This window comes from Vicia villosa, linkage group LG3, assembly GCF_029867415.1.
Source record: "Vicia villosa cultivar HV-30 ecotype Madison, WI linkage group LG3, Vvil1.0, whole genome shotgun sequence".
NCBI classification, from domain to species: domain Eukaryota; kingdom Viridiplantae; phylum Streptophyta; class Magnoliopsida; order Fabales; family Fabaceae; genus Vicia; species Vicia villosa.
In genome coordinates this window covers 72,831,570-72,947,448 of record NC_081182.1, presented here as the reverse complement: position 1 = coordinate 72,947,448, position 115,879 = coordinate 72,831,570, and the positions used below count along the sequence as shown (strand labels likewise).

Here is a 115,879-nt window from a genome sequence, read left to right as displayed (position 1 = left end):
TATAGTAACTAAGGGTGCATTTGATTCGCAAAATAAGAAGTTTTGGATAGAACAGTATTAGACAGTATAAAACAATACAAGAACAATATTAGACAATATAAAACAATACAAAATAAGTTTCGCAAAATAAGAAGTTTTGGATAGAACAGTATTAGACAGTATAAAACAATACAAGAGCAATATTAGACAATATAAAACAATACAAAATAAGTTTTTGTATTGTAATGTGTTTGATGATCAATACCCTGGACCATTTTTTATTTATTTATTTTGTATGATATATTTATGCACCAAATAATATAATTTTACTTTAATATTTTTTATTGACATTGATATTGATGAATCAATATCTTAAATAAAGAGAAGGAGAAAAAAAATATGAATAGAGAAAAAATTTACACTACTTTATTTGATGTCCATGTATATGGCAAACATAATATAATTTTATTATAATATTCTTTATTAATAAATAAAATAATAATATTATATTTATAAATCAAAATATAAAATAGAGAGAGATTAAAAATGGTATTTGGATATTTTTTGATAATATGTGTTTGAGACAAAAATTGTCCCATGGTTTCGTGAAGGACAAAAATTCATGTTTTTGTCCTATCCTTTGTTATATATTTTGTCCAATCTCATGATTAATTTCGAGAATATCTCAATCCACCCCTTGATACTCTTAGACACCTGGCGTAATCACGTTAACGCCCCTGTTTCTGAAGATACATATTAAGAAACACCTTTTTTTTTTGTTTAAAATTTGTTTTTTTTTTTCCGGATCTACATCTATGGAAAGTAGTTTAAAATGGTAAACGTTGGGAAAACTCAATTTAATTCAGTTTAGGGAAACTTCCGTAGATGTAGCTACGGAACGTCCTAGAAACATAATGTTCTGTAGATGTACCTACAGAACCTTCTGCTATATTATAAACTTTCACTTCAAAACTACAAATTTTTTTGTGCAACAGAATAATTAATACATCAAAATATAGTATATCAAAATAGTGATATGTCTACTCAATGTTATATAGTACATCAAAATAATATGTCATATACATCATCCAAATAGTCATATGTCATATACATAATACAAAATAGTACATAAATGTAATCAAAATACATACATCAAAATAATTAGCAAAGTCACTACTGTGTGTGCCGGACAACATCTGCATCCCCTCCTCTGCCTCTAGCGCCTCCTCTACACCCACCACCCCTCTACTGACTCCTCCGCCTCTACCGTCTACTATCTCACCTGTTCTAGCACGATGTCTGCGGTACACCATTGCCCCCTGTGCCATCTTCATAATGTCATCCAGTATACGCCTCACACCGAACCCCTCAGGGAAGAATCCCCCCTCAATGCCTACCCACCCTAACTCAATTATCTGACGACAACGAGGCAGCACCTGAGTGTGGTCCGACTGAGATTGCTGCTCCTGTAATATCTCCTAATGAGCTAGTCTAGGTGGTCTTCCCTCTATAGGGGGACCATGTAGGGGTGTGAGATAATGAAGAACCGCATGATGTACCCATCGATGCAAATCAGTCTCTCTCTATTCTGGTCGCCCGAGCCTCGTCTGGAACCATGTGGTTCTGATAGTCAGCAAATATGTCATCTATCTGCCTACGAGTCAAGCCAAGACGAACGGAAACAAAAGGGTGGCGGGGTATCGTCTGACAGTAGCTGAACTGCCGTATGACGTGCTCCGGAAGATAAGGAACAGTGATGGTCGAACTGCATGCCAACCATCCAGAGAATAATGCAATGTCATCAAATAGGCGCGTCTCACAGTGAGTAGCGTATGCGTCGTAGCGGGTGTCCTCGGCAACAATGTGGTCCAGATAGACTCTGTAAGGCTCCACCGTCTGGATCCCTCTGAGGGGGATGAAGGCACGAGCACGTGGCCAGACCTCAATGTACTCCTGCATAGATCCCCAGCCAATGATCATCTGGAAGTGCTGTAATATCCACCCCTGAAATGAAAAAAATATCGGGATCAAACATTATCACGAATATAAAATGAAAAGTAGTGAAATAAAGTAGAAGGATATAAGACTATTACCACTGATAGTGAACAACTTCCTGCAAAAGTCATGGTCTTCCCCAGACATCCCTCTCCCAGTCTCGAATAGGTGTACGCCAACGTTGTCGCCCCTCAGTTGTACTCAAGGATCTGTGCAGGATCCAAAAAGTACCTGAGATAAGAAACGTTCGTATACATGGAGCTCGTGTCCACAAACAGCTGAGTGCCAATTAAATACAAAAAGAAACACCTTAGCACATGTTGTCTATGTATCTCCACCTCAGCTAGGTCACCATCAGCATATCGTGCCGCAACTAGTGCATCAGTATATCTCTGCACCAGGAAGGAATACCTCACATGAGCGCCGTGAGTCTTATCCACATCCTCAACCGCATCTAATGGATCAGGCACAAGCTCCTCAACCAGAAGGTTTCTCGCTTCCTCCTTTCTCATCCTACCATGACGGAGGAGGGCACCCCTAATAAGTATATGCAATAGACAGGAGACGTCGTCCAATGTAATAGTGACCTCACCATGAGGTAGATGAAAGAAAGATGTCTTAGGGTGCCATCTCTCTGCAAATTCCATGAGCATCCTGTTGTGGATCACGGTGTACCCGATCTCACAAAGGTCTTTCAAACCAGAGGCAGTGAGGACATCTTGGAACCACGCCTCATGTGGCTGTTCCAAAGCTAATATCTTCCGCCCATGGTTATAGAATTTTTGGGGCTCTTTCTCCTGAAAAATTCCAATGAAAACAATGTTAATAACAATAAACGTTACAAATAATAAATTTCAAGTGAAAAAATAAAGAATTTCCAATGAAGAAATAAATTTCCAATGAATTAATAATAATTTTTACAAATATTAAATGTTACCTCTCTATCTCAAACATGTCTGACAATATGGTCGGCGTACCCTGTCAGCAGCGAAAAATCAAAGGGACCCCCGGGTAATCCAAATCAACATCCTCACGTAGTGGGTCAACACCCTCTAGAGGTGGCATAGGAGAACCAACATCGGCTGGAGGTGGCACAGGAGAGGCAGCACCGGCTGGAGGTGGCACAAACATATCCCGACAAGGTCTGCGGTAGGATGGCGCCCGTGATATACCCTAACCGTCACCTCGATGCCTCTGGGATGAAGAAGTAGAAGTGAACGGCGCATTGTGTACTAGGCTGCGAAGTAGGCTATGGCGTAGCCTCAATCGTGGTCTCTATGGGAAAAGAGGCGTCGGCTCCCTCTCGCACTATCTGGCTCCGTGCACGTCGCACGGATGCATATTGTGCAACCCTCCCATGTATTAGTCGCTCCGTCCCATAGCCATAATGTGTGCAAGGTATAAGAAATAAATTTGAATTAGCCACAATTAAGTTATAAAAACAAAAGAATTTTTTTTAACTCCATTGATGTTGGGCGGGGTCTATTTAGGCCCACTAATTGACATGAAAGAAACTCAATGATTATAGAATGTGTTGAAAAAGATGGATTTTGTGGAAGATTTTTGTTTTACACTTCTAATACCATAATTCATAACACAAAATTTATTTGACTTTACACAAAGTAGATAACTTCTATCTCAACAAATAACTAACATGGATAATAAGGCACAAGTGTAAAGCAAGAATAACTAACTAACTTAATTGTAAAAACAATTAAATAGAGCTTGAATTTTTTTTATAAAGTGACACCTCTCATCTTAAAATTCGGTTTCATAGAGTTGAATTTGGTCAAACTCTAATTCTAATATAAAAGCCTTATGCTATGATATGCATTAAAAGTATTGAAAATAGAATGTTGTATTAGAGTTAACAATAAAATGTGAAAAATATTGAGTTAATGCTATGAGACTTAATAAATTAATATTTAGCTGGTATATTTATTTAATTATCCTTTTCATAGAGGAGGTATTTTTTTTAGAGAGAGAGAGAAAGATTACTTGATCTCCAAGAAATGAAGGAAAGAAGAATAAAGAGATGATTTGAGAGAAATAAAAGTGGTGAAATTCATTCGATTATGATTAATATATCATACTAGAACGCCTGCACCATTTATACAATATCACAAAATAACCAATTATGTTCTAGTTAGTTAACCAATCATAAAATTTGTTATTACTTCCTAACCACTGATGAATGCTGAATTGTTGTGAATTTGAGTATGAATAATTAGCACTCATCGGCTTAATTCATATGCTTTTCATCAATAAACCTCAACTTGAGTGTATATTCTGTATAGTTTACGTTAAAGTGTATATATTGTGTTATATTGTAAATATCATTGAGTTTACTTATTTTTACCTCATTTTTTGTAGGTATTTATTGTTAGATAGAGCATTAAATAAGCTTTCCAACGTTTCTAACCGGGCATAAATCGGAGTTACGGTTTTCAAGTTCTGACCAAAATAAGATTTCAAGTTGCTGTTGAGCAGGCTTAGCGGGTTATGCGCACTAAGCGCGGTCTGCGAGTTTTGTAAGGTGTATAAATAGAATTGTAACCAAATTTTTAGGGTTATGCTTTGGAGTATTTGTTCCCGAAGTCATCACCTTCATTTTTCTTAGGTTAGAGCTTTGAAAACAACATTTGGAGGTTATAATCAGATGATCCAGATTCGAAGCTTCTTTGCTCGTGATTGACACCGCGAAAGATTTGGTTTTCTTCTCCATTATTCTCGTTGTAAGCTTCATTTGTTGGAGTTTGTTTATAAGTATACCTTGTTTGTATGTATATTTATTGCTCATGGTATTGTATAAAATTTCTTTTACAAAGCAATATTGATGTTTATCATTGTTTTTGCTTTGTGCTTGAATTTGAGTTGCTTTAGAGATAAACTCTTCAAATCTTGTTCTTGGATAAATATTTTCTAGGTTCTAGACTCTAGAGATAGATTTAGGTTTACTTTGGGTATCGACTCTTAATGCCTCCGTGTTGGTCGAGTTGTGCGAGACATCGCCGACGAGAGCAAAACAGTTGATTTCTCACTTTGCATTAGACATGAACTTTGTGTGAGTGGTACGTGATGATGTTGACGAGTAAATTAGGTTGAGTACAACTGAGTATTGAGTTTAAGTATTTAACGGATATGTGAAATTCATTCCCGAGAGTTCTCTCCTTTTCGAAGAATGAAACTCTTTTTATGTTCATATGTTTAATTCCCACATTTACCATTTTAAACCCATTCAAATCCAAACTCACAAACGCGAGACTTGTTGAACAACAATTCGATAATCACTAATCCTCGTGGAGACGATAACCCCCAACAACGGAGTCATTTTGCTAAAGCGGTAAAGCTGCAAGCAAAAGATTGGAAGTATTATGGTATTTATCGTCTCCACAAGGATAGTGATTATCGAATTGCCGTTCTACAAGTCTCGCGTTCTTGAGTTTGATTTGAATTAGCTAAATTAAAAACGTATGAACAAGAAAATAAATGCATTATTGGGAGAGGAGAAACTTATCAAGAATGAATTTAAACTACTCGTCACAAACTTAAACCTATCGATCACTTGCACTCAACCTACAATAATCGTCATTACCATCATGTATCTCGCACATCAGCATTCATCTCTGAAGCACCAACGAGACGTGTCACAACCGAGGTTATCTCTAACGCAAAGTTGTGAAAACTTCCATATTCTCGCGTCGGCGATCTCTCGCGCGTAACTCGAACACGAAAACATTAAGCTCCGATACCCATAGTGATGATTAGTTATAAATCTATCTCTAGAATCTAGAAACTAATAGATATTCATCCCTAATTAAGATTTATGAGGTATATATCTATAATAACCCAAATCCAAACATAAAGCAACAAGATTAAGGAAGACATCAACAATAATTTGTAAAGTAGATTTTATACAACACCATGATCAACAAATATACATAGGTTTAGAGTAAGCAACAAACCCAACAAAATAGAGTTTATAAAAGGAAGAAAAAGATATAAATCGATACTTCTCGAGTTGTCAAGACGATTGGTGAGAATCCAACTCTTCGACAAGATGGAAACTCCATTTGTTCTTTTCAAAATCTCTCTACCAAAAAATGGTCTATAATATTTTGGATATTTTTGAACCTCAATCTATCATAAATTAGTTGCACTACTATCTCTTTTTAATTGGCAAAAGTTAGTTAAAAATAATGAAAATAAAATTCATAATAATAATATTTACAAGAAACTAAATTAGTGAAAAATAAAATAAATTTCTGAATTAAAAAAAGTGGACTAAAACTTTATATTGTTTCCTTCAAAAATATATTATAGCTAAATTAATAACTATATTTTCATAAATAATTTAAAATATATTAGTACTAACATACTATATTTTCTTTATTTATAAAAAATAACAATAACAACTATAAATTAACACATATAATTGTTAGGTCCGTGCTTCAAACCTAAATATAATATTAATATTTGTCTAAATTTTTTTTTGAGTTGAATTAGTCCATATATAATTTTACTTTAATTTCAAATGGATCTCTATTAATGGATAATAGAATTTATCCTCTTGAATTAATGGATTTTAAGTTGAATATCAAAAATCTTTTTTAAAAAAATTTACCTTAAAAAATATCATAAAATGTTTTCCACTTTTTTCACGAAATAAAAATGTTATCCTTGTAATTAGCACCAAAGTGCAATATTTGACGCAGACAAAGGCATCTTTGTTGCTTGCCCCTTTGGTCGTTCCAAAGATGTTTATTTTATTATTATATTCCCTCTCCCCCTTTCACTAAAATATAATAAAAAAATTAACCAACTTCAATTTCCATAAATGAGCTCATTCACACTAACAAAATAATGATTAAATTAATTAAAAAACTAATGTTTTTGCGTCATCCTAAGCACATTTATTTGAGCATAGCATAGCTTACCTCATCTCACCACTTCCATCTCCAATGGTTGAATTTCAATGGAATCTCTCAATTTTCAGATCTCAAACACCATCACTCTTCTAATTTCTTCAATCCCAAATACAAATAAAATTCAATTCACAGCAAAAATAAAATAAAATAACGATGCAGTTTATTGTCCGTTTGTCTGTTATTTATGTATAATTTTTTCGTCTAAATTCTCGAATTGATATCAAAATAAAATTTTTAAATAACAAAAGAAAGACAATTTAGTTAGTGTTTAAGCTATATAAGTAACATTTATATTTTCCAATTCTAACAACATAGTACAAAACAAAATTAAAAACACTAACATAAACAGGAACATTAACATAAACCTCGTTCAATGAAAATTCCAACACCTATGTACACAAAAACATGATCTTATGAATCATTGTACTGATCATTCCAACAAATGAGCATTATAACACATCTTCTCATGATATAGAAACGAGCTCTTTGTTCTTCAACAAGCCTAACACACTTTCTAGCAAAAGCACACTTTCTATGATGAGTTAAATTCTTCTTCTTCTTCGAATTTGAGGAAGATACTTGATTCTTTGATGATAACTTCCACTTCTCATCTAAGTAGAAAGGTGGGACAGTTTGATTGCATGTGGATTCAGAAGACATGTTGGAAAGAGAAAGAAAGAGTTGACAGTGTGTGTTTTTTCTTGGAAAACTGAAATGAGTTGTTGGAGGAGTTTTAACTGAGACTGAATCACTGTGAGGGAAGAGAATTAATAATGTTGGATGAAAAACAGAGGTCAATATTTATAAAGGATGGTTGGATTGGGAAGAATGGGGTCTGTGAGGCACTCTGTCTGTATCACCTGGGCCTTACTTGCTCTATAAAGGCCCACCATTGTTGCTTTTTATATTCTTGAATATCTTGAGTTTAATATCTATTTTCCATGTATAGATATTTATAAGTCATGTATTTTTATTTTGGTAACTATCTTAATGTGGTGAAAATGAAATGCACTAAAAGAAACATTTGAATGAGATGGTGATTTTTTTCTACTTTAATCATTAGCTTTCACTTTTAATCTAATTTTAAAAATATAATAGTGTTAATTTTTTTTAAGAACGAATTTTGTCGTTTATTATAATTTTTTTAACTTAAAAAATTAATCTATATAATTATGCGTAGATAAATTTAATAAATAATAAAAATAAGTTGTGAAATGCATAAATTCACTAATTTTTCTAGAGTTAACTTTCATCGAAAGACTTGATTCATTTCTTTAGATTTAACAAAGTGCGCTACTGACCCTTTTTAGAAGGCAAAAACAATCCTTCTAAATTCTTCAACCCAAACGTGGGAAACAAAACATTGCTATTAAGGGCGTTTGTGGTGCGATTTAGATCGATTTTGAGGCAAAAACTCATATGATGAGATCGATTTCGGAGAGCATGGTTACTTTCCCCATGACTTCTTCTGCACCATTGTGGATTAGGGACACACATCACTTCCCCATTTTCCCACGTCAGACGAGTTATCCCAAAAGTGGATGACATATCTACTAAATAGGCGATCAATTTATGATATGGGTGATCAAGAAGGCTTTTATAGGTGAGATGATGCATTCATTGTGTCCCTCGTCGCCTCTTATAGGCCATTTACTAGTATACCAATATCATTCCTAATTGATATGCATGACTATTTTAACTCTTTGTAAAAGATTCAATGTCTCTAGTGCTAGGAAGTCAAAAGTGTAAGACGCAAATGATAGAAAAATATGTCAGTGGTCAAAACATGTTTTCTCATGTTTGAACACTTTGCTTGATGTGGCTTTAAAGGTTGTTTGTTTCAAAGTAAAACTCAAAATCCTTAATCCCACAAAAGAGTACACCTCAATCAAGTCCACATATATACATGTTTCTCTCCTATCCACCATACACTAAAACATATGCTAACCTATGTATTGATCTTCTCTCATGTGGATTTATCAAGAAGTTCACATGAGCCTTTTTCTTCAAATACTTTCACCCGTTTAAATATATTAAAAATATTACGTCTAACATGTTATGCCAATACTTGAAGTCTAAAACTTCTCTACAATGAACAACATACGCCCGAAAAAATATTATTGTAACTCTTACAATAAACAAGAAACATCTAAAACGAAGAACTTGTTCTTTAAAAGTATTCAGAGATGCATTTAAAATAAGCTTCTTATTGGTGATAATATTACAGCTAAAGGATGCTACCTTTCTTCTATATGCAACCTCTACTTCGAGCACTGTGAGTCCACTAAACACCTTCTCATTGGCGGTGCCTTTGCTTCTCATCTCTAGACATTGTTACCTTATATCATCTATGGTAACCCGCAAATCTCTTCCATGGGTAACTGTTGGAGCATCATCAATCAACCCTAGTTCAGGAGTTGTAGAACTACAATATTAAGAAAACAAGATGGATTTCAAGATATTAGAGTTAGTTGGACTTCCTACAGGGACACTATCTCTTACAACATGGTTATATCTAACTTTCCTTCCAACTTTAACACATCAATGTTAGAATTCTCAATCTTCCAAAGTTTCTCTTTAACTCTAGTTTCTCTTGACCACGCCTGTTATTTTTGATGTGTTGTGACAACCTCCTCCTCTTGGGTGGACCAAAGGTAACTCTGATGGTATATCTTTTTGAACTCTTTCCCTTGCATCTTTTGGGGCCATTTTTAGAAACTCTAGGAATGAACATATGGGAAGCTTGTCTAATTTCATTGTCAATGACAATGCTATTTGTTATGAATTTGTTGGTGCTATGATGATAGTGGAATTGGTTGCAAAGAATAAGTGGTCTTATTTTTTTCCTAGAATTCGATTGCATGCTTGTTGTGCAAGCTTTCTCTAATCTATACCTTGTCCCTTGGCAACTTAAATCTAGATGGTTGGACGGCATCATTATAACTCTCTCTCTATGCATTTCATATTTTCTCATACTTAGGGAATGCTTGTGAAGACAAATTTTCTAGCATTGGATTCGCACATAGAAATTTCATTTGATTATATCATCTTCATGATTACATTAGAGTATACTTTTTAAGGAATATGCATGGAATTCCTTATTTTAGATACAAGTCTTTCTAAGAATTTTGGTCTTGCACTACAACAAATAACGCTTTTTATGACGAAGCTTTCACCTCAGCCATAAAAAAAATGAGGTACTATGGCAAGGTGCACCATGTTTTATTATATTTATAAAAATAAAAACAAAATATTCCCTCGGTTTTTAATAAAATCGAGGGGAAAAACAAATTAGGACACGCTTTGAATCCTAGCTATTGCAATTTATACTTTTATTTGTTTATAAGTGAGTACTAAATGATCTATCCCTTTGGTTTCCTTAAAAACCGAGGGATAACATAATCGAATTTTACTATAAAAGCACTCGTTAAACAAATTTTACCCTAATCCTAACTTATACGTTGCCGCCCCAGACTATTAAGCATCATCCTTAAGGATGGATTGCAAGACATAAAAAATATTCAATGTTTTTCTATCTTGAATAACACATTTTTTTATGCCCTTACAATCTATCTCATATAATGGTGGTGTTGTTGTTGTTAATGTTGTATTTTTGGAACAACCCTCAGTTAAAGAAGGGAGCTTAACCTTTGAAAAGTAATCAGTTGATAGATTTCAAGTGCAAAAAATAATTCTTGCATGAACTTAAATAAAGAAGGGAGCTGCTCAACCTTTCAAAAGTAAACAAAAAAGGGAGCTTAACCTTTAAATAGAAAATGTCTGACTGTTGAAACATATAACTTATCAGGAGATGGATATCAGCGAAGATATTATATAGTAAGAATGGAAATGTGCTGTAAATGATGTATTTTCATATTTTGTGTAAACAATGTAAAACAAAAAAAAAAGCTTATACACCTTTTACTTCGGTTTTTGTCAGAAACCGAGGGAATATTTTTGGCATGATAATTGAGAATATTGATCATCGTCCTTAAACAAATTTGTGCCGTCCATTTCAGAGTATCAATGTTCATGACACTTCCATTAGTGATTCACGTGAAACTTAAGAGACATCCATTATAAAAGCATGTTGAATATTAACATTTCTAACCTAAATGAAACATGAAGCGTTTGAAACCTAAAGACGCCTGGAAAAGTACTCTATGATAGATTGTAAGAGCATAAAATTATCCGGGTTCAAGATTTGTTTTCTTAAATATTTATTTGAGCCCAAAATCATTTATTTATCTAATTATTTTTTTGCTTTATATTAGAAACAAATGCAAGCAAAAGTCATAGAGAATATTCTGCACCCAACATTTTGATCTTCCCCAAAATTCAATGATTCAAAGATCCAACATTTTATCTTTGCTGACAAATTAATTGTTACTTTAATATTCTGTGTAAACAATATAATACTCTGGGTAAACAATGTAGTTTTATAAATAAATTAATTTATTAATATTCTAAAAAAGTAATATAATAAGTTTTAAAAAATAGGGTTAAATATGTTTTTGGTCCTTATAAGTATCTCAAATTTTATTTTTAATCTCTATTAAAAAATTACATTTTTTGATTGCTACAAAATTTTTATGCATGAAGTTTTAGTCCATATCATTTTTTAAATTGTTTAATTATCCTTTAACTTTTAAATTTTTGAATAATTTTTGTCATACATATTTAGAATACTGTAAAATGTTTACTTATCAAATTTTATAATTTTTTAAAATGAGAAAAATTAAATATGAATTTTTTAAAATTTAAAAGATAATAATAAAAGTAATAAAAATCTCAACTTTGAAATCGAATTTTGAGGTCATTTTTCTTCGAGGAACTTTTATAATGTTCTAAACATGTTTGCTAAATAATCATTCAAAAATACACATTTATTTAATAGCAGAGACTAAAACTACGTGCATAATCATTTTGTAGGGACCAAACCATACCAAATAATAAAAATGCAGATGCTGGGGATCGAACCCATGTGCACATAACTTTATCTATCGGTTATTAAAAATTCGAGAGATAAAATAATAGCTTTTTATAACGTCATTCGTTGTTTCCCTTCTTTAATCGAGGTTAAATACATTTTGCTTCTGAGATTAAATATTTTTTATCGTGGTAGTCTCCTATTTTATTGTGTGATCTTTCTCTTTTATAGATATTCTTGGTCTTAACTTAAGGAAAAAAAAAAGTCAAGTGGTTTCAGTTGAAATACATAAAAGTTACTGTATGGTTGAATATTTACTAATTGTGACTTCAAACTTTTTTCTAAGTATTTTTTACTATTTTCTATTCTAACCCTTTCTTTTCCTTTGCAGAATATATGTTTTATATACTCTTGCCTTATTTTTGTTTGGATAAAAATCACATAATTTTAGGGCTCGTATTAGAAGCTTCAACCTTTCAATTAAGACTAAGGGATTAAAAAATATTTATGCCCCTACCTGGCTTAAAAAATATTTATGAATTGTCAATTTTAAAGTTTTGTGCAAAATTCTCACGAATTTGTTTCTTTTATAAAGAGGACTTAATAAATAAAAGCGTGTGAATGTGTCTATAATTTATCTATACTCTTGCTTCTTTTTATTTATAGTAAATAATATTATAATTATAACGAGGTAGGTTCCTAAAGAACACGTAAGTGGGGTGACATGTTTAATGTAATGTTTTTGTTTTAAGAGGAAAGGGGGTTGTGTATGTGATAGGAAGCTAATCCTACCAAGTCAATAGAACTAGGGTTTTAACAATAAAGAAGAAAGACATTAAAGATAAGCTAAAAAGTAAGATAAAAATAACTTTGATTTCTTTCCTATCTCCTCCATCTCTCAATGAGAGTACATATATAGTAGTAGTGGGTAGTAACATAAAGACCTAATGGCTAAAAAGCCCATCTAAACAATATTTGAAATAAAGGCCCAACTAAGATACATATCTCTTTTAAACCTTAATTATTTTAAGGGTCTAAAAACTAATTTCATATTCTATCATTACTTACCCCTTTAAAAACAACCTTGTCCTCAAGGTTGTAGACAAGTATAACTCTTAAAGCAGTAAAGAAATATGCTCGTTCGGAAGATAATGAAGCTCGACTCGACCCCAAAACATATGCTTAAATCAGACCCAAACTTCAAAGACATGGTGATGTGCATTCACTTCTTCATTCCACCGGTCTTCAAAAAATATGGTATAGTGCTAGATTGAATTGGATTATCTTTTCCTAAGATAAAATTCTCTTAACAGTACCTAATTAAGCTTTTTAAATTCTCTTCCACGAGGTGCATAATTCTTGAGATTCAACCCTTCATCCAAATCAGCAACTAAGCTTCCTACTTGAGAATTGAAATCTTCCAGCAACAATTTAAACAACATCCTAAAGCCCAAGCTATCAACCATTCCATAACCACATGTGTCTTGAAAAGTAAATCCTTCTCGCATAACCTTGATGGATGCAACTCACCATTTACACCAACTGTGAGAATTCTCTTAGCCATTTTTCTTCTTTTTTTTGTTTCATCATACACCACTTCTTGTTTAGCTGCTTCATAATGATTGCAAACATAGATGCCTCTGGTCCTTTCACCATGGTCTGTCCATGCACCAAGGTATAGCCAGCAAAATTCAAATTTACAAGGTGGAGTACATGTCATATGCATGTACCCTTGGTGTTTTTCAATCGGTCTCTTGCACTTGGGGCACGACTTTGAGTTAGCAAGTATCCAGTTCATGTTTGCAAATTCTGCACTATTCTTCAAAATCCACTTTGACACAGTGCCACAATCCATTGGACGATGAGCCTCTTCAGTAGAATTCCAACAAAAACTATATGAACATAGGCAAGATACATCATAACTTCCACTTCCAGCGTCAAAATTAACTGCATGTTCGCAACCAGGAGCAGGACACCACTTGGTCTTCTTATTGTCTTCAATGTAAGATCTAAAAAGGTAACAGTCATACTTATCTTTCTCTTCATTAGATACTAAAAGATTAATCATCTCTTGATCGACAGCAGCACCGCAAGAGAGATCAGGACATCTCAAAATCAAACATCCTGGAGCGTCGATAATTGAAGTTCCAATATATCTTCCCCAACATGAAAAGCAATGTGGTTGGCCGCAAGATGAAGTTTGAATCTTTGAAGGAGGATAAACTTCAAAACAGATGCCACAAGTAAGCTCATTGGCCTCCGGATTCTCATAAACTTTCTTCTCCAACAAACTAGTTGTTTTTCGAACTTGTTCTTCATCAGTAAACCAAGCATCATTAACTTTACTAACACTCCAATTATAATGACTAAGTAGGATACTTGCAGCAGCCCGCGGTATGGAAATTGCTTGCATAGTGTACTTTACGATGGCGGGAGATGGTGATGATTCAACGGCTGTTGTTTTATCCCAAGGTGGTTCCGATGGCGGCGACAAATACAATATATCTGGAGGTTTTAATGGTGTTTTCGGCCATGGAGAGAAAGAGGAGTCTATGCTTGATGGTTTCAGGGATGGTGACTCTAGTGTTTTCGGCGGCGGCGGCGGCGGTAGTGTCGATGATGACGAGACTCTCTTCGGTGAAACAGGGGATGATGGTTGCAATAAAGAAGCTTCGAACGGTGGTTTTAATGGTAGATCAGGCGGCTTTGGTGGTGGGGAAAGTCCCAGAGGTTGATTAACATTTATTGTCGGTGATGGCAATTGCATATCTGGTTCTTTAGGAGACAGTGACAACGTAACCGTTGTTGCTGGAAGCGATTGTAGAGGCATCAAAGGTTGAGGAGATATCGATGTTGGTGGTGGTAGACTAGAAATCGATAACTTGAAAACCATATCGGTATCATTATTTCCCTCTCTTATTTGTTTGAAGACGCAAGACTCAAAGGGATTCAGAGTTAGATTTGGCAGAAGGGTTTCTACTGAAACATTGTTTTCACCTTTTTGTTCTTCAACAACAAAGTCAGAAGTAGGATCTGGTGGCTTTGGAGGTGGTAGCGACAAAGCTGTTGTTGTTCTTTGTTCTTCACCAACAACTTGTTCTGGAAAAAAGAACTCAGATTTCACATTATCAACCTTGTCGACAAGGAGCTTTGAATTGATGTTGGATGGGGTTAAGATCTGAACGAGGGTTTGAGTTCCAATCGGATCTGAAATTAGTTGTTGTTTCAAATTTGGAAAAGGATTTTGAACCCTTTCACTACTAACAACTCGAGATTCAGCAACAAAATCTTCATGAATAGAAGTTTCCTCGATGAAATTCATTGAATCCAGATCTGTCATCATATATTCTTCCTCTTTGCCATCATCTGTAGAATGATTTTGTTTGTGGTTAACTTCAACCGTAGAAGTTGGCTCGATAACCAAATCTAGTTCCTCTTCCTCATCCAACAGTGGTAAAATTTCTCGCCATTCCGGTTTAAAGTGCCATAACAGTGCTGTGGTAAAGGTATCCCAAGTAGATATGCGATGAATACGAGACCACCATATCCACCATTCGAGAGCAGAACCTCTCAAAGCTCCAACAGCTTTCAAAACCTTCCATGACTCGGGTGTTTCATGCTCCTTGAAATTTTTTTCAAAACAAAGGATCCACCAATATGCATCTTCTTTCCCATCAAACAATAATATTGTCATGAATTCAAGCGGAAGTGAGATCGAAAATGAAAGCACCAATTGATAGGAAGCTAATCCTACCAAGTCAATAGAACTAGGGTTTTAACAATAAAGAAGAAAGACATTAAAGATAAGCTAAAAAGTAAGATAAAAATAACTTTGATTTCTTTCCTATCTCCTCCATCTCTCAATGAGAGTACATATATAGTAGTAGTGGGTAGTAACATAAAGACCTAATGGCTAAAAAGCCCATCTAAACAATATTTGAAATAAAGGCCCAACTAAGATACATATCTCTTTTAAACCTTAATTATTTTAAGGGTCTAAAAACTAATTTCATATTCTATCAGTATGGAAGGAAAAATAAAACTTGACACGTAGGGAAGTGATGGAATGAAGTAACTTTAAATTTTTTAGAGTTTGAGGGAAAGTTTCTGAGGGAAAGGGAGAGCCTGTGTGATTTTGTCGCAATACTAAATTTACTATGTGTGATGTGGAGGCCACTTTTATCTATACTGTTGTGGATCTAAAGCTCTTGTGTTGTGTTGTGGCTATGACTTGTTTTTTTAACTTGTTTTTTTTTGGAAAAAAGATTGTCATTTTCTCAATGGAACTTAAGTATCTCTTGTCACGTAATGTATTCTCAAGATGAGGGTTTTTTATGCTCATTTATTTTTGTCTATACTGTTAACTTATACAGTTTCACCACAATCTCAATGTTACATACCTAAAATGGCTCTCAAGTGTGTTCACTAGAGTAAGGTGGCAAGCGATGTGGTTGGTCCTCCCTAACAATTAGTTGATAGAATAATGACATCGTTACCAATTGAGACTTTATTATGAAATTAGAGGTATTGAATATGTGATTCCAGTGGGTGAATCAGTAGAGATTTGAAAAAAAAGTTAACTTTTTTTATTTTTAAAATCAAAGTTCAAAAATACTTTCAAGAAACATTTGAATATTGCAATGAAAAATCAGAGTAAAGAAAATATGTGGAAAATAAAAGATAAGGGAAAAGAGATTATATTAGAATTTATAGAGGGTTTGGTCTAAATGAATTGACATATGTTCATCTCCTCCATAATTTATCTTGAGAGTATTCAATAACCTTACGAACTTTTAGAATATTAAACTCACGAATTCTTTTATACAAAGATAAATGAAGTTCCAGGTTAACTTCCAAACAAACAATAAACAATTGACTGAAGCGATTAGTCTTTCTTCCAAACGCGAACAAAGTTTCGAGCGGTTAGTCTCCAAGCTAAACCGAGATTTTATACAGACTTATCTCGAACCAATGAGGAGTTTTGAGCTGATTATTTTCTGAATTGAACCAGGATTTTACATGGGCTGACCACGAACAGAACTGAGATTTTACATCAGGCCGATCTTGAACTAAGTTGAGTTGTTACATTAGGCTGAGCTCAAGAACCGATAAGAAGATTTTTCACTAGTTTTCTTCAAGAACTCAAAAAGAAAGTTTTTCTTTAAGTGACTCAGCTCACGAATCAAATAGAGACTTAACACTAAATTCTCCAACAATTTTTTTTAAAAGGTTTAGTTTCGAACCCAAACAAACACTTCTTTAAGGAAGAAATATTCACATAAGAGGATAAAGACTCTTGGTGAATTTACAATATTACCGTTTCCAAAACAAATTTCTCACTTAAACACAAGAACATTTCTCAAAGCGCTATGACTAAATTTATGTGTGAGAAAGAGAAAAATATTAGAGAGAGGGAGGAAGGTGAGATAACTCACGTTTTTAGATGTGAAAAAGTGAAGGGAGAAGCCTCTATTTATAGGCTAAATGATGGTTAAAAAAAGAAAACTATCCATGGGCATTATTAATTATCCAATCGATTGAGTCCTTATTCCAATCGATTAGATAACCTAAATAGTCAATTACTTTTAGCCATTTTAAAAAGATTTGATATAGAGTCTTTACCCTTCATTAAGACACTGTCACAATTGATTATGGACACCTTTTTATCTTATCCAATCGATTGAGAATATGCTCTAATCGACTGTATAGTTCAAAAAACATGTCCCAATCATTCTGACAGTTTTCAATTCATCTGGCTAGACTCCAAAACATTTTTAGGTTATTTTCTTTAAGAATTAGAGGCTTGAAAAAGGTTTTAATGAGTGTGTGATTTTTCCATATTATTTTACAAAAAAGCCCTTGTAGTTTTACAAAACACTGATCTCTCAGATACGATTAAACGAGCTTTCACACTTCATCTCTTTTATAATGTGGTATGGGCCTTCTGAATCAATGTCTTTTAGGTTTCACGGAGATTACTAATGGCAGTGTCTTTTTTAAGGACGGCGAAGAAACTCAATAAACACGCTTATATTGATCCTTGATTATGACTCAAAATTGAGGTAAAATGTTCTTATTTCCCATCGATTATGACCCAAAATTGAGACAAAATATTTTTCTTTTTAAATAAAAAATACAATAAAATAGGTACTTTTACCCTTGGTTTCTAAAAGAACCAAGGTAATAATAGATTACTTTTATTGCCAAAAAATGGTGAATGAAAAAAATTGAAGTAACATGTATTGTTTTCCTTTTCAATTTTTTATCATGCACCAATTTCTTTGTGGGTTGCAATATGATTAAGATTAAATTTCTCAATATTGTCAAACAAAGAAATCAATGTATATTATAGAAAGTTTTTTTTGATTGAGAATATTTGAAAGTTATTCCAAAATAAACATATATTTAGTTAACACAATGCTAACAACGACAACAACAACAAAAGACAATATCATTACGTGAGATAGATTGCAAGAACACAAAAATGATTTGTTAAAGTTTGGTGTAAGAAGAATAACACATAACCAATTTTTTTCTGTCTTGCAATCCATCTGGAAGAATGATGTTTAAGAGTATGGAGAAGCTGAATAAGTTAGTTAGGTTTAGGGTAAAATTTTAAGAGATGATCCGTTTATAGTAAAATATGGTTATCATACCCCTCATTTATTTGAGAAACCGATGGAATATAATCTAAAATAATAAGAAAGACATCACTTTTAAAGAAAAAACAAAAAAAAATGAAGTTGCTGAAACTCAAAGCATGTACCCCTGAATTAGTTTCCCTCTCCATTTTTTCTGAAACCGAGGGAATAAATGATGATTTCTTGATAAAAATATAGCGTGTTTTAGAATTTTACCTCGGTTTTTAGTTGGGTGAGGTAAAATCTTTGTCATAAAATATAATATTTGTAGTAGTGTAGAGAGAAAGAGAGAGTGAGAAGTGAGGAATGAAATCACGTTTTCTGGTTGATGAAAAGATTGGGAAGCGATCTCTATTTATAGGCTATAGGTTGGCACAAAAATGGAAAAATCACCACCTAAACATGTAGATTTTTGGAATATGTTCTTATATAACTTTAGTAGGTATAATGCACCAATTGGAATATGTTCTTAGGTATAATGAAACAATTGGAATATCAGTCAATCTAGAACATATTCCAATTGATTGGTTTCCTTTAAATTAATTGATTACTAGGTTGAAAATGGAAAGGAATGATATTTAGCCGTTACAACTCGTTAAGATGTTGTCCTAATTTCTTAGGGAGCATTTTTGAACTGACAAAAGCAATTGGGGTAAAGGCATCAATCAATTGGCCTAGACAAAAAGTTGCTCATAGCTTTTTTGAAAGCTCCTAACTCATTTGACACAACTTCAAGGCATTTTTGAAAATGTTTTCTTGAGAAAAATAATTTTGAAACCTATTTTACGCGTGTGTGTGATTTATCCATACACTTTTACAAGAATGTGCTTATGCTTTTTCTTCACTCGGACGTATCGAGGCAGGGATTTCATACTTCTAGACTTGTCAGATGCTTTATCTTTGTAGACACTTGCTTGTATTCGCTTGAGATGAGGCTTGAGTTATATTCCATTTGGTTGTCATTATTGGAGAGTCAAGTCCTTTAAATCCTAATAATTTGGTTTGAATCCTTAACCGCTTTAACCGTTTTGTGCTTGACTTTATTTGTTGTCATCTATGACTAGTTATCATCATTAAACATTAGTTGTCATCATCAAACATTATTTTATTTATTAAGGGCATATCACCCAAACATAACTTACAAAACAAGATTCCATAAAATCTTCTCCATTATTCAATAGTGAATGCATATATTTGTCAGTAATCGCATTTCATTTAGTCTCGTCTTCAAACTGACTAGGCGATTATCCAATACCTTATCAAAAGGTTCTTTAAGCAAGTTTTCACTCATAATATCTTGTGATCTAGGAAATTATTTATTCAAGATCAACATCTTCGAGTGACCACCAAACATTCTGGCTCCCATAATCTCGATAAAATTCTTGAAAGTCCTTGTAGTTTTAATTCATTTTAACCCTTTCCAACTTAGATTGTCATTCCTTAAGGAAATAAGAGACACTTTTTAATCAGAGTTGACTGATGTTCTAGATTTTAACTATTATACCTACTAAAGTTATATAAGAACATTGTTTCAATTAAGAAAAATCACCACCTAAACATATCATGCTTGACCAAAGTCAACACAAATCACTAACGGACTCCAATTAGTTAATTCCACTAGACTAACTCCTAATCAATTTAGCATACCCGACTCACAACCTTTAAAGAAAATATAGCATTGTACTTGGATACCCCAATGCAACACCTCGATTTTAACATCGAGTATTTATTTTTACCCATAACAATAAAAATTATGAGATAAAACTTTCACAATCGTTTTTTGATTTAAAATATGAGTTTAATTTTTCCTTTTAAAATATACTTTCCAAAATATCGATTGGAAACATTGCCACATTCGTAAAATGTTTCATGAGAGATAATTCACTCACAACCTCTACTACCACGACTACTAACACACAAACAACAACGCCCAAATCACTACAGTTTTTCCAAACACCGTGGTGACACCTCTAAATTCAAGCAACATCTCCACCAACTAAGCTACAACTTTTTGTTGAAACTAAATGCTTTTTATTTAGTTTAGTTATTAACGTTTTAACTGTATTTTTTAATTAGCGTTTTATTATTTTATATATATATATATATATATATATATATATATATATATATATATATATATATATATATATATATATATATATATATATATATATATATATATATATATATATATATATATATATATATATATATATATATATATATATATATATATATATTAGTTTATAAAATGAATAAATATAAATGCATATATATACTTTTAAAAAACGTTAATATATATACTTTAATATAATTATTGCTCATTTTTTTTAATTATTGAATTATTCATTTATTTATTTTATTTTAATTAATTATTTTTTATAAACTTCATTTTTTTATAAACTAACATTTTAACATTTTTATAAACTATATTTTTTATTATTGCATTACTAACATATATATAGTTTTAGCATTTTTTTTATAAACTAACATTTTAAATTTTTTTACAAAATACATTTTTTTATAGTAATGTACACTAAATAAACTAACGTTTATTATTATAATAATTATTGTTCAAAATTTTAAACTAAATGTATTATTATATTAATTATTTTAATATAATATATAATTATTAATGTACATGTATATTATACTACATAATTAGTATAATATTTAATTAAGTGTATATATTATATAAAGTAACGTTTATTATATACTATAATAAAACATATAAGAAAAACGTTAATATATTAATCTATTTTATATATTATAAAAAATTTACTTTATATATTAATATTTATAAAAAAAGTTAATATATTAATGAACTTTATATATTATAAAAAATGTTTTATATATTAATATTTATAAAAAAAGGTTAATGTATTATTTCATATTTAAATATTATTTAATAAAATTAGTATTATATTAAATTAATATTTATATTCAAAAATAATAATTTATAAAATAATAGTAACGTTATAAAATAGAAATTTATGAAATAGTATACAAATTTTATAAATTAGTATAACATATTATAACAACAAAACATATTAATAGTAACGTTATAATATATTTTCAGTTCAAAAGTTAAACTACAAAACTTATTTGGTGTAGTAGTAGCGGGTCTCCATGTGTAACGAAAAGGACATAGGTTCAAATCCTATTATCTGCAAAATTTTAGATCATATCATTGAACCACATTTAACGTGTAACAGTCAATACTTTGACCGTAATGAAATGTTATTATTATTATTATTCCAACATAAATTGTGATGCTATTGATTTTCGAACACGGGACCTTTATCTATTACAACGGTTAAATACCAAAACTGTTGTGATAATATGCGCGCAATCCAATTTACTACAACGATCTGTATATTTTTTTAGCCATTGTTAAATTCTTTTCCGTAGTAGTGTACCTGACATCAAAATATTTCAATTACAATCAATTCAATTAAAGAATGCAACATATAGATACACCAACAAATCTCCATTGAGAAGAGAAAAATACTCCATCTGTTTCAAAATGTCTGTCATTGTCACTTTTTAATGTAGAAATGATTACTATTTTTTCAATTGTGTAATTTGATTATTACTCTATACACTATTTTCAAAATTTTTTTTGGCTTAATTGCAACTGTAGTCCCCCTATTTTGTCTTTTTCTTGATTTTGATCCCTCTATTTTAAAAATCACTATTTTAGTCCCCTTTTTAAGTTTTCTGTACAATTTTCGTCCCCCTATTTTGCCTTTTTCTGCAAAATTAGTCCCTATTCCTGTATCTTTTTCAATAGAAAATTCAAAAGGGGGACCAAAATCGTGGTTTTAAAAATGAGGGGACTAAAATCGAGAAAAAGACAAAATAGGGGGACCAAAGTTGCAATTAAACCAAATTTTTTTAAGGTTAATTTAGTAAAAGTGCAAATTCTTATGAGAACATTATTACATTTTTTAATCTGTATGAAAATATCTTAAACGAAAATCATTTTAAAATTGAGGGAGTAAAGCCCAAAAAAAATTTTCTATGTTGATATATGCACTCTAAATTGATGATGATTGGTCACTAAAATACTCAAGTAGTATCACCTCTTTCCACATCTTCAAGACACCACAATTCTCACAAATCACAACGTACTCAAAATCTAGAGGATTTCTTACCCCACCCCTTGGGGTTCTTAGGAACCATGTGCGCTTCTGAAAATACCCCTTGTTGCTTCCAGAGACGTGTCTCCGGATGCACATTTTTACTCAACGTTGGTTTGTTCCGGAGGTGCATCTAGGAAATGTTTCTTGTTATGTATCTTCAGAACCTTTTTTTGATACATTCACGCCAGAGTCTCTTCTCCTCCCTCATTCTTCACTTTTCATCTTCAATCTCTCGAAACTCTCTCAAACCTCAAAAAATATATTTCCACCAAACTTGATTTTTTCACTCGAGTTCGTCAAAGCTCAATATAATCAATAAGTTTTCGAGTATTTTCCGTAAAAGACACTACTACATAAAAGGGCTTTAAAAGCGCTTTTTTGGGCTACTAAAGCACTTTAAAGCGCTGCCGTAGGTAACGAAAGCGCTTTTGAAAGCTCTCTGGTAGCCCCCCTATAAGAGCGCTTTTTCTGGAAAAAGGGCTCTGGTAGCCCCCCTATAAGAGCGCTTTTTCTAGGAAAAGCGCTCTGGTAGCCCCCTATAAGAGCGCTTTTCCAAAAGCGCTTTCGTAGGTTGCGTGTTTTTTTTTTTATTTTTTATGTTTTTTTTAATCTTAGGCAGCGCTTTTAGTAATAAAGCGCTTTAGTAGGTGGCCCTTTAACAGCGTTTTTTAAAAGCGCTGTCGTTGCTAAATGAGGTATTTTAAAGTGCAACCTGTAATTTCAGCCTCCCAGTTCGACCTGTAATATTTTCGACCTGTAATATATTTTCAACCTGTAATATTTTCGACCTGTAATATATTTTCGACGATATATTTTCAACCATAGGTAGGACAATATATATATATATATATATATATATATATATATATATATATATATATATATATATATATACTAATATAATACCATTATAATATCCAAAATTATATATATACATCATTATAGTTCCTGTCAAACAAACTAAATCATGTAAAGTATGAATACAGAAAGTTTCACATGTAACTAACTCATGTCAAACAAACTAAATCAGTAACATCAACAATATTATACTTCAAATATTGGCAACAGTATGAACAAAGTTAGTAGCCATCCTAGAGTACTATAATATTATACTTCAAATCGACACAAATCCTACTGCATGAATAGCTGATGAATATAAAATTGACACAAATCCTCTTTGATTTCTTCCAACTTAAGTCTCGTGTAAGAAGCAGCATAGAAGTCGTCAAAGTACTACAGAACAAAAACATAATATGAGTGATTTAGTTAAATGTAATAAATTATAAGAAGTTATCTAATTAAGTTATAAATCCATACCGTGATTGGAATCTCTAATTGATTCGTTTGAAGGATTTCTTTCATAAACCTCAAAACATAGTATCCGCAATCTGAACTATTTCGCTGTATCGGACACTACATAGAAAAACAAATAAGATTTTATAGTTGTCTTGTTTTATCAAGTAGCATAAATATTATAAGCAAAATTGTGAAATGAATGTACCTGCACTTTGATCCAAGTAATGTTGTTTGATTTAGTCCGGGATACCTGTGCGTCTTGTTGACTTCGGAACACTTGTATTGATCTAACAAAAATATAAAAGCATATATTTAGATCAATCTCACAAATAATTAAATATATAAATATACACGAATATTTAGAACGATCCCACTTACGCACCAATCATTGTCTTCATAGCCGGATAATTGGTCTACTCACCATCTACCGAATTCAGAAAATATACCACTTCTCTTATAGGGTTGATAGCAAGCAACAACCAGTGTGCTCTATAAATTAAAACAATAGGTTATATGAAAATTTTGCTATGCAAAAGAAACAAAGATTAGATGAACCAAGAATGAGAAACTAACCCTACTGGTCGGGTATTATACGCCCAAAGAATCAGACTTTCTGTATTGCCGGTGGACAGGAATCTATCGACTAAGCGCTGTCTAACTGATTCCGATTCCGTAGCAATTGTCATTCCGCTACAATGGGCGGAAGACACGAAACGGAATCTGTTTGACAATGCAGTCCCGCGCAACACTCTATCATACAACAACCTTAAATAAAAACATAATAAACATTAGATTATTTTCATTGAAATGTGTAAATAAATTGTTCGACTAATTAAATAATATATCAGATGAGTGAATATTACCGGATGTATGAGTGCATATTAGCGACGCCTAGTTGTTCATGCGTAAAAATCTCTTCCAAGTCATCTAGTGCAATATTTGACATGAATTCAATACCAAAGATACCTTCATCCATATTGATTTCACGGAGAGCACCATCCTTCAAATCGGATATATCAACAAGTGTTCCGAGCATCGTCCGGTATCGAGGCACAAAAGCACCACCTTTTTTTGCCGCTTGCTTCGGAGGACCCTTGGGTGGTACGCTACGAACTTGCTGTGTCACTTGTTGTGACCCCCGAGCAGATGCCTAAAAATCATATAACAATCGGTAAAATATAAAATCATGCAGTTTTAGATTCAAATTATATATTAACACCTTAAATGTACCTCTTTTAGTGATGCAACAAACTCCTCCTCCTGTAAAATCCCTTTACCCTTAATTGCGGGTTTTGTAGGAGCAGTCTAAAATTAAAATGTAAAAAATAATTAACGTAACGGTGCAGAATTGACATTCGAAAACTAAATGATTCATAATGGTTTTCAATATACCTCATCACCAATGATAATGAGCTCCGAGGGCCATGCAACAAATGACCCTATTGCATCTCGCATCAATGTTGTCTCTGAGACCATGTTAGGTACCGGTAGCACCGCATCATGATCTAATACAACATCAACTGATACTTTCAGGTGTCCATCCGGGAGCGGTCTATGGTGAAGTAAATCTCCCAAAGTATTGTGCACTTTTCCCTTGCCAACTAGGCGATAATTCGGTGACGATAAGTATAGTTGGCAAGATGAAATGCCCTAAACCAATAGTAAATATAAAGTCATTATCATTAATAAAATAGAACAATTTGTAAGGAAAAAAATTTATAATTACCTCGGGAAGTTTTCTTTGACAGTTGATACTAGCTTTATCACTAGTTTCTTTCAACAATGAAGTATTGCACTTTTCTCTCATATACATATCTTTATCTCTTTACAAATCAGAGACTTGTGCTTGCAATTCCTGCAATTCTTGCAACACTTCTTCATTGGTAGGATTTCTTCTCCTAGAATGCTTGTAAAAAGAGGTTGGAGTCACACCATGACCTTTACCCCTCACCCGACCGGGATACTCAGGAGCATCTAGTGCTCTACTAAGTACGCTCCTATCATCCTGGTCCTCACCGGTGGATACCGATTGCGACAAGGTCTCCTGTAATTCATTTACATTTCAATAATTATTAGTGGAGATAAAAAATCAATTATATATTAAAAAACATTTATTTAATTAAAGACGCAGTGTTATACTTACACATTCAGCATAAACTCTTTGAACATCGGGATCGACAGCTCGATTCTTGCCCACACGAGCTCCCTTCTACAACACATGTACTGGAAGTGAGGTTTCCTCACTTTTCGTCTCCTCTAACTATGCATTGACACAAATGATAAAATCGTCAAATAAAACACATTTAGACAATTAATTAAAACGCATTTCTATTTACTTACAATTTTTTCCTCTAAGCGTGCATATCCCAAACGCCCTTTTTTGTATGGATACGCGGCTTTTGATGCTCTCGCACTATTTGTGGCACTCCTTTTCCGAAAAGCTTCATCTCTTTGATTTACAAACTCAACCCAATCTTCTTCATCAATGAAGATCTCATACTTTTTTGGACGTCCTGGGGCCTCTTCAAGAAATTGTCCTTCTTTATCCTTAAGATAGGTGTTTGTTAAATAAGCTTTCCACCCTCTATATCTTTTTCCGGCCAAACTAAGAATGAAGCGTTTACACTCATCTGGTATGTTAAAAGACCTCTGCAAACAAACATACGCAAAGAGTGTGTTAGTATAAGTAATTTAATAAAATTATCGTCAAGATAATAACAACAACCATATATGATAACTTAAGCTCGTCCCAAATCATGTCTTTTTTCTCGTCCAACTCTTTGCTTTTCAGATTCCATTTAGCTACGGAGACTGGAATATGCAAACGAACAAGTGTACCAATATAGCTTGTCAACTTTGCAGAATTAGGACCAATTGGTTGGTTATCAGAATTCCATTCCAAATTATATATTAATCCTTGGTCTCTATGTCGAATGATTCCCTTCATAATGGTGATGCCTCGTGCAACTTCTTTTGATGATGTATCGGGTTGAGGATTTGTATCCGGAGCATCTCTATCTTGTGAGTTTTCTTGTGGGTTATCTTGTGGGTTCTCTTGTGGGTTTTCTTGATTACTAGCCATTGAACCTGTATCAAACAAACTAAAGCACATTAGTACACTATTAATAAGCTAACAATCTATACAAGTCAAATGGAAGTCAAACCATGCATGTACAAGTAAATCGGAATCGAAATCGATGAAATCAGAATAAGCGTAAAAAAAAAAGAAAGTTGTCGGAATTGAACGAAATTTACATGGCTATGGTAAAACGTCCTCACGGACTCAAAAATGAAGTCGGTTTTCCGAAATTCAGACCCTAAGCCCGACTTTTGATCACGGGCAGAAGCAAAACCGATAAAAAACAGTCCCGAAATGTAAAGATAAGTGAATGAGCAGCTCCGGAATTGTCAAAATAGTATAGTTACATGTAAAGAAGTCGACAAACGGATACATGGTTCAAAAGTTATGTACAAAACAAAAATATGCACCAAAATTGAATAAGTATTGTAACAATCGGAATACAAATTGAAAAAACTATACAAATTGAATATATAACAATCGGTACAAATTGAATAAAGCACATTAGTCGGAATATGTATACTATTACCTTTTTCACTAACACCTCTTTCTTTTCTTGGTAGGATTGTGTTCTACGCGTCTCTTAACAACGCGGACGATTGGATTGATCCAAATACCCTCATTATGATCATTTCTAGTACAAGATTCATTCTCATTTTGATCGTTTCTTGTACAAGATTCAATGCCAACACCAATATCACCTTGATCTCCAATGTTTTCATCAACTATTTTGTTTGATAAAAGCACTATAGACCATTTCGTACTTGTCGGATCATTGACATAAAACACTTGTTTAGCTTGAGAGGCTAGAATGAAAGGCTCATCTTTGTACCCCACCCTGTTGAGATCCACTTGCAAAAATCCTGACTTATCCATTCGTATGCCATTATTATTTTCAACCCACTTGCAACCAAATACAGGAATTTGAAACTTTGCATAATCAAACACCAAAATGCGCTCGATAACCCCAAAATATGACAAATTTGCAAATTTCGGATTTAAGTCATTTGCACTTGATATGTGCATTGCTTCAGCTACCAAGGTAACACCACTATTTTGCATAGTACTTTTATCATCCTGTTCTTTAGTATAAAACGTGTATCCATTAATTGCGTATGCGCTATAAGAAAACACAATTATACTTGGACCATAGGCTAAACATCTCAACCTTTCTGTTAATGAAGCATGATCTGAACGATACTTTGAATAAATATGTTCCCTAAACCACGGTATGAAACTTCAATTGTGCTCTCGTACAATCCAATTATCATTTCTATTCGGATTTAAATCTCGGAGAACAACCTTGTGCATTTCAACATACGGCTCAACCTCAATCTCATTGTGCAGAACATACAAGTGCGCTTGATCCCGCTCGACCATTGATACTGTCACAACTTTATTTCCAATTAGCCTTTTTCCTTCTTTTTTTTTTCAACAATATGAGATTTGGGGAGTCCAATTGATTGAACATTTGACAGAAAATCAGTATAAAACTCAACCGCTTCTTCAACAATGTATCGTTCGGCAATACAACCCTCCGGTCGACTTCTGTTTTTCACGTACCCTTTTAATATTTTCATATAACGTTCAGCAGGGTACATCCATCTCATATAAGCTGGTCCGCACAATTGTGTCTCTTTCACAAGATGAACGACTAGATGAATCATTATGTCAAAAAACGAGGGAGGAAAATACATTTCAAGATCACATAAAGTAACAACTATCTCTTTTCGCAATGTTGGTAAGATCGCGGGATCGATCACCTTACTGCAAATTGACCTGAAGAAAAAACACAGTTTAGTTATTGCGCTTCTTACTTTTTTTGGCATAATAGAACGTATACCTATTGGTAAAAAATATTCCATTATAACATGGCAATCATGCGTCTTCAAACTCTTTAACTTGAGGTCTTTCATGGACACAAGTCTTCTAATATCTGAAGAGTAGCCTTCTGGAACGTTAACTTCACTGAGGAACTTACACAATGTTTTCTTCTCCTTTCTAGATAGAGTGTAAACAGCAGGTGGCAGATATGTTCGTCTTCCTTTCGTCACGGGTCCCAATTCAGTTCTCATTCCCATGTTTACCATGTCCTTCCTTATGTTAAGGCCATCCTTAGACTTTCCTTGTATATTGAGTAACGTACCTATAACGCTGTCAAATACATTTTTTTCAATATGCATAACATCCAGGAAATGTCTTACGTACAACAACTTCCAATATGAAAGTTCAAAAAAAATTGACTTCTTCTTCCACCCACCCTTGACAAGTGAATGTGCAAAAGGCTTGCCAAACTGAGTGCTCACATCTTTCACCTTTTCAAAAATTTGATCACCTGACAAAAAAGGCGGGGCTGTACGATGTTCGGCCTTTCCATTGAATGCTTTTCTCCACCCACGGTAGTGAAGATTAGAATTTAAGAATCTACGATGGCCGAGAAAGACATTCTTCTGACAAAGATCCAATCGTGTCGTATCGATTTCATCTTCATAAACAGGACACGCTTTTTGACCTTTATTGCTGTACCCGGATAGATTTCCGTATGCTAGAAAATCATTAATTTTTCCAAACAACATCGCCCTCAAGTTGAAACTTTCTTTCCTATACTCATCGTAAACCTCCACACCGTTCTCCCACAAAAACTTTAAATCTTTGATTAAGGGTGCCAAGTATACGTCTATGTCATTCCCTGGTTGTTTAGGCCCAGAAATTAGCATAGATAACATCATGTACTTACGCTTCATACATAGCCACGGAGGTAGGTTATAAATCATAAGAATCACAGGCCACGTGCTATGCGAGATACTTTGAATACCATGCGGGTTCATTCCATCAGTAGACAATGACAAGCGAAGGTTTCTTGCTTCTTTTCCAAATTCAGGATAATCAGTATCAACTTTCATCCACTGTGGTGAGTCTGCTGGATGTCGCAACTTTCCATCAATAATTCTTTCATTTGCATGCCAAGTCAAGTGTCTTGAATCGGTTTCACTATGATACATGCGTCTAAATCTCGGAATTATAGGAAAATACCATAAAACTTTGGCCGGAGACAACTTTTTCTTATATCGAGGGGCACCGCATTTAGGACACTCATTCAACGGTGCATACTCGTTTCGAAACAAAACGCAATCGTTTGGACATGCATGTATCTTATCATAGCTCATGCCAATAGAGGAAAACATCTTTTTGGCCTCATACGTTCGATTGGGAAGAACATTATCATCTGGTAGCATATCTTTCATAAGGGCTAATAACTCTGTGAAACTTTTATCCGACCATCCATTGTCCGCCTTTAAGTTGTACAACTTTAACACCGCAGACAATCTTGTGAATTTTGTACAACCATCATACAACGGTTTCTCTGCATCGCTTACCAACCTCTCGAACATTTTGGGACAATCCTCAAGATCTTCTTCAAGCACTTCTGCAATCTCTTCGACTCGATCATAATCATATGTGTCTGTGCAATCGTCGTTTGAAGCATACTTCGTATTACACCTCGACTCAACATTCCCGTTACTTTTCTCGCCATGCATTGTCCAACATGTATAACTTCTATCAATTCCAAACCGTAGTAAATGCGATGCCAACTTATTCCCGTCAACCTTACCCCCATAACAGCAACCCAAGCAAGGACACGCCATTCAAATCGGGTCTTCGGCGTGCGCAACCGCAAACTTAACGAATTCCCATACCACTTTCTCGTACTCTTTCGACAATCGGTTTGAATTCATCCATGTTTTATCCATGTCTTAATTAAGCTAAACAAATGCTTTTGCTTCTTTGTTTCTCTATCAGGTACTAAGGAATTCTGTCAAGATAAGAAATAGCTATCATCATTATGTCTTGATCAGAATACCCAATGAGATCCTATAAAGTGTGAATAATAGAAATAAATCTTGTCAAACCACTCAAGTCTTGAAATAGAATGTTATACAACTATAGTACAAAAATATACTACTGTGAATAAGCAACACTTAAGCAATACCTAATGAGATCCTATAGCTTTCATATTGGTTAAGTTGGTAATTAGCTAAAGATAGGAAGTTACAGTTGTCTCGATTGTTTGAGTCTCTAAAAGAAGACAGTACCTTATTTCAGCCTACCCTCGATTTCTTAAAGAAGACATTACCTTATTTCAAGGTAATATGAGTCCACAAACCAAAAAACTGATTGAGAGACACTAAATTGAAATTAAATAGAACCATAAACAATAAACTATAAGCAGAAAACAACAAACTATAAGCAAGCAGAAAGGGCTAGTAACCTGAGTTGGACTTGCTGTGGGAGACGGGTAGGTTTGAATCGACGTTGAACAAGTAGACACCAGAGGCTTCAAAGTAACTGTAAAATTAAACACACACGATGCAGTTAAATACACCACTACTAACACAATATCAAAAAAACCCCAATCTAGAACTCAATTATTTGAAATGATATGAAATCAATTATCAATTAGCTAGTAACTACAAACACCCGAATTTACAAAACCGAAATGCTCAAATATGTTCTAGACTCAATTAGCTAGAACTCGATTTTTAAAAAATGCAGTAAGTAGTTCATATGTTCTAGACTTTTCGAATTTACAAAACCGAAATGCTCAAATATTTGTTCCAGTGAAAGAAGAAAATCCTTAATCACTCTGGGATATGAAGAATGTTAGATGAATATACAAAGATCAAATTTCACAGCAATACATTAACTATATCTTTCTAGTACTTACTTACTTCTACTTATAACCAACCTAACTTAACTATCTCATTCTCCAACATTAATAAACATGAATAAGAAGCTTTCAAGGAACACAAAGATAGACACAAGAGCACCATTGAACCACAGTATATAGACAGATTGAACCACAAGGCCAGAACATGATTAACTGTTCAGATATTAACAACATTATATCTAAGGTAACAACACAGTATATAGACAGATTGAATACCTGAAGAAATTCTACAAGTCTTCAAAAGCGTTAGTGGAATGAAACACCAAACTAAGCTGCTGGAAAAAATTCTACAAATCTTTAACCGAGCTTGAGTAAAGCAAGCTTCAAAGAACAAAATGAAATCAATTAAGCTAATGGAAAAATTGGAGATAATCACACATAACAACCAAGTTTTAATAATCACACATAACAATTTCTAAACATGTATTAGTAAAGGAAATAATCACACATAACAACCAAGTTTTAATAGATAACTACAAAGAATAAACATTCATAATAACAAAACTAACTAAAACAAAGATTACAAGTGTTTAAATCAGAAAGAGTTAGAACAATTTCAATAATTTATTCTAAGAGAAAAAGCCACTTTCAATAATTTATTCTGATTCATTATGAGTAACTTATAACAATAAGTATAACATTACCAGTGTGTTCTCACATCAGTATAGAAGATATTTTCAAACCTTTCAATTGTTACAAAACAAAAAGTTGAGTTTAAATACGTTAAGGGTGGGATTTTTAACTACAACTATAAGGGAATTTGCAGTCAGATTAAAATGGTGACTCACATAACAATTTCATCAAATTCTTCCAGGTAGAGAATATGTAACATGAAACACAAAGCATGTTAAAATTCATTATTTATGTAAGAATGAAAATAAAATGGTCTTTGAAATGTAGATAGGCAGCCGTTTTCCGATCAAGAACAAATTAAAAATTGAAGCCAAACTTATCTATCAAAAAATTGAAGAACTACAGAAATACTGCAATCCCTAATCCCAGTCAAGAACTAATCCCAGTCAATCCCTTAATAACCCCATTACATCAGAATCAGCATAGAATCAGCATACAAACGTAAACGAAGAATTGAAATGAACATGGAAGAACCTGTACGTTTCTGCAGATTGGTTTCTCGACTTCTTCTTTGCGTGAGTTTTTGCAGAGTTGAATTCGTGAATGAGTGTGGGAGATTGGTTTCTGCAGATTCGAAGGAGGGCGACGACGGTTGAATGCGTGAATGCGTGAAGTTTGCAAGTTGAATTCGTGAATGAGTGTGGGAGATAGATTTCTTGAGTTTTCTGAGTTTTCTGGGCAGCGTCTATGGCAGAGAAAGAGGAATTAGGGATTCTGAAACGCATTAGTATAATTTTATTTTTAAAAATTTTAATTTTAAAAAGGCTATGACAGCGCTTTTGAAAAGCGCCTTCGTACCCATGCCTTTGCCAGCGCTTTTTACGGTAAAAGCGCTCTTGTACCCCACCCCCTATAGCAGCGCTTTTGAAAGCGCTTTCGTAACCCCCTATAAGAGCGCTTTTGAAAAGCGCTTTCGTACCCATGCCTTTACCAGCGCTTTTTGAAAGCGCTTTCGTAACCCCCCTATAAGAGCGCTTGTTTTGCGTGTTTTTTAATTTTGTTTTTAGTGAAACCTATACCAGCGCTTTTTCCTAAAAGCGCTTTCGTAAGGGTGCTGCTAAAAGACAAATTTGGCATAGTGAGAGTTAGAATATACTTTTAGAGGTAGAAATCTTTAGATGGTTTTAGAGACATAGTTTAGAGACAATATATGTATTGTTTGTTTCTTAAACGGACGATTAGAGCTTTAAAAAGTTGATTTCATGGGTTAGAGACGCCATTGTCGTGACTGTTGAGGTTGTACAAGATTCTGGAGGTTTATCTACAGAACAAATTAACGTTAGGGTATTTTCGTAAATGTAGCCCCGGAACAACCCAGATCTTGTGAATTTTGGGTACTTCCGTAGGTGTATCTACAGAAGTTTTCCATATGTATATATCCGGAAGTAAAAAATGTTTCTTTTTTTTTCTTTTTTGTTTTTTTATTTATTTATTTGCATCTAACTCTATTTTATTGGTTATACCTTGTAGACTTTATGACTGACAAAGAGGACCGACTGATACATAGACGAGTTGCACAACATGCATCCGTCCGATGTGCACGGAGCCAGACAATTTCAGAGGGAGCCAGTGCATCTATTTTTTTATTTTGTTGCATTTATTTGTTGTGTTGTTGTATACTGTTGTTGTTGACAAATTATCTCAAAACAAGAACAAAACATTGTTAAGTCACAAGAAAGAGACTTCTTGTGACTTAACAATGTTTTATTCTTTAAGTTCTTATACAGGTTGAAAGTAGATAAAGTTTAATTTATTATATGTTATGTAAATTGTTTGTTTCACTAAACTTTTAATAAAAATATATTGATTTAAATTGACATAGATAACACATAACCTTTTAATAAAAATACATTGCTTTAAATTGACATAGATAACACACATTTAACTCGTAATGAAGACTATATATGAACATGACATTGACACTCATCCAAGCTTGTCACTACAATGCCCATCCCAAACTTATTGCATGTATATGATTTTCGGAAAAATATACACTATGCCACAAAGTGTCATAGGTCAACTCTTACTAATTTTGTGGTCCTAATTGTAACTCACATGAGGTCAAATATATCCTTAATGACTAGTCCCCATATTTAGATAACATCGACTTAATACATTTCACGGGATAACGGTGGGTACATTTTACATAACCACACTCCATGTACATTTTACACAACATTCATATAAACAAACAAGCATTCCAATACATATAACAATGTTATGGCACCCCACTTATTTGAATAAGTTTCTCTCTCTCTTTTTCCTACAATTTATTATTTTCCATTTGTATATAAGGAAGTCTGTATTGCAATTAAATACAATTGTATACAAGGGATCCCTGTGTTGCATTTAAATACAATAAAGATAACCGGTTGCCTTGATTTCTTCATACATAGTCATAACCACAATGCTGATAGGTGTCAAATAAGTAGCATATGAGTAGAATATGTGTCCAAAACCATTCAAGAGCGAGAGAGACATTTTTTTTAACTTTCTTTATTTATTGCTTTTTCATCTAAATTAACACTTCTGGTTGTGTTGTGTTTCGGTGCATGGACCTTCCACCGATCCTTATCACTCCAAGAAACTTTGATTCTTGGTATCTATTTATTTTATTTCAACTGATACAAAAGGGTTTGTTGAAGTGTGTGTTTTAAAAAGTATATTTATGGCATCATTTTTTGAGATAAACACTTCATACTCATTTTAGCAAAACATGCATTATAAAACAAGGACCCTTAGTGTCAGTTTGATTTTCTTTTAATAAAACAATTCTTATTTTTTAAAAAGGGTCTTGCTAACCAGTACCTCAGGACAATAATTAAGCATTCCAAATTTTTTTTATAGAAAATATAATATTACGATTTTTAAGACATTAAATACGTAGATTACCGAGATAAATTTACTATTTTAAAGTCTTAATCATTGCCCTGAGGGCACTGATTAGCATTTCTCTTTTAAAAATTATAAAAGAGTAAAATTTTTATTTTTTTAAGCAAGGATATATTAATAAGAGAATTAAGGGTTCTCAAAACCTGAATATACAAGGAGGCCGAGAAAAAACACCGACAAACAAAAAAGAAATTACAAATCAATTAGAGGTTACGAAAGGAATAACAAATTATCTTTGTTAAAATCATAAAAACTACAAATGGGGTGAGTAATTTCTCCAATGAAAGACCATTTCCAAATTAAAGACTTGATATCACAAACCATATTATTTACAATATTCTATCATTCATTTCGAAAACAAATCCTATTCTTAGCTAACCACATAGTCCACAAAATAGCTATAGTCCACAAAATAGCTAGCCAAACCAAACCATATTTTCCTTCTCTGATCTTCTTTTCTTTACAAAAAGAGAACCGTTCCATGAAACTCGGTAAACAATCTTCCTCCCAACCTACTAATGGTTTCCCAATCCAACTTGCAATCTCCCTCCAAACAACCTTCACCTTCAAACACTTGAAGAAATAGTGGTCACAACTTTCCGGAATAATTCCTCAAAAAACACACTTTGAATTCTCTATAGACAATGGGACGTGTCTAATCACAAGTAAATCCTTAGTCAGTAACCTATTCACAAAAAGTCTCCATCCAAGCGCCTTAATTTTGAAAGGCACATTTACTTTCCAAAGCAAAACCAAAGCAACATCACACCTATTTAACGGGCCAAAAGGGATACGTAAACCGGCAAAGTGATCATAACAAGAAGCTACAAAATATTCACCTTCTAGTGTACTATTCCACCTCACAACATCCCTCCCCCCATGAAGGACCTCACGGTCTTCCAATAAAACACGAAAAGAAGAAAAATTCATCCTCATCACCGTACCCTCCTCCTCCTCCTCCCCCACCAAAGCATACTTCCCCCACTTCCACTCGCCGTTCAACCCCCCCCCCCCCCCATATCCTCCAACGCAACATTTTTCAACAAAGACATCAAATATAAATTTGGAAAAATATCTTTAAGACAACAATTATCAAACCACCTTGCCTCCTAAAAAGGAGTATTAAAACCATTACCAATGGTAAAACGACAATGTTCCACCACCGGATCAACATCCACTGAATTACCACAAGAAATTAAATCTTTCCACCACAAAGAAGAAGAAGATGGAGAAATATTAGAATAAGCAACAGTAGAAAATATACCTCCGCAAAAAGACTTCATGGATAAATCACCATATCGAACTTTCAACAAATTGAACCAAAGCGCGTCGAGCCCTTTAAGAATCTTCCATCTCCATTGGTTGAGAAGAGCAAGATTGAAATCCGCAAAATTTTTGATTCCAAGACCTCCCTTATCAAAAGGAAGACACACATTCTTCCAAATCACCCAATGAATCTTTCTCCTATCATCCACCCCCTCCTGAAAGAAACTTACTTTGAATCCTACAAACTTCCTTAACAACCATAACCGACATATTATAGAAAGACAAGGTGAAAATGGCTAAAGGGCTAAGAATAGATTTCAAAAGAGTGATCCTTCCGCCCAAACTAAGAAACCTATTCTTCCAACTCAACAAACGCTTCTTCATCTTCTCCAAGAGAGGATGCCAAGACGCAAATTTCCTCGAATTACACCAAACATTAATTTCAAGGAAAGAAAAATTATTCCCCTCCACTTTGCATGAAAGAACATAAGAGGCGGCCTCCAAAAAATTATTATTAACATTGATACCAATTAACTTGCTCTTATGGTAGTTTATACCAAGGCTCGAAACCAACTTAAAAGCACACAACACCGCTTTAATAGCCCACACTTGCCTCCACGACCCCTCACCCACAATAAGAGTGTCATCCGCAAATTGGATTAAGTCAACAACACACCTCCTATTAATACTAAACCCTTTAAATTCTCCAATCTCAATGGACTTCCTCACAAGGCCCACAATTTTTGTAATTTTGAACAAAAAAATTGTTATGTTCTTTTTTAAAAGTTTAGGCCCGTGTGTTTATGCTTCTCCTTAGATACCCTTTTCTCTTGATCCACTTTAACAAGTTTACAAGACGAAAAACTATGACCAATGTTATAACATTGCGAACAGAAAAGAGGGACATTTTCATATTCAACGTAACAAGAAACACAAAATATTTTCTTTCGACCCACAATTTATGTCTGGTTTTAGCAGATAAATCAATATCAAATAAAACTCTAGCAAAATGTCTAAAAGATCTCTCTGAAGGGCACTTACTTGTTGCAGCATCCAAACACATTGGCATTCCGAGACAACTAGCAATAGCAAAGATAATATTGGGACTCCAATATTCTTTAGGCAAATCAAGAAAACAAACCCACCATTGAACTGTTGTCTGTTTGTGGTTATGAGGATTAAAGTCAGGAGTCCAAGCAAAGAGTTTGATAAAATTTGGTTTAAGGTTCCAAGAAAGCACCGCACGAACACGTTGTACATCCTCAGCAGAAGAAAAAACAAATTCATAGAAACCTATTCCTAAAGAAACAATTCCCAATTTACTTAAAGGCTTCCAAAGAGTGTCTAATTTACCACGCAAGTCTTGAAGTTTCAGTGAGGATCTCCTTTAGACAAAATCAACCTTCCATGAAGATGATTTTTGCATGATTCAAGACTAATCTTCTACTCTTCCTCCGGAATTTTGATAGCTATGTCTTCACCTTTCAAACTAGAACTCGAAAATTGACCACGAGGAATAATAACACATGTCTTACTCAACACTTGAGAATTTTTTTTCGCATGTACCCTTCGCTTTAGGAACCGCGACTTCATCTGTGACATCCGAAGATATATCTAAAGCAGATATCGTTTTTCAACATAACTCACAACATTTGCAAATGTCGACTTTTCAACGGGATGAACAACATTTGTTAAATTAATCAAAGGCACACATAAAGGCGACCCAGCAAGTTCATTCTCATTCAGAAGAGAGCCAAAATATTCTTGTTCTTCCAAGAAAACTCTAATCCAACTTCAAGGTATAAACAGAAGCAGCAAACCCACATAAACCCAAATTGAAATTCAGAATAACAACAATGCAGAAAAATGAAAGCAAACATGTGAGCACAGCTAATTGAAAACACCGTCGAATGTCGTCAGAGCTGTTCGATAACTATTAGAAATAGGGATGTAGCTACTTGTGTGATATTTGGGGCATGTGTCCCCACTTACTTAATTTTTTTTAAATATACTTAATAAATTACATTATTTTGATAAAATTAAATATTTTATTTTTAAATTAATTATTTATTTAAATAATAGTAGAAATTGGAAAATATATTGGATTATTTTAGAATCTAGAATTTGAATAGTGTTATAAAATAAGGAGAAAGAAGATAAAAGAGAAGAGAGAAAGATGATAATAATTCTGTATTATTTCACAGGTGTATCTTTTAAAATGAGGTTGATCCTATTTATAGGACAATATACAGAAAATGTAATAAATACAAAATATTATAAATAAGGAATAAGATGCTTGGGGGACAATCATCCAATTATTCATAACACTCCCCCTTGGATAATTGTTTTGGATATGCCTCGTTAAAACCTTACTAGGAAAAACCCATTGAAAAAAAATCTAGTGAAAGAAAAAGAGTACAATATCCTTTTAAGAAAAATTAGTTTCTCCCCCTCAGCTGAACAAATTCATTTCTCCCCCTCAGCTGAATGGTCATTTCTTCTATGATGAATACCAATTTGTTGCACTGAAAAGTCTACAAGATTATCACATGAACAAATTTGTTGGAGCTTATATCACCATTTTTCCGAGGATCATGGGTGAAAAACAACTTTGGAGTGACATGTTTTGTTCGATCTCCTTTAATGTAACTATCTTTCAATTGAGTGATGCATGCAGTATTATCTTCATATATGGTCGTTGTATTTATTTTTCCAGAAGACAAACCACAAGTATTTTGTATGTGTTGGATTAAGGATCTCAACCATATGCGTTCTCGACTTGCCTCATGTAGTGCTAAAAGCTCTGATCTCAACCATATGCATTCTCGACTTGCCTCATGTAGTGCTAAAAGCTCTGAATGATTAGATGAAGTTACTTTTATTTTTTCTTTCACTAATATCTATGAAATAGTTGTACCACCACATATAAATAAAAACATTTTTATGATCTACCATTATGAGGATATGACAATTAACATGTATCTTGCATAATCAGTTAATTTGAATTTGAATACTTTGGTATAAAAAAACTCATGTCTATTATACCTCAAAGGTAACAAAGTATATGTTTGACTCCGTTCCAATATCTTCGTATAGGTGAAGAATTGTATCTTGCTAATATATTATTAGAAACTGATATATCGTGGTATGTATAATTAGCAAGATAGATTAGTGATTGAATGACACTAAGTATGGTACTTCAGGACCAATTAGTTTTTATCCTCTTTTTGAGGTCTAATAGAATCTTCTACACATTCAATGATGTAACATCATCGAGGTACATGATATACGGGATTTGTCCATATACAAACATTTGAGAATCTTTGCCTTTTCTATTGTCCAAATGTTCAATTTATAAATCTAGACATAACTTTGTCTTTTCTATGTCCTTTATCTCAAATTCTTTCTTTAAGAGATTTATAGCTTTTGGTGAGTTCCAATAATTTTATGTGACACACGTAGACTTTGAGTCATGACCCTCGTTATTATTTATCATCTTTAGTGCTATATTTTATCCGAAGACAATGTCAATATTGAATTTATTTTGGTTATCTTACTTTCGATTCTATCGCATTTCATTCATGACATAAGTTATCGAGATCTCTTTATTTCATATTACAAGTACTTGATTAGTTCTTCTGGAACTGAAAAATAAATTATGTCAAAGTGCTCTTAGAATATTCATATTCTCACCTGGGTCATCTTTAACTTTAGTTTCTTTTCTTAGTAGAGAACTTTTAACATTGGAACCGACTTTCATACCATGCTCCAGGCGCAACTACAACTCATTTGCAATATGAGCTTATCCAATAGGAGAATTCACTTCGAGTGGAGTATTAACAGATGGTAATTTGTTTCATAAACTTTGCAAATGAACAATATTTTGAACTTTTGGTTCATATTGGTTTGTACGAGGATCAAGACAACAATTTATTTTATCAATTGAACTTTTGGTTCACACTTGAACTTTTGATTCACACTTTCAATTGCTTATTCTCTCCCCCTAATATTGAGAAAATTAATTTATCAATTGATAGTCAGCCTAGTAGGCTTCAAACAAGTATCCAATTATTGGATCAAGATACATCCTCAAATACCGGATTCAGATAAAAGATATTTTCTCAATATTATTTCAAAACTCATCTTAGCGTACTATATTGGAGCAATTGAATAATCACAACACATCCAAAATTTTACTTAGATGAGAGATATTAGGTTATTATCCTAAAATAATTTTTAAGTTAATAGGAGAATTAACATATACTATCTTGTTGGCTTAATGCAAATGAATATATTAATATTCATATTTTGTGTTTCAAATATCATGATCTTACAATTATCAATCATACAATTAACTTTAGACGTCTAAAGAATGGATCTTCAGGTCTATTTTTTTTATGAACATATGCTACAAGATGTTTGATATTAATTTTAATAATATATGTGATACTTATCAATAAAGTTCTGAAAAATTCAGAAACTGAGATCTTAGTCTGAGAAAACAACTTCACAAACTTCTGGTTATGGTGAGTAGACAGTAAATATTTGCATGATATTTTAGTCGATGCAATAATTAATGTCATGAAAAACTCAATTTCTCAGATTTTTATTTTCCTTTAGAACCATACAAAATTTGGATTGAAGAAACTTCTGGTTCTTCAATACTAGTTTTCAGATCATAATACATTCGGGATTGAAGAAACTTCTGGTTCTTCAATACTAGTTTTTATATCATAATAAATTTGGGATGACCCAACCAATTTTGCCAACATTCTTAAATTTAATTTGTAAACTTTTGGTTTACAATTATGCTTGTGTTTTATGCTTGTTTAATTAGTCAAATTTGATTTGTAAACTTCTGGTATACAATTATGATTTGTAAACCGATTATGCTTGTTTACAGTATATAGTGAAAATATGATTGGAATTTTGTTGTTATCAAAACATCAAGATAAAAATAGATATATTTTAAACAAATGATTAATTTTCATTTGATTTAATTGTTATAAACTAAATCTAAAGAATAAAAAAAAAATTATTCATTAATAACTAAATAAAATAAAATAAATATCATAAGTAAATTTCAATAGAATAATATAATGAATAAATAAGAATGAGAAAAACCAATATTGATATTAAGACACTATCATTACAATATAATATTTTAAACTGCTATATTAAAAATAAATGAATATTATAAAATATTTTGTAGATATTCTTGAAAGTGTTTCCTTTATTGTGTGATTCTTATAGAATTAACCTATTTTTTTCAACAACGATCAACAAAAAAATTTATAATTGTTCAAAGATTTTTTATATTAAAATATTAGTTCTTTTGGAACAATTGCCCAATCATCATAAATGATCATGATATATAAATTTTTTTATTGTTATTGGATCACATTTGTAATATACAAACACAGTGATTGAAGAAAATTGTGATATACAATTACAAGAAAATATTATCATATAAATCAAATTATGTATACATATCATATGTAGGTATATGTATTATGTAGGTAATTAGTTATATACATCAATATAGTGCTTCGTTCAAATTGATGATTATGGTAACAAAGTAATAAATATTTTGATATATGGACATATTTGATTGTATTTTTATTTACTTATTTATTTATTATTATTATTCTTATTTTCCGAACATACATGATGATGATGATGATGATATAGACATATATTTAAAGATACAATCAATTTGTTCCAGTATTACAAAAACGATTTTTTTTCAATATCTAAAAAAACAAATATGATCAATCATAAATAAAATATACACATATTTGTTTTGTTATCCTTGATAGGTTCTTCAGGAACTATATAGATAATTTGTTTTGCTATCCTTCAGGGATGCTTAATAAGTTCTTCAGCAACTATATAAATAATTTGTTTTGCTATCCTTCAGGGATGCTTAATAAGTTCTTCAGGAACTATATAAATAATTCGTTTTGCTATCCTTCAGGATGTTTAATAAGTTCTTCAGGAACTATATAAATAATTCATTTTGCCATCCTTCAGGGATGCTTAATAAGTTCTTCATGAACTATATTTTCTATGTGTTATTTATAAATATATTGATTATAAAATATATAATATAAACAAAAAATAAATAAAATGAATAATAGTACCTTCTAAATCTCAGAGCTTCGTGCTTATAACGTGTTATAAAATAAGGAGAAAGAATATAAAAGAGAAGAGAGAAAGATGAGAATAATTTTATATTATTTAATTGGTGTATCTTTTACAATGAAGTTGATCCTATTTATAGGATAATATATAGAAAATGTAATAAATACAAAATATTATAAATAAGAAATAAGATGTTTGGGGGACAATCATCCAATTACTCATGACAAATAGTAAATTTTTTATAAACAAATTTTTTTAGCAATTTTAAATTCATCAAATATTTTTTATATTTTTTATTACATATATAGATGTATTTTTTTATATGGGTAAATATAATTTTCCCCTACTAACTAATATTTCTAACTTAGTTTTAAAGACATATATTTTTAAGATAAGTTATAGGATAAAGTCTATCATTATTCTGCCAAATACACATTTCATTATATATCCTAACCATTGTCAACTTTATTTATTAAAAAATAAAATAGGTCAGAAAAACTAAATAAATCCTCATACAACTTCCACTCGTATCATTGTCTTCCTTTATATGATATTCTTCATTTACTTTCATTTTTTTTGAAACGGCAAATTTACTTTCATTTTTAAAACTTGATCTTTCTTAAATTTAACAAATTACATTTTGAATCATTTGACTTTATATCTATTTTTTTTGTTTAGCGACTTTATATCTATTTAGCTCATACTAAAATAAATATTTTCTGTTGTAACTTATGAACAATAAATATTTATATTTATAGGTGCGTTTTAAAATGACAAAAAAATGAAAGTGATTAAGTATTAATAAATGTATGAGAATTAGTCTCATATAGAATGGTTAAATACCCTGTGCCTGCATTTTAAGAGACTTTCCAACATTTTATCACGGTTATATGTTCCAACCGAGGTGAAAGACTTAGCGTACAACTTTTAACCACGGTTATATCTTCCAACTGTTGTGATATATTCACTTGAGATTATTATAACTTAAGTGAAATGTTTATTTTATCAAATGCTCACTAAACACATAGTCTTTCAATATGATTTAGAAATTAATAATATAAAAAATTTGAGTTATATTAGAAGAACAAGTTACACCAATCAATGATTGTCGAACTTTCTATAATCTATTATTCATATCTCGCTCTTTAACAGTTAACATTTGGTTCAATGCTTGTAATTCTTCAACCAAGACCTCTTTCTTGACTAGTTCATTATGCAAATTATTAATAACTTTGCGGAATGAGCTAGTAAAAAAGGAAGTGTTGATTGAAGAACTACAAGCACTAAACCAAAATCTAATTGTCAAAGAGCGGGATACTGATAATGGAGTGCAGAAAGCTCCTAAAATATTGATCAATGTAAGTTGGTTTTTAACATAACTTAATTTTTTTTTATATTTTCAATTTTTAATTCAATTAGAAATATTATATATTCAATGAGGGGTTGGTAAAATACTCAAACCACATACGATATACAAACCCATCTTTTAGGACATGTTGGCTCAACGAAATGCAACAACTTACCTTAACAAAACAACAACATACCTCAACAAAAAAATTAACATACTTCAACAAAAACATCTAAAATAAAACAAAAAACATCATTTATCGACAAAATGCATCAACTTACCTTATCAAAACAACAACATATACCTCAACAAAAACATCAACATACTTCGGCAAAAATATATAAAATAACACAAACAACAACAACATAAACTTACCTTAACAAAACAACAACATATATCAACAAAAATATCAGTATACTTCAGCAAAAACATCTAAAATAATACAAACAACATCATTTATCAATAAAATACAACAACTTACATTAACAAAACAACAACATACCTCGTCAAAAACATCAAAATACTTAAAAAAACATCTAAAATAACACAAACAGTAATTTTTATCAACAATAACATAAACTTCCCTTAACCAAACAAAAACATACTTAAACAAAAACATTAACATACCTAATAAAAAAACATCTACAATAACTCAAAAAACAACATCTATAATATAAGAAAATTGATTGTTCTTGAAAAACCATTTTTACCCTTCTTTGCAATTTGGACTGACACGTGGATGGTGTCTTCTACTTCCATCCAATTACTCTACTTCCTTCCAATTAAACACTTTCTGTTTCCTTCTTTTTCTTCCTTGCAGATTATCACTTTTTCAACCTTCACGTGTACCACTTTTCCTATTTTCCTCGAGAAGACAAAACTTCTATTCTCAGTCTGCTATCTTCTTCTTTCTCTCTCTCTCTCCTTCTTCATTCTTATTCCTCCTTCCGCTTCTTCTTCCTTCTCCATCTCCTTCATTATTATTATTGAGTTTCAGACAAGTTCGATTTTGATTTTGATTTGATTTTTGTTGTTTTAGGTTTGGTGGTGTTGGCTCACGGGAAAGGGGGAAGTTTCGCCGACGGTGTGATTTCTGATGGCTCCATGTGCGGCGTCTCCATGTGGAAATGGACCCCGGGAAGCTGTTTACTATGTTTCATATTTTTTCCCTTCATGAATTTTTTTATTTATTCAACATCTCTAAGATTGTTTTAATGATTTTTGTTTGGTTCTGAAACTACGAACTTGACTTATCTAGGCATAAGGTGAGCATCTTCTTCTTCAGATCTAGGTTTTTTGTTGTTATTAAATGGTGATGAAGAGGTTTTGGTGTACTCATTTTAATTTTCAACCTTTTTTTTACAGTGGATTTCAGAGGTGTGATATTTATATTTTTTGTCGTATCTTTGACTCTATCTTTGACTTTCTACTCAGATCTACGAAATCATGACAGTGACTATAGCGTTTCCAACGATAGGTGGTTTGACAGTGGTAGACTATAGTAGCGGCAACACGTTTTTTTACGGCGGGTGTGGTGGTGGTTGGATTCCAAATGGTTTCTATGTGACTCTTGTGGTACATATTATGTTCGTAAGTTAGTTGTTTAATGGTGTCTACTGGTGTATGTGTATAATGAAATTTGTGGTAGAATTTATGTTCATGTTTGGGAATGGTTTGTTTTAGTATTGTAGCATCTTAAGGTTTAAACAGGTTGCCTGCAAAGTGTTTGATAAAAGTTCCAAACCAATAACTTTCTTAGTTTTTCTATTTCAGATTTGTGGTTGTTGATGTTTTATTGTTATGGTGTCTCGAATATTGCTGGAAAACACATCGATTGGTTTTTCACCTTCGACAAGGTTCTTCATTTCTAAACCAAAACCATTTCGTTTGTGTCAAAACTAGCTTATTCTTTTAAATTTCATTTTTATGAGTATTTTTTTAGGTTCTGTTGCCGGAGGAGATGTCAGGCCGTGTTAGAAACCACCCAGAATTGCATCAGATGATGGAAGTGGTTATGGATTTAGGACGGAAACCACTCGCCATATTTTCTTTGCCAAATGAAGTTTTGTTTTTGTTTTCTGGTTTTTTGCAGGTGTTGAAGATGTTGGTATATCGATGTCGTCAAGCCTGTGCCGACTATAACGGTGTTATACAGTAGTGGAAGGTGAGTATCTATATGATATACCTTTTGTCATACTTTTGAAAAGACGTGTTTCACTCTCTTATTTATGGCCTGCATAATTTCTACTGGTATCTCAAATGCTTAATATGCATGATTCTTATAATTTGCTACAATAATGACTTATTATTACCTCACATTTCTAGATTGTAACATGCAAGCTAACCAATTTCAGCAATGCTTGTATATATGTGAGGTATGACCCTTGAAATGTGTTGCCTATTTGGAAGTGTTTAGAACTAAGAAGTTATTGTATTTATGCAGCTACTCATAGAAACAAGATTTTGTAACAAATTTACACTGGTTGCAGAAGAAACTTTTTGATATTTGATTTGTGTGCATGCTATTTTTGGTTTCATATGTGTTTCTATTTCAATACAAAGAATCCGACCTGGGAGTCTGTTACGTATGGGATCCTTCTCTGCATTGATTGTTTCATATGTGAAGATGATGCTTGCCTTGCCAAGAAATTTATTATTTTTCAATCTGAATCAGAAATGATGCTACCAAGCTTAAGCATTTGTAAATACAATCCATATTATCTCTTATCTGTTGGAGTGATCTTAGAATTTTTTTTATAAACTGTTCCATTTTATTTGTGTCCATATATTGTAAAATAAGGCTTATAATATTGATCTCTATATCTTATAGAGCAAGACTCACAATACTGATTTTTTTAACCTTATATTTAGAAAGTAATAAAATACACTAAATTAATTTGATCTTTATATATTATAGAACAAGACTCATGATGTTTTTTAACCTGTTACTTAGAAAGTAATAAACAACACTAAATTAACTTAATTGTTTTCTTAAAAATTTATTACCATACTTATTTAATATACATAAATTATTAAATTATTATATTTAATGTAGTTCCCACAACTATTAATAGTCACTATTCTCACTAGGGGTGATCAAAACCAAACCAACCCAATAGAAAACCGCAAACCAAACCAAACCAAACCGAAACCGCAAAAAACCGCATTTGGTTCGGATTAGTTTGGGTCATCTTTTAACAAAACCGCATGGTTCGGTTTGGTTTGCGGTTTGTATTTTATAAACCGAACCAAACCGAATCAAACCGCATTATGTTACAACCTAAATTTTACTTAACTCACATCCAACCCAAACTTAAATCTATAATACCTTAACCTTATGATTACGAACAATTTTCTCATCCTTACACATGATTTTAGTCCCGATCTTCTCAAATCTCTAATAGCATTATCACTTCTTCTTTGCCACATACATCTTCCCTCTTTTTCTATAATCTTTACTCTCTTATATTCTTTCTTTTTCACCTTCTCATTTTTATGCAAATGTTCCCTATTTCAGTTTCGTTTTTATCGCACATCTTCTTCTCTAATCTCTCAACTCTTTTGTTTTTTCTTTTTCACATTCACTAATCTCTCGTATCTTCTATTTTTTTGTTTCATTCTAATAATTTTTATATTATTTTATACTATTATTTTATGTTTATTATTCCACTTTTGTCTAATTTAATTTTTACATATTAAATAGAAAGTTATTGTCAAAATATGACGGGTTTTGTTGTTATTTGATAGTGTATGAATGTCTAAATACAAAGTTATGTTATCATCTATATGTATATGAATGGTTCAATTAAATATTTCTAAAAAACCGAACCAACCGCACCGAACCAAACCGCATTAGGTTGGTTTGGTTTGGTTCGGATTTTTTTTAAAAGCCAACCGAACCAAACCAAACCGCACGATTTTTTCTCTTGCGGTTCGGATGATTTTTTTCGTCAAAACCGCCCAAACCGCACCGCGATCACCCCTAATTCTCACTGTTTAAAGAAATTATCTCGGTAAATATATTTTTTTTAATATTTGATTGTTTTAGATATAAAGTGTTTCTTTTATCTTAAACTTTTAAAAGGTTAGTATTTTGTAAGAAATTAAAAAATTAATATATAATTCTTAATATTACATACTATATGTCTAAATACGCTTAAAACTATTAATTACCATTTATTGTAAAATTGAAGAAAATATATGTTATTAAAATTTTATTAATACTATTACATTTTTAAACAATAATAAATGTTTAATGTTTGAATTAATTCAGTTTAAAAAATGGAAATCATGATGATGGATAAAAATAGATCGATATAAAAAAAAATCAAATTCCAAAGCTTTTAATTACATTGCAATATATACTTTAACATTTTTAAGATGGAATATATATATATATATATATATATATATATATATATATATATATATATATATATATATATATATATATATATATATATATATATATATATATATATATATATATATATATATATATATATATATATATATTATAAACTAAATGGAACTATATAGAGATCAAAAGATAGGAAGAGAAGAGAACAAGCAACATTGTATTATATTCTTCTCAAAGGTGAACTTTACATTGTAACATGAGTCTTATTTATAGGACCCAAGGAAGGTAGAAAATTAAGTACATTAAAGTGGAATAGGAAGATGAAGAATAAGAAGAGGGATGGACATCCACTAGTATAAATGTTTATAACACTCCCCCTTGGATGTCCATTGAGGATATGCCTCGTTAAAACCTTACTAGAAAAAACCCAGTGGGAAAAAAAATCTAGTGAAGGGAAAAGAGTACAATATCCTTTCATTTCTCCCCCTCAGTTGAACAGTCATTTCTTCGATGAAGACCAATCTTGTGTACCAGTTGATTAAAAATTCTGCTTGGGAGTGACTTTGTGAAAAGGTCTGCAAGGTTATCACATGAACAAATTTGTTGGATGCTTATATCACCATTCTTTTGGAGATCATGAGTAAAGAAGAACTTTGGGGAAATGTGTTTTGTCCGGTCTCCCTTAATGTAACCATCTTTCAATTGAGCGATGCATGCGGTATTATCTTCATATATGATCGTTGTATCTAATTTTTCAAAAGATAAACCACAAGTATTTTGGATGTGCTGAATTAAGGATCTCAGCCAAACGCATTCTCGACTTGCCTCATGTAATGCTAAAAGTTCTGCATGATTAGATGATGTTGCTGCTATGGTTTGTTTCACCGATCTCCAGGAAATAGCTGTACCTCCACATGTAAACAAATAACCAGTTTGTGATCTACCATTATGAGGATCTGACAAGTAACCTGCATCTGCATAACCTGTTAATTCGAATTGGGATACTTTTGTATAAAACAAACCCATGTCTATTGTACCTCTAAGGTAACGAAGTATATGTTTGACTCCGTTCCAATGTCTTCATGTAGGTGAAGAACTGTATCTTGCTAATAGATTTACAGCAAATGATATATCAGGACGTGTATAATTCGCAAGGTACATTAGTGCTCCAATTGCACTGAGATATGGTACTTCAGGACCAAGCAATTCTTCATCCTTTTCTCGAGGTCTGAAAGGATCTTTCTCCACATCTAATGATCTAACAACCATTGGAGTAGACAACGGATGACTTTTGTCCATATAGAAGCGTTTTAACACTTTTTCTATATAGCCTTCTTGATGTACAAATATTCCTTTGTCCAAATGTTCAATTTGCAAACCTAGACATAATTTTGTCTTTCCTAGGTCCTTCATCTCAAACTCTTTCTTTAAACAACTCATAGCTTTTGGGAGCTCTTCAGGAGTTCCAATAATATTTATGTCATCCACATAGACAGCTATTATTGCGAATTCCTTTCCTGATCTTTTTATGAAAATACAAGGACAAATGGAGTTATTTGTATATCCTTCTCTAAGCAAATATTCACTGAGGCGATTATACCACATTCGTCCAGACTGTTTCAGCCCATAAAGAGACTTTTTCAATCTTATGGAGTATCGTTCTCGAGATTCAGAGTTGTGTGCATCTGGTACATTGAACCCTTCAGGGAGTTTCATGTAAATTTCACTATCAAGTGAACCATACAGATAAGCTGTTACAACATCCATCATGTGCAAATTAAGCCCTTCATGTGCTACTAGGCTTATTAGATATCGAAAAGTGCTTGCATCCATTACAGGTGAATATGTTTCATCAAAATCAATTCCAGGTCTTTGGGAAAATCCTTGAGCGACAAGTCGAGCTTTGTATCTCACAATTTCACCTTTTTCATTTCGTTTTCGTACGAAAACCCATCTGTATCCAACTGGCTTCACACCTTCAGGTGTTCGGACTACAGGTCCAAAAACTTGTCTTTTGTAGAGTGAGTTTAATTCTGCTTCAATTGCATCCTTCCATTTTGGCCAGTCCTCACTTTGTCTACAAATTTTGATAGACGTTGGTTCCTCATCCTCTTTGCCATTTATCTCATTTAGCGCTATATTGTATGCAAAAACATCATCAATGTCGACTTCGTTTCGGTTCCATTGTATTCCATTTTGGACATAATTTATCGAGATCTCTTTATTTTCATGAGTTTCAGGTACCTGATCAATCTCTTCTAGAGATGAAATGTCTATTATGTCTGACGATTCTTTTAGATTTCCTATATCCTCACTTGGGCCATCTTTATTCTTAGCTCCCTTTCTTGTTCGAGGATTTTTATCTTTGGAACCGATTGGTCTACCACGCTTCAGGCGTGGTTGAGACTCATTAGATTGTCCAACAGGGATATCAATTTTTATTGGAGCATTTGCAGCTGGTATATATGATTTAGTCACACCTTTTGGATCAGTGAACGCATTTGGCAATTGATTTGCTAAGTTTTGCAGGTGAATTATCTTTTGAACTTCTAGTTCACATTGTTTTGTTCGAGGATCAAGATGAGATAATGATAATTCATTCCAACTGATATCTTTTTCCAGCTTCTTATTCTCTCCCCCTAATGCTGGAAAATTTGATTCATCAAAATGACAATCAGCAAAACGAGCAGTGAATAAATCTCCTGTTGTTGGTTCAAGGTACTTTATAATAGACGGAGATTCATATCCAACATATATTCCCATCCTCCTTTGAGGACCCATCTTATTGCGATGTGGTAGAGAAATTGGAACATACACTGCACATCCAAAAATTCTTAGATGGGAAATATTAGGTTCTTTACCAAAAACTAATTGTAAAGGGGAAAAGGTGTGGTAACTCGTTGGCCTGATGCGAATTAATGTTGCAGCATGCAAAATTGCATGTCCCCAAGCAGAAACTGGGAGCTTGCATCTCATAATCAGTGGTCTTGCAATTAATTTTATTCGTTTAATAAATGATTCTGCAAGTCCATTTTGTGTATGAACATGTGCTACTGGGTGTTCAATGTCAATCCCAATAGACATACAATACTCATTAAATGCTTGAGATGAAAATTCTGCAGCATTATCAAGACGAATTTTCTTGACAGGATAATCGGGAAAATGAGCTCTTATTCGAATCAGTTGAGCTAGCAATCTCGGAAACGCCTGGTTACGAGTTGACAACAAACAAACATGTGACCATCTAGTTGATGCATCAATTAAAACCATAAAATATCTAAATGGTCCACATGATGGGTGTATTGGCCCACAAATATCACCATGTATACGCTCTAAAAAGCTGATAGATTCATTTCCAATTTTTGTTGGTGATGGCCGAATTATCAACTTCCCCTGTGAGCAAGAGCTGCATGAGAACTTATTCGATGGAATAATTTCCCTACTCATTAATTGATGACCGCATGAATTTTCAATTATTTTTCGCATCATTATATAACCGGGATGGCCCAACCGGTCATGCCAAATTAGAAATTTATCATTATTTGTAAACTTCTGGTTTACAGTTGCATGTGCTTCAGTTGTACTAATATAAGTGTAGTACAGGCCAGAGGATAAAACCGATAACTTTTCCATTACACATTTTGTGTCTGAATTGTGTTTTGTAATATACAGATGTTCAATCCCTCCATCATCTCCTGTTTCAATATGGTATCCATTTAGGCGGATATCTTTGAAACTTAATAAATTTCTATGGGACCTGGGGGAATATAATGCATTATCAATGTGCAATATTGTTCCACCACGTAACAACATATGGGCTCTTCCGGAGCCTTCAATTATTTTTGAGGTGCCAGAAATAGTACTGACATCAGTTTTTCGATTCACTAAATTAGAGAAATATCTTTTATGCTTGAGAATTGTGTGAGTTGTTGCACTGTCAGCAAGGCACATATCTTCATTACTGGAGCTAGCGTCCATATTCATTCTAAGAACAATAATAATTTTTTTTTTAACAATAAGTTATAAGCGCACATTAAAAACACAAATTATTTAAATAGTAAATTATGTAAACAAACAAGTAGAAAACACACTTTATTATTATTAGAAAATAAAATTCAAAACATCCATAAAACATAAAAAGAAAATTTCCACAAATTTTATTTCTTGACGCTTCCATCTCCAATAAGGTGATCAATTTTTCCATCTGGATCAGCAAAGAAGTCACCAATATCTAAATGGGTAACATCCATATTACCATAATCTGGATCATCATCTTCATTAGCAAAGTGAGTCTCGATCTTTTCCTTTTTATTTTTCAGTGATTTTTGATAAAGATCAACAAGGTGTTTTGGAGTACGACAAGTGCGACTCCAATGACCTTTTCCTCCACAACGATAGCAAATATTTTCATTTGTTTTGCTACTCTGACCCTCTTTTTCATTCTTTTCAACATTTTTCCACTTCGGGTGGAAATATGTGTTTTTATGATTCCCATTGCGACCACGATCAAAACCAAGACCATGAGCATAATTACGACCACGACCACGACCACGTGCATATGCACGACCGCGACCACGATTTTTCCTATAGTGGTCGTGCCTTGCCACATTCACTTCTGGGAATGGAGTTGTACCAGTGGGACGGGCCTCGTGATTTTTCATCAATAGTTCATTATTTTGCTCAGCCACAAGAAGACAAGATATTAGGTCAGAATATTTAATAAACCCCTTTTCTCGATACTGCTGCTGCAGGAGCACATTGGATGCATGAAAAGTGGAAAATGTTTTTTCTAGCATATCTTCATCAGTTACTTTTTCTCCACATAGTAATAACTTAGAAGTTATTCTAAACATTGCAGAATTATAATCACTTACACTTTTAAAATCCTGCAAACGTAAATGCATCCATTCATATCGAGCTTTTGGTAGGATAACCGTTTTTTGATGATCATATCTATCTTTCAAATTTTTCCACAAGACATGTGGGTCAGTTACGGTAAGATACTCATTTTTAAGATCCTCGTGAAGGTGACGACGGAGGAATATCATGGCTTTTGCCTTTTGTTGATCAGATGATTTATTTCCTTCTTTAATAGTATCACCGTGACCTTCTGCGCTTAAATGAATTTGGGCGTCTAGGGCCCATGTCAAATAGTTCTTTCCCGAAATATCAAGAGCCCCAAAATCCAATTTTGTAAGATTTGACATACTTAGTAGTTCTATCATAAAAATAAAAGAAATAAAAAATATTATATTGAGATAATTATCATAAAGGAAATATTAAATATTAATATTTAAAATAATACTTTTGTAAATTCTAATATTTAGAAATAACACAATAGTAAACTAGATTGTCACATTAGTCTTAAAATTATTTGTTTTTTTTTTTATAAAAAAAATATATCAATTTAGTGACATAATACATCTTACATATACAAAATAAATAAATAGATAAATAAATAAAAATAAAGCATTATGAGTTCTTCATGAACTATACAATGTTATTTCGCTATCCTTCAGGGATGCTCTGCTTTTGTTACAAACAATGATCTAAAAATTATAACCATCCTTCTGGGATGCGTTAAAATTAAAACCATATATCCTTCTGGGATGCAAAAAGTTATTTCTTCTTTCTCTAATTCAATTCCATCGAATAAACAAAAATAATTCTTTCATGCTTTAAGCCAAATCCACCTTTTAATCCTTTGACACAATTAAATTTATTTGTGCACTATCCATCAAAATTGGAATCATTGTAAAACCACATGTGTTATCCACAACCTCAACAACATCAACCCATCTTACAAAAAGTTGAGTTGCTACCTAAGATTTTTTTTTTTATAATATTCTTAAACATACATCAATTCTATGACAAATAAAATTACAATAAAATTACATAATCTTAACCATAAAATTACAATAAAATTATCGAACAATAAAATTACAAAATGTTAAATGTCCTAATATGATTATAAAATTACTGAATATCATAAAAAAATAATCTCCTCCAAATCATACCTGAGAGCGTCGTGCTGATAACGTATTATAAACTAAATGGAACTATATAGAGATCAAAAGATAGGAAGAGAAGAGAACAAGCAACATTGTATTATATTCTTCTCAAAGGTGAACTTTACATTGTAACATGAGTCTTATTTATAGGACCCAAGGAAGGTAGAAAATTAAGTACATTAAAGTGGAATAGGAAGATGAAGAATAAGAAGAGGGATGGACATCCACTAGTATAAATGTTTATAACAATATATATATAATTGCAACTTTCGTCCCTTATTATTAATTTTTTTAGTTTTGGTCCCCAATTTTAAAATACTAAATTTTTTATGTTTTACTAAACCTTTTGTACATGAAACATGAAGTTATTGATCAAAATATTGATTATTAACGGGGCACAAAATTACTGATCAAAATATTGATTATTAATGGGACAAGAAGTTACTAATCAAAATACTTTTTAAGGTACACGAGTACATGAAGTTATTGATAAAACTAATATTTGTACATGGGAACATGAAGTTGTTGATCAAAATATTAATTATTAACGGGACATGAAGTTACTGATCAAAATATTTTTTAATAACTATACATTCAATTATTATTTTTCCCGGGTAACCAAATATTTTTCTATTAAAAAATATACATCTGAAACAAATGCGCGTCCCGTACCAGAACCCGTGCGAACGCATAGGATTACATAATATGCGCCACATAGGATTACATAATATTCACATAAAATATTCTGTATTTGTTAAGTACAAACTGGATCTTTCTTCCAGTTCTGCAGGCGCGATGTCATGACATTCCATCATAATTTTTTTAGCTTTTATTTTTTATTATATTTTTTTATCTTTTATTATTCACATATTTTATATTAAAATTTTTTATTGATCTAAATGTTTTTACGGATACCAGACATTTTTCTATACATTTAATTTTTTTTTTACGGGTACCCGACATTTTTCTATACATTCAATTATTATTTTTTCACGGGTACCTGACACTTTTTTATACATTCAATTATTATTTTTTCACGGGTACCAGACATATTTCTATACATTCAATTATTATTTTTTAACGGGTACCAGACATTTTTCTATACATTCAATTATTATTTTTTCACGGGTACCTGACATTTTTCTATACATTCAATTATTATTTTTTCACGGGTACCAGACATATTTCTATACATTCAATTATTATTTTTTAACGGGTACCAGACATTTTTCTATTAAAAAATATACATCTGAAACAAATGCGCGTCCCATACTAAAACCCGTGCGGACGCACGGGTTTGTTACTAGTTTATCAACAAAAACAAAACTTACCTTAACATAACAACAACTTAACTTAACAAAACAACAACTTACCTCAACAATAACTTAAACCCTATGTTGGACGAAGATAAATGTTTAACGTATATTTTGAACAAGGAAAATAAGACAACTCTTTAAACAACTACAACATCATAACTCATAAATATTTTCAAGTACACACCTTTCTTTGAAAAGATACAATGAAATAAAGACAAATATATAAATTGGCCACTTGTTTCATGATATCATTCCTTGATTCATACTAGTTGAAAAATATATGTTGGAGTTTTGTAAAGTTATGATGGAGTTTTGAGAGATTGGGATAATGTGAGAGAAGTTTGGGTTTCATTTTGAGTGCATTCTGTTATGAAATGAATTAAGGTAGCCTATATAGGTAATATATTTCACTAGGTTGTTAAAAAGAACCATGGTGAATTTTCATGATATTTCACCATGGTTGTTAATCTCTACCGTGGTGAAAAGTGTTTAATTTTTATATAAAAATAAAAACTAAGGGAACACACCATTTTTCTAATGAAAAAAATAAAATTGTGGGTGTTAGGATTTGAAGCGTGTCACTCTTCATATATCACAACAATTTTTTATTTTAAATGTGATTATATATGATTTTAAAAAATGAAAGACGTCTAATGAACATATATTACTTCGGTTGGTTATATGGTCTTAGTAATAAATGATTACGAAATGTTTTTTTTGTAGTAGTGGTCTCATCACTATTTGCTTTAATCCAAGAGTTCCTAGACGGCTTCCAAACCACTTTCAAAATTATAGGGGCCTTAGGAGTTTGTAAAGGTACATCAAAAGCCTTTAGGGTTTTGAAGTCATCCATACAATTTTTAGAAACTAGCTTAGAATTATCACCAATAAGTTTAATGTGATATATAATGAAAATGTACTAGACGGAGAAGAGAGTGCATAAGGGTCTAGCGCATAGGTCTCATTTCACCCCTTGCTTGGTTCCTTTCCCTTTTTGGATTTGGAGCTCCAAGAGGCATCTTGCCCTTAAGAGCTAGATTTACCTTACGTCAGGGTGGAGCTGCATCTGATGTATTTCTTCAAGTGGCCCTCTTGGATCAGACACTCTATCTTTTTCTTAAGTTGGTAACACTCTTTTGTGTGGTGACTCTTGAACTTGTGAAACGTTCACCACATCTTGGGTTCAGGCCCCATGGTGTCTAACTTGGGGGCTGGTGAAAAAAGAATGTCTTGTGTATGGGGGACCTCATGTCTCATCTAATCACATCGATTGTTCAAAGGTGTGAAGCTTTATGTAGGCCTCCCGCTTCATTTGAAATCTACTTTGTCTCTCACATGCAAGGTATAGTAATTCTTGCAAGAGTGGTGTGCGCGAGTTATCAAGGATGCCAATTGTCCTCTCCTTAACATCTCTAAGCTTCTTTTTGGCGTTGCTCTCTTCGTCCTTTATATATCATTATGCATGTGTCACTACCTTCGTTAGGGAAGCAAGAGGCCTCTAGGTGAGCGATTCATTAAAATGCACAGCCCCCAGTCTATTTTGGAATGCTCCTACGAACATCTCTTAGTTGGGGTAAACGAACTTGATAGCCACCTCAATAAATCAGACAAGATACTCCTTCAGACTCTGAAAGGCCTTGGAGAATGTTGAACATGTTAGTGGTAGTCATCTTTCCGTGTCTGCTTCTTGCAAACTGATGGACCAATTTCTTCACGAGGTCCTGGTAGCTGAAGACCGAGAGTTGTGACGGACTCATGTACCACCTTAATGTTGTGTACCTGAAGGTTCCATGCAGAACCTTGCATTTTAGGGAATTTGAGGCTCCAATAATTTGCATATATGCGTTGATAGAAGCAACATGCTCTTAGGGGTAGCCACGTCCATGAAATTTAACTAGTGACGCCGACTTGAAACTTTTTGGCACTGGTGCCCCCATATTTCATCATAGAGAGGTTGAAGGTCCGAAACATTAGTCTCCTCATAACATTAGATGTTTTCCTCCATAGTCTGATTCTGGTGACATAAATCATCAATGACGACATGCATTTATGGTATGACGTCCTCATCGTCGATGAAACTACTATTATTCAGAGTTGCTGCCCACTTGTTCACCATATTGGATTAATGGGTTGAAGATGTGGATAATAATCCAACCTTCTGATGCAATGGTGGCCTATTTCAGTTTTACCGGGGGACCCATGGTGGACGCCAATTGTACTTGTTAAAAGTATAATGAGTGACAATCCCTAGGTCTGTAGGGCCATCTGAGGTGGTTTGTGAGTGAAATAAATGTTCCCCCTCATCCTCGTGGCTAGAGTATTTATAGAGGTTTATTGGGCTTGGATCCTTGGACCCATAGGGTGGTTACTCTACCCCTCTTAGAGGCGCGAAACTATTCTTTCCCCTATTCTTCAATAGAACACATTTCTTCTTTGATTGAGCTTATATATTGCTAGTGCCTAAGGACACGTCAAACCCAATGTTTCTTGAGTGGGAAATATGTGGTTTTACCTAAGCCCAGCTGAGGGCAAGTGATGCGACCAACGACACAGTGTACCATCCAATGGGCGAATGATTCAATCAAGGGGCGACTAAAAGGCCCACTCGGGTGATACGTAGTATCAAATGTCCTTTGAGAACTTTGAATTTCCTTCTCTGGACCTTTTAGAGTTATACTGATACAAAACTTAATACTTATGCAACTCTATGTAATGTTTGGTTTGTGATCAGAATTAGGGGTGCTCGCGGTGCGGTTTGGGCGGTTTTGACGAAAAAAATCATCCGAACCGCAAGAGAAAAAATAGTGCGGTTTGGTTTGGTTCGGTTGACTTTTAAAAAAAATCCGAACCAAACCAAACCAAACTAATGCGGTTTGGTTCGGTTCGGTTGGTTCGGTTTTTTACAAATATTTTATTGAGCCATACATACACATATATATGACAACATAATTTTATATTTAGACATTCATACACTAACAAATAACAACAAAACTCGTCATATTTTGACAACAATTTTCCATGTAATATGTAAAAATTAAATTAGACAAAAGTGGAATATTAAACATAAAATAATAACATAAAACAATATAAAATTATTATAATGAAACAAAAAAATAGAAGAGACGAAAGATTAGTGAAGGTGAAAAAGAAAAAGAAAAAGTGTTGAGAGATTAGAGAAGAAGATGTGCGATTAAAATGAAACTGCACTACGGAACATTTACATAAAAATGAGAAGGTGAAAAAGAAAGAATATAGGAGAGTAAAGATTATAGAAGAAGAGGGAAGATGTATGTGGCAAAGAAGGTAAAATAATGTTATTAGAGATTTGAGAAGATCGGGACTGAAATTATATGTGTAAGGATGAGAAAATTGTTCGTATTCATAAGGCTAATGTATAATAGGTTTAATTTTTGGTTGGATGTGAGTTAAGTAAAATTTAGGTTGTAACATAATGCGGTTTGATTCGGTTTGGTTCGGTTTACAAAATACAAACCGCAAACCGAACCGAACCGTGCGGTTTTGTTAAAAAATGACCCAAACTAATCCGAACCAAATGTGGTTTTTTGCGGTTTCGGTTTGGTTTGGTTTGGTTTGTGGTTTTCTATTGGGTTGGTTTGGTTTTGAGCACCCCTAATCAGAATGAGCAGAAATTTGGTTGGAACTTTGCATGACATTGGAAGTTTGGGTGTGAGGCATTAAATTTGAATGTTGATGTAAACTAATCAGTTGAGAATATTGCTCCTGAGTAATACTAGCTTGGGAATTTGTTGAACTTTATCTCCAACATTGGATTTATTCTGCTCATCGCTGTCATTAGAGTTGAAAGAATTTGATGAAACTTGTTTCTTGCCCAAGTGTGGAGGGAATCCATGTTTTCTCTAGCATACTTCTATAGTGTGACCAGTTTTATTTCAGTGAGTGAAAATTCTAAGATCCTTCTTGTATTTTAAATGAACATGATTCTTACCACAATCTTGAAACTTTATTGCATTATAAGCATTGATCAAGGTGTTAGATTCTTCAATTTGAAAGTTATTTTCAGGTTTAGGTAAAAGAGCAATGTTGTTACTTTCTTCTTGAATGACCATCGAGTAGATTTTGTTAATGGAAGGTAAAGGTTCCATAAGAAGAATTCGAGTCTCTATAACAGAAAAATTGTCATCCAAACCTATGAGAAACTGAATGATTTGGTCTTCCATACGAAAATTTCTTGCTGACCGCATAACTTCACATCTACATTGATGACTACAAGCTAACATTGGTATGTGTGAATTCAGTTCATCCCATAATACATGCATTTTAGTGTAATAACCAATAACTAATTTTATACCTTGTTTCATATTGTTGATCTCAGCCCGAAGATTTAAAACTTGAATTCTATCAGCTTTGGCAAAAAAAAATTGAGATCTATCTAAACATCAAGAGCATTTTCTTGAAAAACGATAGTTTGAGCAATTGGCTCAGAAACTAAATTGAGAAGCCATGAATGAACCATATAGTTGTAACGATCTCGTGCTGCTCGGTTCATATCAAGAGTTTTGTAACTTCAATGGATCCATCAATGAAAGATAACTAGTTCTTAGCACCAAGTGCTCTTTGCTTTGATCTTGACCAAGATAGATAGTTATAACCATTCAAAAGAGGTGTAAGCTTAACATAATTGGGACCTACACTGGATAAATGTAATAAACTGATTCAATATCTCCATTACTGACATGAATAAGTGGTTGAAGACGCTGAAGCATGGTGAATGGATAAAAAGAGCCGAACACAATCAAAGAAGGATGAAGAATATTGTAAAAGGTGCAAGAAAGAAGATGAAGAATTGAAGAGAAACTAAAGTGTAGTGAAATTTTTGCATGGAAACGACTCAAAATTCATATTCTTAGTCTTAGGAACAACCAATAAGAAGAGAACAATCTTTAAATTTATTTTTAATTGGATTTATGGGGTGGTTGAAATTATGAAGGAGAGAGAAAACTCTTTATTTGTTTTTAACTACTCCCTCCGTCTCACAATAGGTGTCATCTTTCCAATTTTTATTTGTCTCAAATTATTTGTCCATTTAGAAAATTAATGTAATATTTATTATTTCTTTCCACTAACTTATCCTTATTTATCATATTTTAATTCATTTAAGTATTCCACTACCTATCTATAATATAAGAAAATACATAGTTGTTTAAAACCCCATTTTGCCCTCTTATTCATTTTGGGTTGACAAGTGGCACACTTCACCATCCTTTCTTCTACTTTTCCACCTTCTCACATCCTCTTCCCTATAGTTTCTACTTCCTCTTGCATATGTCTCATCCGTCTCTCACTTTTCTTCTTTCTATCTGCTTCCTTACTTTAGTCATCTTCTTGGCAGAAGTTCTTGAATAGCTCTCTCCTTCTTCCTTCTCCATCTCCTTATTCATTCTTATTATTGAGTTTCAGATAGGTTTCATTTTGATTTTTATTTGGTTTTTGTTGTTTCAGGTTTGGTGGTGTTGACTCACGCGAAAGGGATAAGCTTCGCTGACGGTACGGTTATCTGAACAGGTTTGATTTGGTGTTTTGGTGTTTGTTGTTTTAGGTTTAGTGGTGTTGATTTGGTGTTTGTTGTTTTCAGATTTAGGTGTAACAGATCTGATTCTTTATCTTTGATTCTATCTTTGACTCTCTACTCAGATCTACGAAATTATGGCGGTGGCTATGGCGTTTCCGGCGGTAGGCGGTTTGATAGTGATAAACTATAGTAGCGGCAACACATTTTTTGACGGCGGGTGTGGTGGTTGGATTCGAAATGATTTTTGTGTGACTTTTTGGTCAGATCTGTCATGAGGTTTGAAGGCTTACTTTCCCTCAATTTGTGTCTGCAGCGCTGTTACCGGCATGGAAAACTTGCAATTTTTCTGTGAGAAGTTTTAATCTTATGTATTCAACTTACTAATCTCTAACTTTTGTTATGACAAAATTTGTTTACAAAATAGCATCTTATGTATTCAACTTACTAACCTGTAGTTTTTCCTTCTTGAAATTTTAGATTGATTCCAGTAAGTCGACAGTCAAGTTAAAAATTCACTATGAAGATTTGGTTCATGATGTATTCGAAATTGATTCAGGTCAGATTGAGGTTCCGAGCTACATCAAGAGATAGTTGGTCAGTAGTGGTTCATTTTTTGAACGAGATTGTTCTAATGAAATTTCGTTTAGTTTGAAGCATAAACATGGCGGTTGAACGAGACTAATAAAAGAACAGCATGGACTGGAGAATAACATAGGTATCTGAAATGTTTTACTTCAATTTAGGTTTTGATTGTGTACTATTGTCTACGTTTTGCAACTCACGCGCGTTACGTGTTCGACAAAATGATTCAACTGGTTTCTTTCCTATTTTCGCTTATGTTGTGGTATGCATTGTTATGTCAAATGGACTATTTGTACAAGACTGGTTTTTTATATGTCAAATGGACTTAACACAAACTTTGCAGGTTTTGGAAATCGACGCATGCAGGTTCTGGAAATCTGGAAATCGACTGGATCCTATCACAACTCATTGAACTGATGTAGCTTCATTGAACAGGTATGTGCAGTAACTGTTCATTTATTTCGTCGCAGATGGAGTGAAGCCGGTCTATCAGATGAGCTGACTTGAGTTTTGACATCCATTATTATTTTAACATCCATTATTATTGAATGAATTATATAAAACCCGAGAAGGTATTCAGTAAGTGCTAACTTGAGTTTAAATTTTGCAGCCTGCTACTCTGGAATTTGCGAGTTCGCTACGAGCTTATGGAAGTTGTATCTTGATGACAGTCTTCACTAGAGTTTGATGTATCTTGATGACAGTCTTCAATGGCTAATTGTGATTAGTTTCTAAACATTCAATTTGTATTTCAGACCCGTGGAATACTAAAGTTGTTGCATGCTTTCTAAAGTTGTGACAGTGAAGAAAGTCCATTGATACGTGTAACAAAGTATGCTTGATGGCCTTAGAATTCTTAAAGAAAGGCTAAATGTAAGTTGACAGTTGTGCTCTTTCCATATGCAGGTTTGTCTTCTGTGTCCTTATTATTTTGTGTTTATTGAATAAATTAGGGTACTTATATTTGAAAACCACTTTATTGCATATAAATTGTCACTGAATTGTTGATGTTTGATATTAGTATGTTTCATACACTGTAACTAATTCATATTTGATGTTTGTGTGATCTTATGTTTGGTAATTCATGAATGTTTATTTGGTTAAACTTTGAGTTTGTTAAAGTTTGTCGAACATTTGCAAGGATTCAAGACTGACTCTAAATGATATTGAACCCCGCTAATATTATAACTGATTCTTTCCATTTTAGTTTGGCTGAACCGGATTTTGGTTTCTGTTTGGTTTTGTTTTCTGCAGGAACATTTTATGGTGGTTATGCGGATTGGTTTGCAGAATTTTGTGGGAAGTGGCGGTTCGAGTCGGTGATGCAGTCTGTTATAACAAGCTGAAGGTGTGAGAAGAATAAAGAAAATCATACATTTTAATTTATTCACCAATATTATAATTGCATCTTGACTTTATACTCTTTCATAGAAAACCATGAAAGAGTTTATAGATTGAGAAATAAAGGGTCAATGAGTTTTTTTTATCCTTGAAGTTGAGGACTTGCAAATACGATGGAATCTTGTGGTGAACAAGTTGGAGTTGAAGTTGGAGTTGAAGTTAATGGAATCTGGTGTTAGTTTCTTTTATCCTTTGCACGTAGTTTTAGAATAATATGTATGTTGATAGTTTTTTGGACTTGCTTAAGATGACATGACTATTGTAGTGAAAATTGGGCTATATCTGAATTTTGGCATTGATCCTGACTTGCATTGGCATGTTGTACTTGGTTTTTTCATTAACCATGTATTGTATGAATGTGCTTTCATGTTTTCATTTTTTCTGGTTGTACAATGTGTCCTATGAGCTGACATAAAATGGCGTGAATGGTTATGCAGGTTGAGGTAATGGCATGAAGGAAACAAGTTTGGGACTTCATTGATTTTGTGGGAAGATGGACATCCAAAAAAGCTGTTGTTTCGCAAGTTCCTTTGACGACAAACAAATGAATAGTTTATAGCCATAGTGGCTGCAGCAAGCATGGCATTTACTTCGTGGCGTAATACTCCGATCACGAAACACCAACGTCTTATTTTGAAAGTTCCAGGAGCTTATACATTGAGACAAGATTAGCAGTTAGCACTTTAAAGTTTTCTATGCATTTGACACCATATGACGGATTTTATTAACTTTTCAAAATGCTATAAATAATTTGAAATTGCTTCAGGATAAACTTGCCATCATGATTAGCTACTATTTCACACTATTCACTTATTCAAGCATTCGTATGTTTACTACTTTGGTTGTTATTCTTTGTTTATTCGTTAACAAAATAATATGAAAAATTATAGTTTCCTGTCACGAGTTTGCAAATATAGGCTGTTTATGTACTTACATCTAAATAGTAAGTACAAAAATATAGTTTCCTGTGATGAGTTTGCAGATATAGTTTTTCCCTTTGGCAATGGTAGATATATGTAAAAATCTTCTTTTCATTAATCCTGCCATGAGCTTATTTGCCATGCACTTCCAAATCTTATGAAATATGATGTTCAGTTTGTAAGTGATTTTGTAAATTAGTTTTATATATAAATACATTTGTTGTGCCAAATAATTAAGTCTTTGGTTTGGAATCTATGATCCCTCTTAGTGTATAATATCATTTGAGAGTATATTTGGTCAATATTATAAGTGTATGTATATTGTGAGGATTTATAATATTTGTAGCCTTATTTTATTTTTTATTTTTTTTTAAATTTTTAATGGTCCTGTTGATATTTTACCTCTAAATTATTCATACGTATTTTTAAATGGAAAAAAATATAAATAGGAAAAAATATATTGTTAATATAAATATTTTTATAAACTGGAAAAAGAGTATTGTTGATATAAATATTTTGTAAACGGAAAAAACTTATTGTTTATAAACAAATTGTATAAAAAAATTGATTATTTTGTAAAAAAAAATTATGTTTCTAACGTGAAATTAATAATACTTTTTAAGTTAGTTTTAGTGTACAAAATATGATGCAAAAATAAAATTATGTTTTACTAAATCTTTTGTACACGGGTATATAAAATTATTGATCAAAATATTGATTATTAACGGGACATGAAGTTACTGATCAAAATATTGATTATTAACGGGATATGAAGTAACTGAATTAAAATATTTTTTAAGGTACACGGGGACATGAAGTTATTGATCAAACTAATATTTGTACACGGTAATATGAAATTATTAATCAAAATATTGATTATTAACGGGACATATAATTACTGGTCTAAATATTTTTTTATTAATCATTTTAAATGCATATTTATAAATGAATGATATTCAAAGTATTTTTCGATTTTGAAATGACAGAAATGAATAAAGAAATTGTATTTTGTATTAAAATGAATAAAGAAATTGTATTTTGTAGATAAATGAATAAGGAAATTGTATTTGTATTAAAAAAAATTATTGACCTAAGTGTTTTTACGGGTACCAGACATTTTTTATACATTCAATTATTATTATTTCACAGGTACCGGACATTTTTCTATGCATTCAATTATTATTTTTTCACGGGTATCAGATATTTTTTTAATCATTTAATTATTATTTTTTCACTGGTACCAGACATTTTTCTATACATTCAATCATTATTTTTTCATGGGTACCAGACATTTTTCTATACATTCCATTATTATTTTTTCACGGGTACCAGACATTTTTCTTATAAATTCAATTATTTTTTTTACGGATACCAGAATTTTTCTAAACATTTAATTATTATTTTTGTACGGGTACCAGACATTTTTTTATACATTCAATCATTATTTTTTTACGGATACCAGACATTTTTCTATACATTCAATTATTTTTTGTTCACAGGTACTCGACATTTTTCTATTAAAAAATAAACATCTAAAACAAATGCGCGTCCCGTACCAGAACCCGTGCGAACGCACGGGTTTGTTACTAGTTATTAATAAGGTTATTTTAGTAAATGAGACTCATTTTATCATTGAAATCAACATAATTTATCATTTTTTAAAAAGTGTGAAAATATCAAAGAGGATACCTATTGTAAGACGGAGAAAATAATTAAAATTTTATGATTAATTGTGTGTAAAACAATTTCTTATATCTGTGTCCACATAAATTTTTTCCCAATGGTGTAATGTGATGATACCATATGATGATCAAAGACTTCAAAAATGGTGAGCACAAAATAATGAAGAAAGTAGTTTCTCGCACTATTGATCAATAGCTACATGGTTATATTATTTATACATGAAAGTGATGCTTACAATATCTTAGTGTGTATCACATGTATAATATAGTAAATTCTAGTGTAAGTTAACTAGCTTTTCAACTAAGTAACTAAACTAACTTTCTATTATTACTCTTATCATTACTCTTATTGGTTGAGAATTGAGAATGTCTTCAATTGTTGTTAAACATGTTTTGTTATACGATATTTGTTTTAAATTAGTTAGTATGTTTCAGTTTCAAGTTATCTATGTCATCAAATATAAGTTCCAGTTTCAATATTTATGTTACTCATTTTAATCTGAAATTGAAAATCAGGCTAATTTGTACAGAAAATCAAAATCAGTTGTTACTTTTTTGTAACCTCTTTGTGGTATAATAATTTGTTTACTTGTTGATTCTTGAAGAAAAAAATAATTATGGTATGATATAATTTCTTGATTCAAGAATCTCTCATCTTTATAATTATGCTATAATAATTATTTTGAGACTTTAATATAATTTCAGAATCTCTCATCTTTATTTTGATTCTTTATGGTATAATGATTATTGAAACTTTAAAGGTGAATATTTTTTATTTTGAATATTATTGGAAATTTTTAAATTTTTATTGAAGATGAATGAAGATGGTGATGAAGATAATGAATAAGGGAGAAAAAAATGAAGATATTTAAAAAATATTAGATGTTGATAATGTACTTTTAGAATTACCATCAAGATAGTGTGAAATTTGTTTAAAAAATTAAATGGTTAATATAAAAAAATTACTAAAATCTATAGTGGATATTCAATAATATTATCTAATATAATATATTTAAAGTTAAAAAGTTAATATAAAAGACTATTTGGATTAACAGAATAGTCTTTTAGAGATAAAAAAAAACAATTAAAAACTAAAATAAAATTTTTAATTGAGTTAAGGGACTACAATATTAATTAAACATAACTTTTTAATTTAAAATAAACAAAACTTTAATTGAAAAACATGTCACTTACTTGTTTTTCAAGATTTATAGGCTGACCCTAAATTTTGGGCGGTTAGCGCCGACTCTATGTATTTGACTTTATATTATTTTTAGAATAGTATTGTTATTTAGCAAGAAATAATTTAAAGGAGAAAGAGAAGAATGTATATATATTATTGTTTTAGAGAATAATTTTTATTTATTATAAATTTAATTTAATTTTTATTAAATATTATGAGATAGTGGCAATAACGAATGATTGAGATTTTTTCTTGACTTTCTTATTTTTAAATTTTTCTACAAATAAGTATTTTCCCCTTTTAGAATAATACTAGATTACACAAATCGTGTGAATTATAGTTTTCTTGGTAATTAGAGTATTCTTGTTTTCCGAAAAAAAAATCAAATTTTTGTTGATTGATTTAGCCTAAAATTTAAATTAAAATAGATATTATTCCTTCAAAAAAATTATATTTCATATGTTTTTTTAATTATATTCTTATCTACTTATTATTATTTCAATTAAATGATTTACTTTTAAATATTATTAATAAAATATAATTTTATAAAAATAATTTTTAAGTTTTTCAATACAAAATTGACTTAATTCTAAATATAAGTGAAAAAAATTTCAAAACAACTTATAATATAATTTTAAAAGAGTAATTTTTTACATACCATTTTTTATATATTTTAGATTAATTAATTATTTACGAGACTCTCATAATCAAATCAGCAATACTAAATAGTATTAGAATCAACTTAATTTTTTTCATAAATTTCATATATAATTAATAATTTTATTTTTAATTATTTTTTATATATTATATATTATTATTTTACAAAAAATATATTAATATTAATACTTTTTGTATATGTGTAAATTAAATAGCTAAAATGCGATAAACCACATTAATTAAATCTAAAATTGTGTCATTTTATTTTTGATCATATTTATTTTCATATATTATATATTAGTTTTAAAAAAAAATATATTACTATTAATATTTTTAGTTTGCACAGATTTAAATATATACACCAGAATTTAAAAATAATCAAATTTTGATGTGGATCAAAAGATCATTTCTCAAAGTTTAAGAGAACTAAAGTGTTGTTGTGATGTGACCCTACTGACGCCTATGTCTCCATACTCCTCCATAGTCCATACTATACTAGTAAAGGCTTTATACCTTCATGGAATTAGAGTGGAGACCCACAGGGAAGCTGCATGTGTGTACATCAAGGGGGTTACGACCTATATACCATACTAGCATTGTTTATATGTACTTAAATTAGGATTATAAGCTCATGTGCAACAAACAAATGGACCCATTAGTATTGTTTTTTTACATGTCTTTTATCATCATCCTCGTGCCACAATAAATTGGTTACGCCAAATTGTCGTGGCTGAGATGGGAAATTACACCATGCAGTTTTCTCCATCAGTGTTTGGATTTGCTTTACAAAGTACAAACACATGACAGTTCCTTTTCCAACACAGCATAACCTTCAAGTTACAATTCCAAATTTCTAACTTGTTCAAAGTCTGTCAAAATATCTTACATACATTTAAGTTATTTCTGAATCTAATTTTATTAATAGTACTAAATTACATTAGTTAGAAAGAAATAAGTAGAATTGAATTAATTGGTGAGGAGTAGTATAGGTGTAATTATAAGTAAGAGAAGTTGTGTGACATTTTTGTAATTAAGTGCATAAACATAATAGAATATAAGTTATTACTCTCCTTTGGATCAAAAATAATTTTTCATTCTTCATTCTTTCTTTTCCATTGAACCCTCATCTTCTTTCTATAGACAAAATTCTAAAATTTCAAATTTTAACCAAACACTATAATTTGCTTATACGGGTTTTAGATGGAAAAAAATAGGAATATTTCATGATGGTAGGTATATATTTTTAGTTAAAAAAAATGATATCTTGACATAAAAATGAAATATTTTTAGTTAAAACTATTTTGGTTAATGTAATATTAAAATTTGGTTAATACAGTTTAAAGTTTGGTTAATATTTATTTTGACATAATAATTTAATATACATATATATATATATATATATATATATATATATATATATATATATATATATATATATATATATATATATATATATATATATATATATATATATATATATATATATATATATATATATATATATATATATATTACTCAGACTTTGGTTAATATTATGTATAAAATTGGTTAATACAATTCATAACTTGATTAACGATTTCTCACATATAAAAAATATTAAATAGTAAAATAAAGTTGGTAAATGGAGTCTAAAAGTTGGTTAATACATTTATAATTTAGTGTGAGAACATGGTTAATAATATGTATTTAATTGGTTAATAAAGTAGTGAAAGTGGTTAATGAATTATAAGTAAAATAATTGATTTATGATATATATATTTGTGGTTAATACAATTGTGAAATTGGTTAATGATAAATCTTATTTTGTGTTATAAAATAAATTTTAAAAAATAAATATTTTTTGTAAAAAATGATATTATTTTATTTAAAAAATATTGTTCACCAACGGTGTATACAATTTAAGTATTGATGTAGGATTTTGGTGTGAAGGCATTGGCATTATATATGTATAAGAAGTGCAATAATCTAATTGGGTATCATGACACATTTGAATCTAAAGTAGTATAGATTGTATAAAGTACTAGATAAGAGATAAGTAATATCTTTTGTAGGGCCAAAAAAAATACGATATTTTATATAAAATATCTTTGTGTAGTATTTATGATTTTTATTGTAATAAAGTTGGCTGTCAAAAACATACATGTTTGATTATTGTTGAACGATATTATTGTGTTAAATAAAGATAAATTTCATTTTGAGATATTTATGTTGAATTTCCATGACTTACGACAAAGACATTTCAATAACTGTTTTTTTTTTAGGTTGAACTTCAACAATGTTATCCTCTTAAATGACACTAATGAAGTGTTGGAAAAATAATGTGGATGTTGGAATGACAATTAAAAAATAATACTATGTAAAAATTATTATAACATATAGATTACCATCAACCACTAAGGTTCCAATACACCCGCATTCTCTAAAACAAATATTTAATTATCCCTCATAACACTCTAAAACAAAAGTATAAGAAAAAAATATAAAAAGTCAAATATAAGTTTAAAGTGTTTTGACTGATACATTTTGTAAAGAAAATCTTGAATCACATATATACCCTTAGATTCTCCATTCCATCGCTAAACTAAACGATGTGAGACTTATAATAACTTTATATATATATATATATATATATATATATATATATATATATATATATATATATAGTCTTGGACTCCCTCTTCCTTCAGAAAACTAAGTGATGTGGGACTTCTTCAACATCTATATTTTCGACCAACCCCAACAATCTCCACTTTAATTGAAATTAATACAATAACTTTTATTGTTTTCATCGATAATCATATTCCACCATAAAGAGTATAGTGATCACTTGAAGTTACATCACTCCAAGAATTTTCACACTGTCTTCACCGGCAATCATAGTTTTAAAAATTATCATACTCTCTCATGAAAAATATATTTCATTTGAAGATAAACCACTTCCACAATTTCACGTTATCATCACCGACAATCATATACTTTATCATGAAGAATAAATTTTCCTTGAAGCTAAACCACTCCAAGAATTTCATATGTCAAAAACTAGGTTGAAAACTTATGGGCAACTTTCTTGTTCGCAGGAAACTCTTCAACCCTCGACATAACCTTGCACCTTGTATAACCTTAATTGTATCAACACATATTTGACTTCAATTTTTCACAAGTCAAAAATCATTTTTCAATCAATTTTCTCTAACCCAAACAGCATGGCGGAACTTGTGACTGTAGCTCAACAACTCTTTCGCAACGCTAACCTTCTTTTTTGATGTGGAAGATCAGAAAAAGCCACAACCACAGAGCATACTAATAACACTTATCTCCGGATCGAACCAAAAGCTCGGATATCTATTGTTGGGTAAAAACAAAATATAGAGAAAAAAGGAACACGAGAACATAATGCAGAAACTCTAAAATCAGGAAAAAAAATTACGACCGTTGTCAATAGACGATAAGAGAATAACACTTTGTAAAAATTGTTACAACACATAGACTACCCTCAACCACCTTAATGCTTCAATACACCCGCACTCTTCAAAGAAAATATTTAACTACCCCTCACTACACTCTATAAGAATATAAGAAAAAATATAAAAAGTCAAATAAACTGAAAGGACTTTTGACTGGTACATCTTGTAAAGAAAAACTTGAATCCTATATATAAACTTCGATTTTCTCTTTCATCATTAAACTAAGCGACATAGAACTTAGAAGAACTTTAATTCTATATATAGTCTTGGACTTCCTTTTTCTTAACAAAACTAAGTGATGTGAGACTTCTTCAACATCTATATTTTCAACTACCAACATAAAGATGATTCAAATGTTAAAGTTACTTCAGTAAGAAGAAAGAGAAATGGGAAGTTCTTAAGTTTCCTTCGACAAGAAAGAGAATGGAGACTCCTAAAGGAACTTCAGTAGGAAGAAATAAAGGGGAGAGTTGTAATATTTATATATGTCTTTGTTTGTGTATGTACAGTAAAGAATAAGAAGGTTAATTGATATTTCTTCAAAGACAAATAATACCACATGAAAACAAGCAATGATATTTTTAATAATACTGTCGATTTAATAATATTTAGTTTAGAGGGATCGTTCACACAAAAAGTATTTTAATACATGTGATTTAGATTTTTCTTTGTTATTTATAATTATAGATTCTTAATTTATTATTTAATTCTAATTTTATAATATTTTAATATTTATAATATTTTTTTATAACCAGTATGCAATATTTATTAGTATTTATTTTTAATTTTATTTTTTCTTATAGAAATTAAGAAAAACGATCCAACATAATGAGGAATTTCGTGTGAAGAACATAAAAAAATTGAATTATATAATTATAATACAACATATGTTTAAAATACGTGTCATGGAATAGCATAGAGTGAAAATTTTATGTTACTGCATGTTGTGTCCCATTATCATCTACGTGGTTAGTTTGACTTGTGCATATATTGTTTTTACTATTCAGGATTGTTTTTAAGGGTGTAAAGGATACGTCTGTAACCCTTCATTTTTTAATAAATATTAAAAGAGTTAAATGTGAGGTCTGTTGAGTTCTGAGTAAGTTTCGTTGGATATTGATCGTTGTTGAAGTTGTTTTTATTCTGTTGATAGGTTTAAGAGTCAGATTTGTTGCATCAAAGTTGTTTTGATTCAAATTGTTACTTGAGTGAGACCGACGACCAATAGAATTATTTGAGAGTTTACATCAATCATGCAAGAGTTATCAATTGAATATTTTAGAGTCATATAAAGTTATTATAGAGTTGTAGAGATTGTTAAAGAGTTGTTTAGAGTTCGTTTTGAGTACTCGTTAAGTTAAAGACAAAGATTGTCACCCTTTTGATGAGCTGCGAGTATAAAATAAATAAATATTACTCTGTTCTAAATATTTTTATGAGTTGATGAGTAATTTTAAGTGTTGTGTAAATTGAGTTCCTGAGTAATAATTTAATTTTACTATGTTATTGATTATTAAAATAATTGTTGAATTGTATAATATTGAGTTAAGTAATTCAGAGAGAATTGGCCTTACTTTGACAAACTTGAGATGGTTTAGATAGAACCTTGAATGTTGAGAATCGGCCTTATTTTGGCAAACTGATATGTAACATTGGGGAACGAGCCGTTTGATTTGTTTTGAGTTGATGTTTTGAATTTTGTTAATTTCATTAAGTTTTTTCAGTTGAAGAGATATTGAAAGTTTATGTTAATTATTTGAGTTTCGCTGCAAGTTTTGATATTATTTAAAAAGTATGCATATATGTTTGAGTAGCATCCTAAAATAACGATTTTATTCTTTTAAATTAGAGTCATGATTTTAGGGTGTTACAACTATATATTATTTCATGTGTTCAAGTTGATTTCACTAAGAACATATACCCTTTCTTTTTCATTCATTCACCAGCATGTGGATTTAAACAATTTTGAGATGGTTGAGGAATCCCGGAGGATTGAGTTTGCTTCCCATTGTTTGGAGAGCCCCTTGGTTTCATTTTTTGGTTATAATTTCCAACTTCTCTTCTTTTTTCCCATAGAAAAGTCTCATTATTTGTTCGTCTTTCTAATATTAGCTTCAACAACACAACTTTTATGATCCTGTAAAAAAACATAAGTTTTATGAAAAATCATCATAAGACTCGAAGTCTTGTTTTCCCACAGTGTGATCTATATCAACCTGCAGAGCACACTTGTATTGGTTAAACTTTCACTTAGGCATGACAACAAAAATCGTACCCGCGGGTATTCACCTGAACCCGTCCCGAAGTTGACGGAAAAAATCCGCTGTGAATGTGTTTGGATTTTCCCCGATTATGAAATATGGGGACAGATCGTGTAATGGGGACACTAGGATCAACCCCGAACCCGCTCTCGAATTTGCCTCGTTTATTTCATTATATACATTATTATTTATTTTTCATAATTTATAATATTAAATATGTGGCCAATGTTTTGATTTTTTGATTTGTATTTATTATTTAAAATATTTGAAATGTATGTATGGAATTTATTAAATAGTTTTATTTTAATTATTTATAGTGTAATTTGATTTTGGAAAAAATAACTAGTTCTATTTAAAAAATTGATTTCATTAAATGGATGGTGGTGGGGGCGGGGATACCCGAACCCATTTGAGTCAAGTTTGAGTTTTGATTCTCCACCCTCGTTTGGGTTTGAGGCGGGTAATGAGGATTGTTTGGAGATTCAGGTCTGGGTTTGGGGAACGTAGTAATTGTCTACGACCCGCCCTGTTGTCATGCCTACTTCCACTTCTCATTTTTGGCTTAATTACTGTGGAAGGAATAAAGAGATAAATCTTCAAAAAAATTGGTGAACTCAATTATTGACATATTGTCTTGCTTGAGTTCTAGGAATTCTTGCTCCATTTGCACCTTGAATATTTTCGGAAGATACTTGTCCAAAAACACTCTTTTGAAATTGGTCCAATCTAGGGAAATTTCATTTTCTTCCAAATAGTGTTTTGCCCTCCTCCTACCAGTCATCAGTTGCACTTCTGATTTGTTGGGTGGCATATATCACCCTGTCTTTCCGAAAAGCTTAATTTTTAACCTCTGGTTACACTTGAGATGGGGACTTGAAATCTTGCCCTTGTTTCATCATCTGCATCATTTGTTGTTGTTGTTGGTAGTGTTGTTGTTGATGTTGTTGTTATTATTGTCGTTGTTGTTACTGCTGCATTTGTTATTGCAACACTTGCATCATATGCTGATGTTGCAAATTTTGTTGTGCTTGGTTAGCTTGTTGATATTTCTGTGAAAACAAGCTTCCAACATGTTTTGATAAAGACAAATTCAACACTACCTTATCAAAGGAGAAAAAGATCTATGAAGATATGACTTGGTTCACAAGATTTTGTTCATCATCTTATTTAAGTTTTTCTGGTCTCAAATATTTATGAAAATATCAATATTATGCTTCTCAATTTTCATAGTTGTCATCATAAAAAAGGGGGAGAATGTGAAGACAAGTTTCCAACATATTTTGATGAAGACAAACTCAACACTACCTTATCAAAGAAGGAGAAAAAGACTTAGTTCACAAGATTTTGTTCATCATCTTAGGTATATGAATTCCATATCATTATACATTTCTTAGTGCTCAAAATATTTTTTATCATGCATTGGAAAATTTATTTTTCATGTTTGAACCATATTAAATCACTTTCAAATATAATCTATCGACTTGGATAAATCAATAGATGTTGCATAAGGTTGGTTCAAATACTTCAACAATTTTTTTATTTTTCAATTTTTCAAACATTATGTTTTTGGTAACTTGTGGCATTTTAAACCATCGTAACAGCACCTAAAAACAACCATAATTTGCACCAGTCTAAAACAGTCTTTTAAATTTGAAAATTGTTGCGAATTTGTTAAATCAGGTGACTGTTTAAATCGACTTAAGAAGTCCTATATAAAATTAAAAATTATAAGGATGTTAAAAACGTTGCTAGCTTGTTAAATCAGATGACTCGTTTAATTGTCATTCTAAACTATTGCATCCTTCATGAAAATGTCTCAAACTTTTGCATTAATTCATAGAGGTTTATTAGGATGTATTTAAGAAAAAATGCATTACTTTTCATAGCACCTCTTCAATCAAAATTCTACAAAACTCTCTACATAATTTTCATTACAAATTTCCATACTTAGATGCTTTTTGAGAAAATTTTCATATCATTCTAGAAGCATCATGGAGCACTTAGAGAGTTTATGATATTGACATTTCATATTTGAAAGAGAATATGACTTTGATCATTTAATTAAGTCTTGTCCACTATACAAACTTTTTTTTATACAAATTATTGTTGTGTTACAAATTTCTAAGTATCAAGGATTGTTTGATATTAAGTGTGTTTAGTTATCATCCAGGATTGTTGGAGATAAGGTTACCAGAAAAGAGAGGATTGTTTTATTTTCTTGTGGAACAAGTTTCAAAGGGATTGTTCTTGATAACTTGGTTAGAGTCTTGTTTAGGAAGATCTAACAATAATAAAATCTCTTACATGTGATAAGGGGACTAAACGTACTCTCAGATTGTGTGGGGAACTAGTATAAATTTTTGGTGTTCTTTATTTTCCGCACTTTACCGCTTTCATCACCTATCCATTAAACAAGATAAAAGTGAACATCATCTCTAAAGACAAGAAAAATTCAATATACCTAATTTAAGCCCCCCTCTTTGGTGTACTTTGTACTTATAATTTCATCATTTGAACTCACAGATCGACATTAGGAACAATTTCTGGAACTAGGAATAACATTAGCATTACTCATTACATTTCATGGTCCCCTTTGATTCCATGTCATTATATCATGTTTTATCATGCACACATATCAAGCCGATCACTAAATGTAGGATACTTTTATAATAAATAGTCAGGACTCAAAGGGTCCATATTTCTTTATTGAATTTAAATGATCAAAGACATGGTCAGAATCAACCTGCTTTGATACCAAATATAACATCCCAAATAAACTTATCTAGAATTTTAACTAGGATATACATAATCGATACACGATACTTTTAAAATATAAAATAAATTCATGTGTGATACATAAAAATGCATTGTATCATATCAATCTGAACTCCCATACATTTGAAGTTACGTAATGTGAAATTAGACCAAGACAAATCTTAAATATAATCAACTAGACAAACGAGTAATTGAGAAGAAATAAACTGAAAGCTCTTCAAGCTTCAATCATTATGCAGCATTTTTACCCTAGTCCACCTATCTACCTAAAATTAAAAAATGTGAGGAATGAGATCTACTTGTCTTAATGAGTTCACTACTACAACTATTGTTAGTAAGATATGAGAGCTTACCTATCAGTTGATCAATACAAAATACTTATTTTGAATAATTTGCAAACAAAATAAATAAATAATATGGTATATCATATAGTTAACATTATATTAATTTTATCATTCAAAGGACATTCACGAAGTGAGCCGCTCTTGAGAAGCCAATTTATCCGGCCGATAGCAATTTAATCGAACACGAACTTTGCTTACAATTTACTTGAGATTTTTTATTCAAATTAAAATTTAATTGACATTGTTGGCGAATAATTCTTAAGTGTACTCATTCAATAATATGTATTGAATATAATTTCATATAATTATAACTTTCTTTTGATCAATAAAAAGTTAAAATTAATAGTTAGTCAAACTATTATGAATCAAATACTCTATCTCGTGTAGGGGTGTTTGTGGTGCGGTTTGGACGATTTTGACGAAAAAAATCATTCGAACCGCAAGAGAAAATATCGTGCGGTTTGGTTTGGTTGACTTTTAAAAAAAATCCGAACTAAACCAAACTAATGCGGTTTGGTTCGGTTGGTTCGGTTTTTTACAAATATTTTATTGAGTCATACATACACATATAGATGACAACATAATTTTGTATTTAGACATTCGTACACTACAAATAACAACAAAACTCGTCATATTTTGACAACAATTTTCTATTTAATATGTAAAAATTAAATTAGACAAAAGTGGAATACTAAACATAAAATAATAGCATAAAATAATATAAAAATTATTATAATTAAAAAAATAGAAGAGACGAGAGATTAGTGAAGGTGAAATAAAAGTTGAGAGATTAGAGAAGAAGATGTGCGATAAAAACGAAACTGGAATACGGAACATTTACATAAAAATGAGAAAGTGAAAAAGAAAGAATATAAGAGAATAAAGATTATTGAAGAAGAGGGAAGATGTATGTGGCAAAGAATGTGTGATAATGTTATTAGCTATTTGAGAAGACTATGACTGAAATTATCTATGAAAAAATGAGAAAATTGTTCGTAATCATAAGGCTAAGGTATAATAGATTTAAGTTTGGGTTGAAATTGAGTTAAGTAAAAGTTAGGTTGGAACATAATGCAGTTTGATTCGGTTTGGTTTGGTTTACAAAATACAAACCGCAAACCGAACCGAACCGTGCGATTTTGTTAAAAGATGACCCAAACTAATCCGAACCAATGCGGTTTCGATTTGATTTGGTTTGCGGTTTTCTATTGGGTTGGTATGGTTTTGAACACCCCTAATCTCGTGAGCTTACTTGAAATTCCCTAAATTAGGCATAATTCCAATTTTAATTTTTAGTCTACAGACTTTAATCACATTAGAAAGTGTAAAAAGAAAAACTTCTAAAGATCCCTAAGACTATGTTTGGGAGTTTGGAGGCGAAGGGCGGGGAGGGCTTTGGAAAATCCCCCCCCCCCCCCCCACCTTCAAACTCCCAAACATAGCCTAAATAAAATGCGACAACATCTATTCTTGACTTTCTCTAACTCAAATCATGTAACTAGAGAGTTTATACGACTAGACATGTATATGCATATAACTAAAACAGGTTTGCTATCTTGACACCAAAATCCTACACCAATACTTACAACGTATACACTGTTCACCATATTTATACGGTGAATAGTGTTTTTTCAATAAAATAATATTATTATTACAAAAAATGTTTATTTTTTAAAATTTATTTTATAACACAAAATAAGATTGTATCATTAACCAATTTCATAATTGTATTAACTGCAAATATGTACGTCATTAACCAATTATTTTACTTATAATTCATTAACCACTTTCACTACTTTATTAACCAATTAAATACATATTATTAACCATGTTCTGACACTAAATTATAAATGTATTAACTAACTTTTAGACTCCATTAACCAACTTTATTTTACTATTTAATAGTATTTTTTATGTGTGAGAAATCGTTAACCAAGTTATGAACTGTATTAACCAATTTTATACATAATATTAACCAAAGTCTGAGTAGTATATATATTAAATTTTTATGTCAGAATAAATATCAACCAAAATTTAATCTGTATTAACCAAGTTTTAATATTACATTAACCAAAGTAGTTTTAGAAAAAAAACATTAAAAAGCCAAAATAATATGAAAAACACTAGTTGTGAACAGTGTATACGGTGTAGTGTCATTTTTGATGTCAAGATATCATTTTTCATAATGCATATATAGCTACAAAATTTGGAAAGAAATATAATTGGAGACTAAGGAGTAGTGTGTGTGTGTATATATATATATATATATATATATATATATATATATATATATATATATATATATATATATATATATATATATATATATATATATATATATATATATATATATATATATATATATATATAGGGAATGTATCTAGTGAGAATGATACTTCTTATATGAGAGTGAGAGGGTCTAATTGTATCCTTTAGATTAAAATGAATGGCTAGGATTATAACATGGATTAAATGAAACACGTGACTTTTAATTTCATTAATTCCTAGTTGGAAAATCAACAGAGCTACAGTATCATCGTTAAACCTAACCCCAATTTTCAATTTTCTTCTATCAATCTTCTTGCTCCCTAAATCGAAAACATAAATCAAACCCAGTCCAAATGTTCAATCTTTTTCCATGAATCTTATTCTCCCTTGAATCGAAAGCTGAAATTGAACCCAGCCCCAATTTTTCAAACGTATTTCCATTAATTTTCTTCTCGAACTTTAAAATTCACTCATCTTGAACGCACCGATTGTTCATTTTCATCGTCGGTAATTTCTCAAACCGCTTCTGAAGCTATAGTGCGGTTGTTGTAACGAGGAGAAAGACGAATTCGACAACACATCACTGTTATTTCCTCAACATCAAGAAGAATTTAACCGATAAACTACAATTTCACGCCACCTTCGCTTCGACCTCAGTTTCAGAGTTATTTTGTATTTGTAGATCTGCACTTGCAGATGTGTTGTTGTTGTATATTTACTTGTAAAAAAATATGAATATTAGACGGACTAGAGAGAAACAAAACTTGTCAATGACATTGGTTAAGGACTTGTTCAAATGTTTGTTGACATCTATTCTTATTATGTTTTAAAGGATTGACGATGCTACTACTTGGTAGTTTTTATTCTTAATAACACCAACACAATGGTGGTGAAGATAAAAGTTTAGTAGAGCCTATTAATGTTCAAAGTATATGTGATGTATATATTTTTTGTAATTATATTATGGTCCAAAATTTGTTTGTGTATCATATGAGATGCATAGATTCTTATAAATAATAACATATCTTTTTGAGTTATGGTGCTACTGTCAACTATTGGAAACTCAGTGTTGTGATGTTACTGTCAAGGTCTCATATATTGCTGTTTTTTTCTATGAAATATTGTATATTTAGAGAGACCATGCTTCTTGTTATATTTTTTCATGGGAATGATGGGATATTTGTCCTTACTTATCTATTTCTAGTCCTTGTCTCTTGTATTGTTGCCTTAAATAAACAATTTAGTTAAAGTTTCAAATTGTGATTCTGTTTTTTTTATCTTTTTGGTTATTTGATAGGTTCATGGGAGTTGTAATCCTAACTATAAAGTAAAACTTTATGAAAACTTAGAAATAAAATTTAACTATCAAATAAACAAAAAAATCAATATTATATTATTTACATAATGAATATCAATATCAAAAATCACTTTTATATAATCTTCCTGTGCACAGTTAAAAGGATCGTATAAGTTTTATTAAACTTAAACTTTCTAGTCCAATTGAAAACTTGTTGCAAGTTTTAATCATTATTTAGGCTATTTTTTAAATTAACTAGACACATTACATATGCTTTAGATAAAAAACAAGATTCTGTGTATAGTAATTGACAAGTACTGTGTCATAGCATTGAAATATCACTCTTTAATATGAGAGCATGGTTCATTATAACTAAAAAGTTAGCAATTGATCACAAACAACAATCCTTCTGTTCATCCTATATCACGATATTTTACTTCTCTTTCAACAGCAATATGTATTACAATTACAACAATCCTGCAACCACTTATACAATAACAAAATAACTTCGATATCAGTCACTGCCGCTTGCATTTAGTGATAGGAAACATAAATAAACTCCTGAATTCCTTCCAGAAAGCAACTTCATAAACAAATTGATGTTGTCTTCCGTTGAATACAATGACAATTGCAATGCAATTATATTTGAAATGACGCTCACAAACAGCTTCCATTAAAAAGCGGTTCCTGATGTAAAGTGTTCTAGATAGTCCTTCCTACAAATTTTTTATTCAAGCTTTAGTCAAGCAATAATGTTGAAAAATAAATTAAACAAGAGAACAATTGAAAACACAAAAAATAGAAAAAATAAACCATCCAATATAACAGACAAAAACACCAACAAGACCAATCACCAAACTATAAAACACCATAAAGACATCACAATTCAAGACATTACTGCTACCAAGCTACATCTCTCGATCACTCCCCCATCTACGCAACAAAAACAAGTGATACATGGGCCAAAACTTGATATGGAAGGCATAGTGAAAGCTGTAATGACAATCTTGATGGGAAAATAATTCTCAAAAGCACCAACTTCTCTAAGTCTTAAAGATACTAGGTTCTAGCTATGAAACAACACAAAACGAAAATGTCGGCCAAGAACAAATTATAACACAACTACAACAAAAAGTAGAACAAAGAAAAAGCAAGAGCACATAACAGCTCCGCAAAAAGCAAACAACACCACACCAAGCCGCCCTTAACTCCCAAAGAATAAGGGATTGATAATCCACACCTCCCAATCTAAACAACGTATACCTCTAAAATTAATAGCTAATCAGTCCCAAGCCAAAGTTTGGACTAGAGAAATAACATCCTCCACCCTCTTCTTCCTATTATTGAACATCGCGTCGTTCCTAGTTATCCACACACTCCAGCAAACACAGAAAACGGATAACCAGAACAAATAGGGGAAATTCTAATTTACCAATCTAAACAGACTGCATTTGAATTACTGCAGGCAACCATTAATCAAATCAGATGCAGCAGGAACTGAGATTCCAAGCTAGTCAGTTATTCCCTTCCAAACCTGCACCATAAATGACATTAAAAAAAAAATAAAGAAATTGTGGCCTAGTTTTGTTTGTTATAGTCAAAGTTACATAAGTTGAACATAATTACCTTTCCGAAAAGGGATATGAATCAACCCTTTAGCATAAATAAATTGTAAAAGCTCCATATGTGTCTTCAACAAATTCTACAGTCATTTAAATCTTATATGAATAAGAACATCACAAAGTCAAATGATATGATTATAAATCTCCCAAAAAAGAAAGAAATTATAATGCATTTTACCAATAAAATTAGGAAGAGATTTTTGTGGGACAATTTCTACTGTCATGGTATGCATATTGCTTACAAACTCTACAAAGTCTTGTTTTCTTTTGTTGTTGTTCCATTGCCATCTCTTTTCCGCCTTTAATTCGTTTTCCACACCCTTTAGTATTTGAAGGTTCAGGGGGAAGAACTTGAATTTCCTTAGGGACATTGGAACCAATAAAAGCCTCTACTTCATCTATAGTTGTTGAAATAAGCTCATTGTTCATATTAGCCAATTTCAATTCCATCATAGAACCTTCATTTATTATGAAATTTAGCTTGTCTTTACATCTGCCAGCAACATGCATACATTTAAATAACTGTGCCCATGCATCTGAAACCAACTTACTCTCACTTCCAGTTCTAGAACATCCCTCTAATACATTTCCATCACAATCGAAGATTGGTTTACTAGTTGCCAATTTCGTCCATCTATTAACAATGTAACCACTAGGAATCTCATTTAATCCTTTCCCCTTTAATACAAAAAGGATATGTCGACATGGCATACCTTCAGATTCAAACATTTTACATGAACAACGTGCAATGTCATCAGAAAAATGACAAATCACTTTTCTATGTTTACTCACTTTGTTGTTATTGACCATATTATTGTCAAGTATGTAGAATACAAATCTGTCACTTTTCTCTTTTGTTCCTTCAATCCCACAATCCACACACGCACTCCACAGTTCCTTTTGAAATATGTAAAAATTTTCATGAGTATAAATTTCTCTACCATGCTTTTCTAAATCCATATGCAACTTCAACTCCGGAATAGAATGAAGTGTATCATTATCCGCCAGAAGCTCTTTATATCTTTGTGAATCTATTGCAGAATCATAACGAATCCAAAATTCAACCAAACTAAGGTTTTTATTTAAATAGTTACCAAAAAAAGAATTTTCACTTTCAGATCTTGACGTCGTTCTCAAAATTCCACCCAAAAAAATATCATTAAAATAGGCCGGTATCCACATATTGCGAATATCGTACATTTGACATAGCCAACCATTTTCCTCTAATCCAAATTCATTAATAATAGTCTTCCATCTTGATTCAAATTCTTTTGAAGAATCTGAATTCCAAACACACGACATGAAACGACTATTAAAATCAACATTACCATTTAAGGAAGCACCCACCTTTTCTGAAAGTTTTTTCAATATATGCCACATGCAAAATCTATGTGAAGAACCAGTAAAAACTTTTTCTATAGCAATCTTCATAGCAGGATCTTGATCAGTTATAACAACTATAGGTTTGTGACCTCCCATTGCTTTTAAAAATGATTCAAACAACCAAACAAATGAATCAACTTTTTCATCAGCTAAAAGAGCAGCCCCAAAGGTTATACTTTGTCGATGATGATTTACACCCGTAAATGGGGCAAAAATCATATGATACTTATTTGTATTGTAAGTCGTGTCAAATGAAATAACATCTCCAAATAAAGAGTAATTTTTTCGAGAAATACCATCAGCCCAAAATACATATTTCAACCTTCCTTCTTTATCAACCTCAAAATCATAGTAAAATGAATGGCTAGTCTCTTTTTTTCTTCTAAAATTATCAATAAAAATATGAGCATCAGAGTCTTTGATCAACTCTTTCAAATTCCTAGAATAATTTTGGATATCTCTTTTAGTGCATCCTATATTGTCATAACTCCCGACTTGTTCTTTTAGTAATTGATATACTTTTGAAGTCCCCACATTTGCTCTATTACATGAAAACAATAAGTTCTTATGAACATTGCTTACACTCCTAGTTGATCTCAGAAATTGTTTCTTCCTAGGTGTGACTAAAGCATGTGTATGACCTTCGAAAAATTTTGCAACTTCATATCTACCATCTATTGTTCTCTTGAAAGCAATCCTTGCATTACACCCCTCCCTTGTCATTTTTCTTTTTCTAGTTTTAGGCAAACTATTTTCACTGACAATCAATTCAGGCGAGAAAACCATTTTTTCTACTTTGAAACCCTCTTTTGAGCAAAGAAAATACTTCCATTTAACACCATCTTTATCTTTTGTTTCAGATGAATTACGCACACTAAAACCAACACAATGTGCATACCTTTTATAAAAGTTCCCTCCTTCTTCTAATGTATCAAATACTTTTCCAATTGCAGGCTTGAACTCATCATCACACGTAGGATTCCATTCTCTTATTGAATTTTCTAGATTATTGATGTCTTGTGCTGGGGAGGATAAACCTATTTCAGTATCACCAACTTCCATATATACAATAATTTCTGACAAAAATTGTAAAGAGTCCATAAGTAAGGTTTGAAACCACAAAAAATTAATTAAAACATAAAAAGGCATGTCAATATTGCATCTTAATATAATTGGAGGAAATTAAAACTCCAGATTTGTAATATGAGTGAAATAAGTAACAGAAAAGCATACCAGCTGCTATAGAAAGCAGGTTCCTTGTATATATTGGAAATAACAGAGAAATCGAAACACACTTCGGCAGGAAAGAAATAACTCCTTTTCGTATGGGAAACGAATAAAGAAAATTCCGACTCTTTCAATGTCGAAGCGAAGGTGGCGTGAAATTGTAGTTGATCGGTTAAATTCTTCTTGATGTTGAGGAAATAACAGTGATGCGTTGTCGAATTCGTCTTTCTCCTCGTTACAACAACCACACTATAGCTTCAGAAGCGGTTTGAGAAATTACCGACGGCGAAAATGAACTATCAGTGCGTTCAAGATGAGTGAATTTTAAAGTTCGAGAAGAAAATTAATGGAAATACGTTTGAAAAATTGGGGCTGGGTTCAATATAAGCTTTCGATTCAAGGGAGAATAAGATTCATGGAAAAAGATTGAACATTTGGACTGGGTTTGATTTATGTTTTCGATTTAGGGAGCAAGAAGATTGATAGAAGAAAATTGAAAATTGGGGTTAGGTTTAACGATGATATGTAGCTATGTTAATTTTCCAACTAGGAATTAATGAAATTAAAAGTCACGTGTTTCATTTAATACATGTTATAATCCTAGCCATTCATTTTAATCTAAAGGATACAATTAGACCCTCTCACTCTCATATAAGAAGTATCATTCTCACTAGATACATTCCCTATATATATATATATATATATATATATATATATATATATATATATATATATGGAGTATATCAAGTGAGAGCATTTTAAAATGAAAGATGAGATGAATAAATATCAAGTATTGAATTCATCTAGAGAGAGAAGGTTAATACGTTAATGTGGCTATTAATTTCTCTCATGATGAATACAATGGTTGGTAATTATTCCTCTCATCTGTCATTATAAAATGTTCTGACTTGATATGCTCCATATACATATATATATATATATATATATATATATATATATATATATATATATATATATATATATATATATATATATATATATATATATATATATATATATATATATATATATATATATATATATATATATATATATATATATATATATATATATATATATATATAGGGAGCGTATCCGGTGAGAACTGATATCTATCGTGAGAAACAAGAACTATTCATATCAAACGTCAGATTAAATTAACGTTCAAGATTTAAAAATTCCAAATAAAGTTCATCATAGCGAATTATTTACTATTATGCTTGGTATTTAAAAATTCCATAAAAGGAGATTCTTACTTAAAATATTCTTATTTTATGATTAAATCCTTATTAAAATATTTGTTATAATTATAATTAATATTTAGTTATAACATTATAAGGACAAAATATAATTCAAATTTATCCAAATAATTTATTTAAACTTAAAATTATCTAAACTTTAAATATTTTCAAAACTAAAATAAAAATTCAGAAAAATAATATTAATTATAAAATAATCCAAAGCATAAACTGTTTACTCATCTTTCTAGTGAAAAAATTATGTTATTTAAATTTCCATAAAAACTTAATTCTTAACAAAATAACTTAATTACAAAAAACTATTTTACCGTTGTATCTTGAATTTTATAATTATAATTAATATTAAGTTACAATATTATGAAGATAAAATATATGTCAAATTTATCCAAAAAATTTATTTAAAATTAAAATTATATAAAGTTTAAATATTTTCAAAACTAAAATAAAAATACAGAAAAATAATATTAAGTATATAATAATCAAAAGCATAAATTATTTACTCATCTTTCTAGTGAAAAAATTATATTTAAAAAAAATATGTTATATAAATTTCGATAAAAATATTAACTCATTAAAATTAATTTAATTTTAAAAAGCTATTTTACTATTGTATCTTGAATTTTATAGAATTATATTTTCCATAATTTATTTTGGTAAATAAGTGGTTCAAGACTTAATTTTAAATAATATTTGATGGTGAAGTTATTATTGCAGTATCTTAGCGTGAGATATATATTGGCCTTTTGTTAATTTTAAATATTTTTTTTATTTTTTTTATAAAATAAAATTATTTTTTAATTATTGATTATTCAAATAATAAACTATGTAGTTGTTGTAAATTTGTACTTAATAATCTTTATTCTTTATTGTGATGATTAAGTAAATATAATTTTATAAAATGTGAAATACGACGTTATAATAGTTAATTTTTTTAAAGAAATTTAAATAACATAATTTTATTTTAAAATAATTTTAATACTAGGAAGAGGAGTAAATAATTTAAGTTTTTGATTATTTTAAAATTTTTATTATAGTCATGAAATTTTTTATAGTTTAAATAATTCTAATTTTAAATAAAAATATTTATTACATTTAAATATTTTTATAATCATATTCTAACTAAATATTAAGCATGTATGTAAAAAATATTTTAACAATATTTTTACAACAATCTAATTATAAAATAAAAGTATTTTTGGTAAGAATGTTGTTTTATGGAGTTTTTAAATTATAAGCATGGCAATAAATAATTCAGTAGAGTGATCTCTATATGAAATTTTTAAATCTTGAACGTTAATTAAATCTGACGTTTGATATGGATAGTTCTCGTTTCTCACAAAGATATCAGTTCTCACCGGATACGCTCCCTATATATATATATATATATATATATATATATATATATATATATATATATATATATATATATATATATATATATATATATATATATATATATATATATATATATATATATATATATATATATATATATATATATATATATATATATATATATATATATATATATATATATATATATATATATATATATATATATATATAACTTCTAGTTTACTTTTTAGTTTTTTTTTCCAAAAGTAATTAATCAAATATACAATAAAATTGGATAAACTATTCATAGTACTTTGATAAAATCATAACTTGTCGAAGAAAGAGGTCTTTAATTATAATTAATTACATTGGAAAATTAATAGTTTGTTTTCCAAAATAGAAATTATATTGTAACATATTTTACAACTCAAACTCAACCTGACAAACATATATAGCAACTTTGATACGTATTCCGATAGAACTTGTCATTGCAATATTGAAAGTATTTTCCATTAATTAGAGGAAAATGATTTATCAAAACAAATGGGCTCTAATTAATATCTGCCCTGGCTACAAATACTCTGTTGTCACCTCAAACAACAACAGCTCAAAGAGGAAATAAAAACATGCCTATATTTAGCTATTAAAGAGTCTAGTGTGATAATTTTGGATTGAGATATTAAAGTTCAACATAATCATTTTAGACAATCACATCGTGAATCAAGATAGATTTGTGCACTTTTGCAACCCAAGCTGGATCGATGTACACGTTTGATAGTTGCAATAGCTTTCTCTTCTCCTAAAGCTCATCTTTATGATTATCTTTTAACAAAGTTGGGTCACTATGTTTAACGCTTTAGACAATTTACAATGAGGGTGTTGAATAATTTTTTCAATAGTTGAATGTTTTTAATTGTGTGTTGAATGACATGTTGAATATGATGTGGATTAATTGGTGTCGAATATATTCAACATGTTGAAAGAGAAGGGAGTGAGGACCATATCATATACTTTGCAAAATTTTATTGGTTGTTTTTATTATTTAGATTTTTATATTATCATAATTATTTAGAACAATATTTTATAATAAATTAGTTAATTTATTTTTATTTTTATTTTCACTAAAATTCATAATTTTTTTGGTCTATAAATAGATATTTGGTTCATTTGATTTGGACACAAAAAAATTTGACCTTTTTCTCTCTAGTTTTTTTATTTAGCCTCCAATAAATTCTTGTTTGTAGTTCCAAACATCTTTTTTTAGTGAAATGATCTCAACAATAACCCTTTTAACATTTAAAATTCTATTTTACTGTATTTTATTTTAAATTTTGTAACTTTATTTGTTTTAATAATGATTATCCATATATCTCGTCTTTATTACTTGCAAGAAAAAAATTAATTAAAAATACACAATTAAAAAATAAAATTCAAATAAGTTATTAAAATAGAAAAAAATTAAAAAAAATTAATTAACTTTTAATTATTTTAATTTAATTTCATTCAATAATTATTAATATATAATCACAAAAAACAAAATATAAAAGAAAGTAAAAATATGAAATAAAAGTGATGGGGTAGGGTGTTGAATTAAACAAAATCATTGTAGTGAGTTAGAGTTGAATGAGTGTTGAATTATTAGGTGGAAGAGAGAGAAAATGATGTGGAGTGTAAAAAGTGAAAAAGAAGGGTGTTGAATCCATAAACCATTGTTCATAGCCTTATGTCTCTTCAAATTTCAACATGGCGGATCCATATATTATTTATTTGTGTGATTTAACATAAAATAAACTACAAATTAAATTATATGTTAAAAGTAATAAATAATACTATTTAATGCAATATATTTATAATAAAAATTGTTTATCATTCATTTTTTGAAAATTAGTTAAAATAATATTAATGTTAATTGTTCTAAGAACATCTCTTTTTATAAAAATCACATGGCAATCATTTAATCATTGATCACTCATTTTGTTACATAACTGACTCTTCACAAACATGCCTATAGGTTTCACTCTCCACTGCTTCTTGATTTTGAACCTGCTCTGGAGTACATTGGTGGCCAGTTTTCTTACATATCTCACAATACTTAGGTTTTCATTCAAATTCTACTGGTTGGTTGATTCTTTTCCCCTCTATGTCTTTGATTGTGATATTTTCTTTTTGTTTTTGTGTTGTGTCGTCTATACACGCAGTTTGTTTGTTGTGCATTCGTCTATACACAGAGGTTTTCCCTAGACTCTTTACCCCCCCCCCCCCCCCCCCCCCCCCCCCCCCACATGTGAAGTGGTAGATTGGGCAGTTTAACCCATATGGAGAAGGTTCTAAGCATATCCCTTTTGAAGTCAAAATTCGCACTCTAGTCCCGAAGAATCATGGGCACAATATGGATAGTGTAAGGACCTTTCATTTGTACTAAATCTTTATCTTTATGGGTATGAAATTTCAAGATAAAGTAACCAGCATCATGGTAGTACATATCAGGGAGTTAAATAAAGTTCCAAAACTTACTCATGTATTGTTTCACTGCGTTCATACTTAGATCCTTCCCCAGGGCATACATTATGAGGGCAGATTCCCAAACATCAATTTCTACTTCAATTTCTCCATCCACTATCTTCGGAGCTGTGAAGTCAATGTTCATTCCATTTGTTGGGAGCCTGTTACCACCGATGATATCTACCTACAGCTTCTTGACCGGTTCTTTCAATTGGCTATTATGGTTCATCAAGGATGGGTTCTCTTTCAGGACTTGCGAAATCAATATTTCCTCAATACTCTCTTCAGACGGAGTTTCTTCCATGGTACTAGTTCCTCCTTGTGTAGGTACGCTTCGTTCCATTTCAGTTTCAGGTTTAGGGGTTTGGTTCAGTGGAGTTGACACCTACTTCTTCGACCTTCCTCTCCCCCGAGGCATTGCCAAGATCTAGAAGGTGATACCAGTTGTCCTAAGTTTCTCGATTGGCCCCTCATCCGGAGATTAGGAGTTTAAGCCAGACCAGAAAACCAGGGAGTCGATGAAAACTTGTTGTTGTTACACCCTAGATTGCATGCAGTAAGTCGCTTTAGCCGTGCCAGATTTCACCCTAATAAGCCGAAAAATCGCCAGAGCTAGTTTGTCTGGGTATGTGTATGTTTGATTATATACACTCAAATGTTATGATGGCTCAATTTATTTTTTACTGAATATTTTTTTAATAATTTAATCATTAAAAAATATTTTTTTATTATTAAATGATATAAATTTATATATTTGGAGGAAAAATTAAATAAAATATTATGATATTTGGAGAGCGGAAATTAGTGTCTGATTTTTTTTTTTTTGAATTTTTTTTGCAAAATTTGAAATATGTAGATTTTTATTAGAATTAATACAATAATTTAAAAATGTTTTTATACGGATTTAAGAGAACAATTATAAATTATCGCCAAAAATAATTTATAAGAACAGATCAAAATTGTTCACAAAAATATTTGTGAGACGTTGGAATAATTATCTTTACAACAAACAAAAATCATTGTCTAATTTTTTAAGCCACAATTTATACATGTTGCAAAAACTAATATTTAAATAAGCAATAAATGTTGTAGTGTTTGAATATATATATATATATATATATATATATATATATATATATATATATATATATATATATATATATATATATATATATATATATATATATATATATATATATATATATATATATATAAGAGGAGGGAACAAATTACACTCGAAGAGTTACACTACGAGTTACACTCACTCATATCTTTATTTTGAATAAATAATTTTAAAAATAAACCATTAAATTGAAACATACTATCATAGAAATCACACTTATAAAATTTATAATTAATTTATAATAATTTACTATACCATCAACATGTTAGTTAAAATGAAATTATTGTTTGCACCTAACACAAAACATTATTGAAATTCATCCTAACAAAATCAGTAATCGAACATATCTGTTTTTGACAAAGCACACTCTATTACAATTAAAGTCATATATATTGCACAAAGATATTTATTATGCTAAATATCTTCTTTTCTTTTGGTCCTAAAAATGATTTCACTTATTTAGTACTTTATACAATATATACTACTTTATATTGAAACTAGATATGAATCCGCCTCACAAATAAATATAGAACTACAAAATTTTAAAGAAATTCAGTATAATAATTTACTAGATAATTCTATATATATATATATATATATATATATATATATATATATATATATATATATATATATATATATATATATATATATATATATATATATATATATATATATATATATATATATATATATATATATATATATATATATATATATATATATATATATAAGTTGCTAAGTTCACTTAAGGAACTTTTGAAAAGACAATGATATTTATAAATGAATAAATAAATAAAAATATATAGAGTGAAGACCCATTTTAGTCCCTCACAAAAATCAGACAACCCAAATTAGTCCCTCACAAAAAAAGGACTCGATTTAATCCCTTACAAAATTTAATCGGACCATATTAGTCCTTTTGTTAATATTTTTATTAAATCGGTTTTTTCATATTTTTAAACCGTGACTGGACTGCCACGTTGGCTTTTATTTTTTCTTTTCATTTTTTAAATACTAAATTAATTTTTAATTATAATTTCATTTTTAAAACAATTTTGATTTAAAAATATCAAAAAGGCAAAATTGTTTTTTTTATAAGGCAAAATAATTTCTTAGATTTTTAATAATATTAAATAATTATGAATTTAAAACAAAAATTATAAAATTTATATCAATGGGATTTCGAGCCTCTTTGATTTACTAATTTCAAATAATACACCAATTTAAAAATAAAATTTATTAAATGTAAAAACTCAATATATTTAATCAATTAGAAATAAATTAAATTATATGTAATTGAAATTAAATAACACAAAAATAAATATTTATTTATTTCAAATTAATTGAAATTAAATAATAATTAATTAACTTAATAGTAATTCAACTAATTATTAAATTATTTAATAAATTTAAATTAAATAATCAATTAATTTTTAAAATTATTTAGTTAAATTTGTTCTGAATTATTAACTTAAGTATTCATTATTAATAATATTAACAATATAAATTGACTTGTCTAGTTGTAAAGTGACTATCATTTAACTTGAACGGATTTGAATTTGAGACCCCGTTTGTACAAATTTTAATTTTTTTTTGTTTTAAATTCTATATTATTTAATATTTCTAAAAATTATAAGAATTATTTGTCATGAATATAGATTGGACTAGTGGTAAGGACTTAAGATATTGGTTAAAGGTCATAGGTTCAATTCCATATAAATTTTGTTTTTGCTTTTTTGATATTATTAATTCAGAATTGTTTAAAAATGAAATTATAATTAAAAATTAATTTAGTATTTAAAAAATGAAAAATAAAAAATAAAAGGCAACATGGCGGCGCTCCAGTCACGGTTTAAAAGTATGAAAAAAACCGATTTAGTAAAAATATTAACATAAGGACTAATATGGTCCGGTTAAATTTTGTAAGGGATTAAATCGAGTCCTTTATTTTGTGAGGGACTAATTTGGGTTGTGTGATTTTTGTGAGGGACCAAAATGAGTCTTCACTCAAATATACATAAAACAAAAAGACTAATGGGATGAATAATTAATTACTATCTCCGACTTTAATTATAAGATTTTCTTGAGTTTTTTTTCTTGTCCATTTTTATGAGATTCTCTTCAACTTTCATAATATATTAATTTTTTTTTTTAAACATAACCTTAATTATATTACATATTTTTTTGAAATATGTAATAAATATAGTTACATACACATTAACTATTTTTCTCTTCTAAGATTAAACATGTAAAATTATAAAATTATAAAATTATTCTTAACTTTGTCTCCTTGCTTAAGTTACTTAACAATTTTTATATATAAAATAAGATGTGTTACGATATTTCCACATAGATTATTTCACTATTAATACATATAACGAAATACTATAAAATTCAAAAGTAAATATAGTTGAAGAGCTAAGAAGAAAGATCTATAATTTTTGTGCTTTTTTATGTATTATTTTTATAATACACTAATAATAATTAAGATTTATTTTACTAATTGAATTCGGTTACATAGATCAATTTTCATCATAATGTTGTATCAAATACTACATTTTTATTCAAATTATTTTTTAAGATTTTTTTAATAATTTATCTTATACTCTTTTTAATTCTTTCTCTTTTTTTAATTGTTTTACAACTCTTCATCTAATCTACCCTTCTTATTATAGAATTTACATGTATTCTTTCTACATGCCCAAACCACATACTATTTTCTACCATCTTCTCTACTATAGGCATTACCATGATAATCTCTCTAATATTTTCATTTCTAATTTTATCCTATCGAGTCTTACCACATATCCAACATAACATCTTCATCTCTGCTACACTTACTTTATTATCGTGTTGATTTTTAACCGCCTAATATTTTGTTCCGTACAAAATCGTAGGTCTTACTGCAGTTAGATAAAACTTTCTCTTCAACTTGAGCGGTACTTTTATATCACATAAAACATCTGATGCACTTCTCCAATTCAACCACCCAACTTGAATTTGATGGTTTACATCCTCTTCTATTTCTCCATCATTTTGTATTACGGACCTAAGATATTTAAATCATGTGACTTGAGGTATGGTCTCAAACTTTCACCTCAAGGTTAGGAACGCTTCTTCTTTGTTGAACTTACATTCCATATACTCATACTTACTTTTGCTTAGGCAAAAACCATGTGTTTCTAAAGCTCGTCTCCAATCCTCCAACCTCTCATTTAAACCCTCCTTTGATTTTCCAAGAAGGACTATATCATCTGCAAAAAACATGCGTCTCAGTGTTAGCTCTTGGATGAGTTCTATGAGTACACCCAAAATTAAGGTAAAAAGGTAGGGACTTAGGATTGAACCTTGATGAAAACTAATTGTAATGGAAAAATCTCCCGTCTCTCCATCTTGTGTCTGCATATTAGTCGATACCCCTTCATACATATCTTTGATAGCACGAATCAGGGCCGGCCCTGGGTCAGGGCAACCAGGCCCACAGCCCAGGGCCTCCAAAAATAAAGGGCCTCATAATATTTTGGGTTTTGGGCTTTAAAAATTATACAATAAAGTATTTATATGTAGAATGAGTTGAAATTTAATGGCAATAAATAAGTTGCAGTGCAGCGGTTAAACATTTCCTGATTTCCCCTTGTGTTGGTGATTTCCCCCAATAACACTTTGGGGCGGGGATTGGAAAAGTATCCTCCGTCCCCGTGGATTCCCCGACTCCGACGATATATTTTAATTTATATATTTTATATATTATATAATTATATAATTTTACATGAAAAATATTAATGTATTAGAAAATGAAGAGTCATTAGAAGTTATAGATTTGTCACACATAATCAACCACTTGCGTTGGACGACATCGGTATTGTTGTAGTAAATTAGTGGAAGCACGGTAGCAAGTTATGTTACTATTTATTTATTTATTTATTTTTACATAAAAAATATTAGCAACATCAAGTTCTTTTGCTTTTTTTTATTTATTATTGATGTAAGATGTATTTTTATTTTTTTTATAAAATAAAGATGCAAATATATGCGTTTTAAAAAATACAGAAAAAAATAACAAAATACTAGTGTCATATTTTTGATCAAAAAGTGTAGAAATTTTCTTAAGATTCGATCTCCGTGGATATCCGTGGGGATCTGTGGGGATGGGATGGGGGGAAATATTCCCCCGTGGCGGGGATTGGAGATGGGGATGGGGACTAAATTTGGGGGCGGGGCGGGGAGCGGAGAAACATCCTCCGAACAATATCTGCCCCGTTGACATCCCTAATTGTTAATCATCTCTCTTTAGTTTTATTTCATTTTTTTAAAACATGATTTTCAAATAATATCGATATTTTACAAATAAGTATTTTAAAATTTATTATTATACCATCTCATTTATTAGTAAAATTACAATTTTAATGATATTATTTACAATTAAAATAAATGATGTTATTATTTTTTTTAAAAAAATTATTAGAGGTCCATTTTTATTATTTGTCCAGGGCCTCTAAAATGTCAGGACCGGCCCTGACACGAATATATACAATCCTAACTCATTTCTGCTATATGGCTTTCCACAAAATCTCTCTAGGCACTCTATCACATGCCTTCTCCAAATTAATAAAAATTAAGTGTCGGTCTTGTTAATCCATTTGATACTGCTTCATCACACGCTGTAATATATAAATCGCTTCCATGGTCTAACTTCCAAGCATAAATCCAAATTGATTCTTAGTGACATGAGTACTTTTTCTTAATCTCTACTCAATCACTCTTTCCCATAACTTCATGGTATGACTCATAAGTATAACTCTCTTATAATTTGCACAATTTTGTATATCCATATTGTTCTTATAGATTAGAACTAAAGTGTTTTTTCTTCATTCATCCGGCGTGCATTTTGACCTCATAATTTCATTAAAGAGTTTAGTAAGTCACTCAATACTTCTATCTCCAAGAATTTTTCATACTTCAATAGGTATGTTGTCTGGTCCAACTGTCTTACTGTTACTCATTCTTTTCAACGCTTCCTTTACCTTCTTTTTCTTAATTCGACGTTAGTAATTTTAATTCTGATCTTTGTTGAGATACCATATCATTTATTAAATAAGTTGTAGAAATACGTCTTCCACCTATCGTTTATATCTTTTTCCTAAACACAAATTTTGCCTTCTTCGTCTTTAACATACTTTACTTGATCCAAATCGCTAATCTTTTTTCACTTTCCTTAACAATCTTATATATAAATTTTTCTCCTTTAAATCAAATATTTTAAAATGCTTAAAAAAAATCAACTTAAACATACATATAACTTTGCTGCTCTGATAGAACTTGTCATTGCAATATTGAAAGTATTTTTTATTAGTGGAGAATGATTTATCAAATCAAATGGGCTCTATAATTAGTATTTGTATCGTCTACAAATACTCTTCTGTCATCTCAAACAACAACAGCTCAAAGAGGAGTTTGAAACATGCCTATATTTATCTATTTAAGAGTCTAGTTTGACACTTGCACTAGTTTTTTTTTTTTTTTTTGTCTTCATGCATATCATCAATAATAGTAGCATGTGATAATTTTGGATTGAGATATTAAAGTTCAACATAATCATTTTAGAATCACATCATCAATCAAGATAGATTTCTGCACTTTTGCAACCAAAGCTGGATCGATGTACACATTTGATATTTGCAATAGCTTTCTCTGCTCCTATCCTAAAGCTCATCTTTATGATCATCTATCAACTAAGTTGGGTCACTATGTATAATGCTTTATGTCTCCTCAAATTTCAACATTTTCCTTCATAATTAATGTTTGGAACTGAAACACTTTCCTTCATAATTGCTATAGATGTTTTAAAAACCAAACTAACTGGTTAAATTGGTTGAAATGAGATTATGTCGATTTGTTGGTTAGTTCAATCTCATTTCAACCATAGTCTAGTTGAACCAGCAAGTTGTTCAATTGAGGTTGAATAGATTGAACAAGAACCTACACTACAAAAAAAAAGCCTTCTTGTGACACTCATTTTTAGTGACACCTTAATATTTGTCACTAAATGTTACTTTTACCTACACTTAATATTTGTCACTAAATGTTACTTTTACCTACACTTAATATTTGTCACTAAATGTTACTTTTACCTACAGTAGTATTTGTCCGTCACATTTTCCCGATATGACTCAACAAATTAATTAACAAATATTTTATTAAAAAAATTAATATTTTCAAAAAATAAAAAATAATATTTTTTGATATATTTTAAACAAAATATTAATCTTAAAAAAAAAACTTTATGACTCAAAAAATAAATATATTATACTTTAATAATATTATTTTTTTAATTTTATTACCTATCAAATTTGTATATCATAAACTTACTAAAAAATCATTTTCAAAAATAAAAAAAATTTGAGAAAAGTTTTTGTGTTTTTTTGGATTCTCTCGTTCTCACAATTCTATTTTCATTTCAACGTAAACCAGCCGCCGCAGCTCTCGTTTGCCGGAAAGATTCATCAATCAAATCGACTGGAATCAACCAGCCGCCGCAGCTCCGGCCACCGCCATTCATTCTTCTTCAGGTTTCTTCTTCGTCGACTTTTCCTTTACACCACTAGATCTGAGTGACGTAGATTAGGTTTGATTTCGTTTTTGTTTTGTCAGATCCAGTATATTATCTTAGAAAATCGCCGGAAACTACTATAGTATAGTCGCGCCTCCAACGTCGTCGAATCTCGACCGTTCGATTCACATCACACCATCGTTCTCCTCCGCTTGCGCCACCGGAGGTAACCTTTTCTTTCACTCTTCCTTGTTTATTCCTTTGTTGCTTTTGATTTTGTATATGTTATAAAGGTTTGCAGTGATTGGCTTTTATGTTTTACACTCAATCTGAACTAGTTTCTAGGGTCAGACACACTCTGTTTCTCACTAATTTGAACTAGTTTTTAGGCTTACACACTCTGTCTTTCACTAATTTGATTTCGTATATGTTAGATAAAACCATGTGAAATGGCTAGAAGAATGTAATCTTCATTCTGCAGTTTATATAAAACTTAGTTATATGTATTTGGAGAACTATTATGTTGTATTAACAAATTGTAGAAATATATTACTGATATAGAAAATAATAGCATGCATTGTAATAATAGTCTAGAAACTGATTTAGTTCTTACTCTTTAAGTAATTATAATTATGGTTTGTTATTTTGAAAATATAAAAACATTTTTGAAATTGGTCTGCATTATGAAATTTGTATGAATACAAATACAATCGTAACATCCTTAGATTTAGTAATATATGGGAGTTGGCTTTCGTGCTCAATTTCTTGAATGTGAGCTTCAACGGCGTGATCTTTTGAATTTGGATTGTGTTTTTATTGTGTGTTTGTTTTGAAAAGGTTGTTTTTTTTAGGTTGTGCTTTGTTGTTGTTGCAGTTGTTTAGGCCTTTGTTGAATATCTCACTTGAATTCTCTGCTGAAGAGTTTGAGACTACTCTTCTCAATCCCAATGACACTTTGTTTTACATTCACATGCCTTTGCTAAAGGTTAGTGCTTTTTCTATGAATGTTGCTTCTTTGCTTTTTCTATAAATTTAGTTTGTGTATTACTTATGTTAATGTTCTATCACGGTGCTTATTTGCTTTCTTTTTGTTGAATTTTGCTAGTTTGCAATGTTTGTGCTTTCGAAATTTCATCCCATTAAATTGCAAGTTCTAATTTCTTAAGATGGTTAAGTTGTATACTTGACCATATCAGAAATTTCAGAGCTGTGAAGTCGGTTTTTTTATATGCTCATTGATTGGATATTGGCAAGTTGATAACACACATTTTACATTGCTTATTATTGTTCCAAGCATAAATGCAGCCATGTGTTAATATTTTACATTGCTTATTATGTGTTCCAAGCAATTTGCCACTTTTGTTTAATAGTATTTGTTCTGAAATTTCTGTATTTGTTCGGAGGTTTCTTCTCTTTTTAATCATCATTTTGTTTGGAGCAACTGTTATTTGTTCATAAGAGATGAGCTTTCCTTCTTGGTTTTAGTCAGTCTCATAGAGAGTTTATTAACGCATTGATAGCTTCTTGGTAATTAGCAACATTGGAAACTGTAGACATTGACATCCATATCATACTAGTTTCAATTAAGCTGCATTGGTTCAATTAAATTAGTGGTTAATTTAAGCATCTTGAGATTGAAGATCATATAAAATAATGTTGTTGGAGTTGAAAATATACTAATATACCAATATTATACTCTAAAAGTAGTATAGTTTTAAAATGATCATGTTACTATTACTGTTTATAGTACTAATAATATAGTTTTGTGGGTCAGATTAGGATGATACTCTAATCTTTGCCTGTTTAATGTAGTCTTATGTAAAGTTTAGTTAATGTTTGCTTCAATATGGATTCAATCTTAGAATGATTTGTCTAATAATTGAGATATATTTAGAAAAGTTGAAAAATTGATATTAGATGATTGTAAAATAATTCAGGGACATTTAGTTCATTTTTAGAAACAACATTCAAACATATTGCCCTATAAAAGACATTCCGAAGTGGTCCTAATTTAGAACATTATAAGTTATTCTATAAACAATTATCTGAAGTAAACTACAAATCTAATGGCTCATGGGTTACGTTATTTTGATTTTAGTATATTATACATAAATTTGGTTTGCCATTGAATCTGAAATTTGTTACATCTTAGATTGTATACCTTTTGATTTAGTTAATGTAACTATTGATTTTTCTAAGCTTTTTACTCTGGTCCCAGATAGTTGTCAGTTTCTGTGTATGGGGTCCAATTGAAAGCATCCAAAGAGTTTCATTCATTTTCAATAGATTAATAACTTGTCAATTTGCATCCCTAAATAAGTGGGAAGTGGATGAATAAAAAAAGGAATTTTGGTCGGGTCCAATGAGTACTTCAAATCTTCAATCAATAGTACATTTGATTACAGATATTTCATTATAAACTTTTGTTCTGATTGCCTTTTATATTGATTCAATCATGCACTTCCAATTTTTCATGTTATATTAAAACTAGAATCTCGTCTGTCAGAATTTTCTCCTTCTTCATTCGGACTCCTTGGAGACTAAGTTCGAGTTGTCTCTCTAGATCTTGTAGGTTTCTGATGCTCAAACCGTAAAGCTGTTCTCCCATCAATTGCCTGCGATGGAAAAAAACTGTTACTTCTCTCATTCATAATTCTTAGTGAGGTACGCGAATTCAAGATTTTTTTACCGATGGTTTTCTTGTAGAGTCTGTAGTTGCTGCCTTAAAATGTCAGACTCCCTTTGCCAAAACTATTAGTTATCAAGTAAACAAAATGAGATTCCTAAGAGTTATTCTTAAGAGTGTAAATCTTACATTTTTATACTGCTGTTTATCTATTTTCCATAGTTCAAAATTTAGCAGTCAATATTCATTTGTATCTTCTTTAATTGTGCAGCTTTTGTTTGTTTTATCAAATGGATAAGAGTTGGATATCAAATAACTCTGTAACTCAAGAGGAGTACATTAGAGGTATTTTAAACTTTCTTGATTTTGCATTTGCAAATTCGTCAGAAAATGGAAAAATTTTATGCCCCTGTACTAAGTGTGTTAATTGCAAGAAGCATTCTCGTATGGATGTTTACGAACACATAATCAGCCGAGGCTTTCTAAAAGGGTACATTCGTTGGATCTTTCATGGTGAGAAAGTTAGCACTTCAAATCGTGCAAGTGCATGTGAAGTACAACATGAGTTTGATCATGACATGGATGCATTGATTCATGATGCATTTTCAGTGGATGTAAATAATGATGATAATGATGCAGATATAAATATGGAGGATGTGGATCGAGAAACATTCATAAACGAACATAATGTTCAACAATATGAAGTGGGTGATAATTCAGATAAGTTCTTTAAGTTGTTGAAGGAGGCAGAACAAAATCTTTATCCGGGTTGTAAGTTTACCAAACTATCATTCATCGTACACCTGTACCACTTAAAGTGTCTAAATGGATGGACAGACAAAAGCTTTTCAATGCTTCTAGAGTTGTTATGTGATGCATTTCCAAAAGAAAATACATTGCCAAAGTCATTTTATGAGACAAAGAAGATTATTTCAGGGTTGGGATTATCATATGAAAAAATCCATGTTTGTCCTAATGAATGCATATTGTATTGGAAGGATTTGGCTCATGCTAATGTTTGCCCTACATGCGGTATCTCAAGATGGAAAGTCAACTCCGACGATGTTGAAGGTAGAAAAAAGATACCTGCTAAGGTTCTTCGTTGGTTTCCTCTTAAGTCTAGATTACAAAGACTTTTTATGTCATCAAAAACTGCTTCTTCCATGACATGGCATGAAGATAGTCGAACTAGAGATGGACTCATGAGACATCCAGCAGATTCTTTTGCTTGGAAGGATTTTGATCATCGATATCCCGATTTTTCAAGCGACCCTCGAAACGTTCGACTAGGTTTAGCTTCAGATGGCTTTAATCCATTCAAAACCATGACAATTTCTCACTCCACTTGGCCTGTTGTCTTGATTCCATACAATCTTCCTCCGTGGATGTGTATGAAGCAACCGAATTTCATACTCTCGTTGCTTATTCCTGGTCCAAAAGGTCCTGGTAATAATATTGATGTATATATGCAGCCTCTTGTGGAAGAATTAAAGGAATTATGGGAAATCGGGGTCAAAACGTTTGATGCATGTAAAAAAGAGTCATTTCAAATGCGTGCTGCAATCATGTGGACTATCAATGATTTCCCTGCTTATGCAAATTTGTCAGGTTGGAGCACTAAAGGTCGATATGCTTGTCCATGTTGTGGTTTTGACACAGCCTCTAAGTGGTTGCGTTATAGTAAAAAGTTTTCTTATATGTGTCATCGACGCTGGTTAGAGCCTGATCATAAGTGGAGAAACAATAGAGGACATTTTGATGGAGACCAAGAGTTTAGAGCTCCTCCTAAGGTACCCAATGGAAGTACTGCATTGAGACAATTGAAAAATCGTGAAAACAAGGTGTTGTCCCCATGGAAAAAGAAAAGCATTTTTTTCTCATTGCCATATTGGGAATATAATGTTCTTCGTCATAATCTTGATGTGATGCATATTGAAAAAAATGTTTGTGATAACATTGTTGGGACATTATTAAATTTAGAAAGAAAATCAAAGGATAATGATAAGGCCCGTTATGATCTTATACACATGAACATAAGAAGTCAACTACACCCGAGGATGCATCAAAGTAATGGTAGAAAGTATTTGCCTAGAGCTTGTTACCAAATGACATCAAATGAGAAAGAATCTTTCTTGGAAGTTCTAAAGAATATGAAATCTTCTGATGAGTGTGTTTCTAGTATTCCAAGATGCGTGCAAGTGAAACAACGCAAGATATTTGGTCTCAAAAGTTATGATTGTCATCTCTTAATGCAAGAGTTTCTTCCTATTGCTATGAAAGGTTGTTTGCCCAACAAAGTGAGTAAAGTGATTAGCGATCTTTGTCGTTTCTTCAAAGAACTATGTGGTAAAGTGCTTAGTGAGCATAATTTGGAGCACTTGGAGAAACGAATAGCAAAAACGTTGTGCCAATTAGAAAAGATTTTCCCTCCATCTTTCTTCACTATAATGGTGCATTTGGTAATCCATTTGGCATATGAGGCAAAAATTGGTGGACCAGTTCATTATCGATGGATGTATCCAATTGAAAGGTACACATTTTTTTAGTTATTTAATATCATTATATTATAAATAAAAACAACATTTTCTTATTTTATTCCAAAAATCTTTTTGCAGGTTCCTTTTTACTCTAAAGTCATTTGTTCGTAATCGAGCTCGCCCTGAAGGGTCTATTGCAGAGGGTTATTTAGCTAATGAATGTTTGATATTTTGTTCACGATACCTCTCTACGGTGGAAACACGATTTACTCGACCTTGTCGAAATGATGATTCCTCCTTTGTAGAAAATGCAAATGTGTTTAATCCTAGAGGTAGACCATTGGGGAGAAAAAACCATGTTGGGTTTACAGTGAAGAAAAGGAAAAGAGTTTCTCGAGTTTCTCTTGATAAAAAAACATTGCTACAAGCACATAGATATGTGCTTTTCAACAACACTAATGTTGACCCCTTTCAAAGGTAAAAATGTTTAGTTTGATATTCTTTTTGAAGTTTAATGTCTCTAATTTTGTATTTGTATTTCCTAGAGAACACATTGACTTTATCAAGAGACGTAATCAAAATCGTCGGCTATCACCATATGAAATTGACAAAATTCATAGTCGAACATTTCCTGATTGGTTTTGCGAAAGAGTAAGTTTTCCAAAGGTTTTTCAATTATCAATATTTTATTATTTTTCGTGATCATTTAAAATGTAATTGTGTTAGGTAGCACGATTAGAAGAACAAGGAAGTGTTATAGTTACAGATGAAATCAGATGGTTAGCACGGGGGCCATTAGAAAAAGTGAGAAACTATAGTGGCTATATTGTTAATGGAGTTAGATTTCATACAAAGAAGAGGGAAAGGTGTTTAAAGACTCAAAATAGTGGAATTTGTGTTACTGTTAAGACCAAAAGTTATGCTAGTACACGAGACAAACGCCCTAAGGAAGGAGAAATAAACTACTATGGTGCATTGATAGATATAATTCAGTTGGATTATGCAGGAAAGTATAAAGTTGTACTTTTCAAGTGTGATTGGGTTGACATAAATAAGGGGTGCAATATTGATGATTTGGGTTTGACATTAGTAAATTTTAATTACTTGCAACATACAGGAAATGAAATATGTGATGACCCGTTTATTTTTGCTTCTCAAGCCAAGAAAGTATTCTATGTGGAGAATAAAAGACTAAATGACTGGTTTGTCGTTGTGCATGCTAAAGTTAGAGATGTATATGATATGGGTGATGCTCAATCCAATGACATAGATAAAAGTAATGAACAAGTATTGGAAGAGATAAATGATGATGATTTGATTAGACCAGAAACTGATGATAGTGATGATATCATTGAAGTTATAATTAATATAGAGGACATTCCCCAAAATGATGATGAGAATGAAGATACAGAGGATGAGAGTGAAGAAGACCTCTCATATTAATTTGTAAATTAAAATGGGAGAAACCATCTTTGATATTGGGAGGAAAGGTATAAGCTTAAGTCTTTGATACGTCTTCATGTTATATTTATGTTTAATTCCTTAGTGATTTTGCAAGTTTGAAATATGCTGGTTTGAAATATGATAGCTTAACTTCAAATATATTGTTATTTCAGGAACTCCGATAAAGGTGGCTTCTAAGGTATGTTTGCATGTTTGTTCTTTTGAATATGCAATTTGCCACTTTTGTTTAATAGTATTTGTTCTCAAATTTCTGTATTTGTTCGGAGGTTTCTTCTTTGATTTATGTTTGTGTTCGCGTTATTTGATTTATGTTATGACTAAGAAGCATGCATGAATGGTATTTAATTTACATCTTGGTTGCATGTTAGAAGCTAAAGTATAATATCTTGGTTGCAGAAAATCTTATATTTGGCTCTGTCAATATATTAAATTGATCATGTATGGAATTGATTGGAGACATTTAAATTATTGAAATGGTTTTCCAAATGTACAAGTAGCAAGAGAATTAAAGAAAAATTGGTAAGCCAAATAATAGAGACAAATGTACAAGAAATAGAATACCAAAAAACTATAAATGGACAGAAAATTAAGTTTGTGGATGATAGATGATAATGAAGAAAACATCACTACATGGTAAAGCATCAAATCGACAAATAGAGCTTGTGAGATGAAAACCCCAAAAAGACTGCCTCTTTTAACTCTTTGGTTCATCTTAACCTGTTTCTTCTGCTAGCTGCATGGCTGTATAAATTTGAATGTAGTATGTGATTGTTTTGTGCCCTTTGCATGATGATGACACTGTAGGGTGTGTGAACTCTTTGGAATTGTTATGTTAATGTTTTGTCATTCTAAATGTTTTCACAATATGTACTAAGAGTATGATTGAATGTTCCGAAAGATTTTGAAGTTATGAAATTGCTACATAGCTTTCTTGGTTGAAGCTGAACTGATCTAAGAGTAAATTCGATGTAAGCTAATTGCTGTTCATTTATTTGTTCATTGAATATGATGTAAGAGTATTATTGTGTTTGAATATACATACATATATAGTGGGTACAACATTGGCTATATAAGCTTCCATTATCAAGTTGGCTTTCAAATTCCTAACATTGATGTTAGCTCCTCTCTCGCTCTTTCCTTGTTTATGTACAAATGTTCATTTGATAATGTTTTTCGCATCTTTTAGTTATTATACATCTGGCTTAAATAATGAAAATATCTGCTGAAGAAGTTGTGAATGCTACATATATGTCGACTTTTCTTCACTTTTGCTCGTCATTTTGTCTACGCGTGTTCCCTAATATAACTGATGTGATGAACAGACGAAACTTTTGATTACTGGGGCTATTGCTCTGAAGGGCCTTGGAGGGGTTCTATTCATCTTTGGAAGCTCTTTCGGAGCTTTGCTACTGGTTTGTACCCAGTTTCTCTATTGGATTCCATATTCATCTCACATGCTCGGTTTCTTAAGCTATGTTTTTTTGTTTTGTTTCTGTAGCTTCTGCATCAGTTGATTGCTACTCCAATTCGTTATGATTTTTACAATTTCGATAACGAGGACAAAGAATTCACTCAGCTTTTCATCAAATTTACACAGGTCAGAGCAATGACTTGTTTTTTAATTTGAAGTTTAGTTTCATGTCTATGCCCAAATTCAAACTGTTGATTCAATTTCAATCCTTGCAGAACCTGGCTGTTTTTGGAGCTCTGTTGTTTTTCATTGAGATGAAAAACTCCATTCCTAGAAGGCAACCAAAGAAGGCTCCGAAAACAAAAACCTATTAGATGCAGCATTGGAGGACGCTTCTTCAAAGAAATTTCTTGGATTGTTTCCTGGTTCTTCATTGTGTATCGGTTATTCAGTTAGCCAGGTTTCAACTTGGTATACTCTGATTCAGAATTAGTTTTTGTCTGAGTTTTGTAATTTTGTTTTCACTCTTAAACTTCTCAGAGTCGATTTCATTATATTCTAGTAATCATGATGTAAGGATCTCAATGTCTTTGGCATTAATAAATGTAGTTGAAATTCTTTGTTACTATATTGAAATATTTGAATTTAATTGAAATTGATATAATAGTTTAATTTTAATATTAAGTTAATTTGTCATATTTAAATTGAAATAATAGAAAATGTATTGTAAAATTTTTTACCGAATAATTGAATTTTAATATTATATTCTTCAATTATAAAAAAAAAAATTAATTTATAATTTTATTATATTTTGGTAAATTATAAAAATATTATTTAATAGAGTTCTAGTGACACCTATTAAAACTAAAACTGTAGGTAAAAAGAGAAATATTTGTAACAGTAACCTATGATATAGTGACATTTAGGTAAATATTTGTCCGTAGCTAAAAGCTATAGTGACACTTATTATACCGTAGCATTACACCCCCTTATAATTGACGCTAGGGGTGGGCGTCACTCAATGTCTGCAAGCTTTTTACCTACGGATTATTGACTTTTAGTGACACTTTTTGAGTGTCACAAAAAGTCAGTTTTCTTGTAGTGCTATTTTTGTTTTGTTTCTTTGCATAGTTTATTTATTTTCCTTATAAATACTTTTATTTATTTATATAGATAAAAATACACTTTTGATTAGTTTATTTAAAAATACTTAGAATTTTTCATATTAACATCATTAATAATTAAGACTAACAAACTATGGACATTAAAAAGCTTTGAGAGGATAGAAACCATACCACACCAAAATTTTAATCCAATCAACCAAGCAAAGTTCTTTCACATGAGACATATGAGATTTGGCCTCTCTAGTTCTCTGATTTGGCCTCTCTAGTTCTCTTTCACTTAAAGAAATTAATCCATGCAGTTACATCATACATGGAAAGGATAGTCAATTCATAAAAGAAACACTTATGTTTCTTCTATTTTATCTTATTTAAGAAAATTGGTTCTCTATTGTACAAGGAAAATATTATCTTTCCCCTCACTTACTAGCATAGTCTCTAAATAGTTATTGACTTTTAATATCATGGTTTATTATGAATAAAAAAGTACTAGTAAGCTCAAAATACTAAATTATTAACTTGATAAATTATAATAATCCTAGTCTGAAATGACCAAATTATCCTTCAATGGTAAAATGTCAATTTTATCTTTATTCTTCTAATTCCATTGTTTATAAAATAGTTGGACTTTTTTAATAACGAAATAGTTAATTGAAGTTTTTTAATAATGTCGGAACTTAGAATTCACACTTCACCTTTTTATTTTTAGCAAACCTACTTAGATACCAAAGTACAGGACTAATTCATTACATTTGTCATTTGTGTTTATTCTACTACATTTTTAAAGGGAAATCGTGATTAAAATACATAATGGAAAATAAAAATTTCCCTTAAGTCGATATTTACGAATGAGCATGATTACTAATAGAGTGGTTATCTCTTGTGGCAATTATTTGTAGATGCAAAATTTAGAGAACGATCACTAGTGTTGAATGAACAATAGCAACTCTGCTCAGTCCACGTGAACAAAGTATCTTCAATATTAGTGCTAGTTGTTCTTAATGAAGACTGAGTTTCAAAAACCAAATTTCATCTAATGTAAATAGTCTAGTACAAGGGTTCTATTTATTGAATTGTTTATGTGGATTGTAAGTTTAACAAAACCACTTAAGCGCATTGTAGCTTACACTGTATTGTATTCCTATTAAGTACTTTGTACCGTACAGTATTTCACGTTCCACTTAAGTACATTGTACCTTAAGGTATTTCATAATTTACTCATGTACATCATACATTACTGTCACGATGCAAAAAATATCCGAGCATAACGAACTCTTGAAAGCCACGGGAGTAAGTTTTATTCTTCCTGAATATCTGGATAGATACTTGTTATTGTCGGCTTCTGAGTGGACCATGTTGTAAAGAAGGAGAGTATTTTTCTTGGCGAAGAGAGGCTTTGGCAGAATTTGAATGAGGCCAAACTGTCGGGAGACAAGGTTAGGTTAGTAGCTTAACATGGTGATTTGGTTCTTTGATGGACAGAGTCTAAGGGGTAATACCCTAGGGGTAAGAAACGATGTCCATATAGCAACATAATTTTTTTCTTGGTCTTTCGACAGAGCAGAGAATTTTAGAGTGAACCATTCAAGTCCATACTTTCTAGTGGCGAAGGAAGCCATAGATGAAGTGGAGTTGCAACGCTTCCCAAACATCATCACATAGCTAGTGAAAGTTTGCTTAAGATATTGCCCTTCGTCATTGGCTGTCAATTTCACCAGACGTGTCCCTTCGACCCTCCTGTTCCTTATTTCTTTAGTGTTTGTGTTGATAGGGTTGAGAATTGAGAGAGATGCTTCGAAGGTTGCATTAAACCATAGCTGAAGCATCCAAAATGGACCAGTAAGCAGTAAGCTATGGCAGCAATGTCAAAGAGGGTAGGAGTTACCATTTCACATGGGAGATGGAAAGTGTTATGGGAAGTATCCCAGAAGTACAACGAAGCCTTTAACATATTTTGGATATACTCTAGACCAGTTTTCGACAATTGAATTATGTCGTAAATCCCTAAATCTTTCCAGAATTGAGACTTTTTTGCCTCAACCTTATTTAACCAAGCATAATAAGGCTCAGGATCCCTAGCTAATGGTATGGATTGAAACACTTTAAAAGTGTTAGTCGTGTATTCTAGATTGATAGATTCATACACAATCAAAGCTTTTGTCGAAGAATTTGCTTGATCTTTATTGATTTTAGAGGGTGTAGCAACTATAGGTTGTCCCTTATCATGTAACTTTTTCTTACTAGCTAGAGGCCTATTTCTATGATAAATAGTGAAAAATAAAGAAGTGAGACTAGCATCAGGGTCACAAATTGGACCCAAAAAAGCATGTGTTTCTCCATAAATCATTAGAGAAATGAGTACCTGAGAAGTATAAATTTTTCTTTTTTCCTCAAGTAGAGGAGACTTTGGTACAAACTCTTGATTCCCCACTAATGCTGACCGGGAAATCTTAAGAATAGGTTGAATAAGATCTTTTGCTTGTTGTTGTTTCTGAGCTTTTGATTCTTTTGGCGCCATTGTTGAGAGATTTTGGAAAGTAATGGAGCTTCGGTTTGTTTGGGGAAGAAGAATGAAGGAGATTGATGACTAAAAATGCAGAAGATTTAGGAAAAGTTGTTGAAAAAGGGAATTATGTTATTAGAAACCACCAATTTTGCTTCTGTAGGTTTAAATGAGAGAAGTAAGTGGGGCACGTGTAAATTCTTGAAAGGTGGAGAAGACAGTTGCATAGTTTACCACCTTACTACTAGATAATAGGGGTAATCATTATGCAGATTCGTGCACATCTCGATGAGAGGTTTGGAGATATGGTCAATATGACCATGACGTCACGAGTAAAAGAACATTGAAAGGTCCACACGTTGAAATTGGAAGTTCGCAAGAAATGCCTATTTCTACAAAGATTTCGAAATAGAAATTTATTGGGGGAAATTTGTTAGCTGGGAATTTCGAAGGGCAAAATGAGACGAAGATTATTAAAAAGAAGATGTTTCAAAGAGAGCTATGAAATCCAGATTATGAAGAATATTTGAAATATCAAGCATATTGAAGAGGTTTTTATCTTGTCAAAATGTTATTCGAAGAGAGTATCCTCGAAGGCGAAAATAAAGACTTAGATTATTTTTGGAGCTTCTTAGAACAAGCTTCGACAATCACGTTGATTAAGTTTGGCACCTCGAACGGAAGAAGATTTAAATTCAAATGATTAATCTTATCCAAAAAGGACGTGTATAGATCAAAGATCATGAAAATGAAAGACGTGGCATTCCATTAGGAAAAGGCTGTTAGGGTCGAATCAGTATAAATTAGAATCTTAGCGTTGAATTTTGTTCAATCTGTACAAAATACTCAATTATACTCAAAGTACCAAGTATATCGAGAAACGAGTGTTGAAAAATGTACGTATGATTCACCACCATTTAATCAAATTTCCAGTTATTCTTGTTTTACTTTATCAAAATTCTTGCAATTTCTTTTTACATCTTTTTACATTTTTTAGTCGAAACCCTTTGCATCACCTTTACCTTTTCTACACTTTTTGTTGTTTCTTAAACAAACCTGTTACTTATAAAACAACCAAACAATCGAAAGATATGTACCAAATGAATGTCACAAAATCTCAAAAATCAGACCATGTCATTGGACCAATCTAGTCGATCCTGCGAGTAACTAATAACTTTCGTTTTTGGAGGACTGACGATTGTTTATGAATTTTCAACGTAAACATCTCCCTCCTCTCTTTCTCCTAAAATCTTCTGTTACCTTGAACCAAACACGAGTCCGAAATTTCGTCGCATGCAACACCATCACAAACCAACAACCTACCCAAACTGAGCTTCTGTTTGCAAAGAAGAACGCTTGAACCACCCTGAAATTTTGGCAAAGGAACAACGCCGCTGACTTTCTTGAGCATTGACAAAACCGACAGCTTCACTCCGCGTCAATCTCATATGAGAGATCGACAAAGTTAACTTTTCTCACCCTACATTGATATTGATCGAAGAAAGAAAAATTTATAAATAATTGGGAACAAATAGATGAACGTCAGCTCCCTCATCAACATCCATACAATTAACATCGAAAGCCATAAACTTGACAAGATTCTATATTAGTCAAGTGCCAAAGTAATCAAAAAGACAAGATGCATTCAGCTACATGTGAAACCGTCAATTCACCGATGTAGGTTGAGTTGAACAAAGTAAAGACATAAGCATAGTATAAAACTAGAGTTGTGCTATGCTTACACCGTTTTTTTACACCTTGCACTTTACATTGTATAAATATACACTTGTTTTAGTGCTACAAACATACCAAAGAGAGAAAAAATGATTTAAAAAGTGATAAGTATATATTTTCAGTATAAATTATGGTGTAAATGTACAAATAAGTGTCAAATAAAACTAACATACAATCTAGCCAAAACAAAATAGTTTTAATATCACAAATAAAACAAACATTACGAAAGTTATTTGTTTAAGTGGTGCCAGGCACATAACGGGTCCGTTTGTTTTGTCTTTTTTTTAAATAATTTTTATAGTGTTACTAAAGTACTAGTATTTTGATTGCCCATAAAATGTCAATTTGGTGTGATAAAATTCAACTTTACTACTAAGAAATATTATAGTTTAATTTCATATAAGATAATTATAAAATAATTATAAACAATTGTCGTTATTTATAATAATTTTTTCTTCAATATTTTAGTTTGGTTGAAAAATTGTCATTAAAAAAGAATTTTTATTAACATTTTTATAAACATACTTCTTTTCATATAATTTTTATACAATATTGATTAACAATTTTTATACAATTTATATACAATTTTTAATATTTAATTACATACTTCTTTTCATATAACAATTTTTATTAACGACAATTTTATTTTATTATGACAATTTTTTAAAGTACATACTTCTTTTTTTCTAGAATTTTTTCTTCAATAACTATAATATTCCTTAATTTATTTACAAATATGTTTGGTTTACAAAAAGAGGAGAGGTATTTTAAAACTAATTTACATTTTTAACCTTGTAATTTTACTATAAGATTTACGATATTTACTATTTATAAGTATTCAATTCGATAACATCAAAAAAATTTATAAAAACGTAACAGTTATAATATATAGTTTAAAAAATTATCGAATACGATAAAATCTAACAAAAATATTGCAATAGTTAAAAAGTAACATAAAAATATATAAAATAAAACAAAAAAATTTAATTATAATTATAACAAGGGTAAATATCTAAATATAATTATAATTAATATGAATTACTTTCCCTTCTCTCTGAATCCCTCAAATCGGGGGAAGCAAAAAGTGGCTCAGGAGGAAATTTGATCCCCTCCATCTATCTTCCCTCCCCCTCTTAAAATTTAAACCAAACACATAAACTATTAAAAATCTCCTCCCCTCTCTTCTCCTTCCCTCCATTTACTCCAACCAAACGACTTAGTTTTCTCTTTAATATAATTCTTATTTACCCAAAAGAAGATAGATACAGCATTAAGAATGAGTATTATTGAGTCCCTCCCAATCCCATTGCTCATGTCATTTCCTTTATTACTTTAGCACCGCTATCCATAGCTTCAACACTCTCCCTACAAATTTCTTCCACTAAGTTCTTCGACATGGATTCAAAGCATTTCCACTCTTCCAGGTCGGCTGGCCCATTGATGATCAAGAATTTTATTTTATTTTATTTTATTTTAAATTATATTTCACACCCTAAATTTAAACATGACATCCCTACACTTTTGATAAAAAGAAAATTAAACATACACCTCTACACTTTAGATAAAATGATCAAAATAATCTTTAATTAAAAAATGAAACTGTAAAAGTAAAAGTAAAATAAATTTTTTAAAATTTTCCAAAAACTTTGTAACATTTTAGATTTGTGTGGAATTGTCTGAATTTTTACAGGTAAGAAAACTTTTTTTGTTTGTTTGCGTTTTATAAATTTATAACGCATTTTATTCAAAATCATAAAACAACCTATATAAATACATGCACACATCAGTTTTTTTAATTAAGTAGCATATATTAACTTATTATATTTTATTAAGTTAATTAAAAAATTTATATTTGTTTCTACTAAAGATTTATTATTGTCTCCATTAAAAATGTTAAATAATATTTTTTAGTTTAACCAAAAATTTTGACTTCGAATCTAATTCTGAACATGCAACAGTGTTAAATTTTCTTAAAGAAGAGTTTTGTCACTCATTCTAGTTCTACTCAACTCGATGAATTAGTCTCTATATTTACACGTAGAAGATACTCGATTTCTAAAATAACAAGATAATAAATATTCAGTAGCTTGAAAATAAAAATAAACTATGTAACACCTGCCATTTTTATCTCAAGCACTCTTTTGAGTTGGTTATTTTTGCATTGCATTCTCCTTCATGAAAGGATCATTTGGCTCAAGAAAAATCGGAAAATCACTACAAAAAACGCACTCGATTTGTGGGGGTTTTATAACCATTTTGAGGGGGTTTACGATCTCCGCAACGTATTTTGTGGGATTCTTTAAAACTCCCGTAATTACCAAACTGCAGGGGTTATATTTCGGAGGTTTTAAACCTCATCAGTATAGAGAGTTAATTTGAGGCGACTCTCAGCCCCCTCTATCATCATTTTAATAAGAGTTTTTAGTTATTTTTTAATTTTTTGTGGGGATTTGGAACCTCCGCAATAAATGATTAGTTTTATTTTGAATCCTTTTTTTTTTGTTTTATTGAAATTGTTTTTACATTATATTTTTAGATTATAATATTTGTAATTAAGTATTAAATATAATCATTAGACTACAAAATTAAATAAGTAACATAACATAAATGTAGTTAAAATGGTATCATACAAATTAAATTCATGATAACATTTTCAACTTGAACATGATAATAATGTGTTGTTCAAAATATTTGTGTGATATTAAATCTGACAATCAAACACAAATTTTAGTCTAACATAAAGTTTCATCTAAAGAGTCAACATAACAAAAAACATAGAATCAATATTAGTCTTGTTCAATCTCCTTAATAAAATGCACATCAAATGTTGCTACCACCACAAGTTCCTCTTGCAATCAACGGCGAATTAGGCTCACTTGCAATATCACTTGGCTGAAATTAAAAAAAATTAATTAGATAAGTCTGTAGAATGTTTGGGAAATAAATCTACAGAATATTTTTTAAATTGTCACTATACTATTGGCAGTTCAAATTACCCTATCAATTATGATAAAATCGAATTATTTTTCATTGACAACAAAAGCCACAATAACTATCACAAACAATAGTGGAATTAGAGATATCTTAAGCTTAAGGTTCTTTGAGAGATATACTTAAACCATAATATGCATTAGTTATTTTTATTAATGGAATTGTGAAACTAAAAGATAAAAATTAGAACTTACATTTGAGAAACCCAAAATGTCAGCCACTTGATCAGGAATCTTTCCTTCTTTCATCATAATATATGCTTTAAATGTTGCCATATTGTTTTGAACTTGAGATTCCAAGTTCATGTACTTCTCCTGCCAAAAGTTAGATGATGATGCAGCAACACTTGTTGAAGAATTACTCAAATTTGAAAGTCTAACTCCATTATTTCTAAATGTATTAGTAGGAGCTGCACCCATACCCATACTTCTCACTCTTCCAGAATGTTCGGGCCCAAAGACTCTACCGACAACATCATTAGGAGATATTTGAGATTCATCAATATTGCTTTGTGTCAAACCCACATCAATTTGCTCCTATCAATATACAAGATCACCATTTTAAAAACAATCACAGCAGACTTAATGATAAAAAATTATTGGTTTTACCAAAACAATCACAATAGAGTTACATCATTATATTAATAACAATCACAGTAGCCATTGCCTATCAAGAACAGAAGCCATTTCCAATCATAAACCTATCATGAACCTATTAAAAATAATAGCCATTGCCTATCATGAACCTATCATGAATAGAAGCCATTGCCTATTATAAACATATCATAAACCTATTAAAAACAGAAGACATTGCGTATCATGAACCAACTATTGTCATTGCCTATCATTTCCTATCATGAACCAATACAAACAATTAGAAATTGAAGAGTTTTTAAAGATCTAATAGCCATTGCCTGTCATGAACCAATTATTAAACTTTCAAACTGTAATTTAGAAAATCAAGCGTAGAATTCATCATGAACTTATCACAATATTCTTTGCTGCATCATTTACAAACGACCCGCCTTTTTTTTTATGGGTTTCAATGTATAATTTTTCACGACTAGGTTGTTGTCCGGTTTCCAAAAACTAAAGAAGAAAGTAAGTCAAAATAGATAGTAAGTCATATCAAATATTAGAACATACAAAGTTAATTTGTAAGACTACCATCTCATGTCTTTTTCTCGAAAGAGGTTTAGAACCACCAGTATGAGGAATCACTTGCTTGCTACGATTTTCTCTATTTTTGCGACAACGCTCCTATAAAAAATGAATACAAGTTAATTTAGTAATAATATAATTAAAATACAAAAATAAATAAATAAAAGTAACTAAAATTTACCATTGTTTCCGGTTTCAAGCGACAATTAACAAAATGAGCCCATTGAGTTGGGTCTACACCAATTGGAACATTACTTATAATTTCATCTCGGGTTTGAGATGGATCGTAAAATCTAGTCCACAAACTTTCTCTATGTGCAGTCCACTTTTTTGAAATGCTAAGTTTGCAATATCTCTTTGTCGTGGCTTCAATAGTGTTAAACTGAAATCGAGGCTTCAAAAGTAAACAAAGTCAAACTTTAGGCACTCAAATATGAAAAGTCCAATATAGAAAGTGTAACAAACTATTAATACCTTTAAATCAGTTTCAAAGCAATTATCAAAATAAGATTTTGGCATGCCTAACTTTCCAGACCACCTTTCAAAATTAATTGGAAATAAATTGGAATTAGTTGCTAATGTTCCACAATATCCTTCTAGCAAACCTTGTGCTTCACCATATGCAGCAAATCGGTCATCAAAGTGTACAATTACACATTCCCAAATAGGTAAATCATTGACTTGCCAATACTTGAGTTTTATCTTATTAGTAGCTCATTGTGAGTCTTGAGAAATAAAATAAATTATATGACAAATCTATCATAAAAAGTACAATAAATTAAGAAAATATAACACATATACCTATTGACTCAACAGTCCAATATTCCACAGATTCACGCCCAACATATTTCATAGATGTTTGAAATTGTTGTGGAATTTCTTCAGACTCTGATGGTGTTGTACCATTCAATGTTGATGAGTTAGTTGGAGTTTGTGTTGGAGATGGTTCACTTTGATGTGTTTGAGATAAAGAATGAGTTGAAGTTTGAGATTGAGGTAATGAATGAGATGAAGTTGGTGCTTGAGGTATATTATGAGCTTGAGTTAGAGATTGATGTGTAAGAGGAACTTGGGTTGGAACTTGAAATGAAGCATGAGCTTGAATTGGAACTTGGGGTGAAGTATGAACTCTAGGTAAAACTTGATGTGTAATATGAACTTGAGGTGGACCTTGAGAAAAAGCATGAGCTTGGGATGCTTGAGGTGATTGGGAAACTTGAGGTGAAGTATGGACTTGAGGTGAAGTATGAACTTGAGGTGTTAACTTTAATGGATTTCGGAAACGCTTTTGCTTTGCCATGCCTGCATATT

The 115,879-nt window shown here is 31.1% G+C and overlaps 6 protein-coding genes and 1 long non-coding RNA gene across 23 annotated transcripts; 2 read left to right on the top strand and 5 right to left on the bottom strand.

Moving 5' to 3' along the window:
* Positions 1-1,551: 1,551 nt before the first annotated feature.
* Positions 1,552-3,105, bottom strand: LOC131658324 (uncharacterized). Its single transcript, XM_058927631.1, has 3 exons — positions 2,980-3,105; positions 2,292-2,771; positions 1,552-1,983 (listed from the first exon to the last, which is right to left on the bottom strand). The coding sequence occupies exons 1-3, from the start codon at positions 3,103-3,105 to the stop codon at positions 1,552-1,554; spliced, it is 1,038 nt and encodes a 345-aa protein (XP_058783614.1).
* Positions 3,106-7,217: 4,112 nt separating this feature from the next.
* On the bottom strand, positions 7,218-7,812 carry LOC131656098 (small polypeptide DEVIL 11-like). Its single transcript, XM_058925875.1, has one exon. It carries the CDS (start codon positions 7,560-7,562, stop codon positions 7,314-7,316), a length of 249 nt encoding a protein of 82 aa, XP_058781858.1. The 5' UTR covers positions 7,563-7,812; the 3' UTR covers positions 7,218-7,313.
* Positions 7,813-52,522: 44,710 nt separating this feature from the next.
* Positions 52,523-53,572, bottom strand: LOC131658323 (uncharacterized). The gene has a single exon (XM_058927630.1). The coding sequence runs from the start codon at positions 53,570-53,572 to the stop codon at positions 52,523-52,525; it is 1,050 nt and encodes a 349-aa protein (XP_058783613.1).
* Positions 53,573-60,921: 7,349 nt separating this feature from the next.
* LOC131656096 (uncharacterized) lies at positions 60,922-63,998 on the top strand. 14 transcript variants are annotated; one of them, XR_009299984.1, is made up of 10 exons: positions 60,922-61,236; positions 61,366-61,591; positions 61,721-61,799; positions 61,891-61,958; positions 62,169-62,260; positions 62,436-62,514; positions 62,581-62,731; positions 63,080-63,173; positions 63,321-63,400; positions 63,664-63,998. It is a non-coding gene; the product is annotated as an uncharacterized LOC131656096 (long non-coding RNA). The 14 variants fall into 14 exon arrangements; XR_009299986.1 differs by having other exon boundaries at positions 60,925-61,218; positions 61,366-61,460; positions 61,557-61,611; positions 62,436-62,731; XR_009299985.1 differs by having other exon boundaries at positions 60,925-61,218; positions 61,366-61,468; positions 61,557-61,611; positions 62,436-62,731.
* Positions 63,999-81,885: 17,887 nt separating this feature from the next.
* LOC131658322 (protein FAR1-RELATED SEQUENCE 5-like) lies at positions 81,886-84,144 on the bottom strand. Its single transcript, XM_058927629.1, has one exon. The coding sequence runs from the start codon at positions 84,142-84,144 to the stop codon at positions 81,886-81,888; it is 2,259 nt and encodes a 752-aa protein (XP_058783612.1).
* A 12,801-nt stretch (positions 84,145-96,945) lies between these two features.
* On the top strand, positions 96,946-105,183 carry LOC131661866 (uncharacterized). Of its 4 annotated transcripts, XM_058931506.1 has the most exons (9): positions 96,946-97,307; positions 97,956-98,066; positions 99,979-100,052; positions 100,347-102,237; positions 102,323-102,661; positions 102,730-102,835; positions 102,911-103,674; positions 103,801-103,826; positions 104,971-105,059. In XM_058931506.1, the coding sequence occupies exons 3-7, from the start codon at positions 99,998-100,000 to the stop codon at positions 103,625-103,627; spliced, it is 3,108 nt and encodes a 1,035-aa protein (XP_058787489.1). In that variant the 5' UTR covers positions 96,946-97,307; positions 97,956-98,066; positions 99,979-99,997; the 3' UTR covers positions 103,628-103,674; positions 103,801-103,826; positions 104,971-105,059. The 4 variants fall into 4 exon arrangements, with proteins under 4 accessions (XP_058787489.1, XP_058787490.1, XP_058787488.1 ...); XM_058931507.1 differs by lacking the exon at positions 102,911-103,674 and adding an exon at positions 105,147-105,183 and having other exon boundaries at positions 99,979-102,237; positions 104,971-105,060; XM_058931505.1 differs by having other exon boundaries at positions 99,979-102,237.
* A 7,994-nt stretch (positions 105,184-113,177) lies between these two features.
* LOC131658321 (uncharacterized) lies at positions 113,178-115,868 on the bottom strand. Its single transcript, XM_058927628.1, has 6 exons — positions 115,370-115,868; positions 115,043-115,179; positions 114,750-114,962; positions 114,575-114,667; positions 113,603-113,944; positions 113,178-113,309 (listed from the first exon to the last, which is right to left on the bottom strand). The coding sequence occupies exons 1-6, from the start codon at positions 115,866-115,868 to the stop codon at positions 113,238-113,240; spliced, it is 1,356 nt and encodes a 451-aa protein (XP_058783611.1). The 3' UTR covers positions 113,178-113,237.
* Positions 115,869-115,879: the final 11 nt, after the last annotated feature.

What these genes read in the sequence shown, in the direction of transcription:
- LOC131656098 (XM_058925875.1), bottom strand. Translation starts at nt 7,562, where the DNA reads ATGTCTTCTGAATCCACATGCAATCAAACTGTCCCACCTTTCTACTTA.
- LOC131658323 (XM_058927630.1), bottom strand. Translation starts at nt 53,572, where the DNA reads ATGTCAAATCTTACAAAATTGGATTTTGGGGCTCTTGATATTTCGGGA.
- LOC131658321 (XM_058927628.1), bottom strand. Translation starts at nt 115,868, where the DNA reads ATGGCAAAGCAAAAGCGTTTCCGAAATCCATTAAAGTTAACACCTCAA. An exon ending in GCTTTGAAACTGATTTAAAG is followed by an intron (nt 114,963 to 115,042) that starts GTATTAATAGTT and finishes TTACTTTTGAAG; the next exon opens with CCTCGATTTCAGTTTAACAC. An exon ending in ACATTTTGGGTTTCTCAAAT is followed by an intron (nt 113,310 to 113,602) that starts GTAAGTTCTAAT and finishes TTTTAATTTCAG; the next exon opens with CCAAGTGATATTGCAAGTGA.
- LOC131658324 (XM_058927631.1), bottom strand. Translation starts at nt 3,105, where the DNA reads ATGTTTGTGCCACCTCCAGCCGGTGCTGCCTCTCCTGTGCCACCTCCA. An exon ending in TTGATTTGGATTACCCGGGG is followed by an intron (nt 2,772 to 2,979) that starts GTCCCTTTGATT and finishes GGAATTTTTCAG; the next exon opens with GAGAAAGAGCCCCAAAAATT. An exon ending in TGGAGATACATAGACAACAT is followed by an intron (nt 1,984 to 2,291) that starts GTGCTAAGGTGT and finishes TTTTCATTTCAG; the next exon opens with GGGTGGATATTACAGCACTT.
- LOC131661866 (XM_058931505.1), top strand. Translation starts at nt 99,998, where the DNA reads ATGGATAAGAGTTGGATATCAAATAACTCTGTAACTCAAGAGGAGTAC. An exon ending in AATGTTGACCCCTTTCAAAG is followed by an intron (nt 102,662 to 102,729) that starts GTAAAAATGTTT and finishes TGTATTTCCTAG; the next exon opens with AGAACACATTGACTTTATCA. An exon ending in CTGATTGGTTTTGCGAAAGA is followed by an intron (nt 102,836 to 102,910) that starts GTAAGTTTTCCA and finishes TAATTGTGTTAG; the next exon opens with GTAGCACGATTAGAAGAACA.
- LOC131658322 (XM_058927629.1), bottom strand. Translation starts at nt 84,144, where the DNA reads ATGGAAGTTGGTGATACTGAAATAGGTTTATCCTCCCCAGCACAAGAC.